Genomic DNA, 139429 nt, shown 5'->3' with positions numbered 1-139429 from the left:
TAAGCATCAGACTTCAACTCAGGTCATGATTTTGTGGCTTGCTGCTGTCAGCACAGAATCTGCTTTGGATCCTCTGTGCCCCACCCCTCTCTCTGCCCCTTCCCCACTGCTTCTCTCTCTCTCAAAATAAATAAACTTAAACAATAAGATAGGACTCCACTACAAAAAGCAAATTTGGAGCTGATGTCCTAGATCAAAGGTCATCAAGAGGAAAAGACATTAAATCCCTGCATCTTCTTTCACCCCCTCCCCAAACTCTTCTAAATTGACTGTACAGAGATTTTTAGAAACTACTTTTCAAGTCTTCAATCTATATTAACACAATGAGGGAAGGAAGAAAAAAAAAAAAACAACAACACTGGAAAGTAGATGGAGGAGTAGCCAAAAACGTAGCAGATCTGAGAAAACCAAATCCTATGTAAACAGAAGGAAAAGTCAAGAACTAACCTGACTTTTACTCAGGATTTTCAGTACCAGGTGCCTCTGGAGAAAAACTGCTAGGCACTGGTTGTAAGTCAGTTTAAGATTCAGATTCCCAGATCACTTCTCCCCTTTTGCATAACTGGGCAACCACTCCTCCCCAGCCCTAGGGAAAGACTGGAGGTTATTCTCCAGAAAGGACAAAACAGGATCTTCTGGGTGAACACCAAACACATCTGAGGCAAGGGTGCACTGAAAACAGACACCATCAGCTAAACAAACATTCTTCCCTCCCTTGGCTTCCAGAACACCACCACCCGGGCCTTCCGATTCCAGGCGATTCCAGGCACGAAATGAGTGTAGACTTTTCTAAGAATCCAAGCATTCCAAGAGGACGATCTAAAGACACTGATAATCAGAGATTCCTCAAATAATTAGCCCAGCCACTCACTCTACAGTGAAGCCTGGAGCAAACAAGTTCCATTCACAAGTTCACAGTCTCTACTCAGCCCTTCCATTCACTCAGCTTGAGTCTGCAGTATCCGAGAAAAGGTGGGGGATAAGACAAAAATAAAGCAACAGAAAAGCTATTTGTGGGGAAACCATCAATGCGTGGAGGAAAAAAACATTTCCTCCCCAAAATCCATATTCTCAGAGACTCCAACACAACCATACAATATAACAAGATGTTATTAAAAAGAAATATTAAATATTTTTTTAATTTTTAAAATTTCTCTCAAATAAAAAACATGATATCTGAAATTAAAAACTCAGTATGAGAGGGGTGCCTGCATGGCTCAGTCAGCTAAGTGTCCGACTTCGGCTCAGGTCATGATCTCACGACTCGTGAGTTCAAGCCCCAAAACAGGCTCTCTGGTGTTAGTGCAAAGCCCGCTTCGGATCCTCTGTCCCCTCTCTCCCTGCCACTCCCCCACTCACACTCTGTCTCTCTTTCTCTCTCTCAAAAATAAATAAATAAACATTCAAAAAGTTTTTTAAAAAACTCAACATAAGAGATGAAGATAAGGGGCACCTGGGTGGCTCAGTCGGTTAAGCGTCCGACTCTTAGTATCAGCTCAGGCCGTGATCTCTCAGTCCGGAGATCAAGCTCTGTGTCCAGCTCAGGACTGAGCACTGAGCGTGGAGCCTGCTTGGGATTCTCTCTCTCTCTCTCTCTCTCTCTCTCTGTCTCTCTCCCTCTGCTCCTCCCCCACTCACGCACCCTCTCTCTCTCTCTCTCTCCAAATCAGTAAGTAAACATTAAATTTAAAAAAGTGGAAGATAAAATTTATAAAATATCTTAGAAAGCAGAGCCAAAAAAAAAAAAAAAAAAACTGTAGGTGAAAAACAAAGAGAATGCTAATCCAGGATACCCAGTATCCAACTAACAGAGATTCCAAAAGGAGAGAAAGAATAAATGGAAGGGAAAACCCCGTCAACAAAATAACCATGAAGAAAAATTCCCGGAACTACAGGACATAAGCTTTCCTATTAAAAGGGCCCTCCAAGTATCTGGGTCACCATAAAGGTTCAGAAGACCGAACATAAAGAGAAGAGCTGGGGCACCTGGGAGGTTCAGTCGGATGAGCGGACGACTCTTGGTTTCGGCTAAGGTCATCATCTCGTGGGTTTGAGAGTTCCAGCTCCAAGGTGGGCTCCACGCTGACAGTGTGGAGTCTGCTTGGGATTCTCTCTCCCTCTCTCTCTGTCCCTCTCCCGCTCACTCTAACTAAAAAAAAATACACTTAAAAAATATTTTTAAAAAATAATAAAAACAAAACAAAGAGAAGATCCTAGAAGCTTCTTGGGAGGGCAAGAAGTAAGGAAGACACCACTTTCAAAATATTAGCAATTCGAGTATTTTTTAGACTTTTAAAAGGTAACTTTGGAAGCTAGAAGGCACTGCAACAATCATCTCTAACCTAGAAATTCCTATCTGGACACTCAAGTACAAGGAAAAAATAAGGACTTTTCAGATAAGCAAAGTCTCACACAGTTTACTTTCTGTGTAATCCTTCCCTGGGAACCACTCCTCCGAAGTATCACGATTAAAGGAAGGCATGGAGTACAGACGATAAAGGTCCAGGAAGGGAGACAGGCCTAGGGGGTCCCCAGGACAACTAACTGGAAGGGCTGACCTCAGGGGGAAGGGAGGTGCACCAAGCATCAGGGGCAATTCCAAACTGGAACAAAACGAGAGGCCCCACGAGAGACGCTCTCAGGCAAATAAAATCTTAGGCTACTAAACGTTTCCAAAATTGCTGAGAAGGATTTAGACCACCGATGAAAAGTCTGAAAGCTAAAAGCAAATGTAATGAGGCAATTATGAACTCAACAGAAAACAAAAGTTTGTAGGGAAAGGGGCACCTGGGTGGCTCAGTTAGCTGAGCGTCCGACTTCGGCTCAGGTCATGATCTCGCAGTCGGTGAGTTCGAGCCCCACGTCAGGCTCTGTGCTGAAAGCTCAGGGCCTGGAGCCTGCTTCGGATTCTGTGTCTCCCTCTCTCTCTGCCCCTCCCCTGCTCACGCTCTGTCTCTCCCTCCCTCTCAAAAATAAATAAACACAAAAATTTCTTTAAAAAGTTTGTAGGGACAGCAAAAGTAATTGTGGAATCCACAGGTCCACCATGAATAGCATTTACCTCGTCATTTAAAAGAAAACTTGTTTCTCTACGCACAGCAGACACCAAATTGGGGGTGGAGGTTGGGGGGGGTTCTCATACCACAATTCTCCAATTCTCCAGACATCAACTGGGTGCCTACAATTCAATTCCAATACTAATTACTCAAAGTTCATGCAGACCCACAGGTTAAGGGCTCAGTCCCAAGACCGCACCCCACTTCAGATGCCAGTCTCAAGCCTCAGGTTGTCACTCGTACATCTGACCAACCAGCCCTAAATTGGAGTTTCCCACACATCCTCCTCAGGTTCAATAACTTGATTTAGGATACCACAAAACTCAGAAATACTTTCTTATATTTACTCATTTATTACAAATGATTTAGATGAATGGCCAGATGAAAATATATATAGGGTGAGACCCAGAAGAGTTCCAAGTGCAGGAATTTCTCTGTCTCTGTGGAGCTGGGGTTCACTACCTGGCATTTGGGTGTGTTCACCAACCAAGAAGCTCTCAGAAACTCCTTGATTAGGGTTTTTATGGTGGTTTAGTTATGGAGATACAACTGATTAGATCACGGACCACCAGTGATTGACTCAGTCTCCAGAGGTTTGAGGTGGGGCTGCAAGTGCCAACGTTGTAGAGGAGTCTGGGTCTTTCTGGCACCAGCTCCATATTCTGAAGGTAGGGGCTGCCAGCCAACAGTCTTGTCATTTGCATCAAAAGAACATTCCGATCGCTCCTGAGATTCCAAGGGTCTTAGAAGCTCTTGCTCAGGAACTGCGGTCAAAGACTATATGTTGGAACAAAAGATGTTCCTAGCACCCCTACACTCAGGAAATTACAAGGGTTTTAGTAGGTCTGTGTCAGAAACCAGAGGCAGGGACCAAATGTGTATTTCTTATTATGTGACAGTCATAACACTTCAAATACTGAACATCGATTTAGCCAACACTGCAATAAAACTACATTGAAAAGTGAGACGGAAAAGGTCTGCCATGGAAACAGGGTGAAGAAGAACTATGTTTTCATGTTCTATAGTGGAAAGTATGCCCGAGATTGAGAAATCAAAAGTAGCAGTACAAGCATATAATTCACACACACACACACACACACACACACACACACACACAGCTAAAGGCAGTGAAAGCAGCTGCTTTGGGAAAGAGCGGTTTGAAAGAGAATGGGAACAAGAACCACTGTTTTTCAAAACAACTGGCAGAGGGGTGCCTGGGTGGCTCAGTCAGTTAAGCATCCCACTCTTGATTTCGGCTCAGGTCATGATCTCACAGTTTGTGAGATGGAACCCTGCATCAGGTTCCACACTGACAGTGCAGAGCCTGCTTGGGATTCTCTCTCTCTCTCTCTCTCTCTCTCTCTCTCTCGCTCTCTCTCTCTCTCTCTCTCTCTCTCACCCTGCCCCTCCCATGCACTCTCTCAAAATAAATAAATAAACTTAAAACAAATGGTGGAAATATCTAGCTCTTTAAACTAGATGTATATACAACTTTGATGAAATCTTAAGAAAAAAAAATGAGAGAAGATAACAAGCAGAGGCCTACGAGTGAATATACCCAAACTAATCCTCCTTGGTTTTTGTAAACAGCAGTGCTTCCTAGAAGCACAGATTCATTTTCCTCTTGCAGTTAAGTATTGGACTGCTGTCCTCCATAAACAGGAATTAGGATGATCTAATATTACTCATAATCTTATTAAAATCTTCCAAGTATGTGTTTTTCATAATCATTTGGAGGAAAAAGGGCAGAAGTCAAATATGAGTCATGTTTCTAAAATGGCTTAATCATTCTTCTAGAAAAAATCATCATCTCAGATTTCCCATTTTTCAAACGGTGATTATTCTTCTAACTTTTCTCTCTTCACATCCCTCCATCTCGTCCCTCCTGAGATCCTCAAACAGCCCCCACCCAGCATTCATCATACACCTTCCAGAGGGCATGAGGGATAAAGGGAGTGTTGGTGGTAGCAGATTATGAAACGCTTCCTAGGAGGAGGCCAAAATGTGCTGACCTATATACCACGATCAGGGGTGCGACAGTCCTGGGAACTGGTGGATAAAATAAAGAGGCAAATGAAGAACATAACACCCACTATGCTCCCACCACGATATGGGATCTCACAGGTTTCTTCTTAAACCCAATAAAGGAAGGGGCGCCTGGATGGCTCAGTCAGCTGAGCGTCCGGCTCTTGGTTTCAGCTCAGGTCATGATCTCGCGGTTCACAGGATCAAGCTTCACTTCGGGCTCCACGCTGTCAGCGCAGAGCCCGCCTGGGATTCTCTCTCTCCCTTTCTCTTTCTATCTCAAAAAATAAATAAAACTAAAAAACAACAAAAAAACAAAACAAAAAAACAAAAACAAAAAAACTCAATAGAGGTGTTTAAAAAACACATTCCCAATGATCCAGCAACTCCTGACAATCCCCTCAGAAAGCTCCAATCACTTTGCGTGTGCAGAAGTGAAGGAAATAGAGGGATTGCAGTGGAGAGTTTCCAACTGGGTAGAGCTAGGGAAGTACTGTGGGATGGCTGCAGGAACACTGGGTGAGGGGATGTGGACCCAGGAGGGGCTGGGTACTGGGCTCCCAGGTACGTAGCTTAGTAGATTGGTTCATTTTTCCCCATCAGACCATGGTAATAAAAGTCAGAGGAGAGATTTTTTTTTTTTTAATCAACAAGGTATGAAGTAGGGAACTCTAGGAAAGAAATACAATCTCATATTGAACCACATTCACTGAAAACCTATTATGTGGCTGGCATTATGCTAAGCATATTTGCATACATCATTTTCTCATCTCATCTTATTCGAGGATACCATATGTGCTCTAGATTTTGCTCTCTATTATTAGATTCACTGTCTATACCTTTGTGTTTTTCCTCAGAAAAACACAGCGAAGCTGTTGCCACCGAGCCTTTGCCCGGAATGGAAGATCAGGACGCCACATCATCGCGCCACATTTCCATCGCCTGGTGGGGCCAAAGGAACAACCCAAACAAGCCATCTCCTTGCCATTTTTCAGCGACTGAGTCTCAAATTTCTGAATCAAGATTGCTGTGTGGAGTACTGAACAAGTGTCTTCTCATCTTCCTGTTCCTCCTCTTCCCCATAATATTTCTTATTTACCAACAGGGACAATGAGTAAATATACCCATGCAGGTAAACATCAGAGAATCTAAGAAAACATCATGACATTCCAAAGAAAGCTATAAAAATACAATGCTCACCATAACATTCCACAAGTTTAAATTAATTCAGGCCTGGTTTGTTGTAAAGGGCATATACTTTAGATTTGGAAGCCCTGGGCTTGATTTTATTTCTGTCACTTTCTCAACCTGTAACCCACAATTGTCTCCTCCTCTTTTTCCACCTTGGTATATACGACTGTAATAATAAATACTTGCAAATATGTGGAACGTTAGATGAGGCAATATATACAAAAACATTTTTGTCCAATACTAAGCCCTATATATCAGTCATTTAGTAACAGAGGCACAACCCAGGAAAGATAACGCAGACAAAGCAAAAGAAACACAACGCAAACTCCTTGCTGTCGGTCTACTCGTTTCCTTTCCTGAAGGGAAACTCATTCCCACAACACTCCTGCCCCAAAGTCTTTCCTCATTTACAAAAAAACTGCCTTTTCTATCCCTTACTTATGAACAAATCCCAAGTCTTTTAACAGCTTCTTGTCACGTTTTGGAACCCTGCTTCTCTCTCTTAGAACAGGCAGCCGCACCTGCTGCACCTGAGGCTTTTCAGAGGGGTCTCTCTCATGGAATGGGCATTAAAAATTAGACGACGTGTCCTCAAAGTGCCCTGCCAGCCTGAACGTCCACATTTCTGGCCCTCCTCTCTCTTTCCCAGTCACTATCTGGGATCTTCTACCTCCTTTTTTTCCCCGTCAGTCTCTCTGGGAACAAGTCCCGCTTCACCAGCTCCCTGAGAAACATCTTCAAGCTATTCATAATTTTCAATGTGCACGGTTAAAATGCATTAATTTTAAAAAATCAACCTAATAATAGTTCTTGATATTTTACTCCTGTTTTGAACTTGACATTTGGGCAAATGGTGGCATCCCCACCAGCAGGGTGCCCCACCAGAGGTCACCCCTCACAGCAGAAATTGTGAGGTAAATTATGGTAGACGAGACGCACGTACAGAGGACAGCCTCTCTGGAGGAGGAAGGTGGGCTCTTTGAAACCATGAGTGTGCCACCTACCTCGGAGGGACAGGTACCAATGACCGACACCACAGGAAAGCTGCATTCCTGGAGATGGAGAGGAAGCCAGGAACCGGAACCGGCTCTGAGCCATGTCTGGGAGTCACCTGGAAAACGGGAAAGAGGTGAAACTGAAATAGCCATCTTCTAGAGAAGCTGCACTTGATGCCCCTGCTGGCGTGTGAGGGCACCTGGGCTGAAATGACCTGGGAATTCATCTTTCCCTGAAGAACTGTTCTAATGTGCATAAAAATACATAGATAAGGATACTCTTCACCGCTTTGTTGACAACAGCAAAAATCTAGAGAGAAAAAAGTCATCAAGAGATCAGTAGCTCTTACTGAGGACACTGTGACCCTCTCTAAAAGATAGTTATGAAACTCGTGTGGGTGTTTTGATTTGTACCGTCTTTGGGGTTACTACTGGCATTTACTGTTGGGGGCCACGATGTATCCCACACAATGAAGAATGTCCCCCGGCCAGTAAGAACTTCGGGGTCCCGCCAGACACTCATGTAGGTGAAAAATATCTGAGCCGAGAATTTAACTCGGCTATATATAAACACAGAGTAATTTCTGCACAATTTTTCATATGCGATGACTTTTCTTCTAAGAATGGAACTACCAAATAAACTGACATGTGGGAACTTTGTTAAGTTTGAATCTTTACCACAAGTTGTTCGTCATCTCACAAAAATTCTGAAATCGATGGCAACATCACCCAAAGTACTTAAATCAACAACAAACACACCTAAATCTGTCTGCATTTGGGGCTGTAGCATTCACTTGAGTCTATACGTGGTGCATCTGTCTACTTTATGATGTCATCGGCAGTGCACACGAGCCATCTACATGTCAACATATCACTTTATTATAAATGGCGATTATTAATAGCATTATATCACAGTTAGAACATTGTATAGATCTTAAGTCATGTTTTAAGTCGTATTATTTATGAATTTCATTTCAGGATAATAAGGGAATAAAATAAACAACATTTTAAACTAAACTAAACTATTTTATAAAAAGGGGACATTGGTCCAGACAGAGTATCTTTAATTAAATAAAATGACACATTATACTATGGAATACTCTGCAATAGTTGTAAGAATTAGCTGCATCTATACAAGCTGATATGGAGGAATCTCTAAGACAGCTGAGTGAAGAAAGCTGTTTCAGGGAAATTTATACAGCATGTACTGTTGATACCAATTTATATAAATATACATACACGCAAAACCACAAAACCATGTATGATGATATATGATATACACACATAGAGAAAAACACATGGAAAAAACATCTGAAAGTTTACAAAATGAGCCTATAACGAGGGGACAGAATCAGGAATGGTGATCAAGGCAGGTTTCCATTTTATTTGTAATGCTTGAATGTGTACACAGAGAATGAATGCAGGTAGCCATAGAATAGTTAAAAATTGGTAAAGTAGAGGGGCGCCTTTGTGGCTCAGTCGGTTGGACCTCCAACTGCAGCTCAGGTCATTATCTCACAGTCCATGAGTTCGAGCTCCACGTGGGGCTCTGTGCTGACAGCTCAGAGCCTGGAGCCTACTTCAGATTCCGTGTCTCCCTCGCTCTCTGCCCCCTCCCCCACTCCTGCTCTGTCTCTCTGTCTCTCTCTCTCTCTCAAAAATAAATACACATTTTAAAAAACGTGGTACAATAAAAATTCTGAAAAGAACTTCCTAAAGAAAAAAGTGATGGCCAAGTTGTCCTGGCCGTCACCCGTGTGTTCCTGGCCTGAACCTCAGAGCGCCCCTTGTGAACGATCAGCTGGAGGGACTCACAGGTGACGGGCGCTCCCAGTGCTCTGAGCCCAGCCTGTGACGCCCTGACCCCCTGAGCACTGGTCAGCCACACCTGGATCACTGCATCCTTCTGCACAAGAAACGGGGACAGAAGCTCTGACTTGGGTCCAACCTGGCCCAGGTTGGGCATTCCAGTCAACAGTGTGCCTCTCCGGGGGACGGCACCACATTATCTCCAATAGCCACGAAGGAGGTCCTAAGCTTCCATTCAGTATAGAAAGGTCAATTTTAGGCAGCCGTCGAGGCAGTGCTGAACCAGACTGGGCTCCCTCCTGTTCCAGACCAAGACTGGATTAAGCATTTGGACACCCCAGACACAGAACAAGATGGGGCGGGAGAGTTGGGGGGAACTCTCCCTACGATAAGGTAGAGGGCCTGAGGCACTGTGAAGAAGCGGGGCCGCCTGAGGCAGGTGGTGATGGTCAGCAAAAACAGCCGCCCTCCAGAGCTCACAGGCCACTGTCAATAATAAGTACGACAAAAAAATGTTTAACTCACCCTTCGATAAGGCAGCCAGGGCAGTAGAAGAGCACGTTTACACAGCCCAGTTTAGGAGGTGTTCTTAACAGGAAAAAAAATAAAACACATTTGGGGGCGCCTGGGTGGCTCAGTCGGTTAAGCGTCCGACTTGAGCTCAGGTCACGATCTCGCGGTCCGTGAGTTCGAGCCCCGCATCGGGCTCTGGGCTGATGGCTCAGAGCCTGGAGCCTGCTTCCGATTCTGTGTCTCCCTCTCTCTCTGCCCCTCCCCCGTTCATGCTCTGTCTCTCTCTGTCTCAAAAATAAATAAACGTTAAAAAAAAAATTAAAAAAAAAAAAACAACACATTTGTATGGAGTAGTAACAGCTATTTCTCCAGGTCGCAAAGGCCTGGGGACAAATGACGCATCTCAATGGCACTGGGCTCTGCGTGCCCTGCCAGCCAGTCTGGTCTGTGGATCTCCACACCCGGCCCCCCACGGGCCTCCCCGCCCCCACACAGCTGTGCAGGGTTCAGCTCCCTGCTGTTGCTGTCCATCCCGGCCACTGCTGCGCCCGCCCACGTCCCCACATCACCACCTGTGCCCTGTGGCTCCCAGACTTAGAGGAGGGTCCTATCTCCAAGGAACAGGCTTTTTCCCTCAACTTTAGAACGTCAAGCTTTTAAGTGATGGCCCGGAACCTTCTTTCCTTCTGGAGACATGCTTTAGACGGGCAGCTCGGGGCCAGGACACCTGGAGAAGCTTCCCTGATGACAAGACCAGTGTGCCATGACAGCTGCCCTTCCCTCTCTCCCAGGTGTCCAGCTAGTAGTATTCTTTACTGCTCCTTGATTTTTTACACAATGCAAACCGCAGAGTCCCCAGAACCTAACCACCACTGACAAACTCTTCACACAAATAATTTCTGGCGTCTACACAGATACACAGGCTTTAAACAGAGAGCATGAGCTGTGGTGTCAGACCACCCGCGTCGGAAGATCACCTTCACCGTGACTAACCGTATAACCTGAGCGGGTCACTAGGCCTCCTGCAGTGCAGCCTCCTCATCTGCACATGAACGTCTCCCACAGGCTTCTTACAAAGACTATATGGAAATACACGGAAAGTGCTTAGCACAGTTCCGGGTCATATAAGAACTCCAAGAGCCATCGGTGTTCTGCCCGTGGGCCACCTGGAGAGGTGTGCAGAAAACGGCACCTCTCCCACAACTCTCCCACGCAGCAATGTCGAAGAGCTGCATTCTGACTTCTATATGGTCTCATTTCTTTAGTATTGCCTTCGCATCTCAGAATTCTTCCATGAAGAGTGGGACTTCTGACATTATGCTGGATGGACCGTAACTTTGTTTCTGGGACCTAATAAATAGAGTTCATAGAACTGAAGATACAGGAGGGGTGGTGAGGAGATCATGGTAAGGTCCTGCCCCACCTGCTCAAAGCCAAGAGACCTCCAAAGACTTGCCTAGAGTCGACTGGCTAGGAAAGGATGGGGGATCAAAGGCAGAAGGGAGTCAGGATTACCCAATTAAATGAGGACATTCTGTCACTTCCATGGTGTGTGAACCTCCAAGGTTCTTGGTGTCAAACTCTCGACTCCCTAAGGGTCAAGAGAGTTTCTGGACAATAATTATGCTTGTTCACTGCTGTTCCTACAGGCCAGTTACAATTCGATGCTTCCTCACAACTTACCGACGAAGGTAACAAAAACCACAGTAATGACGAGGTTAATGCCATTTTTCTGTCAATCTGTTGGTTTTCTCTTTGGTTCTGAGAATTGCAAAACACCAGCAAGAGCTGTATTTCAAGCTGGAAAAGTGATAAAGGAAGAGGGTACCACAACAGATGCTCACCGGGAAATAAAAGACAGGGGAAGAACTGAGTAAACGGGGCACCTCTTCCAGACAAATACCACCTTTAGGCAGGTGGCCAGACCCACAGGGAGGACTTTGAAGATTCTGGCACTCGGGGAGAGAGCTGGATAGCAAAGGAGCGGCAGACAGTGACCTTTATTTTCAACCCAGCTAGACTGTGGGGAGATAGAAAGCAAAACCTACGTCACAGAGCAGGAGCACAGAGCAAAACATGGGGCTCAGAAGAGCAGACAGCAGGAAGAGAACACATTAAATAGAGAAAAAGAAAAATAATCAGCATAGCTGAAATTTTCATCCATTTCATTCTCTTACCGAGCATCAGAGCCAACAAAAAGATTGACCTGATCATGGGAACTGTCCATAGCATCCTATGCTTCCAAGAAAACCAAGAATCTGAATCCAAAAGCACCACATAAGGACTTAATTTCTGTGGGGAGCCGAGAGAAGGAGACCACACCCCAAGTCCTCCCTCACTGCTAATCTTCATAAATGTCCCCTTCAAGCGTCTGGGCCATTTTTCATCCATGTTCTACTCCGGAAGGCACCTGCCATGTCTTGACTTCCTGTCTTGTCCTCTCCACACTAGCCTCTGCCTGGCCTCCCTGGTTTCCTACCTCTTACCTACCACCACCAACTCTTTTTCCCAGTCTTCTCAGCCATACACCCCACTCCACCAAACAAAATCCTAACTAATCATTCTGATTCAAACAATAACTCTGCACCCAACTCTGATGTGTGGGCTTTTCCCCCACACCACCAGGCAAGTCTACCAGAAGATAGTGTCAGATCCCCCAGGTTGTGGACTCAGTCCCACAAGATTGCCCCCCACTCCAGATACCAAAGCAAGGCCAAGTTGTCACCTGTACTCCTGACAGATGGGCTGTAAATCAGAGGTTCTCCTGCCTCCTTGCCAGGGGGCGCCTCATAGAACTCAGGAAAACAGTGTGCTTACTAGATTAGCAGTTTATCATAAAAGGGTATGACTCAAGAAGAGCCAGACGGGAGAGTTGCAGAGGTCAAGGTGTGTGGGAAGGGGCTCGCATGCTGTCTCTGGACACACTTCCCAGCGTCTCCACGCATTCACCAACCTGGAAGCTCACAAAGCCCTTTACTTTGGGTTTTATAGTCATGATTGATTAGATCAATCGATTCGACCACCAGGCCCTCTCTCCTCCCAGGAAGTCAGCGTGGGACTAGAAGTCAGATCTCTGGATTGGCTCCCCTGGCAACCAGCCCTTGCAGGTGAACTAGGAGCTTTCCAAATGTCACTCGCTAACATGACAAGAGACAGGGATGCCTGGGTGGCTCAGTCAGTTGGGCGTCAGACTTCAGCTCAGGTCATGATCTCGTGATCTGTGGGTTTGAGCCCCATGTTGGGCTCTGTGCTGACAGATCAGAGCCTGGAGCCTATTTTGGATTCTGTGTCTCTCTCCCCCTCCCCTGCTCGTGCTCTGTCTCTCAGAAATGAATAAACATTAAAAAAAATTGGGGGGGGGGGCACCTGGGTGGCTCAGTCAGCTAAGTGTCTGACTTCGGCTCAGGTTATGATCTCACAGTTTGTCAGTTCGAGCCCCATGTCGGGCTCTGTGCTGTCAGCTCGGAGCCTGGAGCCTGGAGCCTGCTTCGGATTCTGTCTCCTCTCTCTGCCCCTCCCCAACTTGTGCCCAGTCTCTGTCTCTCAAAAATAAAGGTAATAAAAAAAATTTTTTTAAATTTTTTTAAATAAAAAAAATGACAAAAGATACCTTTATCACCCCTAGCACAGGAAATTCCAAAGTTTTTAGGAGTTGTGTGCCAGACCAAATATATGTTTCTTATCATATATAGCAATATCATACTGATTGATCATTTTCTCTAAAGCATTTTCCAGAGGGCGGACATTCTTTCCAGCACACCTACTCCCACAGAGATACAGTTTTCTAAAATCAAAAATGTGACTCTTGCCACTTTGAGTCTGTATGAAATGGTGAACTTCCCTCACCTCCCCGACTAACTGGCCAACACACTCTGTTATTCTGTGAGTAAAATGTCACTCATATAGCCTTTCCACTCACTGCCCAAGTTTGAGCCCTTATTGTTTCTTACCTGCAGAGGCCACTTTTAGGCAACAGGCTTGAGCAATGGAAACTGGATCAAGACAAAAGGGTCCATAGGGACCACCGAGCTGAATGCAAACAGGCTCATTAAGCAACCCACCTCGAAATACCCATAGGCCCTAACTGACCAATTACAACCAGGTACAGTTCCGAAGATTACCAAAAATGGGGGAAATTCAATACATTCTTTTACCCCATCACTCCACCCTATTACCTGTGGCCCCTCACCACTGCCTCACAGTCTCTCCTTTGCTATCCAGCCCTCAGCTCCCTTGAGATGTATTCAATAACCTTCTCTTTTGTTCTGTGTTGGGTGAATTCTTTCACTGCCCACACCACTGGCTTCCACTCGATCAGTTGTCCCACATTTGGGGGTCCCCATTCGATTGAGAGATATACCACATTATCTGGACCATTACTTCTAATTCCTCCTTCTGCACCTGTAGTCTTTCCTCCATTGTCGACCAGAGCTCAAACCCTGATCTCTGATCACGCAGCTCCCATGCTCAAAATTTACTTTTGCTGCCTCTGGGTTACGCAGAGAATAAAAGTTCAAACTCTAAGCTGATCACCAAGGCCAATTCCAATCTGCCTTAATTGAGCTTATCTCCCATTTCTCTCTCCTCACCCCAGAGGAGCCTATCACACCACACAGCCTCCCATTTCCTAGCCTGCCATCTTCCCACCCTGTACAGTAAAATGGCGGCCACCAGCCTGGCATGAAACAACCTTTGCTGCTCTGTGACTTTTGCCAGCCCCTGCACTCTGCTTCAAGCCCTCCCATCTCTCTATGGGCCAACACCGACCCTCCTAACTTGTCCCTGCCCTGCCCCCGCCCACACTAGCCGGAGTGGCCCCTTGAAAAGCTTAGTCCGAGTGTGAATCTTCATTGACTGACCCCCTTCTCAGGGTCTCCATCTCACTCAAAGGAAAAGTCAAAAAGTCTTTAAAATGGTATAAAATGCCCTACATTTGCTGATCCCTTCTAGTCCCTAACCCCACTCTCCCCGCTGCCTGCTCTCATCTGAAACACTGGTCTCCTTGACCTTCACTGAACCTCTCAGCTCGTGCCCACCCAGGGCCTTGGAGCCACAATGGGTTCTTCTTCCCTCTGATCTGAATCTGTATGGCACATTCTCTCCTCTCCTTCAATTCCCTGCGCCAAGTTCACCTCATCGATACACAGAGACCTCCTCATATCCCCTTCCCTGTTTAGTTCTCCCAATAGCTCTATCTGAAAAACCTATTGATTTGTGTACTGTCTGGTTCTTCCCCCTAAAATGTAAACTCAGTGAGCGCAGGTGGTTTTTTGTTTTCCTTGTTTACAGGTATTTCCCAGCACCTGGAACAGTGCCTACCTCATAGTAAAGGCAGAATAAATTTTTGTTGGATGAATGAATGAACTACGCTATTGAAGTCATTCTACTAGGCCCAACACAGAGACCACTTTTTCCTGTGGCAGGAGGACATTGTTCCTGTCAAAATCAGCCTCCTGTATTTGTGTGGCTGTCTGCTTCTGCCTCCACCTGAGGTTTTATGGGAGCTGCCTTCCACTTGGGCGCACCCTCTCCCGACACACGGAGGTGCTCCCAGAAGGCAAATGAACCGCTTGCATGAGAGGAAGTCTAAGTCTCAGAGAGGTAAGAAAAATGCCCACAGTCTTGTATCTAGGAGGCAGAAACCTAGAGTTCTACTGCAAGTCAATATGAATTTAAAGGCTCCTAAAACTCCTTTCCGTTAACCTTCAGTGCCTCCCCAAAATAAAGAGGAACTTCTCACTGCCCAACCAGAAGAATTACTCGGGTATATAATTAACCGGGATCAAACTGAGGCTTTAGCAATGGAGAAACCAACAGACACCGCCTCATATTATCTTCAATTAAATCTGGGCATCTTTGGGCATTTGGACCTTTTTTTTTTTTTTTAAGGCTGTTGAGCATTTTTTGGTAAAAATAAATTCTGGCTTTAAAAAAAACAACTCTCTAAGTAAATGAAACATCCAGTAGTATAAGTACAGGTTTTGTTTTTGGTCTAATAAACGGTTCTTCCTGAGAATTATTGTTTAACAAAAAGGAAGAAGACAGGGAGGGAGGGGAAGGAAGGAGACTAGAAGGAAAAAAAGGAAGAAAAATGAAAAGAAACAGTTGCCACTCTGATGGCACAAGCAGCTCCAGAGTAAGATGGCTGAATGGAGTGGAGACACATCTCTCTCCAGCTTGCACCTGACAGACACCTTGCAAACAATGATGGTCCCTCTCCTCCCAGCCGGCACCTCCTAGGCAACTTGGGTTTCTGCTTTCTCCACACCCGCACCCCCAACCACCACCACCCTGTGTCCAGAACCAAAGCCTGAAAGTAGGACACGCCCTCATCACACCATCACTAGCCCCTCCCTCCCTTCCTTCCCACCAGGACCTTCCCTCCCCTCCGGTCAGAGGCTGTCGCTGCGGGGACGCCGCTGCGGGCTGTCCATTTTCACAGTCATGAAAATCACTGTCACTTTCATGTCGTGCTGATTATTATTCCTGTGATATTCTAAGATTTCATATGGGATAAATATACCTGTTGATGGCATACTTGAAGATACAGATGCAGTTACCTGCTTCTCCTCACCAGGTGGCGCTCATATTTTATGACCCATGGCCTGAATACCTTCCAAACTGGGGGATCTATTGGGAGAAGGGTACATTCATTTTTTAACACAAGTGGTGGTATCTGTATGTTCAAACATGCACGTTTCTGTGTGTATGCATTCATAACAGTAACTTTCTAACTGGAACTTAGAAAAAAGTATGGATTGCCCTGTTAGAATCCCTTTTATTAAAAAGTTCTTCGGGGCGCCTGGGTGGCTCAGTCGGTTGAGCAACCGACTTCGGCTCAGGTCACGATCTCACGGTTCGTGAGTTCGAGCCCCGCGTCGGGCTCTGGGCTGATGGCTCAGAGCCTGGAGCCTGCTTCCGATTCTGTGTCTCCCTCTCTCTCTGCCCCTCCCCTGTTCATGCTCTGTCTCTCTCTGTCCCAAAAATAAATAAATGTTAAAAAAAATAAAAAAAAAAAAGTTCTTCAAAGCAAAATTTAAAAGGAATCAAATTTTTGCCCAATTAATAGGATCCACACTTATCAAATAATTCTTTTATAGGACAACAATGTAACATTATCTCTGGGCCACAGGACCAGTAGCTTAAAACTGAAAGTGTGGATTTTGCCAGTCTACATCCCAACCCTCTCTAGGGGTTAGTTTCCCAGAACTCCCAGCCTAGACCAGCAATAAAATTGTAAATTTTTCAAATAAACTGTTAGCCTAATCCAGAAGACAAAGCTGACAGTTTGTTTCAGCCCTCTCCTCTCTCATACTAGCTAAACTAAAATGGACTTTGAAACATAGTCTTCCACTCCCTCTCCTCTTCCTGTGGTCTAGGCAATAAACATTTTGACAAGGACCAAGCTCTCACTCTTCTCCCGGGTGGGGGGGGGGGGGCGGTTCTGGTATTTAACACTTGTCTCAACTTGTTCTTACTAAATTTCTGACCTGTCCCCGTTCACTGAGACACATTTGTTCTCTCCCTCTCCCTCCCTCCCTTCTACCTGCCCAAGCATTAATGGAGCGTATTAATTTCTCAGGTTAGCAATGCTATCTTCTCAGGCGGTCAAGCAAACAAGTTCAGGTGGAAGCATGGGGTTTGTCGTGAGACGCACACAAATATTAGTACAAGGAATTCTGAGTCACACCCTCTTCACACGACTGACCTGTCCAAGGTTTCCTGTCGCCACTCCAGAAATCAATGAAATAATAGGATAATTGTAAACTGGTTTTATTTTTCCTCTGGAGAGAGAACGGTTAAGAATGGGGGGGTTGAGGGGGGGTGGTGAGGAAGGTGTTGAGGTAAGCTCTACCTAAATATGCATTTGGACGGAACGAATGCATAACCCCAACGGAATTCCCACCTCACCCCTCCCCCGCTGCCTCTCCCATCAACACCAGAAGTCACCCCATCTCCTTTGTGGCTGCTACCACCCAGCCTTGAATTCATCCTTGAATTTCCTCTTCGTGGCCCATGCTAGCATGCAGCACAGGCTCATGGATTTTTCACTACCTGCTTGCCTCTAAAACAAACAAAATGCTTGGCAGGATTTTCACATTGCAAAGGGAAATAGAATTTTAGGAAAAACAAGTACAAGCAGAATTGCAGTATGTCCCAAAAGTGTGTCATATTGAGTCCCATAATGCCTCATAATCTAAATGGATCAAGAGTGACTTCTCTTAGCTCTTGCTTTATTCTTCTCTTGCCTCTTTTTGAGATCTGAGCTTCAACCAAACAACCAACCCTTTTAATTCAGGGACTGATACTACTTAGGTCTGCCCCTTCCTTCAGCAGACTTATTCCCTGATTCTCCAAATCCATCTTGCAAACAGCCCTGTACACAGGACACAAAAAGGAAAAAGATGTACCCTTACATTACACGACAGAGCCAGGAGCATATGCTCGCATCCTTTATCATATTTGTACCCGCCTCATGCACCATGATGTAGGTGCTGAGGACCAGCATCATTACCACTATTTCCCCCATTTTGTAGATGAGACAGCTGAGGTTCAAGACAGTCAGATGATATGCCCACGGTCATCACAGGATGAATCACATGATTCAGTGACAAAAGTAGGATTTTTTTTTAATAGTTTTTTTATTTATTTTGAGGGAAAGAGAGAGGAAAAAAACACATGGGGGAGGGGCAGAGAGGAAGAGAGACAATGCCAAGCAGGATCCTTGCCATAAGCACAGAGCCCGATGCAGGACTCAAACTCACAAAACGTGGGATCATGACTTGGGCTGAAATCAAGAGTCGGACACTTAACCGACTGAGCCACCTTGGAGCCCTAATAGGACTTTCCAATAGATATTTTTGGAAATACGGCATCTCGGGGAAAACTTCCACCTGCTTCTGTCACAAAACAGTCCTACTTCTGATATGAAGAGTTATGGCTACTTAAATAAATCAGGTGCTTTCCTTTTGTCAAACTGAGATGGAAGGCGGGAGGGCCATACAAAGGAGTAAGGAAGGGGGACAATCCGGCAGTGTGGCATTGCTCACAGGCTGCCCCTGAATAGATTTAATCAATAAAGGAACCATGGGGCTAGCAAGAACTCCCCTTCAAAAACAGAAGTACCTTCTGGGAAGATCAAACATCTCTCAGATACCCAGAGACACCCAGACCTAGATAAACCATGGGAGTGGCCTGGTGTGGCAATTTAAGTGTAGAATGTTTAACCACAAAGTCAAGAAGTCTTTAAAAATAAGGTGTTTTGTTTTTTGTTTTTTTTTTTAATGTTTATCTCTGAGAGAGACAGACAGAGCATGGACGGGGGAAGGGCAGAGAGAGAGAGAGACATAGAATCCCAAGCAGACTTCGAGCTGTCAACACAGAGTCCAAACCAATGCAGGGCTTGAACCTATGAACTATGAGACCATGACCTGAGCTGAAGTCAGACGCTTAACCCACTGAGCCACCCAGGTGCCCCAATAAGCTGTTCTTTATACAGGGGAATATCGAAATAGCACACAATAACAGCACACTCTTACGCACACACATAAGAGTAAATGAAAGAACTCAGACACCAAAGAATGCATATTACATGATTCCATTTTAGAAAGTTTGAAAACAGGCTTTTTTAATCCATGCTGTTTCAAGGCAGGGGAGACAGAGGGAAGGAGGTAGGAAAACAAAATTTAAGCGCTGCCTACTTCTTTTGCTTCTGGAATCTCAACTGGAGGCCAAAGGCCCCAGAGTCCAACAGACCTGGGTTCAAATCCTGATTCTGCAACTGAGTGACTCTGAACAAGTAACTTAATTCCCTGTGCCTCAGGTTTTTCCATCTATAAAATAGAACTAATAATACCTTCTTCAAAGGGTTGGTGTGAGAAGTAAATGAAATAATGTATGTGAAGTGCCCTGGCAGCATGCGTAGGTGCGGTAATAAATGGTAACTATGATTATCCCCACCCCTGCTGCCTGATGGTAAACCAGGATCAGAGAGCAGATAGGTAAGAGCACAGAGGAGAAGGGAAGGCAAGGACCAAATTAGCCTTGTGATCAAAGATGTGCGGAATTCACCCGGATGCATTGAGAGAGCTGTTCCTTCGCTTCCCACTGCCCACACAGTCTCCTGGATCGTGCTGCCTGCAAGTGCAGGCCAGCCCGCAGCAGCCAAAACAAAGCTGTTTGGTCCCATCCACACAGGCCCTTGCTCAGGACCTGATATTCATCTGATAAACCAACGTGCACTGATGCTTTCATAGTGTTGCTGGCAGCTTACTGGGTTACCCTGCTGGTTAGGCTGTGTTTTAACCAGAGTCTTATGGCCATACAAGGCCTCGACCTAGGCTGGGTGAAATTTCACCTTATCCCAGATCAGCAAAGAGCCAGGTGGAGCTGGAGAGGAGGAGCAGGGACAGGCGGGGGATGGGACAATATGAACAAGGGAGTGTTAAGGTCCGGGCTGCAGGAGGAAGCCAGAAGCCAGGAAGTCTGAGGCTGCAGGGATGAGCAGGCTTTCCTTTCCATCCTTCTTGACTACAGAATGAGAACTACAGGGTCAGAAAACTTGGGTTCTCTCCATCTAAGAGGGAAGACGGGTGTCCCTCTGGGAAGCCTCGTCAGGTAAGGGGCCCGGAGTTCCTGGGGAAGCAGAGCAGAGGGAGACTGTTTGGGTTTGATTTTTGGATTGTTAAATGATGCCCCAGGGAACATCCACACAGGGAACAGTGGTCGACAAACCAGAAGGAGCAAACTGCTGATGCCCACAACCTGCACAGACCTCAGGGCATGGTACTGAAAGGAAAAGCCAGACTCGGAAGACTACAGGAAATTCTGGCCCCTGCAGGCGGGGGAGGGATCTTGTCTATATTGACAGGAAGCCTGGAGCCCAGGTGGGATTGACAGCAAAGGGCATGAGGGACCGTTTCTGGGTGATGAAAGTGTTCTGGATCTTGAGTGAGGTGGTGGTTACGAGGGCGGATGCCTTTGTCAGAACCCACTGAACTGTGCTCTTGGAATGGGTGAAATTCATTTTATGCAAATTATCCCTCAATAAAGTTGCTTTTAAAAGGAAAAAAAATGTGATGCCTCAGTCACAGAGACTGTTCTACTCCAGGAGCTCCCTGCAGGAGAAACTCAGTAGGCCGCACCCCCAACACTGTCCCAGCACATCAGTGTCTGTATGGTAACTTACTGCTAGCAAGAGCTTTCTCCTCTTCTGATCCTCACACCCGCCCCCCCCCCCTTAGTTTTACAGCTAAGGAAACAGAGACACAGAATAGCTAAATGAGCTGGCCTATGTCTTCTCACTCCGAATCCTGCCATTTTTCCTGGAACCGGCCTCAGAGATCACTCGAATGTAAGGGAACTAAGATCCAGAGAGTGTAAACAGCCTGACCAAAGCAGCAGTGCTAGTTAAGGGCAGAGGCCGAAATCGAAGGCCTGCCTCAGCCCACACAAACAGAATGAGGAACTGTCAAGCTGGGAGCATCCTGAATGGGGGTAGAAGGTGGGCTTTCATTCCCCTTCTGTGTCACTTCCAGAACCTGGACAGAGAAGCAACCTTAAAACAAAAGCAAGGCTCCTTTCCAGCCCTCTTCACGCCACCTCTCCCCGCAAGGAGCAGCCCCCACCCCACCCCCTTCAGTCCCAAGGGTCTTGTAACTTTAACAAACCACAGCAACGAACACATGCATTACCTCACCACAGTCTGGCTTATTTCCTAGCAGCAATTGTCCAAAGCTTGCTCCATTTCCCCCCTTCTGTTGGCTGTGCACCCTTTGCCCATTCCTCCCTGCTGAAATCACAAAGCTCTGACCCCAGTGGGCCTGCAGGAGCCTCCGCCTCCTTCCCAAAGTACTTACCATTAGAAAGAGGCCCCTGGTGCTGAACAGTGTGTATCCACTGGCCCCTCTGTATACATTCTAAAAGCATGCATGTGTGTGTGCTTAGGGGGAAAATCCTGGGAGAATCTCAAGACACAACTGGTGGCCATTAACACTGGGGAGAGGAGTTAGAGGGTGGAAGAAGGGAGGACTCTCCTTTCCATTTTGTTTCTTTTCTGTTCAACGTGAATTTTCCAACCAAGATCCATGGATTACATTTATTTATTCATGCCAACGAGGACAGTCTGGGCCAGAAAATTACAAGCCATTTTCTTCTCATTCTTAATCTGTACAACAAATAGAAACCCCGAGAAGTATTAATTTTTCATTAATAAAGTAAGCACCTGTAATGTACCACAGTCACTGAAAATGCAACAACTGAAATGATACAAAGACTACGAATCATTCACCCAAATGAGATGGACCCAGGGAAGGGTAAAGGAAGGAGAGGCCCCAGGAGCGGAGCCCCCACCATCCTAAATAGATGTATTGCTCCCATTTGAGCCACTGTTGCCCCCATTTTGTACCTCAGCTGGGGTCTACTCCTATCTGTCATTTGAGTCAAATGTGTTGGCTTCATGCCCTCTTCCGACCAACAGCTTGTTTAGGGCAAGGACTGTCTTACTCTTCTTTGAGTCTCTCAGAGCTTGATGCATGCAAAGTAGAAAGTGAATAAACATTTATTAAATATAACGTAAGGAGGTCTCCAAGAGGGTGGGAGGGACGTGGGTTGTCTCCAACTAGACAGGACTCAAGCAGGCTGGACCTGCTCCCACTTAACACTTGTGCTCAGAACCCCTCACAGGTTCCTCTCTTTTGCTCTGTAAAGCTCATGGTAACATGTTTACTAAGACCTTCCCTGCTCTGGACACACCTGACTCTCTGCCCCACTCCCAAGACAAATCCTGTGCCCCAGCAGTCAAACTGGTCCATTCACCACTCCCAGAGCGCACCTTGGGGCTCCCTGCCTCAGGCCCTTGCTCATGCCTTTCCCAATCTCTGCCACTGAAAACCCAGCTCACACGGCCTACTCCCTAAAGACTCACCTACTGTTGCCCTGAAGGCTGGGCTTCCTTCCTCTTCTGAGTCTCCAGGTGTTTCTCTCAGAGTTGTAGCCCACCTTGCATTATGGTCGTCTAAGCCTCCCCTACTGCAGCATAAAACCCTGCCTTCCCCCGTGGCTATTACATTGCTAGGAACTGCTTTCTTTAGAAAGAGAGAGGGAGAAACACAAAGGTGTAGTTCAAGTCAGAGGTAGAATTAGGTTAAAGGTTGAGTTTAGGATTAGAATTAGAACTGGGTTAATTCTGGTTAATTCGAACTGGGTTAGTCGATTCCTAATCCCACCCACCAGGCGGCGCCCGCAGTCTCATTCCGGTCCAGACGCCTCCGGTTTTTGAAGTTTATTACCTGTCTAACAAGTTTCCTTCCTGCTCTACTGTCCCTTTAAGAAGGTGATCCAGGTGAGGCCCGGCTCCGCCCCCGGTGCCGGCCCCGCCCCCCGCCCCCGCCCGGCCCTCCCAGCTCGCGCAGTCCTCGCGACCTGACCCAGCCGTCTGGGCCGAGGTCCCAGGTCCCGGCCGGCGCCATGGAGCGGCGCTGGCCCCTGGGGCTCGGGCTGCTGCTGCTGCTCTGCGCCCCGCTGCCCCCCGGGGCGCGCGCCAAGGAAGGTACCGACCCCCGCCCCGCCCCCGCCCCCGCCCCCCCCCCCCCAGGGGCCCGGCCGGCACCCTTTCCAGGAGCCGGCATTCCTGCGGAGGCCCTCTCCGCGCGCGCCCCTCTCCAGCGCTCTTGTTTTGCCCTGCCGCCAGGCGATCGACTGGCCAGGCCAGTCTTTGGTCTTTGACCCCCAAACAACTGGTGGCCCTGGTCAGTCGCCCTGATCAACAGTTTGCGCCTGGTGGTGGGGAGGGACCTACTGACCGCTGCGGGGAAGCGGCGTCCAGACTCCCGCCCCGCCCCCCCCAGCACTCGTGGGGATCCCTCATTCTCAGGCAGTCTCAGTCTCAGGTGCCCAACCCAAAGATCCGGACCCTATGAAGTCAGGGGTGGGAAGTCCCCTTATGCCATCCTATGCCTGAGGGGGCGCGGGGTGGGGGTGGGCAGAGGGACCTGCCACTGGGGGGAATGGATTCGAACTCGGGATGCAGGAGTTTCCAGATGTAGAGATCAAATCTTAATGGTGAAGGCCTGTACACCCTCTCTGGCCCTACTACCCCCATTTTCCCAGGCTCAAGAGCTACGCCCGGTACCGTCACTGCACACCCCCAACCACAGGCAGAGCAGGCCATTTGCCTGTAGGAAGGAGCCTCCCCACTCAGGAACCCCCTGTAAGGTTCCCTGACCACACCCTACCCACTCAGGACCCCCAGGGGCTGAGATCCTCTCTTGCCCACACACTCTTCCAATTCTGCAGCTGCTGAATTTCCCCCAGCCAGCACCAGCCACTGCTGAGTGAGAGGGTGCAGGTCTTACGTGGGGCTGCGCTTCCCAACACTTCCTGCCTTGACTTTGGTCAAGGATCCAGCCCTCCAACCCTTGCCCGACTCTGCCTTCCTCCCTTCACACTCTGGAGGAAGACAGACTAATCCCTGAGCTCTTCACTCCTCCTTCCCCAGCTAAACCTCAGGAAGTCACAGCTGTTAGGAACAGGATGTTGAAGCCTTGGGGCTGGGGGCCCAGAATGAGGAATGTGGGTTGCACGTGTGGGTCCTCCTCCCCCAAGGGTGACCGACCTTTTCCTCACCACTTCAGTCACTCTGATGGACACGAGCACAGCACAGGGAGAGCTGGGCTGGCTGCTGGATCCCCCAGAGGATGGGGTAAGTGTCAAGGGAGGGGAAGGCTCAAAGCTGCAGGCCAGTGGGAAATGGGCGGAGAGGTGGGTGGAGGAACGGAGAAAAGAGCAGGAAAAACTGGAAGTGTCTCCTCAGGGAGGGGGAAGGGAGGTGAGTCAGAGCCTCCTGAATGGGACATTTGGGGGGGGGGGGGTTCAGGCTTCACCCCAGAAGAACGCTTCAATGCCTGGCTCCTCCCCTCCCTGCCCCAGACAGAGAGAGGACTTGGGAGGTGATGAGACCACAATCCCCCAGGCAGGGGATGAACGGGACCAGGGATGCAATCATTGAGGGCTAAGAACCAAAACACCAGATGTATCTTCAATGTGAGGTCCATCTATCCCAATAGAGTTGCACAGACAGACTTCAGAGGGTCAAGGGTCAAGGAACCCCATAAAAGTGGATCCTAAATTGTATAGATGTATGGGGATATTCTTTTCTGGATAGGAAAGCCAAAGTTTTCAGCAAGTTCTTCAAAGGGTGTTTGCCTCCCCAAAATTCAAAGCTGCCCTCCCACTAGAGGTCCCTGAGCGCTTGGCACCTTGTCCATTTTCCTCAGCCCAGGCACAGCATGCATTCCAGCTGTCTGAACCTGCTCCAAGTCCCTTCCCTCCACAGATATTCCTAAGACCTAGTGAGCAGAGAGACGTTCTTGTGAGTCCCAAAGCACACCTTTCCATCACTCAGCAGAGCTGGCCACAGAACCCCAGGAGGCTGCCCTCGCTGTCTCAGCTTCCTGGAGTCTGGCCTCAGGGCCTCCTTCCCTCTGGTCCTGGACCCCTTTGGCCTTCCTATTCCTGTAGGAACGCAGCCTCTATTTCTGGTATTGGGGTCACCTGCTTTCTTTCCCTCTGGGTCCTAGGGTCCTGGCTCTACTCTTAGTTCTCCCACAGAGTGGCCTATAATTAGAATTAATAGACTAAACCATAATGTATCCTACAGGAGGGGCTGCTTGGAAAATCCTGGATTAGGCCAGCCGTAATAGGCGCCTCATCTCATAAAGCAGCTAATCACTCCACAATGAGGGCTGCAGGTCCATTAGCTGGCTCCCACAGGCCTTCGCTGTGCCCCGGCCACCCCCACCCAAATAACTCTTCCCTAATTGGGCTGGAGTGGAAGCAAGGCCCCTTGTGCAGCTCAGGTCAAACAGCATATGTAATGCATACATGCACATACATATGCATACATGTGCATTACATACATATATAATATATTTGCACCGGGAGGGCAAGAAGACGGGAGCAGTTACAGACTCCCAATGTCTGCCGTGTCCCCTCCCCTCATCTCACACACATGCACTTGGATTCAGGCTCACCAGAATGTACCCATGTAGCAGCCAGCAGCCCGAGTGATAAGTGAAAGGATCCTTGTTGCTGATCCCGGGCAGCTGGTTCTACCCCATCTGTCACCGCTGGAACTGGGAAAGGCAAGTCACAGCTGGGAACATCTGCTCCTCCGGGCTCCAGCTGCAGCCATGACAATCTAGCTAATGAGCTGCACATTAACCGCCTACCACCCTTCCACCTGACCTCCACGCCATGCCTTCCCCTTGGGCTTCCTCATCACAGTTTCCTGCTAAGAACAGGCCCCGGATGCCTTCACTGCTGGACACCCCCTGCCCAATCTCTGAACTGCCTCACACAGTGCAAAATTATGTACCTCATATACTCCTGCCCCTGCCACACCCCACCCAGTTCTCAGTTGATGGTGCTTTCCCCTACTTTTTCCCAGAGCTGAGAGTAGCAATGAAGGCCCTTACAGAAGATGTTCTAAGGGCCTGAGACTCCTCTTTAAGGCTCAGGTCAAGATCTCATGGGTTCGTGAGTTTGAGCCCCTTGTGGGCTGACAGCAGAGAGCCTGCTTGGGATTCTCTCTCTCCTCTCTTTCTCTGCCCCTCCCCCACTCACATGCACTCCCTCTCTCAAAAATAAAGAAGTAAACTTTTAAAAAAGTTAATTTAAAAATAACAAGGAAGAAGAAGAATGTGAAGTTACATCTCCATTTCATACTTTACACCAAAAAATAAATTCTAAGGAGATTAAAATCTAAACCTAAAAACGAAATCCACAGAAATATGAGGAGAAAATACACAAGATCCTTGTAAGTTTGGGATGAGAGAGCTTCCCAAGCAAAATACACGACTTAGAATTCATAAAGGGAGAGAAGATAGACGTTACTATGTAAAATTTTTAAATGTAGGCCAACATCAAAGATATCAATAGCAAATTAAGTGGCATGACAGGAAGAAAACATTTGAAACATATTTCAAGCAAACGATTAGCATCTATGATGTAAAAAAAAAAAAAAAAAAGGTTCATCCAAATGAACACTCAAAAGGTAACAGGCAAAGTTTACAAACACATAATTACATAAAAATACAGATAGCCAATGAACAAAATAGAAACGCACAGCCTCCTTCTCAAAAGAAATGTAAATTAAAATGGCAGGAAGCTGTGTTTTGTCCATAAGAGAGGCCAAAAGTAAAGAGATCTTCAATATCCAGTTTCTCAAAAAAAAAAAATGAGCCCTCATGCATTGTTGGTGAAAGTATAAATTGATAAATCCTTTTTGGAGGCCAATTTGACAGTATCTTCTTACAAAGTTTATAATATTTACCTTTTAATACAGCACTTCTACAGAAATCTTATAGAAATCTACACGTTTACTTAAAAAAAAAAACTAGAAGCTACCTAAATGTCCAACAATAGAATAATTAAATAAATTACAGTACATCCATACAATGGAATACTATTTTATGGATTGCTAAAAAGACTTAGGTAGATCTTTTTATACTCTCGTGAACATCTTTCAAAGACTTTTTATTTGTTAAAAACAAAAAGTAGGTTACAAAATAACAGGTTAAAAAATTATGTTAAAAACACAGAAAAACATTCAAACGTTTCTCTAGAGGCACTGAAAATGGTCTGGGGAGCTTCACTCCAAATTGTTAAGAATAACTTCCCGTGAAGAGGTAGTCGGGTGGGAGGACTTTCACTTTATATTATATATGTTTATTCTTTGACTTAAAAAAAAAAAAACTTATTTATTTTGAAAGTGTGTGCATGTTGCGGGGGGGAGGGCAGAGAGAAAGGGAGAGAATCCCAAGCAGGCTGGGCACAGTCAGCTCAGGGCCCTACGTGGGACTTCAATCCATGAACCTTGAGATCATGACCTGAGCCGAAGTCGGACGCTTAACAGACTGAGCCACCCAGATGCCCCTTCTTTGACTTTAATAATTAGCCCTTAGAAATTAAATGATCAAGAACATAGGAGCACCTGGCTGGCTTAGTGGAGCATGTGACTCTTGACCTCAGGGTCATGAGTTCATGCCCCACACTGGGCAGGGAGCCTACTTAAAAAAAAAAAAAAAGAGAAAGAAAGAAAGAAAGAAAGAGAGCATAAACTCTGGAGCCTAGAGTGCCTGGGTGCACATCCCAGCTCTGCCTCCTAATGACTGAGTGCACAGGGCAAGTCACTTAACCTCGTTGTGACTCAGTGTCCATCATGGAAAGTGTTTATAACAGTGACTGGTGCGTGGTAAGTCCTGTATTAGTGCTAGCCATTGTTATTACTAAGTTTAAAAATAAAATGCTTTTGGGGCTCCTGGGTGGCTCAGTCGGCTAAGCATCCCATTTCAGCTCAGGTTATGATCTCACGGTTCGTGAGTTTGAGTCCCTCATCGGGCTCTGTGCTCACAGCTCAGAGCCTGGAGCCTGTTTCATATTGTCTCCATCTCTCTCTCTGCCCCTCCCCTGCTTGTGCACTTTCTCTCTCAAATATAAATAAACATTAAAAAAAAATTTTAATAAATAAATAAAAATAAAATGCTTTTCATGTAAAAGCAGTTAACAGGGGTGGACTAGATGGTGTCTACGAGTCCAAGCAACCCCATCCATTGTTGATTTTGATAGTGACCATAACTGGAGGGAATATTGGAGAGGGTGAGTTCATTCCATACAGAAGAGATTTATGCTTGTTCGTGCCCTCCAAAAGCTTAGGGGCCTTAATGTTAAAGGTAGTATCCTCTTTTCTACACAAATAGGCAGAAAGGTTTTGTGAATGAGTTTCTGCCATAAAAGTCGGCCTTTGGGGCACTTGACAATCCTGACTGATGAGAGAGGTAAAAAAGCGGTGCTCATACTTCTGCAGCTGAAGTGGGCTCACTGAAGAGTTCGGGGCTGGCTGCAGATCGCATGGGGGTATTGTTTTGCCCATCCTGTATCCAAATAAATCCTGACTCTAAACATTTAGCTTCTTCTCCTGGAGCCCGGGGGGGGGGGGGGGGGGGGGGGGTGGAAAGAGAGCAGGACAAGCAGGTGAACTGGGGGAGCTCTGACACCAGCTTCCCCATCATCAGCTCTAGAAAACCAGAGTTTAGGGAGCAGGTGATGACTTGGATGGAGCCTAACTCGGATTTTTCCTTCTCGCAGTGGAGTGAAGTGCAGCAGATACTGAATGGGACACCCCTCTACATGTACCAGGACTGCCCACTGCAAGATGGCGGGGACACTGACCACTGGCTGCGCTCCAACTGGATTTACCGGGGGGAGGAAGCTTCGCGTGTCCATGTGGAGCTGCAATTCACCGTGAGGGACTGTAAGAGCTTCCCCGGGGGAGCCAGGCCTCTGGGCTGCAAGGAGACCTTCAACCTCCTGTACATGGAGAGCGACCAGGACGTGGGCATTCAGCTCCGACGGCCCTTGTTCCAGAAGGTGCTTCTACCCCGCCCCACCTCCCACCCCTGCCACCTTGGTCCTAACACTGGTTCCTGCCCCCGCTCAGCTCAGGAAAAGAGACAGTGGCAGAAGAAAGAGAAAGAGGATCTAGGCGTCCAATAAGGACAAGAATGCGGGACTAGCAATCAGAAGAGGTGGATTTGAGTAGCGTAGAGGCCCCCTGACCTGCGGGACATACCTCCCAGGACCCCCCCCCCCGGGATGCCTGCACAGACAGTACTGAACCCCGATACGTACATTCCCGCGGTTAAGCTTTCACGTATAAATCAGAACGGAGCCAGAGACACAACACTGGCTCGTAATAAAATAAAACAATGATAACAGTACACTGTAATATAAGTTATCAGAGTATAGTCTCTTTCCCTCTCCCTCTGTCTCAAAATATTTCACGTGCTGTACTCACCCCTTTCCTCGTGGCGCTGCAAGATGACAAAACGCCTCTCCAGGAGAGGGAGCGAGGAACGAAGCACCGCTGAGTCCTGTCGTCAGCCTGTGACGTGACGTGACGTGACGTGACGTGGCGTGGCGTGGCGTGGCGTGGCGTGGCGTGGCGTGGCGTGGCGTGGCGTGGCGTGGCGTGGCGTGGCGTGGAGCCGGCGCACCCGGCTACTATTGACCTTCTGACGCAAGGTCAGGAGGAGGAGTCTCTGCTCGTAGGCGTGGTTGACAGCCCTGCGGTCTTTGACAGCTGCCAAGCTGAAGCCGCGAAAGCCGGACCGCGGATAAGGAGGAACTACTTTGCCTTTTCTGCGCCGTCCGGCCTTTGCGCTCTGCACTTAACCTCTGAGAGGTTTTCTTGTCTTAAAATAGTGATGACAATAGTGCCGGCCTTATCTGTTTCAGCGGCTTTGCCTCCGTTGAGATAACGGCATTCCCTGGTGGAGGTATTTGGACTTTTGCTATCAGCACCCAGGCTGCTTGCGAGTGACACACCCCCGTGGGTCTACCTAGAGCTGTGTAGGGAGACACTTCTCTGCAGGCTATCTCTCTAATACTATCCCTCTCTTTCCTACTCAAGAAGACGTACCGGAATGCAAAAGCGTAAGAAGCATATTATTATAGGACGTGCTCTCGTTTTTTTGTTTTTTTTTTTTTCCCAAAGAGAAGATGTTGTAAAGTTTGTTATTAGTAATAAATGAATGATGACGCACTTCATAACTGATCACCTCATTGGCACAGACGCTGGGAACACCTTCGAATAGTGGAAATTATATGGGCTATAGCGTCTCACTGCCTGGTTACCAGTCCCATCATGTAGCTGTGTGATCTTGTCCAAGGTCTCTAGCCTCTCTTCGCCTCAGTTTCTTCATCTGTTAAGTGGGGATGGTAATCCATCCTACCTCATAGGTTTACTGCAAGGACTCAACAGCATAACACACATAAGACACTTAGCCAGTAGCTCACAAGTAATAAGCCCTTGGTTTACAGTTGTGTAAACTATACTTTATTTATTTATTTATTTATTTATTTTATATTTTAATGTTCATTTATTTTGAGAAAGAGACACAGAGTATGAGTGGGGGAGGAGCAGAGAGAGAGGGAGACACAGAATCCAAAGAACACTCCAGGCTCTGAGCCGTCAGACTAGAGCCCTACATGGGGCTGGAACCTATAAATCGTGAGATCGTGACCTGAGCCAAAGTAAGAGGCTTAAGTGACTGAGCCACCTGGGCACCCCTAAAGTATTTTTTTAATGTTTATTTATTTTTGAGAGAGAGAGTACAAACATGGGAGGAGCGGCGGGGTGGACAGAAGGTGCAAAGCAGGCTCTGCACTGACAGCAGAGAGCCCGATGTGGGGCTTGAACTCATGAACCATGAGATCATGACCCGAGCTAAAGTCGGACGCTCAACCACTGGGCCACCCAGGCGCCCCTGAACTATAAAGTATAGAGCAAACAACTGTTTTCTGTTCCGTGGGAGTGAAGCATAACTTTACCATCCCCTTCTCGGACACCTCTCCTTCCCAGGTGACCACTGTGGCTGCAGACCAGAGCTTCACCATCCGAGACCTCGCGTCTGGCGCCGTGAAGCTGAACGTGGAGCGCTGCTCCTTGGGCCGCCTGACCCGCCGAGGCCTCTACCTCGCTTTCCACAACCCAGGTGCCTGCGTGGCCCTGGTGTCTGTAAGGGTGTTCTACCAGCGCTGTCCTGAGGCCGTGCAGGGCTTGGCCCGATTCCCCGACACACTGCCCGGACCCGGCGGGTTGGTGGAAGTGGCAGGGACCTGCTTGCCCCATGCCCAGGCCAGCCCTGGTCCGGCGGGTGCACCACGCATGCACTGCAGTCCGGAGGGTGAGTGGTTGGTGCCCGTGGGCCGATGCCACTGTGAGCCTGGCTACGAGGAAGGCAGCAGCGGTAAAGGATGCCTGGGTAAGGAGGCCGGAGGAGGTGGTGGGCACTTGCAGGGGCCACTCGGGGGAGGGCCTCCAGGTGCCGAGGGAGGGGAGGAGGTCCACGCTCCATCTCCGCGAAGTGTTGACTGTGTGGCTGAGCACCCCAGGAGACACATGCAGGGTGCTTCTGGTACAGAGGATTGGAGGCGGTGGCGAATGGGGATGATTCTGCCTGTAAACACATTGGCCAACCATGGCTCTGCTGCTTTCTCCCTCCAGCCTGCCCTAGCGGCTCCTACCGGGCAGACACAGATGCACCACATTGTCTCAAGTGTCCAGAGCATAGCACAGCCGAGCCGGAGGGGGCCACCGTCTGCACCTGTGAGAGCGGCCATTTCCGAGCCCTGGGGGAGGGCCCCCAAGTGGCGTGCACGCGTGAGTCCAAGGGGGAGGGCCTGGCCATCTGTGAGAAAGCGCAGGACTTTTGGTGAGCCCATGTTAAGGTCGAAGTTTTCCGGAACTTTTCAGAAATTGAGCACCATTTAAAGTGCCAGACGTTAGAGCTCCTCCCCCTCCCCCCACTTTCCTGGAAGAATGCAGAGCTGAGCTGGGTCTGAATCCAATCTCCCAGCAAGGCCTTCAGCGGTGGGAGGAGGCAGGGGCCAGCAGGCTAGATGAGAGCAAAGCTGGTTCCACCTAATGGCCCCTCTTCTCCTTACAGGGCCCCCCTCAGTTCCCCGAAACCTGAGCTTCTCTGTTTTGGGGACTCAGCTCTCCCTGCGTTGGGAACCCCCAGCAGATATGGGGGGGCGCCAGGATGTGAGGTACAGTGTGGGGTGTTCTCAGTGTCGGGGAGCAGCAGTGGACGGGGGACCCTGCCAACCCTGCGGGGGAACTGTGCGCTTTTCCCCGGGAGCCAGCGGGCTCACGGCACCGGCCGTGCGTGTCAACGGCCTTGAACCCTACGCCAACTACACCTTTAACGTTGAGGCCCAGAATGGAGTGTCGGGGTTTGGCGCATCCACGCATGCCAGCACCTCACTGAGCATCAGCATGGGGCACGCAGGTGAGTGACCTGGGCAGGGGCCAGGACAGGACTGAAGGAAACCAGAAGGGCTCAGGACCACAGAGACAGATTGATGGGCAGAAAGCAATCAAAAAGCGACTTAGGTTCTTTCTTCTTTCTTCCCAAACCCCCTGGAACCCTCTTGACTCACAGAGTCACTGTCAGGCTTGTCCCTGAGGCTGGTAAAGAAGGAGCCACGGCAGCTGGAACTGACCTGGGCAGGGTCCCGGCCCCGCAGTCCAGGGGGGAACTTGAGCTACGAGCTGCATGTGGTGAATCAGGTGAGGATGAGGCAGAGAAACAGTCCCTGGTGTCTGGGTGTCTGTTCTGGGGCACAACTCGCCATTCCTAGCCTGGGTGATGGGACGGAGGGAGAACTGGCCGAAGTGAACGGTGTGGCTTTCTCAGGACAAAGCCTGCAAACAGCCCTGCCCTGACCATTCCCCAAGCCACCCCTGTCCACATGATCCCAAGACTGCCATCGCCTCCACCAGGTCTCTCTCTGCACAGCCCAGTTTCCGTTGGTTCTCATCCACAGGACGAAGAAAGGCACCAGATGGTTCTAGAACCCAGGGTCTTGCTGACCGAGCTGCAGCCAGACACCACGTACATTGTCAGAGTTCGAATGCTGACCCCTCTAGGGCCTGGCCCTTTCTCCCCTGATCATGAGTTCCGGACAAGCCCGCCAGGTGGGTGGGTTATCCTGTGTTCTGCCCCAAACACACATGCACACGTCATCCCACTGAGGCTTCTCAAACACTGCTCCAATCAGTGACCTTTCCTCTTCCGCTATGTATGTGCATATGCACATACATGCACGTACACATAGGAACTGCCTCAGCGGAGAGAGCCCCACATGGATTCCCACAAAGCCCCCTCCCCATAGTAATCTCAGACATTTTTTTAAGAGCACAAGCAGGGGAAGGGGCACACACACAGAGAGAGAGAGAGAGAGAGAGAGAGAGAGACAGAAAGAATCTTAAGCAGGCTCCACACTCAGCAAGGACCTGGGACCTCAGTCCCGCGACCCTGGGATCATGACCTGAGCTGAAATCAAGAGTCAGACACCGGGAGCACCTGGGTGGCTCAGGTGGTTAAGCGACTGACTCTTGGTTTCAGCTCAGGTCATGATCTCATGTTTTGTGAGTCTGAGCCCTACATCGGGCTCCACGCTGACAGCATGGAGTCTGCTTGGGGTTCTCTCTCCCTCTCTCTCTCTCTCTGCCCCTCCCCCACTCTCTTTGTCTCTCTCAAAAATGAATAATACACTTAAAAAAAAAGAATGGGAAACTAAACCAACTGAGCCACCCAGGCGCCCCTCCTCAGAACACCTGCTGCTGCTGGATACTGCCAGCCAGGATCCTGCCAAACCTCCTAGCCCCCCAGTTTCGTGCTTGTCACCAGGCAGCCCAAAGCTAGGGGCCCCAGGGTGAGGCCTCTCCGCATGCTCCCCCCCCACACTCCCCCATCTCTTCGCACAGGGGACACACACTTGAGGCCCACTGAGGGACCTGCCCCTGGGTGTGCCCTTGTAGCCTTCATCGTCCATGTGGACTCTGAGCCCTCCAGCCCTCCTCACCCCCTGTGCCACAGTTTCCAGGGGCCTGACTGGAGGAGAGATTGTGGCCATCATCTTTGGGCTGCTGCTGGGTGTAGCTCTGCTGCTGGGGATGCTCTTCTTCCGCTCAAGGTGCTGTTCCTGCCCCTTGCCGGCTGCCACCCAGGGCCCCAGAAGCCCTGGAATGCAGCCCCAACACCCCTCCCCTCCGCTAGTATGAAAGCTCCCTCCAGCATTCCCCCACCCCGTCCTGTGCCCCCAGCCCCTGTGGTTTGTGGGTAAAACCCAGCCAGAGCTCCCTGGGCCCCTGCGGCAGTCCCAGGACTCTAAAGCAATGCTCCCTCACCCCTGCAGGAAAGCTCAGCGGCGACACCAGCAGAGGCCCCGTGATCGCGTCACTGACGTGAACCGAGGTGAGTCCAGGGCACCTGTGTGTTTGGGGGGGGGGGGGGGTGGGCTTGGGAGGCGCCACTGGGATAGAACCAAAGAACCCACATTTGCCAAGCCAACTCTGGGAGCACGAGTCGGGGCCATGGTCTCTGGAGCTTTTCTGTTTTGCTACCTAATTAACTTTGGTTAATTAACTTTGTACTGATAGCCCCCCAGAGGCTCTGTGCAATTACCTGTCAGCTCTTGGTGCCACTGTTCTGACACCCTGGCTGGCCAGGTCTGCTGGCCGAGGCTTGGTGGGAAGGGGGTTGCTGGCAGGCTCCCTGAAGTCCTCCGAGGCATGTGGACTTCCTACCGGTCACCTCATTAGGTGCCCCCACGAAAGGGGGAGGCAGTGGTCCCTCCGAGTAACAGGGTGAGGGCGAGGCTTGTCTGGGAATGTGAATGAGGTGTGAGTGATTGGAGGAGTATGGCTAGCAGGGGTGAGGAGGAAGGGCAAGAGATTTGAAGTGTGGTCAGCAAGCCATGGAAAGATTGGGTAACTCGAGGCTGTGAACAGCTTTCAGCCCCAGGTTCTTGCCTGCAGCTCTGGGACTCTGGGGGCGAGGACATAGAGCTTTGCGCGTAGACAGAGGAAGAACCTCATTGCTAAGGACGGAGACTTTCTCCCACTTTAGCCAAAACAGGACTCTTATGGGAACAAAAAAACTCCTGAGCCTTGAAGTTCGAGTTCCTGTGGTGAGCCCCCCGCCCCCCGTTCTGCCTACAGAGGACAAGCTGTGGCTTAAGCCGTATGTGGACCTCCAAGCATATGAGGACCCTGCCCAGGGAGCCCTGGACTTCACCCAGGAGCTTGATCCAGGCTGGCTGATTGTGGACACTGTCATAGGGGAAGGTGAGCCCCGCAGGTCCCCTGTGTGTGGCAGCACAGAGCTGCGAGCCGGCTGGCCCGTCAGTTGACCCAAGAGCTCCTAGATGAGTTTCCTTTCTGCTCTACCCTGAATCTTCCTCGAATTGCTGTGGTCATGCTGTAACCCCTTTATCAGATGTCCTCAAGCAGCCCCTGCTTCCTACACAGTTTGCTTTGGTGGTTATGGAGTTTCTGATGAACAGCCTTAAACACATCATCTTTGTCAGCAGAGGGGTCGTCGTCCCCAGGCTCAGGCTCTTCTCAGATGGTTCCCAAACGTGGGAGAGCTTCAGAGCCTCCCTCGCCCCGCATTCCACCCCACCAGGGGCCCAGTGTCCTTGGGCTGCCCTGATCCCTTGGGTCACTAGAGGAAACGGATCTGAGCAGAGAACAAAGCTCAGCAGTGTCCTTGCTGGCTCTGCAGCCAAGCCAGCTGCGCTGTGACCGGAGGAGCTCGCGCGAGAGGAGGCAATGGTTAGCCTCCCCAGTCACTGGCGCACTGGCCCCGGCCCACCCCGCCCTTTATAAACACAGCCCGGTGCCACTGCACAGCACGCACTCACCTGGCATTTACCGAGCACCTACTGTTAGCTGAGAACTCTGCTCACCTGGGACACTGTGCCGAACAGGTTGTGTGGCTGCACCGCTCCTCCAGACTCCTGGCCCCTTCCCTAGGAAGTACGGCCCAAGCCCCTGTCCCACAAAGGGCAAGCCACTTTTCTGATCCAGCGAAGAAAAGAACCAGGGTGCTAGAGGATACTGCTACCTGTCCCCCCAGGGGCATCGGGCCATGGCCTGTTTTCTTTCCACCCAGGAGAGTTTGGAGAAGTGTATCGAGGGACCCTGAGGATCCCCAGCCAGGACTGCAAGACTGTGGCCATTAAGACCTTGAAAGACACATCTCCAGACGGCCAGTGGTGGAACTTCCTTCGAGAGGCCACCATCATGGGCCAGTTCAGCCACCCACACATTTTGCATCTGGAAGGCGTCGTCACCAAGAGTAGGAGCAGTGGTCTCCAGGAGCATGGGGAGGGAAGGAGGAGGAAGGGAGGGCATGAGAGCACCGGAAGCGTAGGGGAGATCTGCTGCCAAGGGCAGGAAGTCTGGTTCTGGGAGGAGATGGGTAGAGGCTGCCAGGCCGACTTGTGCTTTGTGTCTCAGGAAAGCCCATCATGATCATCACGGAGTTTATGGAGAACGGAGCCCTGGATGCCTTCCTGAGGGTGAGGAGGGTGGACAGCCAGCTGGGGAGGGGAATGCTGGGGAGGGGAATGCACCATGGATGCCTGGGTTTGGGCTCCTGGTTTGGGAGGAGGAGACCCTGCCCGGTGCCTAACTGGCCCGCTCACCCTGCTACAGGAGCAGGAAGACCAGCTGGTCCCTGGGCAGCTGGTGGCTATGCTGCAGGGCATCGCGTCAGGCATGAACTACCTCAGCGACCACAGTTATGTCCACCGGGACCTGGCCGCCAGGAACATCTTAGTGAGTCAGAACCTGTGCTGCAAGGTGTCTGACTTTGGCCTCACCCGCCTTCTGGACAACTTTGATGGCACTTACGAAACCCAGGTTAGAGCCCTGTGCTCGCTGCGTCTATACTCTCATGCAACTGTGTGGCATACATACAGTCACACACGTATGAGTATGGGACGCGCGCTTTTGTGGACACAGTAATGACTCATCCCTTTGCACAGGTGCTTTCTCGCGCCCCTCCTTGCCCTGAAACACATCACCTTTCTGCTCTACATGCCCTGTTAGGGAGGAAAGATCCCCATCCGTTGGACAGCCCCCGAAGCCATTGCCCATCGCACCTTCACCACGGCCAGCGACGTGTGGAGCTTTGGGATTGTGATGTGGGAGGTTCTGAGTTTTGGGGACAAACCGTACGGGGAGATGAGCAATCAGGAGGTAAGCCTGGGGTAGTCCTCCCCATGTCACCCCTGACTGACTTCTCATCTCCCCAAACCTTCCCGTGGCCCCTTCCTGCAGACATCCTATTCTTTCTCCGTGACCCAGCCTTTCTGCACTCTTGCTCCTCTGTCCCCGTTGTCTTACTCCCTGTTCTCTTTCCTACTGGTCAGGGGGTGGGAAGAGGCTCTATCGCAGTGATCTTGTGTGCACAGAGGCTTCTCATGGGGCCCCTCCCTGCTCCCCTGCTGCAGGTAATGAAGAGCATTGAGGATGGGTACCGGCTGCCCCCTCCCGTGGACTGCCCTGCCCCTCTCTATGAACTCATGAAGAACTGCTGGGCCTATGACCGAGCCCGTCGGCCCTCCTTCCACCAGCTGAAGGCACATCTGGAGCAATTGCTTGCCAACCCCCACCCCCTGAGGACCATTGCCAACTTTGATCCCAGGTAACCACATTGGAGAGGGCAAGGGGATTCAGAGGGCAGATCTGGCAGAAGGAAAATGGGCGTTCAGCAACATTCACCGAGTGCTAGGCCTGTGGACCTGTGGACAGAGTGCGGCGTCTGCCCTTGGGCAGAAGACGCCGTCCCATCCTTGATAAGTCTGGGTTGGTAGGATAGAAAGCAAGCACAGAGATGGAAAGCACATATAAACAGTGCCTACGACCCAATAACTACTCCAGAGAGCTTGTTCACTTGGGTGGGGATTGGGGTGGGGGAGATAGAGTAACCGGCAAGTGCTAGACAGTGGGATGTGTGCATGTCATGGCCGAGGGAGGGACAGCCTCGTGGGGTCTCCCAGAGCACATGGCCAGCCTGGGTCGGGGAGCTTAGGGAAGACCGGTTACAAATAGCGCAGGGTCCCAGCAGAGATGGTGGGGTCAGTGCAAGGGGGACCAGCTCTGCTGAGAAGTTTGGACTCTACCCTGAGCGCAGAGAACCGCTGACCAGCTTGTAAGTCGGAGGGACATGGTCAGCATCGTGTTTTACCAGAAACATTGCCGGCATGTGGAGAATGAACTGGTGGCAGGAGTGAGGTGGGGGAGATGGGCACGGCTGGACTCTGAATGCTGGATCGGGTGAACCAGCCCTGGCATGCTGGCCTCCATATCACACCACCATATATAACCTTGTTTCTGGGAGAAAATATGCTCCAAGCTCCGGCTTTTGAAACTATCTTTTGGAGCAACAACTCCCTCGTATACTGGAGACTGCGTGTGCTAATCTTTCTGGAATGTTGAGTATTTTTCCCCCAGCAGATTTACTTTGCTAATGGTTTTGGCCCTGGCTGGCTTTAGCACAGCAACACTCATTGTCTTTGAGGGTGTCGGAGTGCAAGAATAACAGCCGAGGTGGAGGGGGCAAGCCGTGGCTGCTCCCAGAAGTCAGGGGGCCGCCCCGAAAACGGCAGGACCATGCCTAGCTTCTAAAGCCTCCGCTCTCCTGCCGTCTGCTTCCTCTCAACTGTGGTGGTTGACGCTTGAGTCTTAACCAGCCACCAGTCACTCAGGACTGGCCACTCCCGTGGGAGATGGGCTGATGGCATGCTTCTGTTGGGGGCTCCCAGGGCTGTCACCTCCCCTGAGTCTATCAGTGCCACAGGACCGTCAGCCTGCCTGTTGCCGTGAGCACACCAGGACTTGGGCCAGGAAATGAGTTCGCAGACAATGGCCAGGCTAATCCACAAAGTCCAGATAATCTCTGTGCTCAGACACCCAACTTGAATGCTGGCTGCAGATGCTCAGAGGCTGAGCCCCGATCTCAGAAAAGCTGGGGCAGGAAGCTGCGGACAGCCCCTGCACGTCCCGTGCAACCGAGGGACCCCTTGTCCCACAGGGTGACGCTCCGCCTTCCCAGCTTGAGTGGCTCCGATGGGATCCCCTATCGAAGCGTCCCTGAGTGGCTGGAATCCATACGAATGAAACGCTACATTCTGCACTTCCGCTCGGCTGGGCTGGACACCATGGAGTGTGTGTTGGAGCTGACGGCCGAGTGAGAACCCCGGGGGGAGAGGGGGCCCCAGGCAGGGAGGGCTGCTGGGGGTTGAGCCCAGACTCACAGTCCCCTTTCGTCGCCCACAGGGACCTGGCACAGATGGGAATCACGCTGCCGGGACACCAGAAGCGCATCCTTTGCAGTATTCAGGGATTCAAGGACTGAGCCCCTCCTGCACCTACCCTGGCCTCAAAGAGCAAGGATGGGACCATGGTCACTCCCCATGGCCCTCCCCTCATCCTACAAGATGTAGGCCTTCGGTGCTGCTCCTGCCCACCCTTGCCTGAGGAACTCACCTCTGGACCCAGGAGCCTTTGTTTTAAAAAGGGAGGTGGGGGTAGAAGTGAAAAGGTAATTGGGGGAGGGACTTGGGGGAGGGTTTAATATATATACATATACATATATATTTTTGTAAATAAACAGGAACGGAGTTTTCACCTTTACCCCGGGCTTTTTTATCCCTGTATCTCCTCCATCCCACCCGTGAGGGCTGTACACACAAGAAAGATTCCTGAGAATTCTGGAAAACAGGTGGTTTTTTTTATCTGTAGCTGTAGCCACAACCCGGCAGCATGGGGGTGGGTGGGGGTGTCCAGGCCAGTCAACCCAGCCCAGCCCAGCCCAGCCTCCCCGAGTCAGGGGGTCTCCAGGCCCTCAGCAAGCAGAATGCACGGCTGCTAGGGGACCAGCCAAGGGCATCGGTGCAGCAGTGAAAGCAGCAGCGCTCAACCTGGTGCCCCCTCAGGTGGGGCACACCTGGGGGGGGGGGGTGGTCCTTGCAGGACGGGGGTGGACTGGAAACCCAGAGCTGGGACGCTGCAGCCCTAGGCCATGTCGGGGCTTTGCACAGGACACCTGGGATACGGGGCAGGGACTGGTGTGGAAGGAGAGGCTGAACATCAGAAGATAACTGAAGGGGGGCAGGGCAGGTGGAGGGCAGGGTGGTCTCAGTGTGGATGGTCCGCTAATGGGGAAGGAACGGACTCGCCGGTGCCCACTCAGGTCTGGGCTCTGGCAGTGTGGCACTTCCGGCAGAGCACGTGGCCATCCAGGGGGAAGCAGCCGTTGTCATCTGCCTCAATGGACAGTGGCTTCCCGCAGTCCTGGAAGGAAGGAAGAGTCCGCCATTGGGAAGGCCCCGGTGCACCGCCCGAGCGCCCCCCCACCCCCGACACCTCCACCTTTAAATTAGGAAGACCAAATGCTCCATGCCTTGGCTGATGCCCAGCGTCACTGCCTGTGTCCCCAGTCACACCTACCCCTAAGCCCTATCCTCACTTCTTCTACTGCCCATTTTCACTCTTGTCCCTAGGCCTCTCCTGCCCAAGGCGAGCAGTGGGAAGAGCTGTTCCCAAGGCCTCCACCCAATAAAAGATGTGGGGCCTCCCCCACCTGCCTCAACTGCCCTCACTTCCTCCTTTAGCCTCACCAAGCACATCCCCCCTCCCCAAAATAGCGAAGCCCCACACCCTTTCCTCCCACTGGCTGCCCCCTTTCTTGGTTTATCTGAAATACAGCGGAAGCTCAGTGAAACCCCACAGAAACCCCTCCCTGCGTCATGGGCAGTGATGGGAGCATCTGGGTGGGGACAGGTATGGGCACCGCGCCCCCTCAAAATTGCAACTGCGACCTCCAGGCTGGCACTGCCCACCAACCACCTGGTAGCGAGCAGTGTCCCACCACCTCCCAGCCCTGGGGGCCGGCCAACCTCACACTTGTAGCACTTCATGTGGAAGTTCTTATCCAGAGCGACCACTCGCACGGTCTCCTCGCGGCCAGGCTCAGGCATGATGGGCCCTTCGCAGACCGAGCACCTGGGGGCGTACTGCCTGGAGGGGCCGAGAGCGGGGCAGGAGTCAGCACGGGGCAAGGGGTACCCAGGGCTGCCCGTGAAAGCGCAGGGGAGGGAGACCGTGGTTGCGTGGCAACAGGGCAGACTTAGCCCATTTTGCGCCACACAAAGTCCTGAGACGAGCCACCTTATCTGGCCCTTGTCAAGGGGTTTCCCACCTTTCCCCTCACCCACTCCAGGAACCTCTGCCACTGGGTCTTGACTCCGTCTGTCATCCACACTGCAGTCAGAGGCATCCTTCTCCAGCCCCCATCCCTGGACCCTTGACCCTAGCCTTCGGCCACACAGGTGTCTCTCTGCCAGACCACTGGGGTGTATGGAGGGAGGGATGTGAAGTTCTAGACGCCTAAGGTGGAATTCTTAACAACACACACCTCAGACACACCGTCAGAGGTGGGAGTCGGATTCTGCAGCTTCCCTGCACCGCCCTTGAGCTATGGGATTCTGCCACTGGCCTCAGAAAGTAGCCACCTTGTAAACACTGTTTCTAGGGAAAAACCAGAGTTCCAAAAAGCTGATTTCCGAAAGAACTTTTAGAACCCAGCCTGCGTGAAATGAAGTCATTCCAGCACACATTGTTGAACGCAAGACCGCACCCACGAGAAGCCTCAGCGAGCCAAAGGCCAGAGGGCACTTGCCAGCAGCCAAGACTTGCTACCAAGGTCTGAGGCCACTGGACAGCTAAATCCAGATGAACTGGTCTCTGCTGTCTACACACAGGATGTGGGGCCAGAAAGGAAGGCCAGGGGTTGGGGGCTGTCTCAGAATCAGGAGGCAACCCAGCTCCCAGACGACCGCGACTGGCAGCCAGAGAAGAGCCCAGAAGACAGGAGGTGGGTCCTCACTTGTGGTAGTCGGGTACACAGTGGGGCCGGTTGGCCTGATCCACAATGAAGGAGGTGCCCTCCAGCGGGCAGGAGCAGACCACACAGGTGAAGCACTGCGGGTGGTAGGCTTTGCCGGTGGCCCTCAGCATGCGGTCAGTGATGGGCTGTCCGCAGGTGTTGCACTTCTCCAGGGTGTCCTAAGGAGGTAGCAGCAGGACATCGGCAAGGAACTGGCACCCAAAAGGCAGCTGCCGAGGTGCGTCGGCCCCAAGTCCCCACCCGGCCCTTGACTGAGCCCGGCGGCGTGCCCCTCGGCCCAGCCCTGACTCACGGTATAGCAGCCCTCACAGTAGGGCGCCCCCTCCAGGCTGTAGAACTGCTGTCCCTGCAGCTGCTGCTCACACTGGTGGCAGGTAAAGCAGGTGATGTGGAACAACTGCCCCAGAGCCCGAACTGCAGGCTGCGTGCGTGCCAGGGGCTGATGACACCGGCCACAGGACTCTGGAGAGGCCAGAGAACACAGAAGGCAATAGGAGGAAGGAGCGGGGCAAGGGATCGGAGGCTCTGGCGGCGGGGGGCGGAGCCCAGGAGCCCGCGGGGCAGCGGGTGAGCTCACCGTTGACAGCCACGTTCTGCCTCTGAGGGTGCTCCATGTCCTGCATCAGCTGCTGGGTCAGCTGCTCCAGCTCCTCCACCTCCTTCAGAGTCAGAGGTCCGGGGGCCCCAGGGGAGCGGACCTGAAACCCCAACACTCTCTTCATCCTCTCTCGACAGTCATCTTCCTCCAAGAACTCTCCCCAGCCAGCTTGGCCACTTTCTTCCAATGAGGGCTGACTCCCCGCGCATTTCCCAGACGCTCACGTTGGACTCTGAAAGCTCCTCCTTCTCCCTCCCTGACCCCCAGCACCACGCAAATAAGGGGAAGGGGATGAACCTTCCACCCACTTTGCCCACCCCCCACCCCCCATCCCCCCGGGCAGTCACGGACAGGCCAGAACAACTGAGCGGACAGAGGCCACACACACAGCAGCTGAGGTCCCCGAAGCAGCCAACACACCCGGCCACGCGTCAACTCCACAGAGCATGCGCAGACATGGCCCCCCACGGAAGAGGTCGGCGCGTGATGGCGTGTGCACCCGTGTGCACACACACCTACCCGGCCCGCCTGCTCTGAGCGGCCCCTGTCAGCGTGCGGATACAACACAGGCGGGAATCACAGGTTAAACCCCCAGGGCTGTCGTTGGGAGCCCAGCCCACAGCTCCCCAAGCGGCCTCCCCGGCAGGCCTCAGAGTAGGACCATTCCCTCCACCCGCCTCCCCTTTCTATTAAGAGGGTCCTGGGAGAGCTGCGGACCGGGGGTGGGGGGCACTGCCAGGAACCCCGAGCGGTCCCAGGGGGAGCTGCCGCAGGGGCTACCAGTGCTTCCACGAGGCTCCCATAGAAACATGGGGCTGGTTTCCCAGGACTGCGGCCCGCGCAGAATGGAATGTCCCACCTGCCGCCTGCCAATAACGCCTCGGTTCCTGTAACACTGGAACCCCAAAGCCTCCGAGCTACCTCCTCCCACAGCCACCTTCCCCTCGGCCCCGGCTCCATCGTGCTCACACCCGTGTGCATCCAGAGCTCCAGGCGTTTTCCACATAGAGCGTCCCCTGTAAGCCCCTTCCCACAATGTGAGCTCCACCCCTCCCTCTCCCAATCTTCCCTTCCTGGCGTCTTGGGGACAGAGGAAGGGCCCTTGCTCTCTGGTACCACTTAGACGCCTGTCCCGCTCTCTGGAAGTAGGAACCATTCACGGACATCAGCTCCCCGCAGGTATGCACAACCCTTTCAAGACATACTCAGTGCAGCCACAGTTTCCTCTCTGCCTGCCACAGCTTCAACACCCGTGGCCCTCGGCCCTCTAGCTCTTCAACTTCAGTGGCTCCAAACGTGCTTCCAGCTCAGGTACCTTCCACCACGGAACACTTCGAAATTGCCACTCACTGGTCAAGCTCATCTTACGCCATGATCCTAGGCTTGACCTCCCAATGATTACCTTCCGCCCTCCTTCCCCATTCACACCAACCGAATGAGCCGATCAGAAAGGCTCCTCTGCTTCCCAGCCCACCCCCTGCGTCTTACGCATCGAAACTTTCTGGCTCGCCTCCCCACCCAGTCTGCTCCCTTAACCATTCATTTCTACAAGGCCACCCTCAGCCACCATCTCTTGTTCATCTGGCTCCATCTCAACCCTGGGTCATGCCACTGCCTGCTTCCTGCTTCTGACTCCAAGCTGCAGGAAGTAGGTGGAGGGCTCCCTGAACACTGCAGAGTGGGTTCTCCAAACACTGCAGCGCCCTCTGCGCCCTCCAGCCTCAGCCCGGCTGTCTGGTATTTGGCTCCTGCGGATTCCCAGTCGCCTTCCCCACAGCAGCTGTTCCAAACCTTTCCATCTCCTCGAGCCCCCAACTGCGTCCTCCCCTCGCTCCCGGCTCACCGATGACCTCACCTCCTACATGACCGAGAAGACGGAAGCCAGCCAGCTCCAGCTCCCTCCTCTCCCAGAAAACCCTGTGGCCACACTGCCCTTGCTCTCTGGGAATGCCTGGGGGCGGGGGTGACCCCGTGTTTCCCTCCAGGACTCCATCCTAGCAGCAGCCCCTGCTCTCAGGCATCATAAACCCCTCTTTCATCAGCTTCTTCCCTCTGCTTTTCTCCCTCTCTTTCTCTCTCACGCATACACACACACACACACACACACACACACACACACACACACACACGCACACACACCCTCCCCACCACAGGGCACCAACAGGCCACCCCACAGCCATCTAGGACTTCTGAATAGTCAAATCTCTGGGCTCAGTCCTCGCCCGCACCACTGAAGAACTCCTCAGCCATCACACTCTCTTCCAACGAGACCCCACTCCGTCTGGAGCCCCTCTTCCGCCTGCCCCCCTCCCTCGTGGTCAACCTGAGCATCACCCGAGGTTCCTCCCAGGCCCTCAGCTCCTCCTGCTCGGCATCCCCTGGGCCCCTCGGCAGCCCGTGCCACGCCCGGGGCACCACACACTACACCATGTACACCCACACCTCGAGTCTGCCGCCCCCACCTGACACCCAGGCCTCCATTTCTAACTGAATGACAGTCCCAGCTGAGGCCAAGCCCTCCTGGAACCTGTTGCTCAACAGGCTAACAGCTGGACCCCTCCCCTTCCCGTCCGAACCATTTCCCCTTCTGGACTTCTCTATTCGGTCAGCAGTACTGTCATTCCCCAACACACCCCTCCTCTTCCAAAGGCTTATCGGCTACCAAGCCTGGAGGCTCTTCCTTTTTAACAGCTCTCCTATCTCGACCTTATTTTCCATTAACACTACAGTTGCCCAGGAATGAACTCTCCCTCACTTTGCTGACCTCCTACCTCCAGCCTGCACCTCTGCCAAAAAACTTTTCCCAAAGCTTCCAAAAGCACGGCTGGGCTGTCGGCTGTCGCCAGCCCTCCAGCCTGGCCATGCAACTCCTCAGAACCCATTCGTGACTCTCCAGGACGGACATGCTCCCTTGGTGTGCTATTTTATTATTTCCTCCTCCCTCCAGCCAGCCCCTCCCTCCCTCGGTACAGCTCTGCAATCCTCCCACAGGAACCGACTACTGTGTGTTCTCCAAACACCCTGGCATGCTTGTGCCCTTGAGTCTTGCTCATGCTCTTCCTGCCCAAATGCCCTTCCTGCTCTTCTCCAACCTCAAGTCCCACCATCCTTCAAGGCACTCAGGTGCGATGATGCCTTTCCTAACCCACAGGCCCCCATCTTGACGCCTGTCCGGAGCTCTGAAACACCAGGTTCTGCAAAACTCACTGGCATTTAGTATCTCTTCCTCCACTGTGTCTGCACACAAACACACACCCCCACGCCGTCAGTTAACTTGATGGCTGGTAGGACTAGACGACCCTCAGGGGCCCTTCTACTCAGACCTCAATCCCCCCAACCAGAAGGCAGAAATGGTCAGACAGGAATAACTTTTCTATTTTGAGCATTCAAGAGCTAGATACAGACCCCAGCACTTTCTACTTCGAGTGAGCTCACTTAATCTTCACAAAACTGTTGTGTGGGGTGTTATGGTAAAGATGGGGAAACTGAGGCTGAAAGTTCACCTAACTTGCCTAGGGTCTTGTGAGCCAGGAATTCTATCCCAGGCCCATCTGACTCCCTCAGACTTAACCTCTGAGATCTCTTCCCTCCAGAGCACAGAGCACAGAGCCTGGCACCCAGCAAATGCTGGCTCAGCCAGTGTTTACTGCCACTGTGACTCTTATCACCAGATGGGCCCTGGGGTGGGCGCTGGGGCCGTGAGGGTGGCTCAGAGGAGCAGAGAGATGTACACAAGAATCTAAGAAGGGGGAAGAAGCAAGGTCAAACTGGTGATGATCTCATCCCTCCCTTTAACATTCTAGGGGGCAGGGTGCAAGGGAGGGTCCACCAAATCCTTCCCTTGATTCACAGCCTATTCTGCTCCCCCAAAGCCCAGTCAGGCCCCACCCAGACCCAGACCCAGACCCAGACCCTGCCAGGCCCTCCTCAGAAGAGCTTTCTCTTACCACTGACCCGCTTGGCCAACTTCAGAGGCTCCAAACTCCTATCCCACCACGCCGCCCACCTCACTGGGACCACCTTCGCCCTCATTCTCTGGCCCCCTGGTCTCAGCCTGGCCTCCCCACCCTCCCTCACCTGATTTTGGCTTTGCGCTGGTGGGGCCACTGGATGCTGCTTCTCCTGCACTCGGGGCCTCTCCTTCTGCTGAGCATAGGTGAAGCTGGGGGACTGAGGGGAGCCTGTGCTACTGGAAGAGGGAGCTTCAGGGGACCCCAACTTCTGATTAGGCTGTGACCCAGGTCCCCCTGGGGCTCCAGGGCTGAACTTGGAAGCCACAGGAGTAAACTTGGAAGCCACTGGAGAAAACTTTGGGGCCGGAGATGGGGCTGGGGGTCCTCGAGGCTGGGTGTTCGCCAAAGGCACAGGCTGAGGCTGGGGCTGGGACTGGGGCTGGGGCTGCACGTGAAGCTGGACCTGAGGCTTGACCTGGGGCTGCACGTGGAACTGGGTCTGGCTCAGAGGCTGAGCCTGAGCCTGGGGCAGAGGCTGGGAGCTAGAAGGGGACTTCCAAGGAGGCAGGGGTGCTGTGCCCCCAGTTGCAGGCTTAGTATTGGACTTGGGAATGTATGGAGTAGCGACTGGTGGGGGTACATATCCAGATGACACCTGCACAGGTAGCGGGAGAGGAGAGAAGCTCAGTTAGAGGAGCAGGCCTGCCCTCCTCCTCCCCTCCCCCCACCCTCCCCCTCTCCAGTCCCTTACCCGGGCTTTGAAGGGATCATTCCTGGTCATGTCATCCAGCAGTGAGGACAGAGAGTCGATCTCCAAATCAATACTGCTCACCTTCTCCCTGGGCTGGAGAGTCCGGGGTCTGAGCACCCATCCCAGGTCTTCGTTCCCACCCCACCCCAATCAGGCCAGAGATGCAGGGGAGATCAGAGGTAAGGACTCTCCTCTGCTCCCTTTGGGGGTGTCCCAGTGTAGCCGCCCTTCCAAAGCTTCCATACCTGTGGGGGGGGAGGTATGGCGGCCTCAGGCCCTCCCTCCTCCTCCAGTGGAGGCGGTGGGGAAGGGAAGATCTCCTCCTCCAGAGGCGCAAGGGGAAACGGTTCCTCGATAGGGGGAGGGGGAGGTGGGAAGGCACCTCCCAGAGCTCCCTCCGAGTCGTCGCCATCCCCAAGGATGGGAGGGGGTGGCGGGGGAAAGTCTGAGGTAGGAAGACCAGAGAAGACAGGAGAGGACAGTCAGCGGGGCCCCCACTACCCCTTCCCCAAGTTACTCTCCTTCTAACCCCTAACCCAAGACCTCTCGCCCCCCACCCCCCCTTCGCCGGAGAGCGTGTGGGAAGCAAAGGAAGACGCAGGACGCCCTGGGAGCACGGGGTCAGTAAAGGCGGGGGCTCGACCCAGGAGTGATGCAGCTCCCGTTACACTTGGGAAAACGGACCCAGAGGGGAAGATTCGTGCCCCACATTCCCGCCTCCTACCCCCCAGGCGGGGGACTTGGAACGGTCCCAGGAGCCCTGGCTCCCAGCCATGAGCTCCGCGATGAGGTAAGAACATCTGCTCGGGACAGGCTAGCTGCGCCCAGCCCCCTTCGCCGCAACCTTTCCAGACACCCCCAAACTCCCGACACCGCTGTCCCCGGCCCGGCGCCTGCCGGGGTCCAGCCCCCAAGCCCAGCCGCATACCTTCCGCGGGCGGCGGGGGGATCTCGCCCACCCGGCCCATCTGCGCGCGCTGGGCCCCGGCGGCCGGGGGAGGCTCGCTATCCCCGGGCCGGAAAGGATTCACTTTGGGCTTTGGGGCCACCACCGGGCCGAACTTCTTCTGCGGGGCGTAAAAAGCCGGAGCGGAGACCGACACGGAGATCGCGGGAGGCGGGCGGGGGGCCGCCATGGCCGGGCCGGGCTGCTGGGGGCGGGCGGCCAGGTTACGCGGCGCGCGACCCGGGCAGACGACCCCTCGCCGGCCCGGCTCCCCCCCCGCCCCCCGCGCGCGGCGCCCGCGCCCCCGCCCTTCCCCGTGCGCGTCCGCCGGGCGGCTCCCCGCGCCTCACCGCGGGCCGGAGCGTGCGCGCCGCGTCTCGGGTGGCCGCCTCGCAGCCGGGTGCGCGGACTCTGCGTCCGGGTCCCGAGCAGCCTCCAGCCTGGCGGGGAGGGACGCAGGGAAGAGGGAGGGAAGGAGGGGGCGGGGAGAGAGCGGCGCTCAGACCATACAAGGAGCGGCCCGGAGAGGGGGCGGGGAGAGGCGGGGAGGGCGGACCCGGCAGGAAACTCCCCCAGGAAGAGGCCCGGCTCTTGCCCTGAGGCCGGAGGCTCAGCCGAAGTCCTCCCGCCCCCGCTCTGCCGCCCCCGCCGCCCCGGCCCGGCTCAGACCTCCCCTCCCCAGGCACAGGCCTCTGATGTCATTTCCTGACTCGCCCCCCCACCCCCACCCCGCTACCCGCCCGACCCGCGGGTGCCCGAGATCTGACTCACTATCCCCACTCCCGGCGGAGCCGGCGGAGGTCCGACGGGTGCCCCAGAGGCGACGAAGCGGCCCTACTGCGCCTCCGCCGCGGCCCAGCCCCCTCCTCTCCCGGCCTTGCTGCTACCTGCCCCCGCCACCTCCCGGGGCTCCTCCCTCTCCCCCCCCCCCCCCCGCGCCCAGCCTCGTCCCCGGTCCCCTCCGGCTCAGCCCGGACTGGCAGGACTGGGTGGAAACGGGATCCGGGGTGGACGGGGATGGTGAGTGGGGTTCTCCCTGCCCACGCCCCCCTGGGCCTTTCTGTGACCTGGAGGCGGGGTGTGAGCGCCAACCTCCTGTGTCCTCGGAGGATCCTAACTTTAAATCCTGGGCAGCCGCCTAAGGCTTCTAGGAATTCCCATCACCCGCGCCCCCGCCTGCAGATCAGTTAAGCTTCACGGGAGGGAGAGACCCGGAACGGAGGTGGGGGGCAGGGTGGAGGCGAGGGCGGCCGGCGGACTTGGGGCTGGGGGGTATCCGGAGGACGGACGCGGACCGTACGTCGGCGCCCACCGTGACCCGCCCATCTGAGAATCTTTGCGCGGCGGGGCAGCCCCGGGGCAAACGGAGCCTGCGTTCGGTGGAGCCCCCCACTGGTCCGACCGGATTCCTCTGCCCTGGACTCCGTGCCCCTGGCTATGCCAAAGGGAAAGACCTAGGCTCTTTTTACCTTTAATTGAACGTGGAAATTTACCAAATTGCCGCTTGAATTCCAACACACTCACTACCTGCAAAGTATGGAGACCTATGACATTTCGGCCTGTAAGGCCACTATATCTACCCGCGGGTGCTTCCTTTTCTCTCTTGCTGTGCCGCCAGCCTTCTCTGCCATCTAAGGCAGTCAGTGCCCTCGGGCACACCATACTCAGTATTTATCTCCGGTTCTTGGCCCTACAAATGAGCTATCCCCTGCTTGGTCAGCGAGCCTCTGGGCTATGCTCTAGAAACCATCCAGACGCAGTCCTCACATTTACCATGAGAAAACAAGCAGGGAGCTTAGGAGATGGGGCCAGGTCAGACCCGGTAAGCTGCAGGGTCTAGACTAGAGCTGGGTATCTTGAGGGCTGTAATGTGAGACTTCATATTCCCCTACACCCTGGTGTCAGGTAAAGCAACCCTGGATACAAGAGAGCAGAGTGAGGTCAGGGTTCAGAGACCCAGCCTGAGTGCCCAAAATAAGTGAAAAGTGTCTTCATTCTCTGCTTCATTTTCTATGTAAAAGAGTGGTGATATTTAGTCCACCTCCCTTATTGCATCGTATGGAAAAATAAATAAAACTTTTTATCTGAAAGTACCATATAATGCTTGGTGTTATTATTCAAGTCCCAGTTCTGCCCAGAAGGGAAATTCTGAAGGGTTCATCGAAGGCTGGTTTCCCCTTCAGGGTTGGCAGGCAGACCTCTCAGGGGCCTTGGTATATGCAAAGCCCTGCTCCTTCCTTCAACTTTATTAAACGACTAATTCTACCTAAGACTACAATTTCATCTTCTCAGACCCCACTGATCTTTTCTTTTCTCTGGCATCTTACTGTCTTTGTCACCGGCATTTCTCACAGCCACAAGTATGTGTGGCCGTGTATGATATTAAGCATGCAGTGCAGACCTTTTCTGACAGGTAGGAGCTGGTCCTGGGCCTGTCCCTATGAAGATCAGCTAGAAATTTGATACTGGATTTCCTGTGCATGTTGGAGATTGTGTCTTGGGCTTTACAGACCAAAAGTCTCATTGCCAACCCTTCAAAATAGAGTTGACCCTTCAGCATTGGTTTGAACTATGCAGGTCTATTTATATGCTTTTTTTTTTTTTTTTTTTAGAAATACAGTACTGTAAATGTATTTTTCTCTTCCTTAAGATTAAATGAACATTTTCTTTTCTCTAGCTTACTTTGTTGTAAGAATACAGTATATAATACATATAGCATACCATGTTTTAATGGGCTGTGTATGTTACCGGTAAGGCTTCCAGACAATGATAATCTATTAATAAAGTTTGGGGAAGTCAAAAGTTATAGGCAGATTTTTGACTGCACAGGAGTCAGGGCCCCTAACCTCCAGGTTGTTCAAGGGTCAACCATATACCCACTTGGGGAAGAAAGTTAGGAAGATGGTTTCCAGATAGCATCGCAAAAGTAAAAGCCATCTACCCTCTAAATGTCTCCCTGAGGAATGTGCATGTGCAAAATATAGTACGTTTAATTGTTAGGCAGCTGAACCTATTTATATATCAAGAATAGAAGAGTGCGTAGGCAGGCTTAGTTTTACTGACAACTAATAGCATTTGGGATGCCGAACATTAAACCTACGAGTTTTAAGCCAGCTTTTCTAAATACAAGTAGAAACACTTCAGAGCATCCCAGAAGGACACATTCACTAGGCCAGGATGTCTCAAGCATAACTGCAGGGTTGATGCTATCAAAATGCACACAATGAACAGGAGAAGCCCTAATGACTCTTTTAAATTTTTATTTATTTATTTTGAGAGAGAGCACAGCAGGAAGGGACAGAGAGAGAGGGAGACAGAGAATCTGAACTGGGCTCTGTGCTGACAGCAGAGAGCCAAAGGGCTCAAACTCACAAACTGCAAGATCATGACCAGAGCTGAAGCTGGGTGCTTAACCGAGTGAGCCACCCAGGCACCCCTTAGGGATTTTCTTAAGTAAGCAGTTCTAATTGGCTTTTTCAGGTAGTATGTATGTGTAAAGTGTAGCAAGTAAGTAGATGTTCCCACCCGATCATTTCCAACTGCTTGGGGCCAGGCAAGAGAGAGGAGGTGAGAAAATAGACAGGGACCTTTGCTACCTAAAACATCTCTACACACCTCCAAGGATTTATATTCACCAGGTCTCAGAAAATTTGCTTCAAGGGCACACAACATAAACCAAGAAGTTAGAGGCAGTCAAACAAGGGGTGCTATCATGAGGTTCTTTCCGGATGCTGGCTGCAGATGGACAGAGGGTCAACAGCGTGCCTGGCGTGGGGCTGGGCACTGTGGCAGCAGCAGGGACACAACTACCATAACCACCACCACCAATAATAATAGCTCACTTGGATAAAACTCAGTGTGTGGAGCTAGGCACAAAACTAAGCACTTTAAACATATCCCCCCTGGGGCGCCTGGGTGGCTCAGTGGGTTAAGCGTCCGACTTCGGCTCAGGTCATGATCTCACGGTTCGTGAGTTCAAGCCCCAGTCGGGCTCTGTGCTGACAGCTCAGAGCCTGGAGCCTGCTTCACATTCTGTGTCTCCCTCTCTCTCTGCCCCTCCCCTGCTCATGCTCTGTCTCTCTCTGTCTCTCAATAATAAATAAGTGTTAAACATATCACCCCATTTTATTCTTACAATAAACCCATGAGGAATGTACATTATTATCCCATTTTTCAGTTAAGGAAGTTGAAGCCAACTGGATGTTGGATTTTGTTGACTTTCAAAACTAAAAAAAAAAGTTGCAATGCAAATACTTTATTATCTGAAGACACTCCTGCCCTCCACTTACACCCTTGCATCTATCATTTCTTCCCTTTAAGAGCCCCAGTCTGGTGCATCAAACACCCTCTGCAGGCCAGCCGCCGACTCCATCCCTCACCTTGAGTACTGGGGCCACTGTTTTCTTTTCCATCACATGATGCCATCAAATCCTAGCTGTCTGTCCATCTGCATGTGTGTATATACACGTTTTGTATATGTAACACACACACACACACACACACACACACACACACACTACATCTACATTCTTCTGGAGATTATATATGAAATTATATGTATTTCATATATAAGCATACTTTTGTATAATAGAACATTTCCAGGAGGTTAAGCATCCAGCTCTTTTCTTAAGTGTTTTTTAAAAATATTTTTTAGGGGCGCCTGGGTGGCTCAGTCGGTTAAGCGTCTGACTTCGGCTCAGGTCATGATCTCACGGTCTGTGGGTTCGAGCCCCACGTTGGGCTCTGTGCTGACAGCTCAGAGCCTGGAGCCTGCTTCACATTCTGTGTCTCCCTCTCTCTCTGACCCTCCCCTGTTCATGTTCTGTCTCTCTCTGTCTCAAAAATTAATAAACATTAAAAAAAAAAAGATATATCTTGGTAGTGTAACTTTAGAAAAAAAAAATTTTTTAATGTTTATTTTTGAGAAAGACAGAGACAGAACGTGAGCAGGGGAGGGGCAGAGAGAGAGGGAGACACAGAATCTGAAGCAGACTCCAGGCTCTGAGTTGTCAGCACAGAGTCTGACATGGGACTCGACCTCAGGAGCTGTGAGATCATGACCTGAGCCAAAGTCGGATGCTTAACCAACCGAGCCACCCAGGCGCCCCTATTTATTTATTTTTGAGAGAGAGAGATAGAGATCAAGTAGGGGAGGGGCAGAGAGTGGGAGACAGGATCCCAAGCATGCTCTATCCTTACTGTCAGCACGGAAACTGAGGCAGGGCTCAAACTCACGAACCATGAGATCATGACCTGAGCCAAAGTCAGATGCTTAACCGACTGAGCCACCCTGGCGCCCCTTAAGTCTCATCCTGCCAGGTCCAAAGCAGCAGCGAGCAGAGCCTGCAGGGGGCATCCAGGGAGCAGAGGTCAGAGGAGCAGGAGGGAGGCAGGGCTCCGTACATCCCAAGGTCTAAGCCAGATGGGCCCCCAACAGCACAGCAAGCATCAGCAAGGCAGAAATGCGCGGTGGTTGTGGGGGCAGAGTAAGCAGATGGTCAGATGGCGAGGAGTCAGCAGCCGAGAGAACTGGGAAGGGCAGACAGGAAAGGAGACCCAGGGCTCCAACAGCAGCACAGGCGGGTTGCTGGCACCAAGGCAGCTCCTAGTGGAGCGTCTGCTGCCTTCCTTCTCCCTGAACCCAGGAAAGCCAAAATCGGAGACAGTCTGGCCTCGAAGATTGAGTCTTCGTCACTGTACCTTGCAGATTAAGTGACTGTAGGGAGTAAACATTTCAGGGGCCAGGGGGGTGAACTATAGAGAGAGAACCTAGCTGCTCCAGACAAGAAGCACGATGTTTCTCTGGTGGTTCCCACCGCCCCCGCCCCCTTTAATAAGATGGGCCTAATATGAAAAACCGTACCAGGCCACACCGACAAAGGGAGCACGAGCTCTGAGCTCCGGAGCAAAGCCACAGAGCGTGCTGGCGCTTCCTGGGGCGCCTTCTCCCCCCTGGGCTTGTTGCTATTTACCTGCCCATCCAAAGCCACGCTGAACACAGCAGATGGACCCTCAGTCTCGGAAAGAGGGGATCCGCCCAGAACTCTGAGGTCTTCCTGTGGAGACCTCTCCACCTACTGGAGCTAGCCGAGAGACAAGTCTTGGTACCCAAGTGTGAGATGCTACCAGAGGACTCGCCTAGGCTACAAGCAACCTAGCCAATTCCAGCAAAGGCGTCCGTATGCTCTGTGGCAGCAGGGCGTAGGCGGCCTAGCCAGTGCCTGCCACCAACCCAGGGCGATGAACACACTTACTGACTGCGGCTGAGTTCAGAGCCGTGGAAATCTCATACTAGATCAGAAAGGCCCTGTGTTTAAGGGCTTTTGAATCATGTTGAATCATTCATTCATCCATTTAACAAACATTTATTGAGTAGCTACTATGTGCAGGACTTTGTTAGGTGCTGGGGATATAATACTGAGCAGTAACAGACATGATGCCAGCCCTTATGAAGGGGCCACGTCCTTGGGTACTCTACTAGGGGAGATAAATACCCATCAAATAACCATAAATGCAAAACTGCAGGTAAAGGGAAAGATATGTGATGCCCAAAGGAGATGTGATCTGGTGGGGGAGCCTAAGAAAGGGATGGCCGAGCTGAGATCTGAAAGAGAAGTAGGAGTTAATGAGGTGAAGTGGAGGGAGAAGGCATTCTGTGCAGAGGTAGTAGCAAGTGCAAAGCCCTTGATGGCTATTGGCCACGTGAGAAGAGGGAGGCCCGGCGTGGGGGACCACTGAGGGTGAGGCAGAAGCGTGACCTGGGAGAGCTGGAGGTGGGGGGGGGTTGGGAAGATGGGGGGAGTGGGGGGGTGCAGAAATGCAGACCATATTTTGTCCTGAGAGCAGTGGGGAGCCACTGCAGGGTTTCAGGTTGAAAAGAATGCATGAAAAGGTGGGAATGTTGAAAATCTCACTGTAGGGGCAATGTGGAGAAGAACACAAGAGCACAGATGTGGACAGACTCATGCACGAGGAAGAGGCTTGTGGAGACGGACGAAAGTGGACAGACTGAGGGCTGTTCAGGCATGAAATCATCGGCAGAACCTAGGGATGGTTTGCATTTCATGGGGGGAGGAGGGCGGGGGCAGGGCGGGTGCTGAGGAGAGTCATGGACCCAGCCCAGCTTCTGGCTGGTACCTACCCAGAGTGTGGTGCTCAGGGCTGTGAGGTGCAGGTCTGGGAGTGAGGCTGTGTGCTTTGCTTTGGACTTTCCAAGAATGAGAGGGGGTACGGTGGGCAGTGGGCCATCCCGACCCGGAGCAGAGGGCAGAGAACTCTGAGTACCCACATTTACAAGTCGTCTGCCTCCAAGTAGTCATCTGAAGCTGTTACTGGCTGAAAAAAAATCACCTAGCGAGTGGTTGAGAGGGCCTAGGCTGGGTTTTGATGCATTACAGCACTTGTGGGGCAGGGGGACAGGGAGGCGTGCTTTCCCTGGAAGGAAGCCCCACCCCCGGCCCCCTCCGCCCCTCCAATAGGAGTGAAGAAAGACCCCCTCCTCCCCTGCGCTTCCTACACTCAGCACCTGGCCTCCATTTGCTCTGATTGCTTAAGCCCCTTCACCCCATATGTCAGTCACCGCAGGAAGCCCCAGATGCCCAGCTCCCCCCACATTTTGCTCCTCTGCCCACCTCCCGCAACCAGAACTCACAGACACTGCCAGCAAATGTGCCTGTTCTTCCCGCAACTCTCCCCACCTGCTCTAACCTGGATCCCCTCTGAGGACACATCTCCCTTTGCAGCCCTGTCAGGTGGCAGCAAAATGTGTCCCCCTGGACTTCTTACCAGGAGCCCTGGATGTGGCACGGATATCCCTTTTGATCCCCGTTACTACTTCCACACTATTCTCCTTCCCTCCTCCCTAAAGTCCCAGCTTTGAATATCCTGTCATCAAACTACACCACCTACTGCCCTCTGAGAGGCACAGCCGGCTATTGCCCTGGGCCATTCATCCTCATTTCTCAAACACTGTTCTGTCCTAGCTCACTGGCACTTTCTCCAAAACAACTTTGCCAGTAAGTCTTGGTCATTTCAACATCACAAAGATGAACTTCTCTCTTTGCTCTGCCTTAACCACTATCCCCATGGTAATACCCTAAACCAATACTGACCAACAGAAATGTGATGTGAGCCATATATTTAATTTAAAAAGAAACTAGGGGCACCTGGGTGGCTCAGTCGGTTGAGCATCCGACTTCGGCTCAGGTCATGATCTCGCAGTCTGTGAGTTTGAGCCCCGCATCGGGCTCTGTGCTGACAGCTCAGAGCCTGGAGCCTGCCTCAGATTCTGTGCCTCCCTCTCTCTCTGCCCCTTCCCTGATCATGCTCTGTCTCTGTCTCAAAAATAAATAAAAACATTTAAAAAAAAGAAAAGAAAAGAAAGGAGCGCCTGTGTGGCTCAGTCAGTTAAGCATCCGACGTCAGCTCTGGTCATGATCTCAAGGTTTCTGAGTTCAAACCCCCCATTGGGCTCTGTCAGCGCAGAGCCTGCTTTGGATCCTGTCTCCCTCTCCCCTGCTTGTGCTCTTGCTCATTCACTCTCTCTCAAAAATAAGTATTTTTTAAAAATTTAAAAAGAAACTGGGGCGCCTGGGTGGCTCAGTAGGTTGAGCATCTGATTTCGGCTCAGGTGATGATCTCACGGTTTGTGAGTTTGAGCCCCTCGTCAGGCTCTGTGCTGACAGCTCACAGCGTGGAGGCTGCTTCCAATTCTGTGCCTCCCTCTCTCTCTGCCCCTCCCCTGGTTGCACTCTGTCTCTGTCTCTCAAAAATAAATGTTAAAAAAACAAAAAGTATGATGCTCAGGTCTCACCCCAGACACATTCAAGCAGAATCTCTGAGGGTAGAGCCTGGGAAGCAGTATTAAAAAAGAAGGAAGGAAGGAAGGAAGGAAGGAAGGAAGGAAGGAAGGAAGGAAGGAAGGAAGGAAGGAAGGAGAGAGAAAGAAAAGAAGGAACAGGTGACAGTAATTTCAATAATAGATTTAATGTAGCATATCCAAAGATTATCATTTCAACATGTAATCAATATTTTAAAAATTATTAATAAAATATTTTACACTCTTTTTTATTGTTTTGTTACTAAGTCTTGGGGATTTGGCATGCATTTTACCCTTACAGCACATCTGGACTCGGATGAGGCCCATTTCAGTGCTCAGTGGCCACAGGTCACTAATGACTCCTGACTATGCAGGGGACAACCCAGCTCTAGAAGACCATGTGGCAGCCCTTTGCAATAACCGCTTAAAGCAACCCTCTCTCCCACCAGCTCCTTCTATCTTTCCAGTTTACTCCCTTCTTTTACCTTAACAATCCTTGGACCCACCGGGAACTACAGTTTATGTCAGCTTTTCTGTTTACCTCCCCCTGCATCGTGCCCTCCCTACCCAGTTGATTTTTTTTTAATATGAAATTTATTGTCAAGTTGGTTTCCATGCAACACCCAGTGCTCATCCCAACAGGTACCCTCAATACCCATCACCCACCCACCCCTCCCTCCCACCCCCCATAAACCCTCAGTTTGTTCTCAGTTTTTAGGAGTCTCCTATGTTTTGGCTCCCTCCCTCTCTAACCATTTTTTTTTTCCTTCCCCTCCCCCATGGTCTTCTGTTAAGTTTCTCAGGATCCACATAAGAGTGAAAACATATGGTATCTGTCTTTCTCTGTATGGCTTATTTCACTTAGCATCACACTCTCCAGTTCCATCCACGTTGCTACAAAGGGCCATATTTCGTTCTTTCTCATTGCCATGTAGTACTCCATTGTGTATATAAACCACAATTTCTTTATCCATTCATCAGTTGATGGACATTTAGGCTCTTTCCATAATTTGGCTATTGTTGAGAGTGCTGCTATAAACATTGGGGTACAAGTGCCTCTATGCATCAGTACTCCTGTATCCCTTGCCTCCCTACCCAGTTTAAAAGCCTTGGGAGGCACCTGGGTGGCTCAGTCAGTTAAGCATCTGACTTCACTCAGGTCATGATCTCATGGCTTGTGAGTTCGAGCCCCACATCGGGCTCTGTGCTCACAGCTCAGAGCCTGGGGCCTGCTTCGGATTCTTCGGGCCCTCTCTCTCTCTGTCTCTCTGCCCCTCCTGCTCATGCTCTATCTCTCACTGTCTCTCAAAAATAAACATAGAAAGAAAGAAAGAAAGAAAGAAAGAAAGAAAGAAAGAAAGAAAGAAAGAAAGAAAGAAAGAAAGAAAGAAATGCCTTGGGCAATCATGAGAGCTAGTCCCTTGCATCTGCCCTCAACTCCCTTGTCCCTCCCTCTCACTTTGTGGTACTCACTGGGCAAAACCCAAACCTGGCTTCCACCCAGCTCTACCAAAGGCACCCCTGCAGCCGGGCAGCTCAGGGGGGCTGGAGGGAAGCACACAGCCCTTCTGACCAGTCTCATTTTGAAGTTCATGACAAGCCTTTAGGTGCCACTCAGTAATTCTACTTCCCGGTAAGCATAGCAATTTCTCTTGCCCGTTCACTTCCCACTCTTTTGAAAGACTTCTAGATCTTCCTCTCTTCAACTTCTTCCCCATCCACACCCATAGCTGATGACCTTGCTTCCTTGCTTCCTGTTGTACTGAGAAAACTGAAGAAATTGAAAAGATCTTGCCCAGGCTCCCCTGACATCCACCCTCCCACCTGAGTCTGCTTTGCTGCACTCTGCCTTCCTCCCCCTTACTAAAGTGGACTCCCCACAGTCATTTTTATTTTATTTTTTAACATTAAAGAAAATTTATTTTAGAGAGTGCATATGCATGTGCATGAGAGCTGGGAAGGGGAGGGGCAGAGAGAGAGAGACAGAAAGAGAGAATTAAGCAGGCTCGGTACTTGGTGTGGAGCCCAATCCAGTGTCCCTGGGATCATGATCTTCCCTGAAATCAAGAGTCAGATGCTCAACTGCTCAACCGACTGAGCCACCCAGGTGCCCCACCCATAGTCATTTTTAAATGTTTATTTAGGGGCGCCTGGGTGGCTCAGTCAGTTGAGCATCCAACTTTGGCTCAGGTCATGATCTCACAGTTCACGAGTTCGAGCCCCACATCAGGTCCTGTGCTGACAGCTCAGGGTTTGGGGTCTGCTTCCGATTCTATGTCTCCCTCTCTCTCTGCCCCTCCCCTGCTCACACTGTCTCTCTTTCGCTCTCTTTCTCTCTCTCAAGATAAATAAACATTAAAAAATTAAAAAAAATAAACGTTTATTTATTTTTGAGAGAGAGAAAGAGAGAGAGAGAGTAGGGGAGGTGCAGAAAGAGAGGGAGACAGAGGATCTGAAGTGGGCTCCATGCTGACAGCTGAGAGCCCAACATGGGCTTGAACTCACTGGATCATGACCTGAATGGAATCTGACACTTAACCCACTGAGGCCCCCAGGCACACACCCCCCAACAGTCATTTTTCAGCTGCCATCACCACTCTTGCCCTAGATTCTATTCATTCTCACCTGCCCTAGGATTGTTGCTCTCGCAATTAATGCACTCCCTTGAATTTCAGTTTTTTCCTCTCTACTAGATGATTATCATCAGTATACAGCTAGGCCCCAACTTAAAAATTAACCCCATTTCCCCGTCCAGCTACCACTCCATTTCTCTGCTCATTTTTGCAGCAAAATGTCTTCTCTATACTTGATAGCCCTAATTCCTCTTCTCCCATTTTCTCTTAACTTGCTCCAACCATCTTTGACCCCCACCACTTAACTGACAGTACGTTTGTCAAGATCAGCAATGACCTCCCTATTGCCAAAGTCAATTACTTTTGACACATCAGCTATATTTGATTCAGCTGTTTACTCTCTTCTGCATGAAACATCTGCTTCTCTGCACACCACAATCTCTTTTCCCCCAACCCCACTGGTCCATTCTTCTCATTCTCCTCTGGCTCCACCTTATCTGCTCAGCCTCTAAGTGCTGGGAAGGAGTCCTTGCATCTCTTAGCCTCCACCTACCACTCTTCTGGCTGACCATACCCAGTCTGAAGCCTTTAAATGCCATCCCTATGCTAATGATCCTCAAATTTGTACCTGTATCTCGGATCTTTTCTATGGCCCAACAACACACACATCCAGCCTCTTACTCTTAATTCCCACTTGATGATCTAGTGGACATTTCAAACTAAATACGTCCAAAGCTTAGTTCCTACTCTTTCCCCCCCAAACTTGTGCTACCCATAATCTTCCTCATTCAGCTGATAAAAACTCCATTCTTTGGTTCAGGCCAAAAATTTTGGAGATATCTCTGACATCTCTCTTTCTTTGGCACTCAAAATCCATCGAATCCTGCGCACTCTGGCTTCAAAACATTTCCAGAATCTGCCCACTTCTTGCCATCTCTACCACTACCCTCTTGTTCACAGCCCCCGTCATCTCCCCGATTTACTGCAATATCTTGCCTCCCTACACCCTACTCTAAATGTAACTGCCACTGTTATCCCTTCATCTGATTTCACATCATGTTACTCTAATCAAAACTCTCCTTTCTCCTTTCACTCGGAATGAAAGCCAGAGTACAAGGCTCTGCCCAAATGAGTCCCACGTACTCTCTGAGCTCATGTCCTATGACTCATTCTGCTCCAACCACACTGGCCTCCTTGCTATCCCTCCAAAATGCAAGTCACATTCCCACCTCAGAGCCTTGCACCTGCTGTCCCCCTGCTTGGAAGGCTCTTCCCCAGACATCTGCATAGATCACTCTATTTTCTCCATACTCTTCCTCAAATACCACCTTCTCAGTGAGGCCATCCCTGATCACCCGATTTAAAACCGCATCACCAGGGTACCTGGGGGGCTCAGTCAGTTAAGTGTCCCACCCTTGGTTTCGGCTCAGGTCATGATCTCACAGTTCATGAGTTCAAGCCCCATGTCAGGCTCCTCTCTGTCCTTGGGAGCTTGCTTGGGATTCTCTCTCTGCCCCTCACCTCTCTCTCTCTCTCTCTCTCTGTCGCTCAAAATAAATAAACAGACTTAAAAAAAAAAACTACATACACCAATGCCCTTTATTCATTATCCTCCTTTCTTCCATTTTTCTTTAAAGCACTTAATGACCTTAAATATATTATATAGGTAGGTCCTGGGCTTCAACACCAAAAAAAATGTATATTACTCATTTCACTTCTCTATCGCTAACTCCTCCTCACTACTTCTCACTAGACAGCGAGCCCCATGAAGGTATGAGTTTTGGCCCCTGGCACCTAGAATAGTACTGACATATAGATGCTCAATAAATACTTGTAATATGGAATGAATGAATGAATGAATGAATGAAATGAATTGGCAAAGAAAGAAGGCAGAGAAGGAGCAGCCAGAAAGGCAGGAGGAAAACCAGGAAAGGATGTTCAGGGACAAGGGAGTGGTCAACTGTGGAATGCTCCCGATATGTCAGGTTAGCATTAGAAATGCACACGATCTGCCGGAGGATATAGGAGCCCACCGAGTGAGCTGTTTCCGTGAAGACGCCACCCTGGAGTGGGGTGAGGAGTGGGTGGAAGCAGGGAAATGAGGGTGAGTATTAGCAGCTCTTCCGAGCCCTCTGGCTGTGAAGGAAACTGGAGACATGGGGAGTGAAAGACCAAGAGGCAAATTCCAGCTCCCACTTTAGAATGCAGAACTTGCTCCCGTCTCCTCCTCACCTCGATTCTCCACTGTCAGTAATAAAGTCCAACCTCCGTTACCACCCGCTGCCACGGCGCATGTATATATATGTATATGTGTATATATATTTATACGTGTGTGTGTGTGTATATATATATATATACACACACTGGTGCATATATATGTACATATGTATATACATACATATGTACATATATATGCATGTATGCACAAGTCAGTTTGAAAGGAAATGTTGCAAAACGTGCATAGTGTAAATAACAGGTGATGGCTTTGGTTTCTTCTTTCTGCTTGTGTGTATTTAACAATTTTTTTTCTAGGTGCTCCTGGCTGGCTCAGTCTGTAGAGCGTGCAACCCTTGATCTCAGGGCTCTGAGTTCAAACCCCACGTTGGGTGTGGAGCCTACTTACAATAATAACTTTTTTCCAAAACGAGTACATATTGCTTGAGAAAAACATGTCTGCACCACCCAGAATTCAAAACCTCCCATCTCTTTTGGACTTTCCCGTCCAGGTGGGTCCACTGCCCATTGGCAGGACAATCACGATTGATTCGGTCGGTAAACAGCCCTCACCTTCCCCACCACCCAGGAGAGTGAAGCCTTGTCCCCATCAGCTTATCACCGCAAAAAACCCCTAACCAAACGATGACCTGCACATAGACACAGAGATTACACACCCATTACACACCCAGAGGAAAGCTCTGGAACTCCTAAGCTAGAACAATGTTCTTTTTTTTAAATCATTATTATTGTGTTAAGGACACTTAGCATGAAATCTACACTTTCAGAACAATGTTCATTTTACCCAGAAGGAGCTGATCAGTCTACGTGAGCCAAAGGAGTATGGGATCTGAGCATATTTCAGCAGTGTTCGGTGTTACACACATTTTACACAATAAAATCAGAAAAATAATCCAATGTCGGTTTAGGGTAGCATCATGGGATAGGGCAAAGAATGCTAGAAGAGAGATGGAGAACGTGAGTTTTGGTTTCACTTGTTACTTTTTAGCCATAGGACTGTGAAGATCTGAGCAATGAATCCTCCTTGTCTGTGAAACTATAGCAACAGACTTGATGTCTACGGTCTTGTCCAGTTCCAACACTCACAGCCCTGTATTTAATGCCCTGTATATCCACTGCTCTCCCACTGTCAGGAAGACACCTCTGCTGTCTTCTCTGGACCTGGCTGGCTTGCTTATAGAAGAAGACAGCAGACTGGGAAGGGTGGAGTCCTGGAGCTACGCTGACCCGTTATGTATTAAACACACACCACTTAAGATCCAGGACCAGTTGCAGGAAAGAAGACAAGATTCCAGGCAGTTAGACATTGCAGCAAAACCAAGAAAGCATCTGCAAGGGGAATTCATGCTGAGATTGCAGGACATCCCAAGAGCGAGGGAAGGCAAGGGGGTTGGGAACCCAGAATGGGGGTATATTCAGGAATCCGAAAGGGGGGCTGTCAACTGTCAGCTGGCAGGTAGTAATGGAGCGTCAGCCACAAGGCTCGTAATTCAGAGGCAAGACCAGGGGAGTAAGCACAGGAAAGCATCTCGCCGGGGGGAGCTGGGCATTAAGGGGGTGCCAGCAGGGGGCAGGTGAGAGGGCTCCGCAGGCATGATGTGACAGGGCTGCTCCTCTCCCCTGAGTTAGTGCATACTGGCCAGACAGCTATCGACGATGCGATGCTCGGAGCAGTTCCCAATTCCAGTTCCCAATTCTCACTGATTCTCCGGAGGGAGGGGGGCACCACATTGGCACTAGGCTGGAGGAAGTGACTGTCTGGAGTTACCGATCTGATTCTTCCCTTTCTGTCAGTGGCTCTGGGATGTGTGAGTGCTGAGCACTTGCTTGATGTCTGAAGGTCCCGTCTGGTCTGGCTCTCTTACGATTGATAAACTCCATTTTTTTATTGCTTACCCGGCCCCTGACACGTGCTTGCCCAAACTCCAGGCCTGCTTCCTTGATTCTGGCATCATTCCTGATCCGCTACTGGCTGTGACCTGGACATGATGAGAATGATACCCCCGAGGCCCTTAAATATACTTGGGGCCTGACTTGGAAGCTGTAGTAAAGCCCTGACATCGTTCTGGGCCCTCTGGACGAAACCTTCCCTTCTATGAGGGAGGTAGGATCCCACTGGCCTAGAACCTCTGGCCTGGCCTTTCTCATTGGAATGTTTGGCGGGAACCCCCAACTCTGAATGGATTCTCTTTCAGCCTTTCCCACAGAGCTGCTTCTCAAAGAGAAGACAGGGCAAATGCATGGCCTTGACATCTTAATGTGGTTTGGGTACTCTCTTCTGCCGAATGGATCCACAGGATCCTTAAAATGTGGATTCAGTGATGCTGACCTGCCCGTGCAGGAGACTTTGCCCCATACTGGGAGGCTGCACCATGGGTGGGGGGTGGGGGGTGGGGAGGGCGCTAACACTCCCCAGCTACCAAGCTTCCTTGTCTCACTACATTGGAGTGAGCTCACCTTACGTAGAGTCGTAAAGTTCTTCGAAGTTTCAAACATCATCTGAAAGTCAAACCAGCAATGACCCATGCTGGTCTAAAAGGGTTTATCTTCCTCAATGTCCAGGAGATCAGAGATTGGTCAAATGGGGCCTTTTGGCCTCCACCACCAACAAGGAAGCCAGAGAAGTTCTGCTGTGGAACGCGTCAGCCTGTATAAGTTGCGGCCCTGACAGGAGCCGCCTCTCTTCTGAGGGCAAACGCGCGGAGGAGGTGGCCGCCTCCTACTCCATGGAAATACAATCTGCACACTGCCAACACCCCTGCCCATCCGTGACTTAGCTCTGGGTCTGCACCTGTGTGTCAGGAACCTAACCCCCAAGTTCCATTCTTTGTCTTTGTTCCCTGAGGATTAAGTCAATTACTCCCATAAAAAAGAATACCCACCTCCATCACTGCCCTGCTTCAGCCTCTTCTGATTCCCACCCAGATGCCCGTGCTGTTCCCAAGTACACCGTCACCAAATGACCTACCGCAGCACGTTCCCCAAGTTCTCCAGGATCTGCAGGCCTACTTCTGGCGCCTTCAGCGAACACGGCCTCCTGTGAGCCACTAAGGGCTGCCACGAAGCTGACTACACGTGGGGGCGGCCTGAATCACCTGCTGTCACCCTGAGATAGAGACTTTGATACAAAACACCGGCATTGATACATAGGAACTGAGACTCACCAGTCATCAGTGCCTCAGGACAGCATCAAAGACCCATAGTAGTGGCTGCAAGTGTCCCTGAAGAAAGATCCTTGCCTTTTCATTTCAAAACGTAGGAATGTAGACAGATTTGGCCCTCTCTTCAGCTTACGGCCCCACCTTCAAAAAAGAAAGACGAGACTGAAGGAATGTGTATCAGATAAAACCCTGAACCAAGTAACTCTAGTCATTTTAAAAAACAGAGGAGCGAACACATAAATAAAGCTCTCTCCCACCGCATCCAGGATGAATTTTCTATTTGAGGGGCTGAGTTTATGCTCTAGCTTCTTCTCTTTCCAGCTGGGTAATTTTGGGGAAAAGAAAGCTAATAGGCCTCTAAGCCCAGATTTCCCTCTCTCTCTCTTTAACGTTTATTTACTTCTCACAGAGAGAGAGTGAACAGGGAAGGGGAAGAGAGAGAGGTTCTAAAGTACAGAGCCTGACACGGGGCTCAAACTCACAAGCGGTGAGATCATGACCTGAGCCGAAGTCGGACGCTTAACCAACCGAGCCACGCAGGCGCCCCATCTAAGCCCAGATTTCTCAACTGCAACACAAATATAATGATTTCCTTCCTGGACTGTTGTAAGAAGACGCTGAAAACGCTTTGTCAACTGCTAAGTGATAGTTGCCTATTACTTATTGTTATTTTATTGTATCTCCCCCTCTTAGTAGATGATCTCACTTCCCACTTCTCGGAGAAAACAGACACCATCAGACTGGAATCCCTCATCTTGCCGACACCAAACGTGCAACCTACTGGCATCTGCTCCATCGTTCCATCTGCTAGAATCGCTGGGCTCCTCCATCTGAGCCCAGTCCCCCTCCCTCAGCCTTGTGGGCATCCCTCGTGGCTGCCTTAGGAAATCACGTTCAGCATGGCTGAGTCCTCCTCTCCTGTACTTTGAACCTCCCCCTCTCAGTTGGATCTTTTCATCTGCCCTTAACGGTGATCTAGTGTCTCCCATTACAACAAAATAAATTCTTTATTAAGCTGTTGTGATTTTAAATTAAAAAAAATTTTTTTTAAGTTTATTTATTTTAGAGAGAGACAGAGCGTGAACAGGGGAGGGGCAGAGAGAGAGGGAGACACAGGATCCGAAACAGGCTCCAGGCTCTGAGCTGTCAGCACAGTGGGGCTCAAACCCATGAACCAGGAGATCATGACCTGAGCTACAGTCGGACACTTAACCAACTGAGCCACCCAGGCGCCCGAAGCCGTTGTGTTTTTAGAGTTGCCTCTCCGTTTGTTCGGGACAGGCATGAAGCTTAGGATGTGGCTCTTCTCGTCCTGCGGATAAAAGGGACATATCTTTATTTTGGGGGACCCAGGCTTCAAAATGGGATGTCATCTGCTTTGCTTGGTCATTTAAGTTGGTACTATTAACAGGATTATTAAGCTCCTGCAGAATTAGAGAGTTCTCCACTCCACCACCACTACCAAAAATATATTTAGAGGTCAAGGGTTCTTTTTTTATTTAAGATTTTTAAAATTATTTTTAAGTAATCTCTAGACCCAACATGGGGCTCGAATTTATAATCCGGAGATCAAGAGTCACATGCTCTACCGAATGAGCCAGCCAGGTGCCCCGGAGGCCAGGGATTCTTAAACATTTTTCTGCCCTGGATCCCTTGGCAATCTGGGAAATCCACGGCTTCCCTGTCAGAATAATACTAAATGCATCAAATAAAACACAAAGGGAACCACTAATGTAAAAAAAAAGTTATTATAAAATTGTGATATGGTAATATGTCTGGTTCTTTATAAAAGCATTAAATGCGAAAACGTGCACACAGGTAAATACCACCATAGTTTCAAAGTAGTGATGAACATGAAGGCTGGTGTAAGAAATCTGCAGCAGCTGTTGTATAATGGAAACATCTGCGATTTTTATGGGCAGTGAAGACACAGTACAACAGCTGTAACACCACTGTGCTTTGCTGCCTATATGCATAACTGAAGGACATGGGGAATTTTAGGTACAAGTCAGTGAACATAAAGATTTAGGTCTTGGGGTGCCTGGGTGGCTCAGTTGGTTAAGCATCCAACTTCACTCAGGTCACGATCCCACGGTTTATGCGTTCGAGCTCCACATCGGGCTCTGTGCTGTCAGCTCAGAACATGGAGCCTGCTTCGGATTCTGTATCTCCCTCTCTCTTCCCATCCCCCGCTCACAGTCTGTCTCTCTCAAAAATAAATAAACATTAAAAAACATTTTTTTTTTTTTTAAATTTAAGACTTAAGTCTTCCCAACCAAGGTTATGGACTCTGGATTATGCCCACGGATTCTGGGTCAAGAGCTCCTGTCTTATCTTGTTTTGTTTTAAAGGTGTGTGTGTGTGTGTGTGTGTGTGTTTTATCTCTGAGAGATAGAGAGAGAGCAAGGGAGGGGCAGCAAGAGAGGGAGACAGAATCCCAAGCAGGCTCTGCCCTGTTAGTGCAGAGCCCAAAGTGGGGCTCGAACTAACAAACCCATGAGATCATGACCTGAGCAGAAGTTGGGTGCTTAATCAGCTGAGCCACCCAGGTGCCCCAGGAGTCCCTGTTTTAGGTTGTACTGTTTCTGAACGTGGTTTTGTTCCTTTTGTCCAAGAGCTATCCATAGGAGATTAGGAGCATGAAGTAGCAACCACGGAGAGGGTGGAAACATCACTTCACCATGTCGTACCAATGCCATTCTGGGACATTTGGCCAAACTGCTTTAGTTTTAGACTTTGGTAATGGACTGGTTAATATTGTGATATCATTGAGGGCCAAACTTAACTGATGAGTGGGCTTGGACTCCTGTAAGACACAGGCTTCCCACAGGGAATCCCATAAATTACTTGGGATGGAAAGTCTGACAAAAGGCAGGAGAATGTGTGTATGCGATTTGTAAACAAAACTTGAAATACTCTAATTCTTATATTACAGCCTGCTTCTCTATATAATGTCACAATATATCGTCACAGTAGGTCAACAAATACAATTATAAAATATGATCAATGGCTACATAGTGTTCTAAGCATATACCATAATTTATTTAATTAACCCCCAGGTTTGAGCATGTGAGTTCTTTCATTATTATGTAAATAGCGCCCTGATGGGTGCTGTAGATTAAATCTTTGTCCACGGTCTATTTTTATTTCCTTGGAATATTTCTATAAATGGAATAGCTGTGTCACAATTTAGTAATGTCGCAACAACAGCAATGCATATTTTAAAGATTTTTTGATCAGTGCTGTCAAATCGTCCTCCAGAAAGGTTGTTCCTGTTCGTATCAGAACTGGAATCTTTGACCTTGGCTCAGAAGATGGCAAAGAGACCGGGAGAATGCCTCTAAATAGTGAGCAGAGGATCCTGTAGCAGAAGCCGGAAGAAAGCAGGCCAGTGTCGTGCCTATGATGTTCTGCTTTTCTCTGGTGCTAGAAATGCCCTTTAGGCAGAATGTGGACCAGGACTGAGTCTTCAAGGCCTGGGGTCCCTTGTGTTGACTTGATGCAGATCGTTTGGATAAACCCAGCCTCGTGGAACAAGGGGAGTGGTCTGTATCCATGTTTGGACCAGACTAATAGTGAGAATACTGGAATCAGAGAGCACCCCAGACAGAGGCAGAGCAGGTTCGAGGGGGAAGGCATGAGCAGAGCTGGCCACTTTGTCTGTTACTTCCTGACCTGGACATTCCCATCAGCACTGCTTCTCCACCGGAAAATAGGGGTTGACTGGCACCTGCTGTAGTAAAGAAGGCTGTTTCTCTTCCTCCTTCTCTTCCTCCTTCTTCCTCTCCTTCTTCTCCCCCTACCCCCCGCATTCTTTCCATTTTCTTTCCTTCGCAGCTAGACAGTATATTCCAGGAGGGCAGAAGCCATGTGATGCTTCTTTTGTAAAACCAACAAGAGTAGATATGGGGGAAGATACTCGGGAATTCTTCTGTCAAAATAAGGTATCAGGTCTTGCCACAGTCACACCGGATGATTGAAATCTCAGCAGACTTACTGACCGCTCTCTCTTCTCTCTCATGGTTTTGTAGATGCAGATTTGGTTTATTTCTTCATGCACAGAGACCAAAGATCAGTTCTGTCTCCATAATCCCATCTCCCAGATCTGCAATTAGATTATTAGCCTCTTCTCTCCCATCTCTCATCTGGGATTCCACAGAATGTAGTGATTATCACCCCAGAGTTTAGTCTCCATTCAGACTCTAAAGGTTAAAAAGATGCATCTATTAGATAGAGTTGGTCTCTTGCCCTGGGGACACCCACACAGCGGACCCCCGGCCAGGTGCCCTGCTCCTGCCCAACCTCAGGAGGGACATGAAAGCCGGTGAGGAGCAAACAGCCCCTGGATTAGCATTTGCTCTGTCATTGGTGCTGACCTTGTCTGCTGTCTCACACTTCAGGTTTGTGGGTGCTGCTTAGACCCACAAACAAAAAGAGTCTCCTTGCCCTTTCTTGTGTGACTTTCCTAGACTTCACTTCTTGCCTGCTTTAACTGTGGTGCCCACTTGACCCCTGCCACGTACATCACGCTTTCTCTCAGTCTTTTTTTTTTTTTTTTAACGTTTACTTATTTTTGAGAGAGAGAGAGAGAGACAGGGCGTGAGCATGGGAGGGCACAGAGAGAAGGAGACACAGAATCCTAAGCAGGCTCCAGGCTCTGAGCTGTCAGCAAAGAGCCTGACGCGGGGCTCGAACTCACGACCCGTGAGATGACCTGGGCCACAACCCAGGCGCCCCATCTCTCTCCATCTCTTACCCACGAGGCCCTGGGTACCTACCTGACCCCTTCTGGCTAGCCAGGGGGCAATCCTCTCCTCTCTTGACTGCTTCCTTCCTGACATCCATGCTCTCGTTTGTCAGCGAAGACCAAGGCTCAGAAAGTTAAACGGGATTTAAAACTATGCCTTCTGGTCGGTCTCGAGTCCCGATTTTCACTTCCCTCTAGCTGGGACCGAATCGCCCCGTTCCACTCCCCCAGCCCCAGTCGGGCCCGGAGATGATCTGCACCCACCCCCACAGCCATCCGCGAGTTTCCCGCGAGCGCCCAGCACACCCGCAAACACTTCGCGATCTGTTTGGGTGCACTAAACAGCGCACAGGAAGCGCAGAGCAACCGTGGCCGTATCCTATCGCGCTCGCGCTCGCGTGCCAGCTGCCGCCCCGGGAAGAAAACAAGTGTTTGCGGAATTTGGCGGCCGCGGCCCTCCACCCGGGCTTTATTGCACCGCCCCGCCTTTCTCCCCGGGCATCCCCAACCGCGGCCCTCGAAATCCATCCTCCAGGAGCGGGGTTCTCTCCCCGGCTCCCGGAGACCCGAGGCGGGCGTCCCCCGGGTCTCCGGCACCCCCAGGGGCGCGAGCCCGGCCGGGAGTCGGCGAGAAGCCCCCGCGCGCGCGCCGGGAGCAGGGCCGGCGGAGGGGAGCGCCGCGAGGTGCGCAGGGCGCGCGGCGGCGGGGTCGGGGGCAGGGGCGGGGAGGCGCCACGCGCAGCCAATCCCCGGGCCGCCCCCTCCCCGCCGCCGCCAGCCGAGCCGGGGCGGGGGAGCCAGGCGGCGGCGGCGGCGGCGGCGGCGACGGAGGCTGCCGCGGGGAGGGATGGAGAGGGGAGGGGGGAGCGGAGCCGAGCGGAGACAGCCGCGGCGCTGCAGAGCGGCTGGGGCGGCGGCGCGGCTCCCGGTGCTGCCCCCGGCGCCCGCCCCGCGGCGGTGAGCGCCCGGCCACCGAGGCGCCGGAGCCATGGGCTGCATCGGCTCCCGGACCGTGGGTGGGTACCGCGGCGGGGCGGGGGCGGGCGGAGGCGGGCTCGGCCCGCGCCGGTCCCCGGCCCCCCTCCCCCACCGCTCCCGGCGCCCCCCCCCGCCCCGCCCGGCCTGGCTCCCGCACTTTCCCTGCGCTCGGCTCTCCTCCGCGCCCGCTCGCCCCTCGCGCCTTCAGGGCCGGCCGCCCTCTCCGCTCCTCCGCTCCCTCGTCGCCCTCCGGCCTCCCTGCGCCGCCCTCCCCCAGGCGCGGTCCCTCTCCATCATCTCTCCACCGGCCTCCTCTCCCTCCGCGGCCGCTCTCCCTACTCCCGCGTCCCCTCGCCCGCCACCTCCAAGCCCTCCGCCTCGACTCTGCCCTCCCCGGCGCCTCTCCCCCTCCATTTCTGGGGCAGTCCCTCCCGAGGACCCCCGGCCTCCGCCCCGGCAGGAGTCCTTCTCACGCCCCCCCCCCCTCCCCACCGCCTCCGTCTGGCTTGGGTGTTTTGCTCCCACCTCTTTGCTTCTCTGTTGCCTTTTTCTGTCGTTCCTGCCTCCCCCGATTCGCATTGTTCACGTGCATTTTCCCTCCGGGGCGGGGGCGGGATGCGCCCGGTGCCTCGGGGAGGGGAACGGGGTCCACGCCCGGAGAAAATGGGGCCGCGCCGGGCCGGGCTGGAGGGAAGGGCTGGGGGGCGCGGGGAGGAGGCGGGGGTTTAGGGGGACGGACCGGGGTCGGGAGCCGGCTCCCGGGAGGGTGGGGCCGGCCCGAGGAGCCCGGACCTGCACCTGTCGGCGGGGGCTGGCGGGGCGGGGCCGTCTCTTTATTTACCTTGGACTGGGGGCGGGCACGGGCGCTTCCTAAGTCTTCGCTCCCCTCAGCCTCTGCCGCGCTTCTACCCCCCTGTCCCCCGGCCCACGCACCCACTCCACGCTCACGGCTCAACGAATGAGTCCAGCCCTCTCCCCAAACCCCCAATTTTCCCCCACTTCTCCCGCCTACACGACCCAGTGACCTCAGGCTGAGAGAATAATTCGTATTATTATTACAAACAAACTCACTCTCCGGAAGCCTGATTTCTCTGAGACCCGGTTTATTTCCATGGATACCCCCCTCCTCTGCTTTCACCTCTTCCCAGGGTTCTCTCTCTCCCCCTCCCTGCCCCCCCAGGGCTCTGACTCAGCTCTCCCTCCTCTACAAAGGCCACCTCCCCCTCCCCTGTCTCTTGCTCTGCCCTCTTCATCCCTGCTCTCCTCTCTGTCCGCCCTGTTCCTGCTCTCTACGCCCAGAGGCTCATTTCCTCTTCCCTGCCGGCCACAGGCCCTGATCTGACCCATCTCCTCACTCCCCTGTAGCCCTGAGGGAGAGGGCTTCACCTAGGAGGGGTCCTGCCTCCTTCCCACCCATTAACCACAATCCCTCTGCACTAGCGGTGGGGATGCATGCTGAATGCCTCCTCCTGCTCCAGACTCCCTTCCCTTCACTCCTTCCCAAGACTGGGCCCCTAACCCCAAATTCAGAATCACAAAACTCGCGTGCAGGAAAGATCTATAAGGTCAGATTCCACAGCCATCTGATCCCTGAGCCCCTTTCCAACTGCTCAGGCGGTTCCTCCCCCGCCTGCCTCCCCAGAGAGGCACCACCCTGCCCTCTTGCCAGCGTCTGCCTTGGCCACATGCTCTCACCTGAACAATTACCATCAGTTTCCCAGTCAGCCCTCAGACCCTGTCCACCCCTCCCATTGTCTTTGCCTTCTCTTTGACTTGAATGCCTATCCTTTTAGGTCCAGTTTTAAAAAGTTCCCTTGTCTCCTCCTCCGACCCCCTTTGCTCCTCTCCCATCCATCACTTGCCTCCCAACCGCGAGGGAAAACGATCATACCTCACTCTTGGCCTCCTCTCCCGTCACCGTTTCCTGGTGAACACACACAGTTCCTGCCTCTATCCCCACCACATCCCCTCCCTGTCAGACAAATTCGCCAACTCCAAGATACAAGCCGTAAAGCCCACTTGGAGGGAAGCTCACCCCTAAAGAAGTTCTGCCCTTAATTGTAGGAACATCATAGCTCTCATGCTCTCCCATCTAGAAACACTCCAGGATTCCTCAGGACAGAATAAAGAACTGTTTTCCTGCTAAAACCCAACCACGGACCCCCTCCGTTTTGACAACAACAAATAAGGCCATATAACACTTTCCTGGGAGGGAATATTTTGGCTCAACCTTACAGTTTGTCCCTACCAAAAATTTGGGGGAGAGGAGGGATGTAAAAGGGCCCGTGCGGAGCAGTGGCTGGAGGGAAGGGAGGGGTCTGGAGGGGCTGCCCCTGTGTGGCCTCAGCATTGTGAGACCCAAGAGGGGCTTGTGGGCTGGGACCTAGGGAGGCTGAAGGTCAAGCAAGTAACCCTGTGGCCGCTGCAGGGAATGAGGTGATTGCGGTGGATTGGAAGGGCCTGAAGGATGTCGACCAAATCAACATGGACAGCACCAGCTCGCTGCACGGGAGCAGCCTCCACCGGCCGTCCACCGAGGTGAGGCCCCGTGCCCTGCTGCCCCCCTAACCAAAGGACTTTTAGAAGACCCCAGAGACCATCCTGAACGAAGCCACCCGGTTGCCCGATCCTTGAATTATCTTCCTAAATTCCAAGAGAACATCCCAGACACTCCTTCAGACTGACACTTTTACAGAACATTTCCTTTCCTCAAAACACAGGCCAAATGTTCTACTCTGAGATCCTAATTCCCTATGTTAAGCTGGGGGGGGGGGGAGGGTAGAAAAAAAACCTCTCTACTTCACACACTTCTGGAAGTCCCTGGGGGTGGGGGTGGGGGTGGGGGGCTGCTTGCATTTCTGGAAGTGCCTGTGATCCCCGCTCCCTTTTCTCTCTCCTCACAGCAAACCCGAACTGATTTCTCCTGGGATGGCATCAATGTGAGTTCACCCCCCCCCCCCGGTTTTCTCTAGCTCCTCTCCCTTATATTCTCCCTTAGATTGGCTACAGAACACAGCTGTTCTAGGTTCCCTACCGACCTGCCATGCTTTTCAAGGGCAGTTAGGGGATGAGCTTCCTTGGGACTCCTGGGTGTAATGAATGGTTCCCTTATCACCTGCCCTGGCTTAGGCCCTTCCTTCCTCCTGGAAACCGTGAACTCTCCTCTGCCCCTCCTCCCACATTCTCTATCCCAGCTCTCCATGGAGGACACCACTTCCATTCTGCCGAAGCTTAAGCGAAATTCTAATGCCTACGGCATTGGGGCCCTGGCCAAATCATCATTCTCAGGTGAGACTCCCGACCTGGGGATGTGTCCAGAGAGGAGAATCCCTACAGACTCCTGGTCTCGATCTCCTTGCTCCTTCGGATCTAAAGAAGACCCCCACCCCCACCCCCACCCCTGACCTATTTGCCCTTTCCTTCATGCCCTCCTGTCCAGGCTGCCCCTCATATGGAGGCCTAAGGGATCCCTTCCCTCATCGGGCGGAGTCCCATGGGACTCGGGTGGGGATACCGGGTGGGTCTTGTATGGGCATCCTGTGATATTCTGGAGGATGTGGGGAATGTCTGGCCCCTCAGGGATTTCTCGCAGCATGAAGGACCATGTGACGAAGCCCACAGCCATGGGGCAAGGCCGGGTGGCCCACATGATTGAGTGGCAGGGCTGGGGGAAGGCACCAGCCATTCAGCCGCAACACAGCCACGAGGCGGTGCGCAGGGATACCGATGCCTACTCCGACCTCAGCGATGGCGAGAAGGAGGCACGCTTCCTAGCAGGTACTTGTTCTTGGGACCCTCAAGAGACACGTGTTCAGGATGGCCAGAGACTGACCTTCCAACCTGATCCCCTCTGGCAGGACTTGCTCTATCCATATCGTGACCATAAGACTTAATTTCCCAATCAGCTCTGATTTCAGGCTCTTGGACTTAATTGATTCGGATAAGGGTCTTCAAACTTATTTTCATTATCATCTCAGAAGTTAAGAAGAATTACCTGGGATTGTGGGTCCACCTGTTCCGGATGCCTTCTCTTCTACATGGGAGGACTGTCAGTACCTGAAGGAAAGGCAGGGGCCTCTGACTCTGAAAGGCTCTCCTTCTACCCATGTTCTTTGTTTTTGTTTCTTTTTGTTTCTTTTTGAGAGAGAAGGAGGGGGGTGGGGAGCAGATGAGAGCAGGGTAGAGGGGCAGAGGGAGAGAGAGAGAATCCCAAGCAGCCCCATGCTCACTGTGGAGTCTGATGCAGGACTCCATCCCACAGCCCTGGGATCATGACCTGAGCCGAAGTCAAGAGTCCGACGCTCAACTGACTGAACCATTTAGGCCCCCCTCTACCCATGATTCTTGAGGAAAAAGAACAGAAGGCTGTGGGGATCCCTTCTAGCCTTTGCTCCTCAGCACCTTGCAGTAGTGGATTCCCTTACTTGGCTCATTACTTGTGACAGCTGCTAGGTCAAGAGGCCTGGGTGAGGAGAGGGTCGTATACAGAAGAGGTTTCTTTCCGGGAAAGTGGTATTGCTACAAGACAGGCATATAGCATACCTACAACAGTGACCAAGCCCCTCTAACATGTCTCCATAGATATGTAGGAAGAATGAGATCCAGAAGAGAAGAGAGGGCTCTCGGTGTTGGTGGTGTGGATGGTGGAAGAACTCTCCATGAGGAGGGGAGCCAAACATGTAGTGGGTAGGGAGTAGTTTAGGGCAGCTGGCAATGTAAACTTCAACTTAGGACTTTAACTGGGATGGGGACTCCCAAGTCTACCCATCCTCCCTAGTCTATTCTCCCTCCCTTCTCCTTCCAATTTCTTGAACTTTCCACTTTTTTTTTAAATGTTTATTTTATTTTTATTTTTGAGAGAGAGTGCACACATATGTGTGAGTGGGGGAGGGGGAAAGAGAGAATCCCAAGAGGAATCCATGCTGTCAGTGCAGCCCCCGATGTGGGGCTCGATCCCACAAACGACTTGAGACTAAATCAAGAGTCAGACATGCAACCGTCTGAGCCACCCAGGTACCCCTCTTGACCTGTCCACTTAATACTACTATGGACCTACAAGCCCATGGTACTCCTTCAAGGATTCTCTGTTGAACCTGAACCCTCTCATTTAGATTCCTCTGTCTTTGACTACTAGCTAACATTCTTAAAATCTTCCAAAGATAAACTTCTGGGAATTCCTCATTTCAATCCCTTTGGATATCTTACCAGAAGACCCCTTAACTCTAGGAATTCTTTTTTTTTTTTTTTAAGTTTATTTATTTATTTGGCGGGGGGGGGGGGGGGGGGCGGGGAGGAGGAGGAATGGGGGTGGAGCAGAGAGGGCGAGAAACAGAATATCCTAAGCAGGTTCCATGCTCAGTGCAGAACCTGACGTGGGGCTTGATCTCACAACTGTGAAGTCATGACCTGAGCCAAAATCAAGAGTCAGTTGCTTAACGAACTGAGCCATCCAGGTGCCCCAACTCTAGGAATTCTTAATCTGACCTTCTGGGAAATCTCATGCGGTTTTGCCCTATTTTGGGTCATATGCAAAGTCTGTGTTGTCCAGTACAGTAGCCACTGGCCACATGGTGGCTACTGAGAACTTGAAATGTGGCCAGTCTGAATGGAGATGCACCGTCAGTATAAAATACCCACTGGATTTCAGAGACTCGTATAAATAAAATAATGTAAACGATCTCATTAATCATTTTTATGTGGATTAAGTGTTGGAAGATAATCTAATATATATTGGGTTAAGTAAGATATATTATAACAATTAATTTCATCTGTTTCTTTTAAAGTGTCTTTACTATGGCTACTAGAACATTTTAAATTACCAAAGTGGCTTGCATTATATTTCTGTTGAATGGCGCTGCCTCGCTGTCCCTCTACCCCCTGCATGTGTCTAAGGGTTCCCAGAGGTATCTCGTGCCAACCACTGTTCTTCTAGGTGTCATGGAGCAGTTTGCCATCTCCGAGGCCACACTCATGGCCTGGTCTTCCATGGATGGTGAGGACATGAGCGTCAACTCCGCCCAGGAGCCATTGGGCTGCAACTACAGTGACAACTACCAGGAGCTGATGGAGAGTCAAGGTGAGGGATGGTTCCTCTCAGGCCGAGGAGGCCTCCTCTGCTATCTAGGCTGCCTCTGTTCCTCTCTGTTCTTCTGAGACTTTCTGTTCATCTCAGCTTTCCTACTCTCCTCCCCGCGGTCTCCCTCTCATCCTCTGTGCTGTTGTTACTGCCTTTGACATTCTGTAACCCTGCCGACCTCCGTGATTCTCTTCACAGATGCCCTTGCTCAAGCCCCCATGGATGGATGGCCTCACTCCTATGTGTCCCAGGGCATGTACTGTCTGGGGTCGTCAGATGCCTGGGAAGCCAGTGACCAGTCCCTCATCGCCTCCCCGGCCACAGGATCCTATCTTGGCCCTGCATTCGATGACTCACAGCCTAGCTTGCATGAAATGGGGCCTTCCCAACCTGCTTCCGGGTACTCTGCTCAGGAGCCTCCACCTTTGCTGGGGGCGGACGCTGACTGGGCTCCGGGGGGCGGTGGGGTGGACCTGGCTAGGGGCCCTGCTGAGGAGGAGAAGAGGCCGTTGGCCCCCGAGGAGGAAGAGGATGCAGGATGCCGGGACCTGGAGTCACTTTCCCCACGAGAAGACCCTGAGATGGCCACTGCCCTCAGCCGGAAGGTGTCTGATGTCACGTCCTCAGGTGTGCAGTCCTTTGATGAGGAGGAGGGCGAGGCTAACAACTAGCTTCCACCCACTCCACGCCCAGCCTTCCACTCCCAGCTGAGGGGCCTGGCTGCAACAACACCCTCCCTTCCCCCAGCAGTACAGCTGAGACCCGGGCAGAAGACCACGAGGAACCCAGGAGTTGCCTGTCCTCGCCAGGAAAATGGAGAGCCAGGGTGGGATTTAATCCAGGCATATGCTGTAGAACCACAGGTCCGGGAACTGAGGCCAAGGCAACCAGATGGCCGTGAACTTTGCTTGGCTGCGGGCTTCCGGGTCTGTGATGATGAAGCTCCAGGGCGTCTCCCGAGGTCGGGAGCACAGAGCGGCTTGTAGCCATCGATGGGGATCTCACTTCTTCACTTTCTGATTCGTCTTCCAGGAGCCCTGACTGTGGCTGTGGGAATGCCTCCTTTCTCCATGTCACTCTTGCTTTTCCCGACTCTGTGTTTTCTCTGGCTGTGGCCCCAGCTCATCCCCACCGTGAGGAACAGACCTCAGGGGCTATTGGTTTGGCTTGACAGGCACAGGGGAAGCCACCGAAAGGCACAGGTCCTTAGAGGGTGGAGAATCTGCCCTCGGCGAAAAATTGGCTTCTGAGATCGGGAGTCATGGGGGAGGTGCGTGTGGCAGCTGGGATGCACAGGGACTCGAACACGATTCTTTACATCAAGGCCTGCCCACAGCCCAGAAAGTCACTGATGAGACCAAGAACAAACATGGCCGCCTGTTCTGGGACCTTGACTATCCCAGGGCTGGAAGGAGGATCCAAGGATCTGGGGCTGGGGCTGGCTGCTCCAGCTCTTGCTTCCTTTTCTGCCACCTTCTGGCTCCTGCTCTGGGAACCCTGGCCCTGAGGGGGTGACACAGAATGCAGGTGTCCTGGCCAAACGGGGAAGCATGAGGGCTGTGTCTCCCTCCATCCACCCTCTAATTCTCTGGAGCTGTTTACACTTTTCTCTTTGCCTTTTCTACATTTTTATAACTTCTTGGGGACTCAGGGTTGAGTGGGGTGGAGGGAGGAGGCCGGTGCTGTCAGGCCCCAGCCAGGGTGGGCTGTTTGTGAAGGAGCAGTGTGGGCACATGGCTCCTTTGCCCCTTCTTCAGCTGCTCCCAGGACTCCAAAGAGGGCCTCACAGGTGTTCTCCCTCCCTCCCCAGGCCTCCTGTGGAGGAAGAGAGGAGAATCAGAGTATTCCTCCTTCCAGGACAGGTGACAGTGAGGCATACGCCCCTGGAACAGCGTGCCCTCCCCCACCCAGTTCCCACTGTGGTGGGGACCTCTCTGTGGCACTTCTGTGAGAGATCCTGACAGCAGGGGCCGGGGGTAGAGCGAAGGCCGCTGCAGCTGTGGAGCTGGACGGCACACTGCCCTCCCTGCTGCAGTGACACAGGGACACTGTGGGTAGGAGAGAGAAGCTGAGAGCTTCCTTGTTGCCTCTCCTCATGCCCGACGAAGGCTGCGGGTCCAAGGCCTTGTGTCCCACCCAAAGTTTGTCAGGGGTCCTACCACTTTCTCCTCTGCCAGGAAGGGAGCACCGTCCCAGACCCTGGGCAGAACTGCGTCCCCCCCCCCCCCATGCCCCAGACTTCTATTTCTTTCGAATGAGGAGGCTGCGAGTCGGGGTGTTTCTGTCCATCCATGACCCCACCCCCACGGAGTTCACCCTTTCATCTGTGCTCCTAAAATGCAGCCGAGAACAAGGGCCCGTGTCCTCCAGGGGAGGGGAGAATGGTTTTCCTGGGGTCGGTCTTTGGAGGACCCAGGAGTGGGCACGGTGAGCACACGTAAGCGAAGTCACCTTTTCTACAACTGTCTCAACAGAAGACCCCTCGCGTGTTTGAAAATGTGACCTGCCTCAGGTGGCGGCAGGACCAGTAGCTGGGAGCTCTGGAAGTGGCCTCGCGTGACCCTCACGCCAGACTCCTGCCGCGGGTCCTCGGGGTTTTGCATGCTGGCGAGTCCCTGTGTCCTCGCCTGTGCCACCTGCCGTCTCAGCGCACCACCTTTCCCTCTTAGCCTCACCCCCTTCGTGCCTATGTTCTGCCCCCGTGCCCGGACCGCGGCGGCCATCCAGTCCAGCGGGTTCGTTCATTACAGTTCCTTTTTGCTCAGGGCCTGTGGAGTCGGGAAAGGTGGACTGAAGCGGCGTTCTCCCCGTCCTCCCTTCCTCCCTCCCTTCCCCCAGGAAGCCAGATGGTCCCTGAAACAGTGGCTGGAACTGGGAGGGAGTCTAGCAGACTTTGCACGAGGAGGGGGCTTGCAGACCAGGGGTCAGGTGGGGGCCTGCATTTCCCACTCTGAAGAGGGAGAAGAACCAAGGACCTGCCCTGGGACCCTCTTAGGACTCTGGTGGAGGGAGGAACTGCTCTCCGGTGCTGGGGGCAGGTGCATGGGGTTTGCTTATAGCCTATTCTAGGGGGAGGGGAGGGGCATGTGCAGGAAGAGGCTGTGGGGGGGCGGGGGGGTTGCTTTTCCTTTGGGGTTAAAGGCTGTGCGGCACGTTTTACGACAGTCCTGGAACAGGGCTGTTTTTATATTCTTGTGAATGAAACTGCTCTTGCTCAATGATTTTCCTTTGGGGGGGGAGGGGGGTGCACTTTCATTTTCAAATCACTTTATTAAAGAAAAATCCAAATCTCCCATTCCTCCCCTTCCACTGCCCCACTGCCCCCCACGCCTTCCTTCTTGCCCCTCAGCTGAGGAGGGGCTCTTGGTGAATGAGTGTATGCCCTTCTCTTTGCCCCCACTTCTACATCCCATTCTGTGTCTTCCAGGTCTGGGAAATAATTCCTTTTTATGGCCAGTCTTAGCATGTTTTCTTAATGTGACATTCCCACCCCAGGCCCAAGAGAGATTCTATGACATATATTACAGAGAGAATTATATATAAATATATATATATAAATATTATAGATTATTTACACATGGGCACGGGCTCACATGCCCACTGCCAACCCCCTCCCCAGGCTGTGCCCTCTCTCTCTCTCTCTCTCTCTCTCTCGGCCTGGGGAGGTGGAAGGGACGTGACGTTGGAGAGAGCTACAGGCTGTGTTCAATGGCACTAAACAGAATGTGGTGGCACATCTGACTATGAGTGTCTTATTTGGGGGGTGACGGAGACTGGGCACAGGGGAGGAGAAGGAGAAATGTCGGAAAGGGGTAAAACTGCAGAACCAGACAAGGCATAAAAGGAGGGAGGGAGGAAAGCCTTGGGTGTGGAGGCTCAGAGCACCCGAGACCACTTATAAGAAAGACAGGCTAACAGCAGACACCCTGTTGCCGATTGGGGGAGGGTACGGATCTGACTTCCCCAGTGTGGGAAGCATCAAAGACATCTGCCATCTTGACTTTGAACCCTCCTCTCTCCACCTCTAGGAGAGGAACACAAAGAACCAGTCTAAAGGCTGGTGTCTGAGTGACCCAGTGACCTTGCCCTGAGCCTTGGTGCCGGGTGAAGAACCACAGCCACAGCAGCGGGAGGGCACACCTGACCCTTGGGCAGGACAGATCAATGACGACACTGGGGAGGGGGATGTATGTTTCCAGGGAGTGACCTGGAAACTGGAGGGTGAGGAAACTGGTATGGGATTGATTTCTGCCTGAAGGAGGTAGGAGTGACCCTGCTTCCTCCACAGAGAACTTTTCTCTGTCAGGCTGCCCCTCCTTTATCCACATTGCACTGCTTAAGTCTGAGGCAAAGGAGGAGGTGATGGGACCGGCCTTTCAGTGCCCTAGTGATGACCCTTGCCTCGTGACAGGTAGTAGGGGGCAACTTTCAGGGAGCCGGTGTGAGCCAGTGGGAGAACGGGGTGGGGGGCTCTGAGAGAGGGGTGCGGACTGTTCTGGGGTATATTCCGGGGCCATCTGTCCACGAGGTCATGAGGGCCTCCCATCTCCTCCACAGGCCACAGTCATGTGGGTCCCCGCCATGGAGACTGGCAGACACACAGGCAGAGCCAGGAAGGTGTTGGGACAAGAACATCAGGGGGCTCCTGGAGAATAAGGGGAGGCCTGAAAGTCGCAGGGTATGTCCCACCCCACACACCAGAGAGACTCGGGAAACCCCACGGACTATCAGGCCCTCCGCTGGGGTTAGAAGCCCCTGCCTGTCTGGATGGGGGGACGTGGCCTAAATAACTGATCAAGGCTACTCTCTGCTGCAAGGAACCCTCCTCTAAGTCTGTCACTATCCCATTTCACAATTCCCAGGAGGGGGCAGGACATCGGTTTGATCCCTCCAGTCTCAGGACGTACCCTCTCCCACACAAAGCCAGCCTGGGGCCGGGGCCTCTGGACAGTCTTGAGGAGGAGGTCCTGGAGGCGTCACAGGATCAGTTCGTCCTCGTCCTCCTCATCGGTGGACCGCAGACTGGGGCCCTGCAGGATATCAGCCAGCTCCTCTTCCGGCCCGGGACTCTCCACCAGCTCCAGCTCCTCCAGCTCGCCCTCCACCTTGGCTGGAGCCACCGAGAGAGGGGGCTCCGGGGAGGGGGAGGGCACGGGGGTCTCTGGGGAGGCGGGAGCCCCGTCCCCCGCCCCGGCCGCCCTGGTTCCGTCCTCAGGCAGGCTCCACGTGTCCGTGGGAGGGGGCGGGCCCCCAGGGTTCTTCCGAGCTGTCGTCGTGTTCCGGAAGCTGGCAAGGGGCGGGCGGAGCTGCACCCCGGACTTGGTGTGCCCTTCGATGGCCTTCTGCAGCTGCGGGGAGAGGGAAAGAGGGTACACGGTCGGGAAGAGGACGAAGATGGGGCAGGTGAGAGACACGGGCGCGAGAGAACAGACCCGCACGAGGAGGAGGAACGGGACGCATGGAGAGGCAGGAGACGGGGCCTGGGGAAGAGGCGCACCCGCGGGGCCTCGAGTCTCCAGCTCCTCTGGCTGGGCCCCTTCCTGGTGACCCTCAGGCCTCCTTCAGCCACATCCCACCCCATCCCATTTTCCCACAGATCACACACATGGAACTGTGACTCACGCCCTGAACCCTCACCCCAAACCCAAGCAGTCCACGAAGACCCTGGGGGCGGTCCTCTCCACCTGCCCCTTGCGCCACCCACCCCCTCCAGTCTCCGCATGAGAAACAGAGTGGGAAGTCTGGAGGATCCCCCCAGATGTCAAGCCACCCCCTCCCCACCCTCTTATCCTGTGCCCCTTCTTCCTCCTGCTGCTCCAGTGGGACATGTCATTACCTCCTCCAACGCCAGCACGCCCCTGAGCTTCCCCATGCTGGTCACGTAAGCAAGGTGGAGGCCGAGGAGCGAGAAGAGCGTGTGCGTCTGCAGGAAGAGAGCTGCAGGTCAGTGCGCGGCCGCCCCACACCTCCCCTGCCCGCAGCAGCCCCGAGCGGTGGTGGGCGAGGACTCGCCTTGTGCAGAGACGTCTGCTCCACCAGCTGGAAGGGAGACTGGTCAATGCAGCAGTAGTCAAAACACACCGGCTGGCTCAGCTGCTCCTTCTCCCAGGCCTCAATCTGTTGGGCAGAGTAGGGCCGTCGCTCAGTATCACGGGGCCCCCTTCAGCCTCAGATCTACAGCCGGGCCCCAAACAGCCCTCCTAGCCAGCCCAGACCCTGAAATACGCAATGGAGTGTCACTGACCACACCCCCCCCCCATACTAGCCCTTCTCCCTTCCCACCAGGGGCCAGCACCCTCTCCTTTCCTCCCTCATCAGGCCCCACATCACCTTGTCTCTCAGGCACGAAGAGCACCTCTCTGTCTTCTTGTCTTCTACCCCCTCCCCTCCCCACTCCCTGTGCCCCATACATTTGTAATTTCCAACCCAACTGCCCAGTCTTATTTTCCACCACTCCTGTGATACCCATTGCTCAGGGAAACCAGACGTGCCTTCCCAAACCTGCGTTTGCTGTTCTCGCCCCTTGGATTCCCCTTACTGCCCCCACCCTGCCTGCACAGGCTCTCCTGACCTCCCAGGAGCAGGTTTTTCGTTTCCTATAGCACATTACTGAGCCCTCCTTTACAGAGATGACATGGATCATGCTCAGTCTTTTACTGGCGTTTGTCTTACCTCTGCCTACAGGACAGGGATGAAGAACTCTTTTTTTTTTTTTTTTTTAATGTTTATTTATTTTTGAGAGACAGAGTGCAAGCAGGGAGAGGCAGAAAGAGAGGCGGAACAGAGAGTCTGAAGTGAAGCACGCTCTGCGCTGACAGCAGCGAGCCCTGTGTGGGGCTAGAACCCAGGAACCACGGTATCATGACCTGAGCTGAAGTTGGCTGCTCAGCTAACTGAGCCCCCCCAGGCGCCCTGGACGTAAACTCCTAGGAGTGTTACGTGCGTTTGCCCACCGCGTGTTGTGCAGAAACCAGCACATTCGTCTCTTCCAGATTGCGGGGACTGTTTGTTGGGCGTGAAGAAGAGCTATACCAACTCACATGGCACCCGATGTGACTGGCTGGAGTCAAACCATTTTTGTTTTGTTTTGTCTATCACAGAAGCATTAAGGCACGAAGGTCCTAATCTCCTCTTGATTTAGATACGCGCACCCAAATCCCCAAGATTCCAAATGATCCAGGAGAGCTCTGACTTTTATAATGGAATCTAAAATTTCCTGAAATCTCTTCTCAGTCAGCACCTTCCGATAGCTGTGCTCCTTTATTTTTCTGTTTGTCCAAGTCCCCATGTCTCAAGCTCCGGAAAAGGTCTCTGAAGGCCACGTCCCGGTTCTCGTGGCGGGTGTATGGTCCAGGCTGGTGTGCTCTCCATCTGTCCCTTCCTGGTTGTTCTGGACCGCAACCACACCTCCTCCAGGCCCCCCCTTTCCTGACGGGAGGTTCACACAGGGTTTGGCTGGTCCTCACAGCACAGGATGGATGACCACTTAGCAGGTGTGCTGGAGACATGATTTATTTGTAGGGCCCTTGCCAACCCTGGTTTGGTTGATCCTGTCCTCCTGGATCTTTCTACGACCATTTCCTGCCTTCCCTGGTTCCATTCTTGTCTTCCCTTAAGGAACAACAACAGTAACAGAACCATTTCCAGCATACATGCACCAAGCACTCCCTCTGTGCCAAGCATCATTCGGGTGGCTTTATGTGTCTTCACTCACTGAATCCTCTCCAACGACCTATCATTACCTCCATTTTACAGATGAGGAGATAGAGGAAAAGGGTGCATAAGTTGCCTGCCCAAGACGACACAGAGGTAGAGCAGTGCTTCCGACCTTGACTGCTGATCAAGTTCCAGGAACCCCCAGCTTGTGTCCAAGGGGCAGGGGATCTCTGCTTTGGGGTCCCACTACTTGTAAAGGCTCAGTCCCGGTAACAAACTGGGGCTCTAACTGTGTGTACTCCTAACAGAGGAGCAGATAGACATGACCTCTGGTGACCTGTTAGTGAATTCTTCCGCTCTTTCCGAAGGTGTCACCTTGATATTGCCAAGAGTGCCTTCTTGATCTTATCCGAAAACCATGTTCAGAATATCCTGAATTTTTACTCCTATGGATCTTATCCTCCTAGAATGGCCCAGTGGGTCATGTGGGAGTTTACATCCCTAAAGTCTTTTTTGGGAAAGACATAAGCTAAAAATACATGCTTCCTGGTGGCACTTTATTTCCAGTGGTCATTAAATAGCCCCACTGATCAACTAGCTAGCTTTCCCTCTGGGGTACTTTTTAGAAGAGTATTATTATTGGTTTTGAACTCCAGCGAAACCCTCCTCAACCACTGTCATGACCCATCTGACTCCTGCCTGGGGGCAAAAGCTGTAGCTGTTCTCTCCTCTGTGCTCATCTATTCCATTTGTCCATAAGGCATTGATCAGAAGGGTGTGTGTTTTGAGGGGTGACAAGGAGAGAAGGGACAGACTTCCCTCCTCTCTTGTGATGTCCCATGCCCTCCCCCATATAGTCTGGACAACCAAGAAGATGTTTCTTTTAGGGGTGCCCGAGTGGCTCGTCGATTAAAGTGTTCCAGCTCTTGATTTCGGCTCAGGTCATGATCTTATGGTTCGTGAGATTGAGCTCTGTGTCAGGCTCTGCACTAACAGCTCAGAGCCCGCTTGGGATTCTCTCTTTGCCCCTCCCCCACCTCAAAATAAATAAACTTTATAAAAAAAAGACGCTTATTTTAAAATAATATCCATTATGGTTGTCATCTACCTACTTTTAAAAAACTCTACCTTTTCAGTTCCATGGTGGGCCTGCATTCTTTTGCTAAATGGAATGGCTGCTAATGGACCCTGTTGTGTCTCTGCAACCCCAGGGTCTGTTTGGACTGGTACTGCTCAGCTTTCTCCTCCAGATCATTGCTCCCCGTCTGTCCACTCCACACAGCCAGGCTTATTCAGGGTCGGATTTTCTCTCCCACAGACTCAATAACTACCTTTTTTAGGAAATAGGTGTTTGTCCCAGTGGGGCACTGCTGTCAATATCTGCCCTAGGTTTTTGGTTCTTTCCAATCTAGTTTACTGGCATTTTCTTGTAGTCCATTGTCTCAGGACCCTGACCAATCCAGCATCGTAACCTCCAGCAGGCATGGACCATTTTAGCTTCCATGCTGTTCTGCACTGGAATGTGTAACTGCTGGCTGCCTGCCATTTTACTTCAGGTGAAGCTCATGCTTCCTACACAGTCTCTGCCTGGTCCACAATATCCCGAATGTCTAAATGTTATAAGATCTAAGACTCATCTGAGCACTACGGTCCCATCCATGCCTGGAGGCTCAAAATTTCCCTCTTCTGATCCCTCTGAGAACAGCTACCTCTGAGCGATGTGCCCAGCCCTCCCTCCATAGTCGTATCTCATTCCCAACCTCGCACAATGCTTTCTGGCCTAGACTCGCATCTTATTCTTACAACAACATAATGAAGAAAGGGAACAGTGTCTCCATTTGGCAGAACAGTCCACCCCAGGTTGTTCCTGTTTCTCTTACCTCTTCAGGTGACATGGTGTCCACCAAATCCGTTGACTCCTAGAGAAGAAAGACATAGGTCCAAGTTCTTTCCCTTTTCATGGCAGTTATGGTTCCTTTGGCCATTAGCCATCTCTCACAGGCCAGGGCCACAGATGCTTGCCTTCCTAGTCATGGTTCCTTCCATATGAACATTCTCCATGGTGGGGCCTTCTCACTTCTGCCTTGCGGACCATGGATGTCTCAGTTCGCAGAGGCATGCCCCTTTCCCTGTCCACCCTCCGTGACACATCTGCTCTCACCTGGGTTGTTTTCTTCTTCGTGGGGCGAGGTCTGCCCAGTAAGCAGCGCAGCAGGGACCGGAAGACAGAGGGTCTTTGACCTGAGGGGAGTGGCAGGTGGATGGAAACGGAAACAGAGCAGTATCTGTCCTAGGAGGAAACGGCCGGCTGGGGAGGCTCTGAGGGACCCCTGACACTTTGCCAAACAAGGTGTGTACTTCCCGGATGCGTCACCTCCATGGACACCCTCTCTCCTACCCTCCTAAATCAGCTCTTGCCCTTCCCTGGGATGGTAATATGGAGACTCAATGAATAGGAATCCCTTCCCCCCGCCCCCCTCCTTATAGTAGCAGCTGTTAGGTTGAGGAGAGCCCAGAGAGAAGCCACAGGCATGAATGCGGGTGCATGCTGGGAGAATCTTCACCTGCGGGCTCCGGGGCTTCTGGCTGCTGTTTGTGGCTGGGCAGGGGCCCATTGGGCTCTTCTGGGGACAATGGAGCGGCAGGAAAGGAGCGAGGAGCGGGGAGAGGAGGCAGCTGTAAGGAACAGTAAAAATTCTCAGTCCTGGGGAAGAGGCTGCCTAGCACTTTCCTCCCCTTATCAGCTGGTGTCCTGGGAAATCTCTCGACCTCTATTCTTTCTCCCCTTTCAGAATTCCTGTGTCTCTTTGGGTTCTCATTGGTACCATCACCAGCAACCTTATCTCCTTCAGCCCCTGGCCCCCAGGGACACTGGTCTCTTTGACCTTCTCGGTGATCAGCATGTCCTCTCTGTCCTCTGCCCCAATCTATCCAGCTCCCCCAGCCCCACCCCTGCCTGGTCACCTCGGGCTTCCCAGAGAGGTCCTCCTCTTCATCCTCATCCACAAAGGCAAAGGACTCCCTCCGGCCCTCGGATGGGATGCCTTGGTGCCCCCTGCCAGCAGGCCGCGCCTTTCCATCATAAGGCAGCTCAGACAGCTTCCTGGCCATGTCCTGGGCTGCCCGCAGCCTCCGCTCAGGGCACAGGTGGCGCTGCAGGAGGGATTGCAGCTCTGACCGCTCCACGGAGCCCAGCAGGATCATTGAATCTGGGGGAGAGCGGAGCACAGCCTGAGGGCCCGCTCCTTCCACTCCCCGCTCCGCAGGATCCAGTCTGGGACAGAAGCCCAGCACCCCTGCTTCATTTCCCAGCTTTTACCCTCTCTTTCTGAAAACTCATTTCAAACATCTGCCAGGACTGACCTCACCCAATCCCTTTTATTTCACTCATTCAGCACTTAGAGACCCAATTGATACTATCCTACTTAGTGCTAATTTGTACTTATTTGAATGCAGCCCTCCTTATACAGGCTGTTTGTAAATAGGTGAACTTGGCATCAAAATAGCTAATCAACCCTGTCTCAAAAAAAAAAAAAAACAACACCAAAACTCTTTAAAATCCACTTATATAGGCTGAGATGTGAATATACTTTGAAAGAAGTGTCCAAGGATATCTGATGCTTAATCACTTAAAGACTCTGGGTCCTTCTAGGATATAAACAAAACGCCTACTTTTCCTGGGAAGGTGTTTCATATACGGAAATTTCTGCTACCATAATGAACCTTTTCATTAAGTTGTAAGCCCATAAAATTGCAGCAGTGTTATTAAGATAAATCTTACCATTAAGTCTTTGTCATTATTATGAAAACCTTGTATCTCATTGGCTGTACCCAGACTCCAATGAAAAGCCACTGCTTTAGAGGCGACTTAAAAAGTATTTGGGATTTGGGGAAAATATTAAAATGAGTCTAACCTGAACAATTTGGATACTCTGATTATCTGAAATCAGGAACTAACAAATTTAATGGCTCCAAATGGCCGTACATGATTCTTCTTAATTACACTAATTCAAGCACTAGGCGAGTATTGATTTAATATCTAGTAAATACCTACAGGGAGACAGCCTGAAGGGGATAGAAGTTACAGTGCCTGCCCTCAAAGAATTCCCAATCTAGTGAGACATAGATATATAAACTACACAAGAAATAATACACAGCAGGATTAAGTGCCAAAGGATGATGAAAAAAAGTAGTGTGTGAAATCACTGCTTTAAACCATTCACTCCTCGGAGCGCCTGGGTGGCTCAGTCGGTTAAGTGTCGACTTTTTTTTTAATGTTCATTTATTTGAGAGAGGGAGAGAGAGAGGGAGAGAGAGAGGGAGAGAGAGGGAGAGCACAAGCAGAGGAGGGGCAGAGGGAGAGAGAGAGGGAGACACAGAATCCGAAGCAGCCTCCAGGGTCTGAGCTGTCAGCAAAGAGCCCGACATGGGGCTTGAACTCATTAACTGTGAGATCATGACCTGAGACAAAGTTGGACGTTTAACCGACTGAGCCACCCAGATGCCCCAAGTGTGGACTCTTGATTTTGGGTCAGGTCATGATCTCACGGTTCGTGAAATCAAACCCTGAGCGGGGCTCTGCACTGACTGTGCAGAGAGTACTTGGGATTCTCTCTCCCTGTCTCTCTTTGCCCCCACCCCCAAAATAAATAAACAAACATTAAAAAGGATAAACCATTCACTCCTTCATACAGAACGGTTTCCTCTGCCCCTCACGTCGGGCACTAAAGAACAGCTACCGTTTAGTGAAGTAGCAAAGAGAACCACGTAAGGGGCTAAGCCTCAGTGTTCATGGATTCCTTGTTTGCAAATTTGTCTCCTGTCTCAAATACGGGGGCGTATTTGTAACCCCCAGATCAGTGCTCAAGGTGCCCTCGCCGTCATTCACAGACCTGTACAGAGCGGCGAATGACCGGGGGCCTCCCTGTGCGTGTGTTCCCAGCTAAGCTGCAAAAGCAATGCTCTGCTTCTTGTTTCAGCTCCCATATTGTAAACGAGCATTCTTTCCATGGTCTGTTTAATGCCACATTTTCACATTTTTGTTGGTTCTGTGTTGGTGGTTTTGCTGCTTAAACCCCACCCCACCCCTCCCCCTCCCCAAGCAAGAAGGCTGTGATGGGCCTTATGGAGAACATCCGTGTGCTAGGCAAGCTTCGTTCAGGCCTGAGTTATAGCCCTGTCGGCCATGAATTCTAGTTAGTGAATCAACACTATATACATGAAATAAGCTGTCTTTAAAGAGAAACACACATAAAACAAGTTTATGCATTGATTAGTCGAAGAAAATGTGACCAGAGGAACCTAACCCTGTATTTCCTCCAGGGCAATGGTTCAGTATCATATCCCTAATTCAGTGTTCATGGCAACTTTAGAGAACATAACTACAATGACTAATGAGAATCAGCTATAGTTCTCTAATTGGATTTTTAACTATCTTCTTGCGCTTGTGTTAGGACTGTATTTTTCCTTCTCAAAGATGATCGTGTTCCTTAAGGAACACAGGCTGGGTATGCTGTGGCACAAATGCATGGTCCCTAATGACAAGCCCACACTACAGTGTCTCTTCCACCTCTGTGGAGCCCTTGTTCAGGTCGCTAGCTCAGAAGTCTGTTTCCTTCCTTCCCACTGACCTTTCGAATCAACCAGTGGTAAAGTCTTGACTGTGGTGGTCTGGAGCAGGGTTTGCAATTCCCCATACGTGCAGGCAGCTGAAACAAACTTCACATCACGCACCATGATGTCCTCAACAAAGATTGTAAATTTGCTACGGAGGAAGAAAGCATGGGGGTTAGCCCCACCATACACTTGTTCCTTTGCCATCCCAGGCATTCTATCACTCATAATATTCATCAAGTACATGGGAACATAAAAGTAAGTAAAAAGCAGTGTTTCCAAATGTTGACCCTAGCCTTGGTCTCAACCTCAGAACCTCCCACCCCCACCCCATCAAGTCTGAACTAATTCCAGCTGGTGCCCCTGACCTGAGCTGGTTCCAACCAAGGTCAGGCAAGTAGGGTAGCTTCTTGACCTGGATGATGCTGTCATAGAGGGAGGGCTGCAGGCTCTGAGCCACCATGTTGGCCAAGATGACAGCCACCATCATGGGGAGGATGTGGGCAATCTGACCCGTTAACTCGAAGCAAATCACAGCTGTGGAGACCGTATGGGACACTGCGCCAGTCAGCGCTGCTGCCCCTAGAATGACACACAGGAAGCGGTGGGTTAGGGTTGCCATTCCTGGCATGGAGGGCACGTGAGGATGCCATGGGAGTGATGTAGAATGGGGAGACATGACCCCAGTCAGTACCAACACTCCTGACATAATCATCTGTCAAGAGTAGTGGTGAGAATGCTCAAGTATTAGAAAACCATTTTAATCTTACTCGATGTCCTTTGGCAATTTGCAAAATCATTGTGTGTGCCCGGATTTTCACTTATAAAATGAAGACAGTGATGTCCTATCTATTCCTTGCTTTAGAAAGTTTGGATCATTCTGTTTTGTTTTGTTTTGTTTTGTTTTGAAGTAGTCTCTACACCCAGTGTGGAGCTTGAACTCACAACCCTGAGATCAAGAGTCACATGCTCTACCGACTGAGCCACCCAGGCGCCCCAGAAGTTTGGACTGTTCTTAACTGAGCATTTTAAAACCCAGTGATAGCATTTTACTTTGGGCCTCAGGTTTTGATGTCAACAATTTATGAATGAAGAGGGTCAAACCCAGGACTCAGGCTGTGGACTTGGAACATGACACCTGTGTCAGATCCTGGTTCTACAGTTTCTCAACTGTGAGAACAGAACTTGATGCTGCTGGAATCCCATATTCTTATCTCTGAGGTAAATGAGGTATTGAATAAGTTGTAAGGCCCTTGCAGACCTACAATGTTATGATTCTGTGAACTCTTTGAAAACAGAATCTGTCTTATTTGTTTTTAGTTATGTTTTCCCATCAACAGAAATAGTTGCTAGAAGGTATACATGGAAAGAGAACAAGAAAAATTTACAAAAGAGAGGGGCACAGTCAGTAGAGCGTGCAATTCTTGATCTCGGGGTGGTGAGTTCAAGCCCCATGTTGGGTGTACAGCTTACTTGATGGGGAATAAGAGCAGATGACTCTTACTGATGAAAGAGGCTTTTGTAAAGGACTGTGATCGGGGAGTAAGGTCGCCATATGCAATGTAAAGCCGGTTAAGGCTTCTATATTTAAGGGAGGCATGGCCTTAGATGTTATGGGATTTTGGTGAAGAATATAGGAGGGAGGAGGCATACTAATTTTGAGGATTACACTGGCTTCTGTGTTAGACATGGTTTCAGTTGGATGGTTTCAGTTGGATTATCACAGATTATCAGAATGTTAGGACCGTGAGATATCTCAGAAGTCACGTGAGGGCAAAGAAAGTGGGGTGCAGAAAGGTAGCTAACTTGCTCTGTAGTCATGCAGGTGACAAGTGGCAGGGATGAGCACAGAGCCCATGTTTCTTAGGTCTTAGTCATGTACTCTTAAGTCCCGTCAATATTGGTACATCTGCAGGTTGGGAGTATCCAAGCAAGTCACCTGCACTGCTGTTTCTCTGATTCTTTGGAAGCAAAGAAAAACCCTCACCAAACATTCAGACACAATCCTAGGTGCTTTCCTTCTTATCTTGTTTAATCCCCATAATAATCCCTTTTCTACATAAAGAAACTAAGGCTCAAAGACGTTCAATAAGAGCTAATGAGAGTCAGAGCCAAGGGCTGATTATTTGAACAAAAGTTGAATCAAATAGCATAAAATTAAAACCTCATTGTGGAGCCTGGAATAAAGATGTCATGGGAGAGTTTGAGTGTGGCTATTAGGGGTTCCGGAGGGTAGAATGTGTCTCACCAATTACTGCATAGCCGCCGGGTAGGATCTTGTAGATGATGTCATCGAATAGGATACCGTCAGGGAATAGCATGGCCATGATCTCTCCCACCAGTCTTCCAAATGCAGCTCCTAGAGGAAAGACAAAAGGAACGAAGGTATTGAAAGATCCAAGTTCCAGATCCTCTATATTTTCAGAGCCAATCCCTGCTTGGGCACTAAGACCAAACATAAGCCCCAAGCATCCAGACCTTTCCTTGATTTCCCAGTACCCTAGATTGCAGCTCTCAGTAAGATCCCAGGCTTCCCACCAGAACTTACCTAGCACAAACACAGGCATGAAGCCTCCACAGGGTATGGGCATAGTGGTGGCCACGATGGACATCCAAAACTGGGGTAAAAAGAGGCATCAGGACACCCTCTCAACCCTGCCCAATACACATGCATACACTCCACCCTCTCCCCACTTCCAACCCTCCTTCTTGCTTTGAGAGTCACAGAAACCCTGGGATAGCAAATCCTTTTGGAAGCCATTTTGTCTGCACCCTTCCTCCAGAACCAAAAAAAACGTGGAGTGCTCAGTCTAAGAGACAACCAAAGACAACATTATAAGAAAGTTCCTCCTGATCGTTAACTCAAATCGTTCTGACTTGGAGTGACTGTGTTTGCCTTTAGGCAATCTAGAAGGAAGAGTGGAGCCCCTGAAGGCTCCTGTCCCTGCTCCAGAAGGCTCCTGGCCTATACTGTACCCTCTTAGCCTGAAAAGGTCACCTCAGCTGAACAGCCTAAAAGTCTTGAAGCTGGAAGATATCTTTTCCCAGTCAGATTATGTTTCTGAAAAAGAGCCCATTTCTAAGTGGCAGACACCTTGAAGTCTTAGTGACTTACTACATGACTAATGTAGCTTTGAGGTGGTCATTTACAAAGCTGTTTATATGGTAAACCTCACAAGGGAGTCTGGAGTGAAGCCTGTCTTGCCGGAGCCATTTCCTAACATCAAATCACCTTAAGCAGAGATTCAAAACACATCAGATCTGTCCTGGCCATCCTGGAAGGGCACACTGAGAAACCTAGCCAATCTCCAAGGCCAACTCTGTCGGGAAGTATTCCAACAGAAATTGGAACAATTTTAGCAAAAGCAATAGGTACATTCTGTGGCAAGGAATGCAGAAGAATTGAGAAATAAGAGTGGAGAAAAGAGTATTGGTTGAGCTTTTGAAATATCTGTGAAAGAAATAAAAATGTGAGACATAGCATGTGAATTAGGTTTACGTATCACTTCCAAAATACGTCAGCTAATCTTACAAAAGGATCTCAAACTAATTTGGTGAAAGATGGTAGCAGCTAAGTCCAAACAAATTGACAGGATGAAACATTTACAATTAAAAACCTATGCAAATTTACTGTAAGCTGGTAAGAAATAAATTTCTTAATATTCTGAACCTTAGAAAGATTCCCTTGAGGAGTGCCTGGGTGACTCGGTCTGTTAAGTTTAGGTCGTGATCTCACGGCCTGTGAGTTCGAGCCCTGTGTCTGACAGCACAGAGCCTGCTTGGGATTCTCTATCTCCCTCTCTCTCTGCCCATCCCTCGTTCATTCTCTGTCTCTCTCTCTCTCTGAAAATAAATAAAAATTAAAAAAAAAAAAAAGATTCCATTGAGACAGGGCTGGTGTCAAGAGCCATGACAAAAACTCTGGGAAGGTTTCTTTCCAGAAGCTCTGAGTTGATGCAAAATGCATACATACTTCTTCAGGTCAGAATATGAGTGGGTAAAACAGTTGAGAACTGCAAAGTCAAGTGAAGAGATATAAACTAAGAACTCCTTGAGTAGAAAGCAACCGCATGCCTCTTCTCTGCCTGCTCTCAGCACTGGCATGGTGCTCATAAATGCAAGTCAGATGTAGGTAGGTCACTAGGGAGGGAGGGAAGGAGGGAGGAAGGAAAGAAAGAAGAGAGTTTGCTTGGTCCATGCAAGTGTCTGTGCAAATAGTGTCCATACAAAACAGAAAAGGCTTCTCAGAGCTAATATTTGCTGCAACACCCAACAGAAATGCTCGCTGGTAAACTGGTTGAAACCGCAGATGACCAGACACCATGTCAGTCTGTCTGGACATGGAGTTCTAGACCCTTCTAGTTTAACCTTCATAAGTGATTCTGACATATGACAATTGGAGACCCTTTGAACTATTCTGTGCCATCTTTTTGGAATAAGCACATGAAAGCCATATAGAATTTTGTTGGCTTGGGTTTACCTGAACGCTCCAGTAATACAGATAATATGTGGATAATAGGGCTGAATTCAGAGGACAAAGTTTGGATTATCCCCCAAGATATGTGTAAGAACAGATGAGGATCAGAGGACATGGAAGTGATCAAGCCCTGTAGCACAAAGAATGACATATGAGGTTAGCAAACTTTCTGAGCTATTAGCACATGAAAGGAAGGATCCAGAAGCAATGTAAGTAATGTGGAACACAAATAACTCCCAAGAATTTAAACACCCAGTTCTAGAGAACTGGGAAACTAGACACCCGTTATGACAGATGTCACTTTATTTAGACCCTCCACAAGAAGGAGTGCTATGAAGAATTCTACTGAACCCTGGGCTATGTTGAACAGTGATACCAGGTAATGATGTTGGACTCTTAAAAAGGGAAACTGAGAAGTTGTAATATTCATACCCATTGTGGGAGCTGGTGACTTACAGCATGGTGATACTTTCTATGTCTTAAGACTGAGGAATACAGAAGTTCCTTTCATCATTAGCTGAGAACCTTATCTACCTGTATGGATACTGCCTGTGTATGTATGTATGTATGTATGTATGTATGTATGTATGTGTATATATATGTGTGTGTGTGTATAGGTAACCTACTACCTACACTTTAAATTTTTTTTTTTAATTTTTAATGTTTATTTATTTTTGAGACAGAGAGAGACAGAGCATGAACGGGGGAGGGGCAGAGAGAGAGGGAGACACAGAATCTGAAGCAGGCTCCAGGCTCTGAGCCATCAGCCCAGAGCCCGACGCGGGGCTCGAACTTACGGACCGCAAGATCATGACCTGAGCCGAAGTCGGACGCCCAACCGACTGAGCCACCCAGGCGCCCCAAATTTTTTTTTTAAGACAGAGAGAGACAGAGAGACACAGAATCCGAAGCAGGCTCCAGGCTCTGAGCTGTCAGCACACCCTACGTGAGGCTCGACCTCACGAACTGTGAGATCATGACCTGAGCTGAAGTTGGACACTCAACCAACTGAGCCACTCAGGCACCCTTTTTAAAAAAATTTTTTTTAATTTATTTTTAAGACAGAGAGACCATTACCTACACTTCAGAATAAAGGGATGTGTATGTGTCCAATAGCAGAACAGTGAAAATGCTGGAAGCAATGATAATCAATCAGACAATATCAGATTTATAGCAGTGAGTGGTTTTATGTGTATAAATATTATAGAATAGCACAGGCCTGCTACATACTGTGGGGCTTGAAACATAGCCCAGGAAGTATATGAGTTTCTCCCCCTGACACACTTATGATATACACATTATCAAGGATGTAATTCAGTGAGAAATTAATAATAGTGACATACAGTTGAGTCCTGCTATATAATCCAATTAGGCTTCTTAGAATAAACTTTAATCTGTGAAGTTGAATACAGATATATACTTGGGAATCTGAGATGAGGTGAAGTGAGGTGTAGGGGAAATGTTGAAAAATATACAGTATTTTGTTTCTTCAAAACTTTTCAAAAGCTTGACATTTTCTTTTAATTATTTTTTTATTTTATTATTATTATTATTATTATTATTATTATTTTGCTCCTTCTACTATCTTGGAACCTGTGGAGGCCTGCTGGGAACAGGACTCCTGAAAATGACAAGTATGTCTGGAAGGCTGTAGTCCAAAGCCATTTTTGCTGGCTATAAGCGGGGTCTCCAGAACCAGGGAACACACAGCTCTTCTTAAAATTGAAGGTGTTTATGCTCGAGATGAAACTGAATTCTATCTAGGCAAGAGATGTGCTTCTGTGTACAAGGCAAAGAACAACACAGTGACTCCTGGTGGCAAACCGAACAAAACCAGAATACTCAGGAAAAGTAACTCATGCTCCAGGAAACAGTGGCATGGTTCGTGCCAAATTCCAAAGCAACCTTCCTACTAAAGCCATTGGCCACAGAATCTGTGTGACGTTGTACCCCTCAAGGATTTAAACTAACTGAAAAGTAAATAAATAAAGATGTAGATTTGTTCTCCTGTTAAAAAAAAAAGTTGTTTTTTTTTGTTTTTGTTTTTTTTTTAATTTTAGAGAGAGAGAGGGTGCATGCAAGCAAGGGAGAGGGGCAGAGGGAGAGAGAGAATCCTAGACAGGCTCCACAGCTAGCACAGAGCCTGACGTGGGGCTCAATCCCATGACCATGAGCTCATGACCTGAGCTGAAATCAAGAGTCAAATGCTCAACTGACTGAGTCACCCAGGCGCCCCAAAACCTTGACATTTTAAAAGTATATATGATCCTATCAACAACAGCCAAATTATAGAAACAGCCTAAATGTCCATCGACTGAAGAATGGATAAAAAAGATGTGGTATATATACACAATGGAATAGTACTTGGCTATCAAAAAGAATGAAATCTTGCAATTTGCAGCAACATTGATAGAATTAGAATGAATTATGCTAAGCGAAATAAGTCAGAGAAAGATAAATATCATATGATTTCACTCATATGTGCAATTTAAGAAACAGAACAGATGAACATAGAGGAAAGGGAAAGAAAAATAAGATGAAAACAGAGAGGGGTGCCTGGGTGGCTCAGTCGGTTAAGCGTCTGAATTTGGCTCAGGTCATGATCTCACAGTTCATGGGTTTGAGCCCCGCGTCGGGTTCTATGCTGATAGCTTGGGGCCTGGAGCCTGCTTTGGATTCTGGATCTCCCTCTCTCTCTCTCTCTGCCCCTCCCCCACTCACGTTCTGTCTCCCTCTCTCTGTCAAAAATGAATAAACATTAAAAAAAATTTAAAAAAAAAAAAAAAAACAGAGAGGGAGGCAAACCATAAGAAACTTCTAAGTACAAAAAACGAATTGAGGGTTGATGGGAGGCGGGGCTTGGGTGGGGGGATGCACTAAATGGGTGATGGGTATTAAGGAGGGCCCTTGTTGGGATGAGTACTGGGTGTTATACTAAATTCTACTCCTGGAACCATTATTACACTACTTTAACTAACTTGGATTTGAATAAAATTTAAAAAAAAAGTATATATGATCCCAAAGTTACCATACAGCTCAGTCTATATTATTTTCCTTGAACAATAAATTCTGAGATGCTATCAAAACTTGGCCTCGGTTACTTACAGGAAGCTGGGATTTATAAGTGAGAGAAGATGAATGCTGTACTGGAAGTCCAAAAGTCAAATCCCTAACAAGACAGCGAGACTACTTTTACAATAAAAATATCAAATCTTTTGAAGGAACAACAACAGACCTAATTAATAAAGTAGGTGTGCAAAATATGGAAGCTGTTGACCCACTGAACCCACATGGAGTGGAATGGGAAAGAACATGCACAGATACAGCTTCCAGAAACCCAGAGCAAATCCTGAGAATGTAAGTCACAGACTTGGAACCTGGTGCGTCAAGCACCTGGTATCTTTAATCATGGGATCCTTGGCAAGTACATTAAAGGAGCAGCAAAAAACAAAGACATTTTTTTCAACCATAAGCATATATAACTTAGTGACTCATATCCTGCGAAAATATAGATTCACAAAAATTATCACGAATAAGTTAATAGCAAGGTATTCAAAAGCATGAAGGTTCAGTGTGGACAGTCTTTTACTTGAGAACCCTAATATACAGAGGAAATCTTGGAACATACAGGCAACACGCACCGTCAGTAATAAGGCAATCATCAAAAGAGAAAAAAGAAAGGCAAGCAGCAGCCAGAAGAGATGTCACAACTAGGGGTGGAAATAAAAATATCTTTGTATAAGGCGGTGACTGAGAAGCTTAGGAATACATGGTCCTTGATGGGCAGACATGGAAGAGAACGGATGTAAGAGACCAGTTGTGGTTTCCTAACTGAAAGTAGGAGAAAAAGGCTTGAGAGTGGTAAAATCCTCATGGCCTTGCTACCTAACTAGGGAACAATACCATGTATAAAAATTACATACAGTCACTAATAAAATTGATTTAAATATTTTATCTCTTTTGCAATTCTAGAAAAGAGATTACCCACTAGACAGGGGGAAAATGGATATGCAAATCATCCAAAAATGGATAATCAGATGCATGGAGAATGAAGTATACAATTATCTAATATGTGGTGGGATTTGGTTAGCTTATCTTAGGTGTTCCCACAGTCATCTATACTGCTCAACCCCATCTTGTCCTTGTTTACCAGGCTGCTGTGACATCTTAAGCACTTAGCAAATGGAACTTTTAGCAGGCTTATGGTAATGATGGCAACATCACTAAGTTGACATGAATAGACACTGGCTCACTCCTATAGATGGGCAGCTTACCTGTGCTATGGTTTCCAGCTACTTGTTTTTAGGTCCACATGAAGTTTACTCTTTTCTACCCTATGCAAACCATGGGTTCCAGGTTGAAAACAGACAGAAGCTTAGGGGGTCAGGAGTGCAGGAAGGGGTACCTTCATGATAAAGAAGAGGAGGATGATGATGACGACGTTGACTTGTGGATGGATCCACACAGCCGACTGGCCCAGGCTTGCAGGGTCACCCACATGCTTTACCCACGTGTTGTTGTCAAAGAGGGTACTGATGGCTTCACGAGGCATCAGCTGTGAGAGGAAGAAGCAAAAGGGGGCAGGTCTCCAAGGATGTTTGGTGCTAGCACTTTGTACAGAACTGATTCTCCTGGGGTTTCCCGGGTAGCTCAGTCGGTTAAGCATCTGACTTCAGCTCAGGTTATGATCTCATGGTTCATGAGTTCGAGCCCTGCATCGGGCTTTCTGCTGTCAGCGTGGAGCCTGCTTGGGATTCTATCTCTCCTTCTCTCTGCCCCTCCCTCTCTCTCTCCCAAAAAAAAAAACAAATATACAAGTGGATTCTCTCGTCTCATTTTTCAAGGGTCTCTCTTGTCTGTTCTTGGGGAGAGATTCTACACTTGGGTAAAAGTACTTGTGCTCAGAAGCTGGAGGGATGTCTGTGCTGTGGCCCTGCCCTGGCTTAGTCCCAGTTCAGTGACCTGATGCCCACCTCCCTCCCCAGACTCTTTGGAGCTGACCTCTCCAGCCATGAATTGACCCATTCCTGGTGGAAAAGTGAATGAAGCGATGACAAAGGTGACGATTCCGGGATACAGCAGGCGACTGAAAAAGACACAGATTTAAGCCCCCCCAAGTTAGCCACAGTGGATGTCACACTGAGCTGGCTAGCTGGGTCCTAGTAGCCCACTGCAGACTTAGCTCTTTGTTTTTATTTTATTTTTTTAGGAGAGAGAGAAAGTGAGTGAGGGAGAGGGGTGGGGTGGGGGGAGGGAGAGAGAGAGAGAGGAGAGAGAGCCCACGAACTGTGAGATCATGACCTGAGCTGAAACCAAGAGTCAGATGCTCAGTCCACTGAGCCACCCAGGCATCCCATCCTCAGCTCTTTAAACACAGAATGTTCTTGCCACCAAAAAGCAATCTTTAACGGGCAAACCACACCGTGTTCTCTATGTGGAATATCAGGGCTCCTATATTTTATCACAAGTCAAGTATTGGCATTTACAGCCTTTGAGAAAGATTAAAAGGGAGGGGCTCGTGGAGAAAGCAGAAAGTAAATGGGTAGGACACAGAAGGGCAGTGACTCACTGCTTCGCCAGAAACCGGCTGAGGGCCTTGTGCCTTCGGACACCAAGCATGACTTGGCGGTGCAGATACACAAATACAGCTCCCAGGAACCCACAGCAAATCCTGAGGGCGCAAGTCATACAGCAATGGAACCCTCATCCCAGACCTGGCTGTGGCAGGGAAACAAATACCAGGCGCCCACCCTCCCCCAGCAACTCACACTCACCCACGCCTGCCCCCAGGCTTTCAGCTTGAGGCCCTCCCAGCCCAAAGCCGCACCCTGCCCTGCCCCCACCCCCAGCTAACCACTCCCAGGGCACTCCACTGACCCGATGATGGCAAAGGCTGGGAGTTCCTGCAGGTCAAAGGGGAAATCCATTCGGAAATTGGTTCTGAAGAGGGCGGTGATGGTGACTACGGGATGGAAAGGCATGGTGGGAGCGCCACAGAGACCCGAGGGGAAGCCAGGGTCATCAGCCGAGGGTCAATTCCTTCCTTCCTCCGAGGCCAATGTCACCTCTTCCACTGAATTTCCAGTTTTTATGGCCAAACACTGCCCTTCTACTCCGTGATCCAGGACCTATATCTTTGCTCTATATCCTCGGGCCCACTTCCGAAATAATGCCATCCATTCCTTTTCTAAACCGCCCTAAGGAGCTTCCCTACACGCCCCATTACCAGCCTCCCTCTTTCCCTGTTACCGGCATCCTTGTTCCACACGGCCAGCACGCGGAAAACAAAGGCACTGAACGTGGCCGCAAAGAATCCTCGCCAGTAGTTCCGCACGGCAAAGTAGGTAGAGGTGACCTCGATGCTGAACAGCACTCCTGCAGGGGCGTGGGGGTGGTCAGGGCCAGACAGAGTAAGAGGCTCTCCCCCAGCCCCCACCCTGTGGCCCCGAGGTGCTTTTGCTGAAACCTGAATCACGAGGGGAAGCAGCAGTGGGAAGTAATGGTCTCCTGGAACCTCACGCTCTAAAACATACACCTGCCCACGCTGGCGGTTGTTTGCAGGCCGGGGATGTGGTCCAGTAAGATACAGAGAGGAGCTCGGGGTGGGGGATGGGGAGTGTGGTCCTCAACCCACAGACCGAGGGGGTCAGGTGGTCCCACCCTCTCTCTCCCTTAGAAAGTAGGGTTGGGTGGGATTCACGATTGTCAGCCACAGGGACTTAAGGGTTGTTGCAAAGTTTCTGCAGGGAAGTTATGGGAGAAAACATTTCCAGAGCAGGTGCTCAGCAGAGCTGTGAGGCAGAGCTCAGGACCCATGGGAACTCTCCTTCACATTCCCTCCAATCTCTACTCCCTCCTCCCAGGTACCACATACCTTGAGGCAACTTTATAAGGAACAAATAAGAAAAATGAACATGAGAAGCCTTCATGAGAGCTGACAATAATCAATATTCCAAGAAAAGAAGAGGATTCATCAAAGTGTTTAAAAATTAATATTAGGGGCGCCTGGGCAGCTCAGTCGGCTGAGTGTCTGACTCTTGATTTTGGCTCAGGCCATGATCCCGGGTCATGAGATTGAGCCCTGTGCATGCACGTTGAGTGCAGAGCCAGCTTAATATTCTCTCTCTCTCTCTCTCTCTCTCTCTCTCTCTCCCTCTCCCTCTCCCTCTCCCCCTCTCCCCTGTGCGTGCTCTCTCTCAAATTAAAAAAAAAGTTAACATTAAAAACTTGACATAAAATAACAAAAACAAGGGGAAAAACCAAGAGGCTAGGAGTCAAAAACAATTTTGTTTCAGAAAGGTGAGTGGGGCAGAAGGAAAGCTAATTAAAAGGCCTATATAGCACTGTTTCTAAGGAGATGCTGGAGTGGAAAATGAGGAGGTCGATACACAGACCGATAGCAAGCAGAGGGAGGGACAAAGTGAGGAACGCTAATGAGGGCCTAAAAGCGAGATTCAAGAGACAGCAAGGAAAATAACCTTTGAACGTATTAAGAATACGGGAGTGGACTTTGATTAGATGCAGGATAAAAATTGATGGCAAGAAGAAGTAGCTAGCTAAGCCTCATCTTTATGGAAAATGAGGAAGAGAAACCAGAAAAATGCAGCATGTAACTAGATGAGTGGAGGAGGGGCCTGGGCCCAAGAGCAACCAGGAACCAGATAAGGTGCGTCTCCTCCTTTCCCCCCACGGTGAACGGTTGCTGGCCTGAGACCCCTCAGGTAGCAGCTTCCGTCCGAGTCAATGTTTTTCTCCCTGTTCTACATGCAAAGTCACAACTCTGGACTCCTCCGGGACTGCCCCGCTCTGTTTCACAGGTGACAGTCAATAGTTGAGTAAGTTACTTGCGCCAAGAGGATAGTGGCCTGCCGGTTACTCCCTCACAGAGTAGCTGCAGCATTTTGGGTGAGGGTCCCTAGGGGTCAGCTCAAAAGTCACCTTCTCTGGGAAGGCATTCCAGGTGCCCCTCGTCAGGTGGAAACAGCTGACTGTCTCAGAATTTTGGACTGTTTGAGCACTTGTTATGTGTTTCCATCTCTGAGTTCCCCCTAGGATCAAAAGTTCCTTGGAAACCACCACCTAATACAATGCCTGACACATCGTCGGGGCTTTCTGTCTGTTCTATGGGTGAACGGGAGAGGAAGGGGAGGAGAGAGAACAAGAGAGAACAGAACGGGTGAAATTTCAGAGAGCGGAGCGAGGGAAGGGGGAATTTGGGGCAGCTGGAGCTGCCAGCCACCCTTTCTGCCCCTGCTCCTCAAATCACGGCCGGTAAGGCTGCCGTCTCCTCGGGCTGAAAGGAGGATTTGACACAGTGTGGGGAGCAGGTGGAGGAAGTCTCTCTCCTTTTCTTTACCAGTAATAAAACAAAGTCAGCTTTGATTTGTTGGGGTGTAAGCTATCCAACTTATGAATATTTTACGACCATATTTTGAAACCCCGGGCTAGATTTTCTTTCCTATGATGTGGTTCTGGGAATGCTTTCCCCAGCAGTCTGTCACTCTATACTCAGGAATGAGAACTGATTTTACTATTAGTCTGAGCCAAGCAGAAAATGTGCCGCTAAGAGCAAACAAAGCATTAAAAACACAAACAGCTTCTGGAAACTCTCTGGTTTTTGTTCCGTGGCACAGCTCTCTTCTGCCCCCCTGGATGTTCCCTGTTCTCCCCCTCTGGCTCCTTTGCCCCTGCCCAAGCCAGGGCCTTGACCTTGGTCTCCTGCTCTTGCTACTCACAGACACACTTTCTCGATTTCATGGCTTCAACTGCCACCGACAGGCTACTTGTTAGCAAAGCCATGTGTTCAGCTCAGTTCCTGGACTTCAGACTCAACAGTCCAGCTGTCTGGTCGGTATCACTCGGCTATGCCACTGGATCTTCAAACTCAATAGATGTAAAGTAAAATGGATCAACTCCTCCAGACCCGTTTCACGTCCCATATTCCTTGTCTTGCTGACCAGCACCGCTGTCCACCCAATTTTCCTTGGAATAAACTTTGGGAGTTGGCCCAGATTCCTCTTTCTGTCTCATCCTTTATAGCCTCACATAAAATCAACCTCCAGGTCACATCAATTTTACTTTCTATCATCCGTATGTATCATCCTCTTCTCTCTTCTTCCTCTGTCCAGTTCAGTCTCTCATCATGGGGCATCAGGGCTTTGACAATAGCCTTCTTCTTAATCTTAGACTTAATCCTGTTAATCCACAGGCTGGTCCAACTCTGCACGCATCTGCTGGAGGGACTGGATGGATGTGCTGGGCTTGTCGTGTGTCACTCCCTTCCTTGTACTGAATTCTTCCATGGCTCCCCTTCCCCCGTGACAGCATTTCCAAAAGCCCGATCTGTGAGGTCCTTTGAGTCTTATGAGAAGTTCCTTGCAGAAGGGATTCTGTGGGAAATGCTGTACTGGAGCCACATTTTGCATATTCACAAAGCATGCCAGCATATCCAACATTCTGATAACTCTTCCAGTTTAAAGAACTAGCTGTTTAACACAGTGTTTTTCCAACTTATTTGACCTTGGAACACTTTTCACATGTTACCTCTATTAATGCCATGGAGAACCATGTTCTGTAAAACACATTTGGACCTTCACGATTCATGATTTCCTTCCTTCATGGTTTCCCTGTGCAGACTCACTTCCTGTTCCTGTTTCTCTTAACAATGCTCTCATCTACTGTGATTACAGCCCCCAGATCTTGACTTTGCAATGCTGTCTCTTCTGTCCAAAGTACCCTGTCCTCATTGTCTTCCTTGCACTTTGCCCAAACTGTCATCAAGACACTTCTTTGGGTGGGCTATGATGATGGGTTTATCTGCCCATCCACCCCGTCAGCTGTGAGCCCCTGGGAGTATGGGATCCAGCACACCCAGAGGGCACACAGCACAGAGGGCACACGGTAGAAGCAAAAAGATGTTTGTCGTTTTAGCAGGTTGTTGAAGCAGATTTCTTTCATCAGTGTAAGGAATTAAGAGTTGGCTATATAATGAATAAATTATCGTTTTACTAATGTTTTCTTTCAGAATTACTCTATGTTCTTAAAAAAAGAAAAATAATCAAATAAGCCGGCCTTCCAGGGTATTTATTTTTTTAATTTTTAAAAAATTTGAGAAAGAGTGTGTGCATACGTGCGCAAGTGGGGGAGGGGCAGAGAAAGGGAGAGAGGATCTCAATCAGGTTCCATGCTCAGCACAGAACCCAATGCTGGGCTTGATTCCAAGACCCTGGGATCATGACCTGAGCTGAAATCAAGAGCCGGATGCTCAACTGACTGAGCCACCCAGGCGCCCCCTGAAAATTGCATCTTAATTTTTCAGTACTGAACCTTTTCTCGGGTCAAGAGCCATGTTTTACCTGTCGCTCCCTTACCACCTTCCCTATATTCTACACTGGACCAAGAGAAACCTTCCTCGTTCATCCTAGACATTCCAGTTTTATGCAAAAAATACACATTCTCTTCATTTTAAAATAATCTGGCTGATTAAAAAAAAAAAATTAAAAAGCCCACCTGTCTGAAAATGCTTTTCAGACCTTCTGGATTTGTAAGGCAAAAAGAGAAAGTAAAGGTGAAAATGGGTACAAATGTTAAGTGTGAATGTCTAACGTGTACAGAAATTCAAACGCACTGAAGTGTGTACAGAAACTCAAATACACCCCTCACTCGTGGAGACTGGTGACTTGTCTAATGACAAGAGCTGACACCAGAAGTACAGACAGGATGCTAGCTGATCTTACGCTGGGCACAGCATCAGGACAAACGGGTATGACACACTTTCTGCTCCCTCTGAACGCTTACTCGTAAGTCATTCCTGAGCTGAGACGTGGGAGTTACCTGCGCACTCCTCTATGAAGGGACTGATTACATTTTCATAATTGAAAAGCTACCTCTAACGTTTAAGGAGCATATGCTTTTCCGGCAATTTTGTTTCCCCAGTGTCAACTCGGTGCCCTTTTTATCACCAATGAATCCAATGAATGAATGATCCATGTAGTCCCTCCTGTGTTAATCTTGTTACAACGGACTCACCACTAAGTAAACATGGCTGCTTTCTCTGTCCGAGCCCACTTGTTAGTGACCCAGGACAAAGAAAACAGTCTGAAAAGCTGCCCTTTGCCTTTCATTTGCGGGGAGAACTAATCTCAGGTTTATGTTGCTGTCAGGGAGCAAAGGTGCTTTTAATTCCTGTCCGCAGCCCTCGTTAAAGCTGACCATTAGTCTGAATAACCACACCTAGACCCCCGTGTCCTTGATAACACGCACAATGGAAGCTCTCCCGTGGAGAACACACTACATAAGGTCCCCTGTTAGAGGACGTAATAAGTGGAGGGCAAAGGTGTCCAACAATTTCGACAGGCTTTATTGGTTACAAGTAGGGGGACTGGGGGGACTGCCTTGGTTTTCATTCCCCGCTCTACCTCTTGCTAATGGGCTGGCCTTGCTCAAGTCACTTACCCTCTCTGTGATCAGTTTTCTCCTCCCTCTCCTCTGTGCTGTCGGTCTCATACAGTTTTTAGCAGGAGTAAGGTGCTTAGAACATCACCTGCACATGGTAAATGCTCACTAAAGTTTGCTGTTCTTGTCATACTTTGGTTTTAACTGGCAGTATCGCACTTGGGGAGCAGGGCCAGGCAGTGGACTGATGTAGGAGGGGGTAAATCACTTGCCTCCGAGTGGTGTCCCAAAACAACAGCCAACTCCCACAGCACAGCCCACAGTCAGCATGTCAGTGTAATAGTATGGCTGCTACTAGGGGAGAGAGAGAGACAGACAGAGAGATGGGGGGTGGGGCAGGGAAGGGGAGCAGAGAGGAACGGAGAACAGGCAAGGGTGGGGAATAAGGCAGAAAGAGAGGCTTAAGTCACAGAGACTCACAGTGGTCCCATCTCCCCAGTGATTCCCAGGTCAAGAGATACTCAGTTAGTTTGGCAAACAGGAAGTGACCTCATAGGGCAAGCCAAACTTAGAAATAAAAGGTAAATATATGCAAGGCAGGTAAGCCAATAAATGATCATCAGAGAGGGGCTGGAGATGGGGACAACCCGGGCAAGAAGTGTCAATAGGAAGAGAAACAGAGAGGACTTCAGACAGACCGTACCAATAAAAGCCTGCATAAAACAGCCGCCAGCCGCGAAAGAACACATAGCCCTTTGGTGGAAAAGCGTGGGTGCCTGGAACCCAGGGGCTGCGATCCGGGGTCACTCCTTGAATGCCCACCCACCAGTCCCTTCAGCGAGCACCCTCTCCACCCCAAAGCTTAGGCAGCCACTCAAACCCCCTTCCAGGTCGTGCTCCGGGGTAGGGAGGAAGTGGGACTTGCCTCCGATAGGGGCTGCAAAGCAGCATCCCACGCCCACCGCACAGGCCGGCACCAGGAGATCAAGCCGCCCAGACACGGTCTGCAACAGAGAAGCACGCAGGACGAGGAAGGTGGAGGGCTAGGGCCAGCAGCAGTGCTTGTGAGAGATGGGGTGGGGAGGACCAGGAAAACAGAGGGACAGGGTGGGTACAGGAGGCAAGGGCGGAGCTTGGATGGGGCAAGGGGGTGGGGGCGTGGGGGCGTGGGGGCGTGGGGGCGTGGGGGGGGGGGCACTGACGAGGGGCCGCATGGGAGCTGGTGGGCCTGCAGGCCTGGAGGAGCCGGGGAGCAGATCGAGAAGGGCGGCCGGGAAAAGGCTGGGGTACGTGGCGGCGGCGGGGGGGGGGGGGGGGGGGGGGGGGGGCTTGGTGTGTGTGTAGAATAAAGGAGCGTGGGTTAGCGCGACGCCCCCTTTCAGCATCATGGCCAGCCCAGAGCAAAGGCAGCCCTCCCGACGCCCTAAGCACACACAGCCCATCCCTCATTTTCTTTCTCAACCTTACCTCATATACCCCGCAGAACATTGACATGAACTTGCTGAGGACAGCAGCACAGATGCTGGCTATGTGCACAAATGGGCCCTGGGAGAGAGAGGGAGGTGAGGGGTCAGCAGCAGGGGTCCAGACAGGAGGCTGTGCGTCCTTCACTGGACGAGCTTTATGGCTCCAGGCACTGAGCTGGGTGCCACAAATGCGGCAGTGAGCACGACAGAGGATCTGCCCTCCTGAACTTCATTCCAGAGGGGAAGGGGGTGGGGGGTGAGGGGTGGGGAGATGGACCAGCATTTCAATCAGGCTACAGGTGGGGAAAATGAGAAAGGGTGAGGGGCTAGAGAGAGGCAGACAGACTAGGGTGTGATGTGGGTTTAGAGAAGGCACTCGGGGACGGCCACAATTGAGTAGTGTCTCCACTGAAATGAGGCAGTGAGCCACGTGGGTGTCAGGAGGAAGAACGCTCCACGCTGGGTCCTGGGATGGGAACAGCTTGTGCGATTGAGGGACAGGAAGACCCTGTCACCCCAACGCAGTGAACAAGGGAAGCTTGGGAGAGCAGAAGACCAGACAGAAAGAAGCCAGATCAGCACAGGTCTCCTAGGCCCCAGAGAGACGTTTGTACTTGATTTTTAGAAGACTGGAAAGCCATTAGAAGTTCTTAAGCAGAGGTTCTGCCAGTACTGATTCCATTTTGAAAAGACTCTGGCTGCCGTGTGGATTCCCGATTGTGGCCGGGCAAGAATGCACGTGAGTATAACCTTGAAAAAACACAGCCTCTCTCTGGGGTTCAGCTTCCGTAATATTAAAACAAGGAAACTGGTCTGAAGTGCCCCCAAGGCAGTGGTCCTCCACCGGGCGAGATCCCTCTCCCCACCCCCCAGGGAAATTTGCCAGTATCTGGAGGCATTCTGATTCTCGAAACTAGGGGGCGCTACCAACATCTAGGAGGTAGAGGCCAGGGATCTGCTAAACCTTCCACAATGCACAGGGCAGCCCCCCAGAACCAAGAATTACCCGACCCAAAATGTCAACAGGGCCCAGTCTGGGAGACTGCTCTAAGGCCCTACCGGCTCAGACTTCTGTTATTCTACTCCAGGACTAGGACCTTCCCTAGTATTTCCCCTCCCTAACGTACCCTGGCGCGGGCTCTCCCAGCGCCCCTGGTCTCAGGCTCCCAGAGCTCCCTCTGGGCTCAGTGCTGCCCTCTGCCGGAGCACCAGTGGACTTACCTCCTTCCCCACAGGAATGCCACTGCCCAGCCCTGCAGTCAGGGCCACAACCTTGGCCACAAAGGCCTTGACGGTGAGATATTCCTTCAGGATGACCCCACGGAGTATTGTCTTCATCTCAGGGATCCCGGAGCCTAAAAGGTTCAAAGAGTGATTATGTGCCGCTTCCAGCTAGAGGTTAAAAGGGAGACAAACATCCAGACAGGTGGACGTGGTGATGGGCGTGGGTGGGGAGACGATGGCAAGACAGGGGAAAGGGCCGTCAGTCGGGTTGAGGGGCTGAGCGAGGGAGGAAGGGCACTGGAAGGGTCTACAGGCTAAAGAGATAACACTGATGACACGACAGGGGTAGGGTGGTGAGCGGATGGAGGGGGGAGGTTCTCACCAACGGCCTGGGGAGAGATGAGGTGGCAAAAGAGGGCGCTGAAGAGGATGAGAGTTAGCGGGAAGGTGACCCAGACCAGGTACTGCAGAGGCAGGCTGGGCTGCATCTGGTAATAGGTCCACTTGTAGGCTGCAGAGACACGTGCCTGAGCTCAGTCCCAGAGTGGCGGGATGTCACCGCACCCCCACGGTGCAGCACATCACAGTGTGCAAGGAGCGTCCTCACGGCCTGGCCATCCCGTCTGACCTCACCACACGGTATTGTTCTCACTGGACACAAGGGAGCCCGAGTTGTGGGAGGTGCCGTGACCTGTCCAAGTTCCCACCACTTGTAGGAGGTAGAATCTGCGAACCCCACTTCTGAGTGCTGGGACTGCAGGCTGCCCCAGTTTGCCCAGAACCTGGGGTGGGGGGAGGGTGCCTGGGACTCAGGGTGGTCAGTGCCCAAACCAGAAAAGCCCTGGGGAAATGGGGATGAGCTGGTCACCCTATTAGAGGGGCACCCACAGGTTGTATGGCAGCAGCTGAAGGGGCAGAAGTGGATCTGGGTCCGGGTCTGGTCTTCTCCTGGGCCAGACCTCCTCTGTGCAGCGCCCCCCTCTCCCCCAAACACGCCCAGCTTATCCTAGGCAGGAACTCTAGAAACTCTAGGAACCGCTGTGCGAAGAGAGGCTGAGGGTAAAGGACCAGGTTAAACCTACCCTGAAGGCTTTTGGCACTGACATAATCCATGCTCCAGCTAACCAGAGCCATAAGCAGTCCCAGGAGCACCAGAAAGATCCAGTCTTCTCCTAATTTCCTTCTTACCATGTGTCCCAGGCGGCGCATACAGTCTGGGAAGAGGGAAAGACAAAAAGAGCGGCTAACCGGTCACTGTTCTGGGCTGTGATTGAGGACAGGAGCGGAGGAGCTGGGCCCCTGGGGTCTTGTCTATCTCTGCACCTCATTCACTGGGTTTGCCCATGGGTTTACCTGAGTTCTTTCTAACTCTCCTTTCCTGGGGGTGGCTGGGAGGGAGAAGAGGGAGCCAGGCAGGGTGAGAGGAGGCAGAGAGAGATGCCTTTCCCTACTGCTTGGAGGGGGACTTGGGTGTGGGTGAGGGGAGGGCAGAGAGTGAGCTACAGGCGGTGGGGATGTCCCAGTTCTCCTAATCCCTGCGCCTCCTTCCATTCCAGATCCCTTTATTCCTTAGTCCCCGTCACCTTGACATTTAGAAGAGTGATCCTCATCCTTGCTGTCCAGGCTGTCACTGGAGCCCGTCTTCGGGGGCATCCCCATGCCCTGCTCCTTGTGCGGGGGCTGCTGTTTGTGATGGCCATAAATCTGGACACGGGGGGAATGGGAAACGTCTGTTTTGTTGGAGTCCGAAGGAATAGACGGAGGGAAGCACCCAGACCCACAGGGGAAACAAACAGCTTTTTAAATTCCTGGGCGTTGAGAGCCTCACGTAGGGTCACTTGTGGTGGTCCCTGCCCTCAGTGCTCCATCTACACGCTCCCACTCTGGACGCCTTTACCCCTGTACCCATCCTCACCCCATCTCTGTCCTCATCTTGATGGATGGCAAGGAGGCCAGCTTCTACTCTAAAGTGGAGACACAGGAACTCTGCTAAGACGGGGCATCCGTGTCAATCAGGTGTTTTATGTGTGACCCAGCTTACTGTGTGTCAGCCTCTCCCTACTATCCCAGACCCCCCTTCTCTGCCTGGCCTCCCTCCTAGGAATCCTGATGTGGACCAGCAAGGACAGACTAGCAGGGGACTCTTGGTTTCTCTTTGCCTTGGTGTGTCTGGCCTCTCTTGAGGCCCCTCAGATGCTCTCTCAAGTTCAGAGGAAGCCCACCCGCCTCACCTCCCTGTGCTCATGTGCACAAACAGGAAGCAGTCCTGGTAAGAGACTTCCCATGGCAGGATTACTAGACGCTCACACTACGGGGAGAGGACAGAGCGGCGCCCCTCAGATCTGGGAGCCCTCTGCTCTCATCCCCATGGAGAACACGTGTGTTTGGGGCAAGGGGAGCAAGGGCTCTCACTGCTTTTGGTCTGTCCTCCCCCCTTCACTAGCTCCGTCCTCTGGGGCCAGGGTCAGGCCAGGTCGTGTTGCCAGTTCTGGGAGAGCCTGGGTGGGAGAGATCTGATTTCACAATATGAGCAGCAGAGTTTACGCCCCAGTTCTGGACAGGAGCACACTCTTTGCCCAGCTCATGGCTGTTCTGTCTTCTGGGATGAGATGGGTGACTGAGCGAGACAGTGTGTCCCTCCCTGCGCTACCTGGCCCCAGAGAGCAGACACTCCCCCTGTGGCTCAGTGCATGTCCCTCCACCTGCTGTTTCAGCTGTCTGGGGTCTCAGGCTGGTGGAGGCAAGGAAGGGGGTGTGGAGGTGAGGAAGGGGGTGCTCCAGACCAAACCCTGGCTGGGAAACACCTGAGAGAGCCAAATCTGTGCCGGGTGGTTCAGGGCGAGGCACCGCATCAGAGCAGAGCTCGGGGAAGGGAGGGACAGCTCAAGTGTGAGGGGGATGCTGGGATTCACGGGTGTGTAGGGGTGAGGCTGGGAATGGGAAGGAGAGGTGAAGCAGTGTAGACACAATATCGGTGATTGTCGAAAGCTGGGTAAGGGGCATTTGGGGGTTCATTACACGGGTCTATTTTTTAAGTTTGGAATTTTCCATAATAAAAATGAAACAAAGAAAAACTTAAGTCCAAACCTCTCTTCTTTACTTTCAGGCCAGCTCTACTTCTGAAATTAATTTACCATTCTTCTCCATCAGGAAGTTTCCTGCTACTTTGTCGCCGCACCTTGACGGCATTTCACTCGCCCCACGGAGGCATGTGGTGGCATGTGGTGACCGGTGAGAGGAGCAGGGCCCTGAGGAGGGGCTTTTCTGTCCAATCCCGTCTGGTGTTGCAAGGCCAGGCCAGGCCCCACCTTCTCCGGGAAGCCCCTCTCCCCGCACTCACCATTCCCATCTCTCCTGACTTTGTGTCCCCGCCCCCACTGATTCCCCAGGGGTGCCCTTAGTAACCATCTCCATCTCCGGGATGATGCCAACTGCTGCGTGGATCCTCTCGTCCCCCAGTGCTGACATCACCTGCACAGCCACCCCTTGGTTCCCTGCCCTGTCTGCATCCCCTCATCACCCACCCCTCCCCGCCATCTTTAGCTAAAACACGTGCACACACACTTCCTCACAGATCACCTGCCTGTTTATCTGCGGCAACCTCGCAAGCTTTCCTTCATAGTTGTGCCGTCAGTCCCCTTTTCCGTGCTAGATGTCCACAGCCCACCCATCCAGACGCCCGCAGTGAGCTCACTAGGCACACACACCTCTACCTCCCCGGGGCGGGGCACCTGCAACCTGATGGGCTCCTACCTGATCCACCTTCCCACCCGAAAGTTAGGCTGCGGTTCTTCTGCTCATTTTGACCCTGGTGTACCTTTGATCACTGATCTGCAATCCAGTTCGTTTTCTCCACTTACCCCAGCACCTTTCTTCTGCCTTGTGCAGAAGCGTTTATTTGTGCGCGCACTGCAGAGGGTCAGCAGGGAGAGAGCTGGTGGTGTCTGCGTGGGGGTGAGGGAGTAAGAGGCAGCTTCACACAGAGGTGTGGGCTCCCACGCCAACCACTCTGGGCAGGTTATGTAAGCACGGGCTAGTCAAGCCTGTGTGGCTATGCCTTTCCCCCCTAGGATTCGGGTGTCCTGTTAGTCAGGGTTATATAAAAAAAGGGGATGGGATCTCTATAAATGCACGCTTAGCTGAGCTCAGCCCTTTGAAGGATTTTCGTATTTTGAACACATCACCGTGTACTTTTTAAAGTTAACACAACACTTCTCCCGCTTTCACCTGATTCCTCATTCCCCCACCCCCAGCTGTCACACAACTGTCCCCCGGATTCCACCACCCCCTCCCCCTTGGACTTTACCTGTGTGGGGCGGGTGTTGGGACGGGGGCCTGCGTCCCTCCGGAGCCTGTGCTGAAGGGCCCCATTTTCGGAGGGTAGTCCGTAGCTGGTGCAGTGCTCAAAAGGCATATACTGGTACTGGGGGGCACTACCCCACCAGCTTTGCTCCCCCCCACGCCGCTGGGACTCCGACCGCTCCATGTTCCTTCCCTGGGCCAGGCCTTGGCCTGCTCGCCCCGGGGCCTCCCCCAGTACAGCTCCTTAAGCCCGTCCTCTTGCCTGTCCCCAAGGCGTCTGGGGCAGCATGCCCACCCCCAGCTATTTATAGCCATCTCTCCGTCACATGACCCCCCCATTGCCACATCTGATCTGCTTGGGGTCGAAGCAGGTGTGAGAGGGGTGCGGGGGAGGGGTTGGGACAAGAACCTGAGGGACAGCCCGCAGGGAATTCCCTCGGCGGGGGCCAGCAGCCCTATCCCCTCCATAGTCACAAGGAGGCTTCCAGCCCCAAGCCACTGGGCCCCCTATAAACATCACCCAGACAAGCATGGAGAGGGGCTCTGCACACTCAGACCTGTGTGTTCCCGGGGGCACCGGACCTGCACCCTTAGGGTGTCCTGCCCTCGCTTCCCCGAGGAAAGGTGAGGGGTGGGTGCTGGATGGAGGGATCTGGAGGATAACTCACGTGAGAGAGTAACTGGTGCCTCTCTGCCATCTTTCCCTGTCCAGTTGCTCCCAGCTCAGTATCTTCCCAAGATTGAGTCTTCATCTGTGGGGCCAACTCTCCCATCCCGGCCAGTTTTCAGGTTGCCCCTCCAGCTTTGCTATTTCTATCTGCCAGAGGCCACTAATAATGCTTTGGTGTCATCCCCGTGACGCCACTCTTATTACCCACTGGGTGTGGGAAGCAGGGGTAACAGCCTTGGGTTCTGGCCTTTCTCCCACTTCCCAGACAGATATGTCAGTCACACCAGAAGCCTGGACTCTCGGGGAGGGACGGAGCCTCCATGTAGACTATGGAGCACCTGCCTAGGTCTGTCAGGGCAGGTTAGATAACACGGGAGAAGGAGAAGTGGGTCAGGGGCATGGGGTGGGTGGGGGGGGGGGGAAGGGAGTGTCTCTCATCATGAGCCCAACAAACAAAAAGGATGACGGGGAAGTTCTCTGCTACTCCTCCTTTTTCGGGTCAATAAGTTTTGGCCAAGGCCCAACTACCCTATCTGGTGTCTTTTTTTTTTTTTTTTTTTTAAGCCAAGTTTCCTAGGACATTCCTTCCCCTGTGAACTCCTCACTATAGAAGAAAAGTTACAAACATGAGCCAACGCATAGTTTAGAATTTGTCACCAAGTGGGGTCCGCCCCAGGGTATTCCAAGTTCAGGGACTGCAGGGTACTGACACCAATCACTTGCTCTGCAATTAAACCTTGACCTCGGCTAAATGGCACTGTCCAAAGCAGGGGAGGTGGATGCCATTAAAAGCACGTTTTCTAACACCAACCCTATGAGCTCGAAGGCTTATAATCCACCGCCAATGATTACAAATGTGTGCTGGTGTGAGGGCCTGAAGGCTGACAGATGCCTTCTCTGCAGGCAGAACGTAAGGAAAGAGATCTAATGATTTGGTGTAAGATGAAAGAATAGAGTGCCAAAGTCAAAGTAGGTTCTTTGGGGGAGGCGGGAACTTTAGAAACAGAAAACGTTGTCACGTTTGAGAAGGGCTCTCCTGAATGTAGCCAGTTTCTATAGACACTCAATAATCCTGAGAAACAAGTATCTAACACAATTACTGTTTCTTCATGCTTCCTTAGAAAATCAGGACCTGGTTATAGATTCCAGGATTTGAAGGCAGAGAGATCAGTGGGACTGGGAAAATCCACACTCCACCAAGCCAAGTAGAAACACCAGCTTGTGAAGTAGAAAAACCAGATTCTGAAACTGGGAGAGTCAAGGCAACCTACTGCTGCTAACGCTGAGGGCAGGGATTTGTGAGTAACTTGAGTCTGACATCAGAAATTGTTAATATCTCATGGGTTCCATCTTTAAGAGAACAAGAAAATAAAATGTCAGGGTGCCTGGATGGCTTGGTTGGGGGAGTGTGCACCTCTTGATTTGGGGTTGTAAGTTCAAGCCCCATGCTGACTGTAGAGAATACTTAACTAAAGTCTTTAAAACGGAGAAAAGAACATGTAAACTATGACCACCCCCTACCCATAGGTACAATGCTTGGGTTCTTATTTAGAAGATGGGTTTCTGGGGAGTTCTGTGAAAAGCTCCACAATCTGGAAACAAATTTATAAGCATGCACACATTCTAGAAGGTATGTATACTGTGTAAGGAATGAATTATTCTGGGGTTTTGAATATATTTTTTTAAGCTTATTTTTTTGTTTTTTGAGAAAGAGACAGTAAGTGGAGGAGGGGCAGAGAGACGGACAGAGAGAATCCCACACAGGCTCTGCACCATCAGTGTAGAGCCTGATGCAGGGCTCAAACCCACGAACTGGGATATCATGACCCGAGCTGAAGTCGGACGCTTAACCAACTGAGCCACCCAGGTGCCCCTTGAAGAGATTTTCTTGGGGTCTACGATACTAAAAAGTAAAACCTATAGGCTTATGGAATTGCTATTTGAAGGGAGGTTGCCAAAAATGACCATATGGGACACATGTGCAGGGGAAAGTGTGTGTTGGAGTACAGGTGGGTGTGAACGAGCCACTGCCCGCCCCCTCACCCAACAGCTTCCCATCAACTGAAGCATGAACTTTCTCTCTGGGTTACACCCTTGTTTTCAGACCTCTTCAAATCCAGCCCCCCAGCCCACTGGACAATGCACCATTACATTGTCTTTAACGGCCTCCAGACATCACTTTCCCTCTGCACATCTAGTCTAGCATCAAACCCATGACCACATGCTTTTGTTTCACCTAGGCAACTGTTAACTCTGCGTCCACCACCCCCCAAGCCGCACACACCTTCTAATTGTACTCGCTGGTAGTAGTAGCTTCTCTACTCCCCACTGGATCCCGCCCCCCCAGATCTTTACAAATACTTGGTCCCTTCCAAGGCCTGCATGAGGCCTTCCTGATAGCACTGGAGAGGTCTCTTTCTCTTCTGGTTTCTCAAACATGATACACTTGTTCTCTATTCTCTACCTAAAATAGTGCAAAGATGGGATAGTCTCTGGTCTCAGGCTTATTTTCCCAGCCCAGTGGGAAAAATCTATAACCCAAAAAAGTGAAGAGGAAAAAAAAAATCTCATGCTAGGAAGTCACAGAAGTCATACTGTTAGTTAAGAGCATACATTAAAGCTAACATTTTGTTTCACATCCTGACCTCAGTTTCTTTAGAAAGGCAGTAACTTAGAGGGTTATGGTAATAAGAGAATGCATGCAAAAAACTTCTAGTGTTTGCCCTCATAGCAAGCACTGAATATGAATGCATATTATTCAACTGAAGCTCATTCTGCCAGAGTTCACAATTCTCAAGCATTTGTAATGCATTAATACTGTGTCACCACACATCATACTTAATCCTCATGGGGACCTTTTAAGGGAGAACACTTTTCATTTTCAGCTAAGGGAAACCGAGGTTCCAGGAGGCTAGGTACCTTAGCCAAGGTCTCCAATACCTCAAAAGGCTGAGCCAGCATTCAAAATCTATTTAATTGTAGACTTCATGGCCTTCAAGCTACGTTTCTTCCCTTTTTTGTGTTATTTGAAGTCTGAGCCTCATTTTCCCCATCTGAGAAAACAAGTGGAAAATGACCAGCTCATGTGCCCGCGGGGAGGGTGGCCTGTGAAGGTGCACGTGCTCCTGTCTCCCTCTTCGGTCCAGGCGCCTGCCCTGCCCTCCCCTAATATCACGACTCTGCTCTCATGGCCCAATTTCCTCTTCCCCCTTAAGAGGAAGCTGGATGGAGGAGAGCTGCAGAGAAGGGCAGCCCCCAGCTCAGGGAGGGGATAATTTTAGCAGAGAATCCCTGGCAGAGGTAAGCAGGGGGGAAGGGAGGGGAGCTGTGAAATTCAACCTGATACTCATTCAAGGGCGGGGCGGGAAGGACATGCAATCCAGGTCAGAAACCTTGCTACTGCGCTGTAATTCCCAAATGTAGCACCCCCACAAAGAAGCTCTCCCCTGCTGAAAATGGGTACTTTGCTTACTCCCACTGTTCCAGTAATTTCCTAGCCTCTCTGAAACTTTGTATCCCTTCCTCTCTTGAGAACGGCCCCTTTTCCCTTGGGGTGCAGCCAACCAGGGTCAGCAGGCTTTTCATGCCCTTCCCTGTTGTTCAGCCAACTCCCGCCCTCCCCCTGGTGAGGTGCTTCAGCTCAACTCTTTTTGCTCTTTCCCCTCCATATCCCTCATCACTTCCCCCCAGGTCCCACTGATGCCTCCCACCACGAGGCTCCTGCAGAATCTCTCATCTCTCACTGGGCCCATATGCACTCGCACACTTGCCTCTCCAGGCACACACTTTAGATACACTGCGCCCCAAGAATTTTCTAACCTACAGAGCCCAGTGCTTAGATCTCCTTCATGCTGCCCTGAATTCTCTTAAAATCCGTGTCCGTGCTACAAAGCCTTAAATCCAACTTGGGACCATGTAAATTCTATAATCGTGACCATCCTCCTATTCCAGTCCAATCTCTTTCTCCAGCTTTCATCCCATAATCTACATAATCCAGAAGCAACAATGCTTGCTTAATGACTCTTTGGTCTCATCTGACAATAAGAAATCCCAGTGCCACTACATTTTGGGCAGTTGCCTGTGGCCAAGACAACTCAGATGGGCCCACATCTGCGTATGTAATAAAGATCATGCAGCAGAGTAACAAAAGGTGCTCGGCTCTGTGTCCAGCTCGTAAGGTGGTGAGGAATGCTGTAAGGGGCTAAGGAAATGAGAATACGTGGGCTTTAGAAGATTATCTGTGGAAACAGAGATGTCGGGCATACATCAGTAATAAATATGAGCGTTTATTTGGCACCTGAAGGCATATAAAATCCCGGCAGTGGGAAGTGGAAAGGTTCTATCACCCGAATACTTCCATATTTCGACCCAAGGGTAGAACTCCGCAACAAGTCTCCAAACCACCTGGCTCACCGAACAGGTATTTATTGAGCACCTGAACTACTACAGGCTGGGCACTATGCCAGGTACCACAGGAGATAGAGGGCATCTGTCTTCAAGAGCCAACAGTATCAGTGAACAAAACACATGGAAAAATCTAGAGTATAAATACTAAACTTGTGTATATTTTAAAGGGAAATTTTGTCCCAAAACATTTATTGAAGACCTATCCTGTGCCAGGCACTGGGTACATACTGGAGAACAAAAGAGACAAGGTTTCCACCCTCAGGGAGCTTATGACCTAGTTGGGGAGACAGAAATGAAGTGAAGCAAGCAAACACGTAATTATAAATTGTGCTAAGTGCAATGAGGGGATTAACAGGATACAGTAATAAGGAAACATGGAAGATTATTTAGAGATAGAAAGGTCTTGGGAAGGTGGCATTTAGGCCACGACTTGAGAGGAGTGGAGCTCAGGAGACCCCAGAAGAGTGTCTGCGATGGTCCAGGGCAGGGAAAGAGCTCAGAATGTTTGAGAAACTGAGGAAGGGGCTGGGCTGTCACTTAGAGGGAAATCAGCATTTTGTGAGGTCCAAGCGGGGGGGGGTGGGGGGGGTGGGGGAGTAGGAGCCCTGCAGGCCAAGGTTAGGAGTTTGGACATTACTTGAGGTGTAACAGAAATTCGAGCAGGAGAGTGACCTGATCAGATTTATAAAGACCCCAAACCAAAATCTGCCATATAGAGATTAGATTGGAGGGGGCAAGAATGGAAGTACAAGAAGAGGCCTTGAAGAACAGGGAAGCTTCATATGGCACACATGATAAACAACGCATGTAACAACAGTCTCTCTAAAATGGAGACATATGGCAAGGGGAAACAGGCCATATAAAATCAAAAGGGGATTTGATACTGAAACAGAAAGCAGGAACAAACTACTACATGACATCTTGGAGGGGCCAAATGATCCAATTAAGTAGTATTTTAGACAGATTTGGTGGCAGCCATGAAAGGAAGAGAGGAGAAAAGGGGAGAAACAGGAAGTAGGGAGATAACAACTAGGACGCTTTTTAAAAGGGACATTTCAGAGGAAGAAAAAGTTGATAAGGGGACAGGTTATGGAGTATGAGGAAGCATACCACTCTTATCTGCCTCTGCTAACACTCTCCCCGAGGCTCATTTCAGTAAAAAAGCTGAGAGAGAGAGAATAACCGATTAAAAGATCTTTGGAATCTCCCTGGGCAAAGATCAACGAGTTCTAGGTACACGGCATCCAAGCTGTAGCCTCTGCCAAGAGGCTGGGTTCCTTGAGCCTCAAGGAGCCAACAGTGGAGAACACGGGCCTTCCACTGGGTGGCCCCGTGGTGCCGCAAGGGGCGCACAGGTCACAATCACACATGCAGTGGCACAGTGTGCGTTTAGTCCTGCCTGCCCTCTTGAGGCTAAATGAAAAATGCCTCCGTTGAATCAGGACACCTTCCAAACTCTCAGGCGGAGAGAAACGGGGTTGGGATATGAAAGAAAGACAAGACAGGAGATGGCCTCTGAAACATCTTAACTAATAAAAACAACTAATAAAAGCAATTACCAAAGTGCTGTCTGTAAAAGCCCTGGGGGCGGGAACCAAACACCAGCAGCGAGGCAACCCACATGCCCTCTCCCCATCAAGACCCTGTGTTCACAACATCATCCGCCAGGCGCCTCTACAGTAGCCAGACACTCCGGGCAGCCAGGCCAGCCAGAGCCCGCTCTACAGGAAGGGAGCTTCAGCAAGACCGCTGGCCTATGGTCCCTGGTGCTAGAAGACAGGGAGGAGCCGATGAGGGGCGTGGTGTGCCACAAGCCTGGGAGATTCCCAATCCCTGAGGGGGAACAGAAACCATGTGTCCGAAGAGAAAAGGCCCGGTGGCCTCCGTGCCTCCGGGCCGACAAGGACGGCCTCACGTGGGAGGGTGTCCCGGGAACAGGTAGAGGTGCCGGCACAGGGTGCTACAGTACTCAGACATCTCCTTGCACCGGTGGAACTCTGTGCCGGGTGCATAGCCTTCACGCTCCTTGATAAGTGCGTTCACCTGGAAAGACAGGAACCAGTAGTCCAGAGTCTGAGAATCTGGGGTTTGCACGGTCCCGGCACAAGAAGAAGGGTAAGGAGGCTATGAAGGATGGTGCAAGGGAGGACGAGGAGGAAGGCGGAACACCGCACAGAGGCTACTCACCGTAACAAGCATGTCGGCCACGTGCGTGTCACAAGCCCTCTCAGAGAACACTTGAGTGAGGGCCTCAATGTACCAGGAGCCCCGCTTGGTGTTCCGCATGGCAGCGGTGCCTGCAACCGGGATGGTATTAACCACACTGTGGAGGTCGCGGGATACCTCACGCAGCTGGGTGTCCCAAAGTAGACTTCCGTGGTACCCTGTACCCTCCCCAGTCAGAGAGCCCAGCATGCGAAAGAGCACGTCTAAGAGGGTGCAGCCTTGGACTGCGGCTGGGGGCTCAGGATACCTCTGAGGCAGGCATAGCCGCAGATCATGTCCGAGCGCGTGGGCAGTCGGGTCTTCAGCAACTCCTTGCTGTCATCGCTCTCCTCGCACTCAGAGGACCCCGCGCTGTTCTTTCCGTCTTGCTGGTCAACCCCACGATCTGTTTCATCTGTAGCAACGGCAGACAGGATGGACAAACGTTATTTCCTCCCATTGCTCTGGGGCCTGCCACAGGCAAGCCAGAGTTCCCTATGGCCTTGACTGAGAAGAGCCATTTCCAGCTGTTGCCTCCGACTTCTGGCTGCTGAAATTAAAAAACAAAACAACAAAACCATTACTCCCATCCCTGCCCCAGCACGCGTCCATTCCTCGGGGGAGCACCCAGAGGCCCGGCACCACGCTCAAGCACCTGCACATGTGCAAGGTCCAGGGTCTGAGCTCCATCCGTGCTGTGTAAGTCACAGAGCGCTGATCAAATACTCCTTGTAAACAGAACTAAAAATCATATGCCCATGATTTACTTGTTCAATTAGCAATGTACCTGCCAGTCACAGTGCTTTTTATTGCAAAACACAAATATTGATAATGCAGCTTTGTATCAAAAAAACAAGTTAATAAATCAATATGATTACATGTAGGCTATGTAAAAACCACCTCAAATCTATGTTATGAAACTGAACATGCTCAGTTTCCAAGGTATTTTGGTATTTTTAATTTCATAAGCCAAATTGTAGCAGGCATCGAAGATCTGAGAGAAATTTATAAGAGGAAAAACTTAAAATTGCGGTAATTTGACTATTTTCTTCTAGATAATTGAAAAAGAACACCATTATTCAATTTTAGCAGTTCCTCAACATACCCTGAGTATATCCAACCTCCTGATGCAGGCCTCATCTGTGCCCAGACATAGTCTTATTTGGATGTTGCACTTTTATTTTGGAGGAGAGTGGGGTGAGGTCAGTAGTAGAGACAGAGAGCGAGGACACCCAGCTCAACACACTTAAGCTAAGAGAGTATGCTCCTTTCCAGTACTTTCTGTTCCATGCAACACTCAAGAGGCTAAAAGGCAAGTGAAGCTTGAAGAACTATGGTGAAATGACCAAAATTCACTGATCCAACAAACAGTTATCGAACAACTGCCATGTGCCAGGTACTGCTTTGCATTAAGCCCTAGGGATGTAGTGAAGGAGAGTCTCCTGCCCTTACGGAGCTCACACTCCACTTTGGGAGCCGGTCAACCGGGGAAGGGAGAGTAATTTCACAGACATCAATTACACGAACTAAGTACAGGAGAAGACAGGTGAGCTCAAATCTTCAAAGGTCATCTCTTGAAGGATTTACTCTGAGAGAGAAGGTTTGGATTACCCTAGGAAAGAGCAATTTCTCCCTATCCAGCTCTGATCCTGTACACAGATCTCTGAATATAGGAGGAGAAAATGATCACGAGTGTCTTCATTTCAGTTTGCCAGTAATACCTCCTAAAGGAAATAGGCCAAGCTAACTGTGTTCCCTCAAGAAAAAAGAAGCTCCTTTCCTCCCTTGGTGTCTCAGATCTATTAATCAATAAGTGTTATTGCTTCTTCCAATAACACAATATCCCATCTGTTTTCTGTATTATTGCTATTTTTTTAAGGAGATTAATTTTCATCCCTTCATTCAATATTTATTAAGTACTACCATATATCAGGCAGTGCTCTGGGGCTGGGCATCCAGCTGAACAGACACTAAGTTCCTGTCCTCACGTACTCTTTCCTCAGTGCAGTTCCCTAACACGGTAATCGTCCTGGAAAAGAATTCATCACATTATTTAAGCTACCAACAGCTCCACACAATGATCTGTTGAAGTCCAAAATCTGTTTGACTAAAGATTTATCATCAGCGGCCTACCTTATCTTACTACACACCCACATAGATACCCAGTCTCTAAATCAGATCCGGGCAGACTTCCAGCCCAGCACAACATCTGGGGAAGAGTGGGGGCTGTCCTTTTAGTCCTGGTGTGCTTGTGGTCTTGTATTCCTGTTTCGTCTGGAAGCCCCTATTTACTACTCCACACCTATGCAGATTTTATCATTTTGGGTCCAAATTAAGCCTTACTAAATTAAGTCTCTACCAAATGTGTTCAAACTAAGCCAACTTAAAACGATCTATTCCCTACTGCTTACTCCTTCACACATATGGTTTGCATCTCACTAATTTCACCCTTGCTTGAGGCCTCTGAATTATTCTCAAGCTACTTCACGTACATTTGCTTTCTCTTTCTAGTCATCGGTAGGCTATTTAGAGAGACACCACATTTTTTCTTCTTTTTTTTTTAAAGAGGAGCAGTTAGAGAGCCCACACATTTTCTTTTGCCTTTGTGACAGTGCCTAGTGTAGTCACGTTGTAGAACCTTAATAAAATTATCTCCTTTGGTGATATTATGACATTATTAACAGTATTAACCATTTACATCTGTTGAATACACAACAGATAAAAAAAATTATTTGTATGTTAGGACAAAGTGACCTTTAAGCCAAACTATAAGCCCCTTGAGGGCACTAACCATGTAATAATGGTCATGGCTGGCATTTTCTGTGGATTTACTATGAGCCAGGTCCTGTGCTAAGTAAGCCCTTCAAGTGTATGATTCTGTTCAATGATCACAACAACCTTACGAAGTAGGTCTGATCATTATCTACATTTTGTATGCAGGAAACTAAGGTGGAGAGACATCAAGTAACCTCTCTAACTTGACAGAACTGGTCAGTGGTAAAGTCAAAATGTGACTCCAAAGTTAGAGTTGCCCTCCAGGATGAAGAGTATGCCCGCATGTCTTCGGAGCCTAGTCCTGGAGTCCTGGCTGCAGGCGAGAAAGAAGAGGGACAGAAGTGTCTCAGGGACAAGTAAGAGACAAAGCCCGACCTGGGGCTTCTGCACTGCAACCCTGCCCGGTACAAGGATGACGAAGAGGCAACGATGGAGCGCAGGTGAAAAGACGAGAGGGGAAGAGGGATGCAGGAAGGAAAAGAAGAAGTGGAAGAGAGACAGAAGAGACAGACAGAAGTGCCTCAACTGCAGTGAGTAACAAAAGAAAGCGCAGCAGAGTTAATAGTGCAGAGGTGACAGAGTTCTCACGAAGGAAGAGTCTTGAGAAGAGGGTATGGTGGTGCACAGAGAGCTGACCAACCTGAGAGCCATGGGCTGCCCAAGTCCCAGCACACCCCATGCATCGGGAGACACTTACAGAGCAAGAGAGGCGGTGGCAGCAGTGAACAGAAGGAGGTGCCCAAGGGATCCGATAGCACCTGAGAGGAGCAAACAGGAAAGTGAGAGCTGGTGGGAGGCTGCCCAGGAGCCACCACCCGGGTGCTGGTCTGCTAGAGCACTCACCTCCACGGCAGGCCTGGATGAAGAACATTTTCGGCTTGTTCTGTAGGTTTGGGCAACTAGCGTTGTCAAAGAGCCGAAAAAACCTCTTGAAGCTGCCAGAAAGGAAAGAAAGAGAAGGGAGGTTAAGTAGCCCGCAGGGCCTCCTGAGTCCTGTATTGGCCACAGCAGCCATTACAGGAGAGATGGGTAGGCAGGAGGGGAAGTCACCGAGCTCGGACAGCTGTCGGACACGAGATGACACACACCTGAAGCAGTTTGCCATCCACACCGTAGATGCCTCCCTCCACGCCATGAGAGAGGAGCGCTACTATGCAGGAGTCAGTGACACGGTGGGCAGGTAACTGGGCAAAATTCTGAAGTTTCTCTTGCATTTCCTGCAGGAAAAATACCTTTTGGTTAGTGTCGTTCACTGTAGTCTGCGCCAATGTCATCTTTCTTTGGTGTCTGAACCCCTGAGCTATTAGAAGACCTGATGCGTTCTATATATTATGTGGCCAACGATAACAGATGTCAGAGACCCTATGAGGCTAAAAAAAAGCTATGGACTCATCACAAAAATGCATGACTTCAGACACACAATTCTGAATATAATTTCACAAAATTCAGACTCACTGAGATACGTTAAGAACTCCTGGACTAAAGCAAGTTACTAATGAAGCTAATCATGAGATAGTTAACTTTATCCACTCCCCAGTCATCAACCAAATCTTCTAGCAAATGCCCTTGTATAAAAATGACACAAGGAGGACCACCAGGTGAGTTATGAGTGAATCAAATATTTACCCAGCCATAAGGAAATAAGCTGTTCTCACTAAGGGCTAATGGGATCATGACAATAAAGAATACTAGCACTTTTATGCGATTTTCTGTCTGAGATTTTAAGCTCCCAGAAACAATGACGATATCTGTACAAAATGCTCACTTCAGGGAAGAGTGTGCTGTAAAGATAATTAAGCACAGGGCCATGGCTACATACATGGGCTACAGGATCAGACAGACCTAGCTTTGATCCCTGAGTTCATAAATTAGAATCAATTATTTCGCCCCTCAAAGCTCTAATACTCATTTTGTAAGAGGGTAATTAAGAGTAAATTTTTTCCAAGTTTGTATAAAGATTAAATGAGATACTGCATAGAAAGGATTTAGAATTACAACTGGCACCTACTGCACAGATCTGCCATTATTATAATGTGCATATCTTACAAAGAGTAGCGATGTCATTTTCTCAAAGAAACCTACTACTGGTCAACCTTGTAGTCCAACTTAAGAACCTTATTTGTCATGCACCAGGTTGCCACATGTGAGTATCACTCTACCTTAAACACTTGGCCCATCCAATGGCAAGCTATACAAAATAGTTTAATAATCCAATTTAAACTATTAAATCTAGGTCTCCCTCTACAACTAGAGAAGTCTGAATGGTCCCTCCTATTTGAGATGAGCAGGGAGAAAGCAAGTTCATTTTGACTATGAATTTTAATATAATGAAAATGAATATGCTATCTAGGCACATTAGTTACCATGTACAGCCCCCAATAAAAAGCACACTCGTATAATATATTTCTTACAAGTTCTGGAAAGTTGTAAGAAAGGCAAAGTCTTGGGTCCTAGCAAACTCCAGGTGATTCTGACATGCTAAAGTTTGAGAACTACTAATCTATTTGTTCAGAATACTTCCGTTTGCAGATAATGGAGACAATTATACAAAAGCCTTGAAAGGCTGCAACTTAAACTGGATATGAAGAACTTGGCTTTATTGAAAAGTATGTTCATTTTCTGGGCAAAGAGAAGCCAATCATAATATTGGAAATCTTACGGTAATAAAAAGATATCCAAAATTCATTTATTTCTAGAATATATAATCTTAAGAGAATACATGAGTATGAATGTTTTTCTTGAGTCGACCATAATAGAATTGTAACATAGAGTAGTTGAAGTTCATTTTGCTGGAAGAAGGCTGTAAAAATGTATGTTTGGCACCTACTCAAGAGCATTTTGAACTTAAGTGAGACTATTAGGTCAGTAAATAGTGGACAACAGAGCCCAAAGTAAAAACACACACTTAGTAATTGAATTTAATAGTACTAAATGGATAAATGGGGGTTATATCATTTGGGTAAAATTTTCTGAAAGCAGCAAAGCTTAAAATAGGATCTCTAGATTTATTCCTGATAAAATTACAGTACTTCTAAAAATAGCAGAGTTCTTAACCAGAGGTTGGGGGACACAAGAGAATAACCTATAAACCCTCAGAAATGATATGCAAAACTTTACGGCTAGCTGCATTTTCCAGGAATGAGCCATAGCATGTCCTTACATTTTCAAAGCAGTCTGTGACCCAAATGTAAGTTAAAAATCAATACCACATAGCGGGGGGTGGGGTACCTGGGTGACTCAGTCGGTTGAGCGTCTGACTTCGGCTCAGGTCATGATCTCACAACTCGTGAGTTCGAGCCCCGTGTTGGGCTCTGTGCTGACAGCTCAGAGCCTGGAGTCTGCTTCAGATTCTGTCTCCCTCTCTCTCTGCCCCATACCCACTCATGCTCTGTCTCTGTCTTAAAAATAAATAAAACGTTACAAAAAATTTTTAAAAAATAAATACCACGTGGGAAAAGGAAATCTGCCACTTTAAAATGTATCTCATTTCCTTGGGGTGCCTGGGTGGCTCAGTCGGTTGAGCGACCGACTTTGGCTCAGGTCATGATCTCACAGTTTGTGAGTTCGAGCCCCGCGTCAGACTCTGTGCTGACAGTTCAGAGTCTGGAACCTGCTTCTGATTCTGTGTCTCCCTCTCTTTCTGCCCTTCCCCCATTCATGCTCTGTCTCTCTCTGTCTCAGAAATAAATAAACATTAAAAAAAAATTAAAAAAATAAATAAAAATAAAATGTATCTCATTTCCTAATATACGATAACTAATTCTAGAACTAGTAGCCTCATGGGAGGTGCAGTGACAGAAGACTTTGATGACCAGGAGGAAAACTGAAAACCTCCACGAGCAGTGAGAATACCAGTGTACTGTCCAGCACCATGTAGTGGAGAGGATTCTCTAAGACTATACTATTTCAAATTTTTAAATGCAATTATTTCTAAAGTCAAAAAGGTATAATAGGGAGAAAAAAAGATCTTAATTTTTTTTGGTTCTCTTTGCTTGCCAAATAATTACATGAGAAAAGAGTTGAGTCTCTTGAGAAGTCCTACCAGGAATAAAATATTCTGTGCAGATGCCCAAAGAACCAAATTATCACAACCACTGTAACTACCTGGTTTTAACTGTACTGAGAGTTTGATTGATTGGCCACTGTTGGAAACTGACTGTGCAACGTCCTCCTGTTTCTGAGTCTCCAGAGCTAAGGACCAGGCTACAAGGAGGGCTATCCCCCAAGGTTTAGTTCTATGCCTTTTGGTCTTCTGACTCTAACCTCCTTCTCAAAGATTTCATATTCTTATCACTTAAAGTATTTCTCCTGCACAGGTAATGCCCAAATGTTTGGTCTTGATTTCTCTGAGACCCTCAAATCCTTACTTAATTTTTCTATCTTTTTCTATATGCAGTCATTTAACCACCGAGCACTAACAGTACAGTCATGCCATTACGCTATTTTCCACACACATTCTTTCCCTCTTGGTCTACTATTCTGTCCAGGATCCCAACATCTTGTACTCCCAGTATATTAACTCCAAACTGGATTCCCTGCCACTGGTCTCTACTTCACTCTTCCCAATGGTAGCCCGAATCATCACTGTGAATGTATCACCTTTCTGTTAAAAAAATTACTAACGGTTTTGTAAAACAAGGAAGTTCAAGGGCCTGGGATTCTAGTCCCTTTATCTCCAATCTTATTTTTGGCACTTTTTTGCCATGGCACATTTGCTTTACCCATTATTTCCCTAACATCACAGACACATTTCTATCTATAGGCTATTCTCCCTGCCTAGGACCCCTCCCCCACTCCTCTGTGCTTCAGGGGCTTCTATCTTTCAAGGCCAGCTCAAGTCTCACACAATCCATTTATCTTTCTGACCACATCTACTGAGGGGATGGTTTCTTTATCTTAACTACTGTAGAAGACTTGTCTACTCTTGCTTGGTCCTTAAGAATATAAGGGAAGTACTTCTTTTTTTGCTGATGTCAAGACTACCTCATCTGAGGTCCCGTGAACTCAAGAATCACATTAAAAAAAATTTCTAGTAAATTTATAGAAGCAAACATAGTTCCGCCTCAGCTATTGTAAAGTGTTCAAAATTAATATTTATTTATTTTTATTTTTTTAAAAGTCGGCTCCATGGCCAGTGTGGAGCCCACCGTGGGGCTTGAACTCACAACCCTGTGATCAAGACACGAACTGAGATCAAGAGTAGGATGCTTAACCAACTGAGCCACCCACGTGCCTCTGATTAATTTTTAAAGTAAGTTCTATGCCCAACATGGGGCTTGAACTTACAACACCAAGATCAAGAATCATATGCTTTCCCAACTGAGCCAGCCAGGAGCCCCTAGGACAATGTAACCAGAGAATTAGAATCTAATAGGTACTTGAATCTACATCAGTTTTAGCATAAATGGGAATGGTATTTGTGAAGTGGGCTTATGGGTACACCAAATCTGCTGAATGCCTCTGAAAAACAGTAGTATATAGCTGACTTGGTGACTCAGTACTGTATGTATGTATGTATGTATGTATGTATGTATGTATGTATTTATTTATTTATTTTTATTTTGAGAGACAAAGAACAAGCTGGGGAGGGGTAGAGACAGGGGGAGACAGAGGATCAGAAGTGGGCTCAGTGCTGACAGCAGAGCCTGACGTGGGGCTCGAACTCACAAACCATGAGATCATGGCCTGAGCCAAAGTCAGATGCTTAACTGAGTCACCCAGGCACCCCAGCACTGTATTTTTAATTATCAAGCATATAAAATCCCTTATCAACTGCATACAATTTGGAAAACTATGACATAATAGCTTCCTAGTAAAAAGGAATGGCTAGAGGGGCACCTGGATGGCTCAGTCGGTTAAGCATCTGACCCTTGATTTTGGCTCAGGTCATGATCTCATGGTTCATGAGTTCGAACCCCTCCTTGGGCTCTGTGCTGAACAGCATGGAGCCTGCTTGGGATTCTTTCTCTCCCCTCTGCTCCTCCCTTACATGTGCATGTGCTCTCTCTCAGAATATTTAAAAAAGAAAAAAAAAAAGGCTAGACCAAAAGCTCTAGAGAAACATAAATAAACATTCATTTTGTTAAGTGGCCTTCTAAGTGGTCTCTTGGTAGGAATTACGGCTGATGTCCTACCCTCATTCCCTTCACGCTCAGTAGACCTCTTAGGAAAGCATATAACCCACTTGATCAAGAGTCACAGCCTCTACTGATTGAGCCAGCTAGGTGCCCCGAGCATATAACCTACTTGAATATCACTTGATTACTACAGAAGCTGTTCCAGCCATGGCTTTGAAGCATGGATGGGTTTACTTCTCTGTATGGGCTATTATTGCAAAGGTGGTGAAAAGAGCAGGTAAATAACACTAAGGTATCTACTGTTGAAATTGGCCTTACCAAAAGTACAGCATGTATACAATCATTCTCATTGAAGATAGCTGAGAAACAGAAATGAAGACCACAGACAATGCTGAAGACAAAGATTTCCTATCTCAACAAGTCAAAGTGAATTTCCTAGAAACTTTGATTTTACCACTGATGTTACCAAAAGCAAATTTGAGAAAGTACTATTATTCTGGAATCAAAATGAAGAATTAGGGGTGGAGAGATGGGTTAAATAGGTGATGGGGATTAAGGAGTGCACTTGTCATGATGAGCACAGGGTGATGTATGAAGTATTGAATCACTATATTGTATACATGCAACTAACATAACACTGTATGTTAACTAACTGGAATTAAAATAAAAACTTAAAAAGAGCAAAAGGATGGAAATGGGAAAAAAAAATGAAAATTAATATCTATTTACCAATAGGCTATCATCAATTCCAGAAGAGAAAAACCTAAAGGTAACTAAGTCAGCAGTACGGCTCAGTAATTGGGGTTAACAGGGAAACAGGGAATAGCACACAATGAAAATGCTTGCGATTTGTAGGAATCTAGTCCGGAAGTAATCTACTCTAAGATCTGTCTTGTGGTCACACAACTGGTAAGGGTAAGGAATTTTTCCATGTTAATTCATGGAAACTGCCAAGGACAGTTCTAGCAAACTTTCACTTGCAAGAATTTTATCTGCCAAAGTAATCTTTTCAACAATAACTGGACTTGTAAGCAACAATATCAACCAAGAAGTAAATGTCCTGTGTCATCATGGCTTAGAAGTATCTTTCCTGATTGGCTGGGAGAATCTCAGTGTCTCCTCACATCCTGAGTGACTGCGAACCAAGTTTCTGAACATGGAAGAACCCAAACTGGGACTGGTGTTGCTCAGGAGAGCACAGTGACCCTAAGCTTAACACTGGAGCTGCTGGCTGGCCTGAATTCTTTTTTTTTTTTTTTTTTTTTAACTAGCTTGCAAGGCAAGACACAGAACAGAATGAGTAAAAAGGTACAAAGGAAAATAGAACTTGAGGGGCACCTGGGTGGCTCAGTCAGTTAAGTGTCCGACTTTGGCTCAGGTCACGATCTCACGGCTCGTGAGTTTGAGACCTGCACTGGGTTCTGTGCTGACAGCTCAGAGCCTGGAGCCTGCTTTGGATTCTGCGTCTCCCTCTCTCTCAAAAATATACATTAAAAAACAACAACAACAACAACAAAAAACCCACCATAATTTGAGTAACACCTGAGTAACATCTATCCAGCAGTGGAAGAGCAGTGAATGTTCCTGGCCCAAAGTGTTGCCCAGCCCTCCAATGCACACATTAGATGTACCTGTGCAGTCTGGTCAAGTAGAACATGGACTTTGTAGCCTAAGAGCTTGAAAAGGGTGACCAGAGTGCTGTGGTCCACATCCCCTCCAGAGCGAAATTCCAGGTCTTTCTCTCCAGTGAAGTGTACATTGCTCAGCACCAGTGCCAGGCCACGAGGCCGAGACTGCAACCTATAGGCCTGGGGTGGGATGGGGGTGTGGGGGAGGCCAATTAGAGCTTCTTATGGACACAAACTATGTCTCCCCAACTAAAAAATCCGACACATTTCAAGAAAACAAAGCCATCCTATTTTTGTTAACCCCACCAGATCAATACAGAGAAATGCTCCGAGAAGATAACCAATCAGTAATGCCTTTCTGACTAATAAAGCAGGAAGGAGATATATACGCAATCTAAGTTCAGATGCCCAGGAAGGGTCTCCCATTTCCCAACTCTTCCTCTTGCATTCTGCATGACTCACCAGCTGGTAGTGTGTTTGATAAAATTCGGGAGTGCAAGGCTTCACGTGAAGGCAGGGAGGACCATCTCCATTGTCTAGGGAGTGTTCCACAGCATCTGTGGCATAGAGAGCCAAAAACACTAGTATACAATCTGTGTCAATCCTAGTACTTCATTGTAACTTAAGGCACCCTGTTGAACTGGGGTTTTAATAATTAGTGGTTCTGCTCACTCCCCAAAACTGTCAAATCCAGGAGGGCAGAGACCCTATGTGCTTTTGCTCACTGCTGGATTACCCTCCCACATACCGTACTGAATGGGGTATCTGATAAAAGCCTTGTTCTAATCAATAGGCTACTCAGTCAGCAGGCTAGTGGCCCAAAATGTAGTCTTTGCTCATTCTAAAGTAGTGGCTTTAAGGAGCCAGGCCACTCGGGTAGGAATTTCCTACCTATACCTGAGCTAAGGGCTAAATACTGTGGAAAAATCATCTGTGATGGAAGGAAGCAGGCCCAACCAATACCCCATCTAAACTTTCCTGCTAGTCCCTAACAAATTCACCGAGGAAACTGTTCCCAGTATGAATATAAATAGGAATCGTGCTAGGGCAAAGTCAGATACCAGTCAAGAAACAAGTCAATCTGTGGGACGTGTTATGCCATCGATTCTCACCTGGAGACAGGCGGAGTTGCTTGTGAGGGGGACAGGACTCACACATCGGGAAGGGGAGACTCCAGTCGTTGTCACAGCTCAACTGTAAGAAACCAGGACCCATCATACCAGGTCTTAAGGAGATGATCCTGTCTGAATAGAACCATCATCTAGTCTCCCCAGCCCCATCTCAAAAATTCCTTTCCCACCAAACGAATCCTTCTCAACACACCACATGTCTAGGGCTCCATACCGGTGGGATTGCATGCTGAAGATCAGAGAGGGTAGTGAGCAACAGATCCTCCAGATGACCCTGCTTGGTCTCCCTCAGGGCCACACAGAAGGCATTAAAAGCCTGGGGACCCCTCTTGGGCAGCAAGTTGAGAAGTTCCACATTTTGGCTGAAACTGCCCACTTTGGCCTAAGATAAAAAAAAAAAAAAAACAACATGAAATCATATTTACTTATCCAGCTATAATCTTCTCTCTCCAGATGACATTCCTAGTAATCTCAAGAATCCTTTTACAGGAAAAATACATGTATGGGGGGAAGTCTTTCCTATTATTTTTAAATTATATGTCTTTTCTGTTTAAGGCTTTAGGGTAGAAGGGCATTTTCATTTCCTTAGTAAGGCTCTACATCCTTTGTCATACTCCCACGACCAATTTATTTATTTGGCGTTTCTCTTTCGCTTCCAAATACCTGAATGTGCTCCCTCATTTCCAAGGTGATGATGTCCTTCTCTAGGAGGTGTTCTAACAGTTCACTCAGCAAAAGTTGTTTGGCCAGTACCACTCGGTTCTTTTTTAGTGCTTCCTGATGGTCAGGATGCATGCCACACACTCCCAGTATCCTACAGATTTAAGGCAGAGGGAAAGGCTGTCAGGTACAAGATTTGGCACAGAAGAGTAGAGTGGAACAGTTGTGGGTAGACAGAACACAAAGGATGGGACTGCAATAACCAATATTAAGCATATTTTATTGAATCTGGTTAAAATCAAAGCAGTATTCAGCAGTAACACACTGGTCATAAAGAAATAACGTATAATTTTTTATGGAGTATGTTCAACTGAGACCATCCTCTGAGATGAATTAGTCTGTCTAGGGGAGGAAAATACCTATCTTGAAAAAATGATACACACAGAAGCACAAATATATTTATGAGAAGAAATATTCCTCTGACACACCAATTTCAATTAAGAGATTATTCCAGGGGGCCTGGGTGGCTCAGTTGGTTAAGTGTCCGACTTTGGTGGCTCAGGTCATGATCTCGCGGTTTGTGGGTTGGAGCCCCGCATCGGGTTCTGGGCTGACAGCTTTGAGCCTGGAGCCTGCTTCCCCACTCTGTGTGTCTGTCTGTCTCTCTCTCTGCCCCTCCCCCACTCGTGCTTTGTCCCTCTCTCTCAAAAATAAAGACATTAAAAAAATTAAAAAAAAAAAAATTAAAAGATTATTCCAGAAAACCTTTTGCATTATTTATCTAGGCTGCTATAAATGGTATGTTTAAAATGATCCCGGGTGAGGAATAAAATAATTTAATACAACGGCAAAAGTTCAAGCCAATCACTGGCTTTAACATGAAATAAATGAGATAGGTGTACACACACGCACGTACTCTCTATCCCACTTATACCTATGGTTTTTAAAACTTAAGTTCCTGTGACAAAATGATGCTAGAAATAAGAACTGGGTAAGTAGAAAGTATGACAGAAAGTCACAGTAAATACAGACGACAAACAGAATCAACATAACTTGAGATCACTTTAAAGAGTTAAAACATAAAGGCTAAATTCTTTTGGTAATTTAATAGAGATGTCTATTTCAAGGATTCTTGGTTTTGCTATTGGTTTGGAAAGAGACCAGCTTCTGTTTATGAATTTTAAAATTCCCATTTCCAATGTATATCATCTCTGTGCCTAGTTTACATAAACCCAGAGCTCACCAGCCTGCTTAGTTCCCAAGAAGATGACAACAGTAAGGGTCTGACGGCGGGAAAGGGATGAGGTAACAGCTTCAGTTTATAACTTTAAAGCCTATTTAAAGATGCACACTGATTCAAAGACATTAAAATGTGGGGGAGGGGGGATGAGGAATTTGCATCTTAGAATCAATCAGTTAAATACCATGCATTTATAGGATGCACTTGGCTTAACTCCAGGTTAGAGATACAGAGAGGAAGGAAAAGCAGAGTCCTGGAAGAGCTGAGAGACCCAAGAGGAGGATGGCATGTGGACCTTAAGGCAGAGGAAGTGGTCAGCAAAACATTCCCAAGATTGGAAGCAGCCAACTTCGGTTAAGTTTAGGGTTTGGGACAGTGATGTTTGAAACTCCATTTAAGCTTCGGGTTTCTGTTTATTAGAAATACTCCCATGATCCCAAACCTTCAGTAGAAACCTGCTACAATAGATCTGGAGAAATCAAAAACCTTATTTAAGAAATCACCTTAGGGGCGCCTGGCTGGCTCAGTCAGCAGAGTGAGCAACTCTTGATCCCGGGTTTGTGAGTTTGAGCCCCACGTTGGGTGCAGAGATTAGTTAAAAAAAAAAAAAAAAAAAAAAAAAGTGGGGCACCTGGATGGCTCAGTTGGTTAAGTGTCTGACTCTTGATATTGGCCCAGGTCATGATCTCAGAGTCAGCTGTGGAATTGAGCCCCATGTCCGGCTCAGCCGGCAGTGTGGAGCCTGCTTGGGATTCTCTCTCTGCCCTTCCTGTGCTGTCTCTCTTGAAATAAATAAACTTTAAAAAAATTAAAATAAAAAAATCTTTAGGGTGACTGAGTGACTCAGTTGAGTGTCTGACTCTTGATTTCGGGTTGGGTCATGATCCCAGGGTCATGGGATCAAGCCCTGCATGGGGCTTTGTGCTGAGCGTGGAGCCTGCTTGAGATGCTCTCTCTCCCTCTGCCCCTCTCCCCTGCTCGTGCTTGTTCTCTCTTAAATAATAAATTAATTAGTGAGTGAATAAATAGACATCTAAAAAATATATATATATAAAAGAATCACCTTAGAAAACACCAAGCCAGTAACAATGATGGCGTATATGAAACTGGTAAAAATAAATGTTATCAGGCCAACTGCAAGACAACATCACAGCTGGAGATGCTGGGTATTTCCTTAAGATACCTATCACTGGTGAAGCAGGTTTCCTCAAGTTTCTTCCCTTAGTTTACCAGCAGCATTTCAAACTTTCTCCTCCCTTGGTTTCCCTGATACTTTCTCTCCAGTACCTCCCTCCGCCAACTGTTCCTGTTCCTTCACAAGATCTGTAGCCTACCCTTGAATGTTGACATTCCATTAGGAACCCCCTCAAAGAGCCTCTCCCTATTCAATCTCACCCATACTCACAATTCACTAACTGACTCACAATTCTTAACTCTTTTGAAGTTCTAGACTTAAATTGTCAATCAGTAACTCATTAGGTTTAATCAGAAGCATTATCCATTCTCCACACACCTGCTGCTTTCTGCATTCCACTTTAGGCCAAAGTCTCAATTGTGGACTTTCCCAAAGTAATCATAATCATCTAGAACTCCAGGCCACAGATGGAAAGGGAGGAGGAAAAGGAGAAAAGGACACAAAAGGAATTCCTAAGTCTGGATTCTATGTTTTTCTGCAGGTTCTGGCTCCAAAGCCCGAAGTTAATCTTCTGGGTCTGGATCACGAGGCATTAAAATGTTATCCAGGGTGATCCCTGCCATGAAATGATATAACTGGGGCAGAGGCGGAGACACACTGGGAGTCTCGGAACCACCTCGTCCTTTCAAAGTACTCAACCCCTAAAGCCCGTGTCGACTGCTTTGAAAACCTGATCACTGTACCCAAAGCAATACGTGTCATGATACAGTCAATCCAAATCAAATGTACATCAGGGAAGACTGCGAGGTCTGCAGATGTCATCCGCTTTTAAGGGGGCAAAGTTCCTCATACAGGAGTAGAGGGACAGAAAGGATGGAGAATCTTTAAGAGAAGCCGAGATTCGGCAGTACCGGAGAGCTCCTCATGTCCAGAGACCCCTGGGGTTGGTCAAAGCAGGCTGGGGCAGTCAGAAGAGGGACAGGGCCGAGAGGAAGCCCAACGCTCGCGCGCCCCTCGGGGACTCGCCTGGCCTCCCACCCTTGGCTGCACGGGTGGACACGGCTGCTTCCAGAGGCGCCAGGGCCATGATCCGTATTCCCTTCCCTGGGCCCAACTAAGGACCTGTGCGACCCTCCCTCACTCACCTGCGCCCTCTGTCAGCGGCCATTACCTCCTTTCGGTGCAGACAGGGCCGGGAGGCCGCGCTCCGCGCCGCCATTTACCGCTTTTCCCGGGCTGTGCGCGTACCGCCCACAATCCAAACAAACGGAAAACCCTCACGCCCTCAGCATCCCTCCCCCCGTCCGCCGGCGCACATTGCGCCTGCGCGCTGCTTCTTCTAGCTCCACCCCCACGCGAGAGCTGCCCCGCCTCTGCCGTCGCCAGTGCGCGCGCAGGCACAGAGCCCTCGCGCTAGAAACGCCGTCCAATGGGGTGAGAGAGCGCTCTTGGCGGAAAGGGAAGGGGCGGGGGAAGGCGAGGAAACACCCCGTCCTACGCGGGAATCCGATTGGTCGTCGGTTCCCGCGGAAATCGCGGGTGCCTCTCCGGCGCCTCCCACCCTGTCTCACCCGCCTATTGCAACGTTACTGAGACGGGTTTGGCCGGACTTTATGCTTTATTGAAGTTGAACTGTTGGGGCCAGGATAAGGAGGAGATAGAGGGCACTAGGCGTTACACAGATACCACACAGTGGATGAAAGGCTGAGTGGGGAGCGCACCCCTGAGGAAGGTGGGTCAGCGATGGCCGAGCAGCTCCCAGTGGCTAAAACCTACATTACAGCCGAAGCACGATTCCAGAAAATCTAGTGTTCTGTTGGGATCTTAGCGAGCAGGACCCGGGGGTGGGGGTGGGGGTAAAATGCTGCGGTCCGAGTGCAGGGGTGAGGCTTAAGCGGTTAGACACCGTGCATGTGGCTCCAGCGCTTCATAGCAGGTGATTCAAGAGTGACCCTCAGGTACTCCGCCACCCCTGGCAAGCCCCTGTCATCCTTTCTGATCCTTGTCCACTCGTCTTAAAATCGGAAGTCCCTCCCCCGGGGCAGTTTACTCCAGTTTCCTAATGGGGTGGGGACCCTGCCCTGGAGACTGCTCTTTAGCCCCAGGGCAGAAATTGCCCCTTACCTGGAGCAGGGGCTATCACGGGTTTGATTAGCTTTGCTCATCTAGGAGAGAGGGCACACTCCTGGTCACAATCAGCCCACACTGCCCGCAGACACAACTGGTCCACCGCTCTGTCCCTAGGAAGGCTCCCACCTGTCTTCAGCAGTTGCTTAAGATAGACATTGAGAGATTTGTGGATGACCTTGTATTGAAAATACAGTAGGCTTTGGGATCAGAAGAGTAAACATTTTTATGCTATTTACTAGCAGTGTGCCCCTGTGCAAATTATCAAACTCCTCTGACCCTTGGGATCCTTATTTTTCAAATGAGGGCAGTAATACCTCACAAGGCTGGGAAAGTCTTCTTGTGCTAACAGAGATGAAGCACCCAGAACAGAAGCAACATAGCTGTCACTCAGATGTTTCTTTTCTTCCTTCTCCAGATTCTCTGGGTCACTCCTCTCATACTCATCTAACTCTGGAAATATCGGATATGGGGTAGGTCACTGAATGTTACTCGAAGACTCCAACAGTGCTATGTACATCTCAGCTGGGAGAGGCTTAGGATAGCCTGACTCCCCTCTGTGTTAAGTTCCCCACGTGGAAACAGAGTTCCTGATACGTGGCAGGCACTGGGAAATGTTGGTCAAATGAATGAATGAGTCTGGCGCAGAGAGGATATATCCTGGCATAGTCTTTTAGGGGGGTGTCCGGTTGTTTTCAAAGAAAACATCATCAGGTTGACCAAAGCTGACATCATAGTCAGGGGGTGGGGTAAGAGGCTCCAGTTTGGGGGGCATCCCCAAGATCTGCAGATCAGGAGCAGTGGACACAGCTCGGGGTCCCCGAAGCCGAAGGCTGATTGGAGCTCTTCCAGGGTTTCCTGAGGTCATAGATCCCTCTGAGCCCACTCGCCTTTCCAGTCTAGCTCTTTCGGGCCCTTCTGGATGGCCAGGCTGTCCTTCCTCAAGTACTGGGGGGATTACAACACTGCTGTAGGGGGGTGGTTGACCCAGCTCTTGGGGGCGGCACTGTGATTCCAACACCACAGCCTCTTCGTAGGTTGGCACCTCAAAGGCTTCGTTGTCGCTGAGGGAGGAGAAATAAAATCACTGGTGGCCTCCTGTGTGGAGTCCTTTTCCGCTTTACTGTCTTCTATTGGCAAAAGAACCTTCCACTAACCCCACCCCCCACCCCCTCATTGATACTAGTAACAGGGAAGCAGAGCTATATGCCTGAGAGACTAGAGGGACACCAGGAAAAAGGGGCCATCGTGTATTCCTAGAATTCTGCCCGCCCCTTAACTCACCGTGCATTGCTTGAGGCCCCCGAATTCTCGGTCTGCATTGATCGGAACCCCCATTCCAGAATACAGGCCAGGAGGCAGGCAAACAAGAAGAAGCCACCCAAGGTGAGAAAGAAATAAGCAACAGGGGCGATGTCTGGCTGTATGCCCAGCAAAGCCAGCCCCAGGAGGAAGGAGGCGCAGCACAGGAAGAGAAGCGGCTTCTCCAGTCTCCCCCAAAACTGTCTTGGCACCATGGCCCCTCCCCAGGCTCCTGCAAAAAGACACACAGGTATTGTGTCTAAACTAGCAACTGGCGTCCCGGCCAGGTCAGATTCCGCAGTAACCATATCAGACAACTTTGGGTCTCAGGTTCTTCAGTCTCCAATCAAACAAATGGCCAAAATATAGGACCTTCAGGGTTCCCTTCAGCTTTGTAATTCTCTCTAGGATCAATCAGAGTGCCAGGGTATCAGTGCGTGTGGAGTAGCCAGGAAATAAACCCAGGATCTTTCATGCAACTTACTGTGTAATGGCCCTGCCTTCCTTCCTTCTTCCTTCTTCCTTGCAGTGTCTCTTCCAGCTGTATCTTTCTACACCATCCAAGACCCAGTCCTGGCTGGCCCTGCCTGGGGCTTTGGTGCTCACCAGCATCTGTGGAATCCAGGTAATGAGGCAAACCCTGCCTTTTCTCTATAATTGCTCTGCACTGGACCTCCACCCTACCTCCCCGTCTCCCCACTTAGACCCTGTTGGGGAGAGAAGTTGGGAAGGAGCACCATTACCCTGTCTCACTCCATCTTCCCATTTCCTCTACTCAGCCCGTGCTCTGGTTGGATGGAGAAAATGTACATGGACCCGACAAAGCCACAGGGACACAACTATATGAGAGGGCCTCTTACAAAGGCCTCCATCTATTGGAGGCCCAGATGGAGCCCGGATAACTGGAGGCCCAGATAACTCCTGATCTCTCTATACTCCGCACCTGCCAGGGTACCCCATCCTCTATGGGCCTTAACTCCGTAAGCTCAGATTTCAAACTTCCTGTCTGAAGTTACCACAAGGACTGGGAGGCTGGTGGGGAGAAGCAGCAACACCTGGTTAGCAGCACCCCAAAACCAACCCATCAGGAATTCCCTGAACTCTGCTATCAAGAAGCCAAAGACTCTAGGTAGGGCCCAGACCCCCTTCTTTAACCCTAACTCCAATCCCCCTTCTTGAACCCAAC

At 50.1% G+C, this 139429-nt stretch overlaps 6 protein-coding genes and 1 pseudogene across 14 annotated transcripts; 3 read left to right on the top strand and 4 right to left on the bottom strand.

Moving 5' to 3' along the window:
• The first annotated feature begins 23010 nt into the window (after positions 1–23010).
• EPHA1 (EPH receptor A1) lies at positions 23011–39506 on the top strand. Of its 2 annotated transcripts, XM_042974153.1 has the most exons (18): positions 23011–23138; positions 24223–24290; positions 28736–29017; positions 31011–31413; positions 31656–31811; positions 32098–32442; positions 32596–32723; positions 32981–33131; positions 34036–34132; positions 34355–34413; positions 35160–35285; positions 36115–36300; positions 36462–36523; positions 36660–36866; positions 37056–37205; positions 37460–37653; positions 39043–39198; positions 39288–39506. In XM_042974153.1, the coding sequence occupies exons 1-18, from the start codon at positions 23057–23059 to the stop codon at positions 39364–39366; spliced, it is 2931 nt and encodes a 976-aa protein (XP_042830087.1). In that variant the 5' UTR covers positions 23011–23056; the 3' UTR covers positions 39367–39506. The 2 variants fall into 2 exon arrangements, with proteins under 2 accessions (XP_042830087.1, XP_042830091.1); XM_042974157.1 differs by lacking the exons at positions 39043–39198; positions 39288–39506 and having other exon boundaries at positions 36992–37205; positions 37460–37573.
• A 213-nt stretch (positions 39507–39719) lies between these two features.
• On the bottom strand, positions 39720–48620 carry ZYX (zyxin). Its single transcript, XM_042974255.1, has 10 exons — positions 48518–48620; positions 48150–48369; positions 47467–47666; positions 47222–47314; positions 46595–47125; positions 42497–42617; positions 42212–42381; positions 41899–42077; positions 40910–41030; positions 39720–40304 (listed from the first exon to the last, which is right to left on the bottom strand). The coding sequence occupies exons 2-10, from the start codon at positions 48355–48357 to the stop codon at positions 40200–40202; spliced, it is 1728 nt and encodes a 575-aa protein (XP_042830189.1). The 5' UTR covers positions 48358–48369; positions 48518–48620; the 3' UTR covers positions 39720–40199.
• Positions 48621–70315: 21695 nt separating this feature from the next.
• On the top strand, positions 70316–78977 carry FAM131B (family with sequence similarity 131 member B). Of its 3 annotated transcripts, none has more exons than XM_042974286.1 (7): positions 70316–70385; positions 73108–73217; positions 73583–73618; positions 73874–73967; positions 74259–74456; positions 76612–76755; positions 76954–78977. In XM_042974286.1, exons 2-7 carry the CDS (start codon positions 73164–73166, stop codon positions 77424–77426), a joined length of 999 nt encoding a protein of 332 aa, XP_042830220.1. In that variant the 5' UTR covers positions 70316–70385; positions 73108–73163; the 3' UTR covers positions 77427–78977. The 3 variants fall into 3 exon arrangements, with proteins under 3 accessions (XP_042830220.1, XP_042830206.1, XP_042830212.1); XM_042974272.1 differs by lacking the exon at positions 70316–70385 and adding an exon at positions 70647–70717; XM_042974278.1 differs by lacking the exon at positions 70316–70385 and adding an exon at positions 71874–72244.
• Positions 78978–80388: 1411 nt separating this feature from the next.
• CLCN1 (chloride voltage-gated channel 1) lies at positions 80389–113890 on the bottom strand. Of its 3 annotated transcripts, none has more exons than XM_042974141.1 (23): positions 113556–113890; positions 110169–110289; positions 109668–109799; positions 108968–109096; positions 108583–108716; positions 107363–107440; positions 106821–106899; positions 100751–100876; positions 100379–100463; positions 100071–100172; positions 99503–99587; positions 98907–99056; positions 92573–92642; positions 92273–92383; positions 90393–90606; positions 90042–90175; positions 87376–87620; positions 86976–87087; positions 86573–86652; positions 86292–86330; positions 82768–82872; positions 82592–82678; positions 80389–82103 (listed from the first exon to the last, which is right to left on the bottom strand). In XM_042974141.1, the coding sequence occupies exons 1-23, from the start codon at positions 113658–113660 to the stop codon at positions 81732–81734; spliced, it is 2895 nt and encodes a 964-aa protein (XP_042830075.1). In that variant the 5' UTR covers positions 113661–113890; the 3' UTR covers positions 80389–81731. The 3 variants fall into 3 exon arrangements, with proteins under 3 accessions (XP_042830075.1, XP_042830066.1, XP_042830081.1); XM_042974132.1 differs by lacking the exon at positions 113556–113890 and adding an exon at positions 112892–113231; XM_042974147.1 differs by lacking the exons at positions 106821–106899; positions 113556–113890 and adding exons at positions 106168–106246; positions 112892–113231.
• LOC107180449 lies at positions 96138–96466 on the top strand (annotated as a pseudogene).
• A 3933-nt stretch (positions 113891–117823) lies between the features above and the next one.
• CASP2 (caspase 2) lies at positions 117824–136117 on the bottom strand. Of its 4 annotated transcripts, XM_042974342.1 has the most exons (11): positions 135960–136117; positions 132443–132593; positions 131994–132161; positions 131762–131843; positions 131112–131206; positions 130653–130829; positions 124027–124161; positions 123788–123872; positions 120438–120584; positions 120152–120261; positions 117824–120007 (listed from the first exon to the last, which is right to left on the bottom strand). In XM_042974342.1, the coding sequence occupies exons 1-11, from the start codon at positions 136031–136033 to the stop codon at positions 119876–119878; spliced, it is 1356 nt and encodes a 451-aa protein (XP_042830276.1). In that variant the 5' UTR covers positions 136034–136117; the 3' UTR covers positions 117824–119875. The 4 variants fall into 4 exon arrangements, 1 of the variants encoding a protein (XP_042830276.1); XR_006213414.1 differs by lacking the exons at positions 117824–120007; positions 120152–120261 and adding an exon at positions 123642–123702 and having other exon boundaries at positions 120500–120584; positions 123788–123879; positions 124033–124161; XR_006213415.1 differs by lacking the exons at positions 117824–120007; positions 120152–120261 and having other exon boundaries at positions 120499–120584; positions 123788–123879; positions 124033–124161.
• A 1211-nt stretch (positions 136118–137328) lies between these two features.
• Positions 137329–138705, bottom strand: TMEM139 (transmembrane protein 139). The gene is made up of 2 exons (XM_007090844.2): positions 138226–138705; positions 137329–138005 (listed from the first exon to the last, which is right to left on the bottom strand). The coding sequence occupies exons 1-2, from the start codon at positions 138549–138551 to the stop codon at positions 137615–137617; spliced, it is 717 nt and encodes a 238-aa protein (XP_007090906.1). The 5' UTR covers positions 138552–138705; the 3' UTR covers positions 137329–137614.
• Positions 138706–139429: the final 724 nt, after the last annotated feature.

Source organism: Panthera tigris, chromosome A2 (assembly GCF_018350195.1).
Source record: "Panthera tigris isolate Pti1 chromosome A2, P.tigris_Pti1_mat1.1, whole genome shotgun sequence".
Lineage (NCBI taxonomy): Eukaryota > Metazoa > Chordata > Mammalia > Carnivora > Felidae > Panthera > Panthera tigris.
The sequence above is the reverse complement of the archived record's forward strand: the minus strand, read 5'-3'. Positions and strand labels throughout refer to the sequence as shown.

Excerpts from the sequence above, each read along its gene's own strand:
- EPHA1 (XM_042974153.1), top strand. The coding sequence starts at position 23,057 with ATGGAGCGGCGCTGGCCCCTGGGGCTCGGGCTGCTGCTGCTGCTCTGC. Across the intron at positions 31,812-32,097 it reads CCCCCAAGTGGCGTGCACGC|GGCCCCCCTCAGTTCCCCGA; the intron begins GTGAGTCCAAGG and ends TTCTCCTTACAG. Across the intron at positions 39,199-39,287 it reads GTGTTGGAGCTGACGGCCGA|GGACCTGGCACAGATGGGAA; the intron begins GTGAGAACCCCG and ends CGTCGCCCACAG.
- ZYX (XM_042974255.1), bottom strand. The coding sequence starts at position 48,357 with ATGGCGGCCCCCCGCCCGCCTCCCGCGATCTCCGTGTCGGTCTCCGCT. Across the intron at positions 42,618-46,594 it reads CAGCGCAAAGCCAAAATCAG|GTCCGCTCCCCTGGGGCCCC; the intron begins GTGAGGGAGGGT and ends TTGGGGTTTCAG. Across the intron at positions 41,031-41,898 it reads TGTGTACCCGACTACCACAA|GCAGTACGCCCCCAGGTGCT; the intron begins GTGAGGACCCAC and ends CGGCCCCTCCAG.
- FAM131B (XM_042974272.1), top strand. The coding sequence starts at position 70,690 with ATGGGCTGCATCGGCTCCCGGACCGTGG. Across the intron at positions 73,619-73,873 it reads TCTCCTGGGATGGCATCAAT|CTCTCCATGGAGGACACCAC; the intron begins GTGAGTTCACCC and ends TCTCTATCCCAG. Across the intron at positions 76,756-76,953 it reads GGAGCTGATGGAGAGTCAAG|ATGCCCTTGCTCAAGCCCCC; the intron begins GTGAGGGATGGT and ends TTCTCTTCACAG.
- CLCN1 (XM_042974132.1), bottom strand. The coding sequence starts at position 113,071 with ATGGAGCGGTCGGAGTCCCAGCGGCGTGGGGGGGAGCAAAGCTGGTGG. Across the intron at positions 106,900-107,362 it reads TGTTCTGCGGGGTATATGAG|ACCGTGTCTGGGCGGCTTGA; the intron begins GTAAGGTTGAGA and ends TCTCTGTTGCAG. Across the intron at positions 82,104-82,591 it reads GCGTGCTGGCGTTGGAGGAG|CTGCAGAAGGCCATCGAAGG; the intron begins GTAATGACATGT and ends CTCTCCCCGCAG.
- CASP2 (XM_042974342.1), bottom strand. The coding sequence starts at position 136,033 with ATGGCGGCGCGGAGCGCGGCCTCCCGGCCCTGTCTGCACCGAAAGGAG. Across the intron at positions 132,162-132,442 it reads AAATGAGGGAGCACATTCAG|GCCAAAGTGGGCAGTTTCAG; the intron begins GTATTTGGAAGC and ends TTTTTATCTTAG. Across the intron at positions 130,830-131,111 it reads ATCAAACACACTACCAGCTG|GCCTATAGGTTGCAGTCTCG; the intron begins GTGAGTCATGCA and ends ATCCCACCCCAG.
- TMEM139 (XM_007090844.2), bottom strand. The coding sequence starts at position 138,551 with ATGGTTACTGCGGAATCTGACCTGGCCGGGACGCCAGTTGCTAGTTTA. Across the intron at positions 138,006-138,225 it reads GGGGCCTCAAGCAATGCACG|CGACAACGAAGCCTTTGAGG; the intron begins GTGAGTTAAGGG and ends CTCCTCCCTCAG.